The sequence below is a fragment of the Acanthochromis polyacanthus genome, chromosome 15, assembly GCF_021347895.1.
Source record: "Acanthochromis polyacanthus isolate Apoly-LR-REF ecotype Palm Island chromosome 15, KAUST_Apoly_ChrSc, whole genome shotgun sequence".
NCBI lineage: Eukaryota > Metazoa > Chordata > Actinopteri > Pomacentridae > Acanthochromis > Acanthochromis polyacanthus.
In genome coordinates, this window is record NC_067127.1 from 33,909,140 (window position 1) to 34,053,318 (window position 144,179).

Sequence of the window (144,179 nt, forward strand, 5' to 3'; positions counted from 1 at the left end):
CTTGATATTGGGTCCTCAAGCAATACTTTATTGTCAGTGAACAAAACAAACAATGATCACCAGACCATGATGTATGGATTGTACTTTATTTCATGTGGAAAAAAAGTATTTAATAGGCTGCATAAACAAACCCACCAGGAAATTACGTCAATTTGTTGATTATGTAATTAATCGAAATCCAAAATATTACAAAAACTGATGCTTTTGTCGGGAGCGAGCAATAACATCCAGCTTGTCTCAAAAACGGGGGTGCCGAATTCCAAGGAAGAATATATTTGTAATCCCCGGGGCACTAAAATCCGTCTGAGGTTGTTTATTTATTGAATAGATATCGTCAGTAACTATACAAAAATGTTAAGAGCTCAGATAACGACACAATGTAACGAATAAATACAATAACATATAGGCCTACGCCATTTGGTTTAGCCCGTGGAAGCGTCCTTAGCAACCACCACAGCAACGGTAGAAAACGTATCAATGTAACAATTCCATTCAGAGACATGAAAGATTCATCGTAATAACAAACAAACCAAAGATCATACACATGAACTAAATGAATATTGTGAAATTAAAATGTATATTTTTCGCTAGAAATGTCACCAAAATGCTTTTTTAAGTCAAAACTGTCTTGAAATAATGCATTTTCCACCGAGAATGAAAGGAAAGGCCACCATGTTTTCATTTTGAGAGGCCCGCAGCAAGCAGTCACGTGACCTGTCGTCAGGCCAATAGAAAATAATAGGGAGAAAAAAAACGTAAACATTTTACAATTTTCAGACCTTTATTGTGAGACTGTTACGTTTTGTTCTGTGGACAAACGTAGGTATTTCACATTTGGCCATGAGACTGGGTTGTCTCACTTGACTGGTGGAAGCGTGGTTTCTGGCCATGCTGTTGAAACATGTACTGCTTGGGAGTGGATGGAAGATTCATTCAGATAGAAATTGGTTGATTCAAATGTTCTAGGGTGTAGGACTTGATATGTTTATTTAAAGCCTGATGGTGTTTTTACTTTAGGTGGAAAACATATGTGTTTATATTTGTTCATTTTTGTGTTTAAGGTTTTTCACCTACTACTCCTACTACTGCTACTGCACCTATTACTAATACTGCTGTTATCACTACTGATACTGCATGAAATTAAATAAAAGAGAAAGAGTGAGAACCTGACCAGTCCTTCCTCTTCAAGTGTGGGAAAGCCATCGCGTTAAAGACACTTCACAGTGAAAGACACTTGACAATCTGCATTTAATGTTTCTCCACTCATTTATCATTCTTTTTTAAATCTGTCCTTAAATTTCTTCAGTAAATAAATCAAGAAGTCAAATATTTTGATCTGTATTGTTTAATTATGTGTCCCTTTTTATACTTTTAGGATTTGTGTGAAATTTTGATGCTGTTTTAGGTGAAATTTAAAAAGACATGGCCATGAAAGGGTTAATGAAGTTTTAAGATGAGTTTTCATGGTCAGAGCTGCGGCTCCTGTGTGCTCACCCCCTCCCCCATGCTGATGGCTCGTTCACCAACTATCCAATCAGAAGTGGAGAAGCGAGGTGAAGAGTTCAGCTCGCTGAGACCTGCAGCAGCACGTGACGTCCATTTTGTACGCACCTTGTTTCTCCTCCAACTCGGAGATCCAGCATTTGAGATGAAGAGATTTAAAAGAAGACTTCAAACTTTAGAGAGATTTGAAAATACTCGGGTAAGTAATTTTTTTCTTTGTACTTTCATTTTAAGGTTGCTTTGTGTGGACAGTGAGAGTGTAGAATTTGACGACGCTAAAGTTAGCTTCCGATTCAGCAGCTTCTGATGCGGCACTTAAGCTGCAGTCAATTCCAGCCATTTTCAGTACAAAAAAATCGCTAATATTCTATGTATAAATAAAAAAAATATGACGAGAAATACAGGGAATATTGGACGCGCATCACGAGGTGCATTTCCTTGAAAACGACCGATTCGTGGATTTTATACCGACTTCAGGACATGTTTTGGACAAAATGGTTTACTGGCTTGTGTCGTCTGGATTTAAAAGGTTGGATTATGGCCGTTTTTTGTGGAATATTTTCATCTGTGTGTAGTAATAAACCCGGAAATGTGAGTCGCGCTGTGTACGTTGAAGCCGTGTATAGAGAACGGATGGATGGATATTCGTTGTGTGTCGGACAAATGTGTTTATATTACCCGCTGTGGTAATCGCATCTGAAAGTGGTTTATACCGGCGGATTCATGAGAATCTAAGCTTTCCATCGGCGTATAGTGTTTGTATAATCGCGTTTACAGCCTTCGGACATTCTTTAAATTCCTATGCAAATTAGTAGGTGTACCGCGGGTGGTACACTGAAGCTTAACGGGTTAAGTTTCATTTGTGCTGAGGAGAGCAGAGGAGATGAAAAAGTAAGTGGACGACTGTTGGATTTTCCAAAAGTTTATTTTTCCTCAACTATGCATCTAAGCAGCCTGTTAAAAGCCTCTGTCCTCCTTGGTTGAGTGACGTGCAGATGATCAGACTGTAGCCCAACACTGACAGAGCCTTTGGCCACACAGACTAAAACAGTTCAGCAGACCATGGCCACACAGCAAACTGAGCATTTTCTGTATCTGCATGTGTTACACACATGATGAGAAAATGCACTATATGAGAGGGACAGGACTTCTCCAGCACCTCTGCTCCTCTCCCTCTCTCTCCTCCTGCAGCTCAGTCCCTGTTCTAGTGAATGTAAAGTAAAATTACGTCATCATTTGTGTTTATAAATCTTAAAAGCAATATTTGAATATTCTGTCGTGATGATGCTATCCAAATATCTATTTTGGGATCTGAATATTCAGATATTCGTCATTAATCGGACCTGAATATCCTGAGCCCAGAAACTGCTATTCGGTCCGCCCTACAAGCCAGTGTTGCTGCTCAGACTGCTGTATTAAACCAGGCTCGTTCAGTCTAGCTAGAGGCCAGTTTCTCCTGTGAGAAAGTTTTCAGTTTACATTAATAAATATTGGATGAATGAGGCTGACTGTTGGCTAACATTAGCTGTGTTTTTGTGTTGTTAGCATCAGCGTCAGGGCTTTAGCTTCACAGCTCCTCAGAAACATGCAGTTTTATTATTAACGTTATAACTCATCTGTCTTGCTGTTGGATTGAAACCTATAAAGGTAAATGTGTCTGAATGAGCATCACTTGTTGCTGCTGTAACAACCCACAGTCTGCACATTTATTCATTTATTTGTAATAATGATTGATTTGTTTTCACTCAGTGGTCATCATCATTAAAGCTTTATGACAGCTCTACACCTGACATAGCACACACTACCTAGGCAGACTTTGTTTTTAGATTACAATTGTTTGGAAGATTTTTGTGTCTCACTTCTGAGCTCCGAGGCATGTAGGCATATTAAAACACCAGTTGTTCAATTACTAGTGTGATTTTAATGGTACTATAGTAGATAGGCAAGTACAACCTAAAACAGTCTGATCAAATTGTCTGACATATTCTTGAAAAAGTGCATGCAAACAAATTTGTTTCTACAGAGAATTATAAGCCTAACTGAATGAGAGAAGGCAAGAAAAAATGACTATAATGTGACTAAAATGTTAGTTTCCTATAATAAAATTTGACTAAAATGTTTAGACAGTCATATGTAGACCAGAGTCCAGCAAGAAAAAACATGCCATATGTTGTTTAGACAGTGACTAAATTTCACAGGTAGGTAGATGTAGAGGTGTTGACCTTTCTTTGATGATGTAAAGGTTTCATACTGAATCATGCACTAATGTATGTGCATAACTGATCTTTCTGCTTGTTTTTCCCTCTTTTGTCCTGCTGTGAAGGCCACAAAGGACCACTGCCCCTCATCAAGTAAACATACACCTCTCGAAGGGAGGTGTGGTGATGAACCTGATAAAGCTTGCTGGACCCAATCACCACCATCACCATCCAGAGAAGATGAGATGCTCACAGAGGAGTCTCTGTTATCCAGCCACAGTGGATCTGATGTGGACTACAAACCACCATCGTCACCAGCATCCAGTGATGATGAGGTGCTTGCACAGGAGTCCCAGTCATCCTGCCACAGTTCACCAGAGAAGCACCACAGTCATTTGTCATCCATTGAAACTGAGATTGGGGAATCTAAGGACCAGAAGACCAAAGGTAAATCAGTTCAAACAGGTATGCAGTCAAAAGGAAAAAGGATGCTTCAACATCGCAAAAAAAGGCTGCAGATTACTGTTAAAACAAGCAAAAAAAAGGATGGTGCCAGGGTCTGGGACAAAGCTCATTACTGTGTATACTGTAAAAAGGCTCAATTGAAGATAGCCAGACATCTAGAAAGAAAGCATAGTGATGAACAAGATGTTGGCTATGCTTTTAGTTTCCCAGTTGGCTCCAAACAAAGGAAGATACTGATAGAAGGCCTTCGTAACAAGGGTGACTGGGAACACAATCTTAGTGTCTTAGAGGATGGATGTGGTGAAATTGTAACATGGAAACAGCCCTCCGGAAAGGTAGACATAGAGAGCTACCTACCATGTCAACACTGTTATGCAATGTTCAAGAGGACTGAGCTCTGGAGACATGAGAAGTCATGTAGAGAACGGAAAGAGGAAAGACAAAAAGGCAAAAGAGCAAGAGTACAAAAATCTTCCTCACATCTAATTCCAGTCAGAGAATCATGCAATGGAGTACAAAAGATCATTCACTCTATGCTACAGGATCGTGTAACCTGTCATATCAGGACTGATGAGATGATTTGTGCATATGGAGATGCATTATTTGCAAAAAAGGGCCGTGAAGACTCTCAGCACAGATACATTGCACAAAAGCTGAGAGAACTGGGACGGTTTGTGTTGGCTGCCAAGGAGATTGACAAGCATGTCAGAGGTCTTAAAGACATTTGTGATCCAGCAAATTTTCAACTGGCAATTAAAGCAGCTAGGCGTGTGTCAAACTACGATGCAAGCAAGAACGAATATGGAAAGCCATCTACAGCTGTTAAAATTGGTTTTTCACTCAAAGGGGCAACTGAGGCCTGGATAGGCCACTGCTTGATGATGTCTGATGTCAAAACTGAGAATAAGGCAAAAAAGTTCAAGGAGTTGCTGGAGAACTCGTGGTCCACTTACGTGGCAACTAATGCTCACAGCACAATGGAGCAACGGAGGTGGAACAGAGAAGACAATGTACCTCTGACAGAGGATGTAGTGACTCTACAGAACTACCTGAGGAAAGCTGAGGATGAGGCAAAGGCAGAGTTGACAGAGCATGCGAGTACTACAGCATACAGAAAGTTAAGTGAGAGCCTTCTTGCACAAATAATCGTGTTCAATAAGAAGCGTGAAGGAGAAGCATCACGTTTAACTCTCGAGACATATCTAAAAGCAGACACTGGCCCTGTGAATAAGGACATATATGAGACTCTGTCGCCTGTGGAAAAACAACTGAGCCACAGGCTGACACGTTTGGTGACACGTGGAAAGAGAGGGAGAAAGGTCCCCATCCTACTTCTTGAGCGCACAAAAGCTTCGCTTGACTTCCTGATTGAAAAACGAAGGGAAGTTGGCATACTTGAGGAGAATCCATTTCTGTTTGCAAGGCTTGGTACAACAACCAATCTTCGTGGGTGTGACTGCCTCAGAAAATATGCAGAAGAGAGCAAAGCCAAAAACCCAGAACTGCTGAGGTCAACAAAGTTAAGAAAGCATGTTGCTACCCTATGCCAGCTTCTTGACCTCAACAATCAGGAACTTGAGCAAGTTGCTCGTTTTATGGGACACGATATAAGAGTCCACTGCGAGTATTATCGGCAGACAGATAAAACATTCCAAGTGGCCAAGATTGGCAAACTTCTGTTTGCAATGGAGCATGGAGCACAGTCACTGAAAGGGAAGAGTCTGCAAACACTGGACTCTGTTATCAGTGGTATGTGAATTAATATTAATACAATTTTAAAGTCATCACTCTTCCAACTACACTGTCTTCTGTCTGTCTTTCTGTCTGTCTCCGTCTCTCTGTCTTTCTGTCCACTGTGTGTATTTGTTGTATCTTTCTGCATAGTTTTGACTTTCATTTCATTGTAAAAATAAGTTTACTAATTTCCTACTGTGAATATTTTCATAGGCAAAGGACATGCAGCCAGCCCAGCCAAAGGTCTGAAAGGTGTCAGAAAGAGAAGGACGTCAGATACAGGCAGACAACGGGAAGCTTATGATGGTATGCAACAAAAATCACATCAGTGTTCACATTAGGAATAGGGATGTCAGCGTCATAGTGTTAATGCTTGTGATTGATTTGCAAACCTTGAATATTTTTTTTTTCAAATTAATCATATTCAGGGCTGCACAGTGGAATTGTGGTTTGCACTTTCGCCTTGCAGCAAGAAGATCCCCGGTTCAAATCCCGGCCTGGGCCTGGGATCTTTCTGCATGGAGTTTGCATGTTCTCCCTGTGCATGCGTGGGTTTTCTCCGGGTACTCCGGCTTCCTCCCACAGTCCAAAAACATGCTGAGGTTAATTGGTTACTCTAAATTGTCCATAGGTGTGAATGTGATTGTGTGTCTGTATATGTAGCCCTGTGACAGACTGGTGACCTGTCCAGGGTGTCCCCTGCCTTCACCCGAGTCAGCTGGGATAGGCTCCAGCACCCCCTGCGACCCTAGTGAGGAGAAAGTGGTGTATAGAGGATGGATGGATAATCATATAAGTTTCACCTAAAATTTACCAGATGTTCTTGTTCCGACAAATATCTGTTAAAACACCAATAGGTCCCAGTTAGCAGTGCAACCTCTGACAACTGAACCAATACTTTCCATAGTAACGGTACACAAAAGCACATACATACATGGCGTACGTCCACTCTAAGCCGGGTTTTTTAATGCGATTTTTTTTTTTTTTCATAGCATCTTTTTTCATTTGACAGCTAATTAAGATTTCTGTCTGTCTGAGCTCACAGTTGAAATTCAGCTACCATGCATGCTTGAGCATGTTTGTTAAAAATAAGAAATGGAACAAATTATTTGCTTGACTGAGCTGAGGTTTGAAGGTTTTCTGTACATGTACAGTTTTTCAGAAAAACTTAGACATGTTCTGAATGATTGTCTATATGTATGTTTCTAATATATGCTTCATCAGATGGAAAACAGCTATCCACCACAAGTTCATCAGCTCAGAGGCACAAGAAGACTGTCACAAGACTTAGACATGATGGAGATGATGATGACTCTGGTAATTCAAGGCACAACTAACACAAGTGAAGAGTCTCGAAACTGAGCTTGGTATTTACATGGTACAAATGTCATTTTTCACAGATGGAGAGGTGCCACATTCAGCTGCAGCAAGGTCACTTGCAAAAAGACAATGGCAGAAGGAAAGAAGAAAACATGATGAAGATGATGGTGGTGCTGATGATGGTGATCGGAAAGATGACAACACCAGTGAAGGCACTGAAAACACAGGTAACACTCTGTGTGACTTGAATCTTCTTTCACTGCACCATTGTCAAGATTCTGAGATGTAAGCAATTTCATTTGACTGAAACATCATCTTGCACAGTTGGAGAGTTGCAAGAAGGCACCAACAGAGAGCCACAAAAGATGACTACAGCAAAAGAAAAACGTGATGATGACAGTGATGATGACGGTGATGTGAGTGATGGCAAGGCTGGTCCAGGCACTGAAAACACAGGTAATGTTTTTTGTCTGACTTGGACCTTATTTCACTGTAGTATTGGCATATTCCTTACAGATGTAAGGACTTCAACTCTATCAAAACATGTTCTTGTATAGATGGCGTGGTGCACCAGGAGACAGGTGGAAGACCACCTGTTAAGCAAACAAAGAGAACTACAGAAAAACATGATGATAATGATGATGGTAAGTCTGTAACATTGGCACGAATGAAGTGTTCTAAATCAGAGTTCAGTATTTTTACTTCGTCTTTTTTGGTTTTCACATTCCAAAATATCAGCAGTCAAATACAAATGTGTATCCTCAAAGCATATACATCCAAACTTTAAAATACTGTACAGTCTAAACATTATGGAGTTATCGTCCCTCCCACCAGCCTTCTCTACTGTTATTGTTTGTAATACGCAAGTGTCAGCAATCAGTATGGTTGAGTTTTGCATTTTTATGGTGGTAATGACATCTTTTACAGATAGACAGGAGCCACACTCAACTTTAGGAAGCTCAGCTGTTGACCAACCAAAGAGAACTGCAACCACAAGGCAAGCTGATGGTGACGATGAAGATAGCAGTGACTCTGAGTATGGTAAGCAGAAGCAAAAATCTCATTCTGTTAAGGTTCAGTCCTTTTTTTTTTTTTTTTTTATTAATCTGGTCCTCTTAAACGTGCAGAGAGGCTACACTTGACGAAATGGTGTAGTTTTGTCTTCACCTCACTACTGGTAATGTTGTCTTGAACAAGGTTTACTGATCTTGGTCTAGTGAGTCAGCTCTACTGTTAATATGCATGAAGTAAATTGTAAGACCTTGTAGAACAGTTATCTCTTACCATGTTTACATACAGTGGGTACAGAAAGTATTCAGACCCCTGAAATTTTTCACTCTGTGTCATTGCAGCCATTTGCCAAAATCAAAAAGGTTCATTTTATTTCTCATTAATGTACACTCAGCACCCCATCTTGACAGAAAAAAACAGAAATGTAGAAATTTTTGCAAATTTATTAAAAAAGAAAAACTGAAATATCACATGGTCAGAAGTGTTCAGACCCTTTGCAGCGACATTCATATTTAACTCACATGCTGTCCATTTCTTCTGATCCTCCTCGAGATGGTTCTGCTTCTTTATTGGAGTCCAGCTGTGTTTAATTAAACTGATTGGACTTGATTAGGAAAGGCACACACCTGTCTATATAAGACCTTACAGCTCACAGTGCATGTCAGAGCAAATGAGAATCATGAGGTGGAAGGAACTGCCCAAGGAGCTCAGAGACAGAATTGTGGCAAGGCACAGATCTGGACAAGGTTACAAAAGAATTTCTGCAGCACTCAAGGTTCCTCAGAGCACAGTGGCCTCCATAATCCTCAAATGGAAGAAGTTTGGGACGACTACAACTCTTCCTAGACCTGGCCGTCCAGCCAAACTGAGCAATGGTGGGAGAAGAGCCTTGGTGAGAGAGGTAAAGAAGAACCCAAAGATCACTGTGGCTGAGCTCCAGAGATGCAGTCGGGAGATAGGAGAAAGTTCCACAAAGTCAACTATCACTGCAGCCCTCCACCAGTCGGGGCTTTATGGCAGAGTGGCCCGACGGAAGCCTCTCCTCAGTGCAAGACACATGAAAGCCCGCATAGAGTTTGCCAAAAAACACATGAAGGACTCCCAGACTATGAGAAATAAGATTCTCTGGTCTGATGAGACCAAGATTGAACTTTTTGGTGTTAATTCTAAGCGGTATGTGTGGAGAAAACCAGGCACTGCTCATCACCTGCCCAATACAATCCCTACAGTGAAACATGGTGGTGGGAGCATCATGCTGTGGGGGTGTTTTTCAGCTGCAGGGACAGGACGACTGGTTGCAATTGAAGGAAGGACGAATGCTGCCAAGTACAGAGATATCCTGGAGGAAAACGTCTTCCAGAGTGCTCAGGACCTCAGACTGGGCCGAAGGTTCACCTTTCAACAGGCCAATGACCCTAAGCACACAGCTAAAATAACAAAGGAGTGGCTTCAGAACAGCTCTGTGACCGTTCTTGACTGGCCCAGCCAGAGCCCTGACCTAAACCCCTTTTTTTTTTTCTTTTTTTTTTTTCTCCCCCCTTTCTGACCTAAACCCAATTGAGCATCTCTGGAGAGACCTCAAAATGGCTGTCCACCAACGTTCACCATCCAACCTGACAGAACTGGAGAGGATCTGCAAGGAAGAATGGCAGAGGATCCCCAAATCCAGGTGTGAAAAACTTGTTGCGTGATTCCCAATAAGACTCATGGCTGTAGGAGCTGAAAAGGGAGCTTCTACTCAATACTAAGCACAGGGTCTGAATACTTCTGACCATGAGATATTTCAGTTTTTCTTTTCTAATAAATTTGCAAAACTTTCTACATTTCTTTTTTTTCTGTCAAGATGGGGTGCTGAGAAATAAAATAAACTTTTTTGATTTTGGCAAATGGCTGCAATGACACAGAGTGTGGAAAAATTTCAAGGGGTCTGAATGCTTTCCATACCCACTGTAAATACAAAAAAGTCATCTACCTTTGCCTAGCAATTTTCAAATTTTGCATTTTTAATGAAAGATTTGATTTGTTTTCACATCTTTTGAACATAAATGACCAAAAACCTATATTGACAAAGGAAGTGGCCTTCAGAGGAGTTTCTGAAGCAGAAAATTTACAGCTAATGGCCAGTAGTGAAATTATGCATGTACAATTGTTTAAACAAGGTAAAATTTAAAAACTACTAATTAGTGTTGTCACGATACTGGATTTCTAACTTCGACATTCGATACGATTTTCGATACCACGCAACCATAAGATCTCTGTCCAAAATGTTTTCTTTTTATTTAAAGAAAATGACAGAACAAACTGTAGTGCACGTTTTCACATTTCATTCAGTCTATTTAGTCCTTAGTAGTACAAATAAAATATCAAAAAATCAAATAAAAGATGTGCAATCTGTCTGTACTTTCAACAGTTTCCAGTTCCAACTATAATACAGTCAGAAAGTTAAGTATGTTTAATGGATGAAGATTTCACACAAATCCCTGAAGCAGTAACAATGCTCAAATTCAAAACAAATACAAAAAGCCTTAAGGCAGGCCAGGCATTTAAGTTCAAGTAAAAATAAAAGCAGCACAGTCTTCTATTTTCAAGTAACAGTCAAGTGCAAGTAGTACACTACAAAAAAATTATGAACTGTCTGGACTCTGGAACTGGAGTAATACTAATGATAACTATTCTCTCTCACAACAACAGTGTGCAATTTGTGCATGCAATAATAATTAAGAAATGAAAAATATATCAAGGAGGTAGTGTGCTTATCACAGTAGTGTGCTTATTCAAAAGCTTCAGATTGTCACACATTCAAAAGGCAGTTATGGCACTTTTTACAGAAATTGAAAAAACAGGGAAAAGGAAATCAGTGCAATCTTAAGCATTTTTAAATTCAAGTACAAAAACTTCTGTAGCTACTAGCTAGATTTTCTTTTGCTTTCCTTCTGGCCCTCTCAGATTTTTAGCTTGGAACACCAACATGTCAATGTGCTCCTCTGTAAGTTGTGCCCTTCTTGGACTGCAAATGAGCCCAGATGTACTAAATACACGCTCTGCTGCTCGACTTGAAGCAGAGATGCACAAATACTTCTTAGCAAAGTGGGCAAGGTGAGGTAGCAATTTATCATTTTCTCCCCACCATTTGAGTGGGTCCTTTTTTTCTTCAGGGATTCTTTCATACATCATGAACTCTTTTTTTAGAGTCCTACAGTGGCTTCCTCCTCATCTACGACATTATGACATTTTTACCCCCCTGTATGCTGAATAGCAGTCCCTTCAGATCTGTTTTCTTTTTCTTTGATGGCTGAGGGAATTCTGGAGGAGGTTGTGCTTGTGAACTTGGGCCTTGGCCTGTTGGCAGACTTTCTACTGCATTGCCAAGAGTTTGTTTTACCTCTTCTTTCATAGTAACAAAACTGTCCTTGAATCGTGGGTCAAGAAACGTGCCTATGTTCAGTAGTAGCTGCAGACTCTGCTTCTCATATCTTTGTTTGAGATCCCCTCCAATAGCTTCTTTAATTTGACATTTTAGGTTACTGTCACTTTCCTCAACTGTCAAATGATTGAATATCTTCCAATATAGGGGAAGGACAGCGGAGAGAGTGATATGATTTTCACCACTAAGTGCATCGGTGTAACCACTGAGGGGGCTCAATACCTCTTGCACTGCCTGAAGAGCTTCAATGTCCTCATCTCTGGGTATGAGGTACCATTTTTTCCGATCCTCAGCTAGAACTGCACAGACTGCTTGCTGTTGCTCTAAGAATCTTTCCACCATTTGATATGTTGAGTCCCAGCGCGTGGGCTCATCGTGGATCAATTTGTGCTCTTCTAGCTTCAAATCTTTTTGTTTTCCCTTTAACTTTCGATACATCTTTGGAGACCTGCTGAACACAGAAACAGTCTTTCTTAATCTGGACAGTACTTCAGGTACACGGCTTGTATTCAGGCCCTTGTTAACAGCAAGGTGAATGTTGTGGCCAAAACAGGGGACCCATGTGAAGGCCTCCTCAAATGCGTTCTTATTATTTGAGACATTATCTGTAGTTATACCGGCCATGTTCGACATGTCCAGCTTCCATGTTTCTTGTACCATCTCCTCCAATGCCTCCTTCAAGCTGTCCCCTGTGTGATCCGAGTGCATCCCAGCACAGCCCAAGCACCAGCTCTGCATCTTCCAGGAGTCTCTTATGAACTGTAGAGTTACTGCCATGAAACAGGAGTTGGCCCTGCTGGTCCATAGGTCAGTGGTGCAGGAAAAGAAGTGATTCCCCTGAAGACTGTCTGTGACAGTATTTTTTTATTTCATTGTACAGGGCTGGGATTTCAGTGTACATGAAATAATTACGTGATGGAAGGGAATATTTATTGTTTAACTGCTGAAGAAGCTGTTGGAACCCAGGCTTCTCTACAGTGTAAACAGGGACCTGGTCCATGCAAATGTAAGTCGCTACAGCTCTGTTGAGCCTCTTGACCTCTCGAGAGTCTTTGTCATAAGGCCTTTGTCGTTTCAAGGCTTCTACAATATTTAGCTGTGACGGTGATGGACAGTGACTGGCTGCACGTTGAGATTCAGACACCTCAGGATCTGTCTTGCGCTGAAAGAAATATAACAATCTATTTTTAGAAGTTTTATAAACTGATTTTTTTGCTTTGAATCAGGCTTTTATAATAACTATTATCTATCTATCTATTAATCTTAGAAATAAACCAAAGTAGTATACATTTAAGTAAAGTAGTGATGTACTTCACTACACTACTTTACTTTTGTGTACTTTGGTTTATTTCTTAGAAGATTAATTGAGATGACAAAGTTATTTTAAAGGCCTGATTCAAAGAGAATAACTTAGATTGGTTGATATGAATAGAAAATAAGATGATGCAGTTAACTTAGACTATGGTAAAAAGGAATTAACTTAGTGTTGTGGCTCGCAGGTTACAGCATTTAAGTTGTTAGTTTGAATCAGGCCTTTATAATGACTTATCAATTTAACTTAGAAATAAATAAAAGTAAAGTAGTGAAGCACAACAGCATCGAAGTTAGTTTCTTTTTTTATCATAGTTGTCGTTCAGTATAGCCTTCTTTAACCCTTTCCTCAGGTTAAATCAGGACCAGCTCTCCGTTTAAAGGGTCAGATTCTATCTGCCTATTAGTTTTCCACCTAACAGGTTTCAGCAGAATAATTAAGCTGGTGTCGAGGAATACTCGCCTAGGTCCTAACTGTCTTCTTCCAAACGTCTTACCCCTCTTACTCCAATAAATACTCTCTTACTAAGCAGCCCACCTAAGTAGTAGAATTGATTTATTGACCACGTTTGTTAACGACAGCTTTCCTCTTAAAACTGTGGCACTTGTTGATATTCCTAGGTTCGTTTTAGAGGTTTGGAAAACTAACCTCAGGGGTAATGTTTAATTAACTAGTTGGATTAAAGTAACCTTTAAGAACCATTAGATTTAATGCACACAATCAACTTAACTTTTTACCACTATGCAGAATAGGTGAATCATAATCATTTCATTAGACTTCTCTTTAAATGTAATATAGCGTTTTATTAAGCAAGTTTTAGCAGGGGCACAGCATTATTCATGATTAAACAATTTAATTATTTCTGATTATTTCTAACTTAACTAAATTAAACTAAGCTGAGCGTACCTAAGAATCTTCTCTAATTAGTAAATTTAGGAGAGAGAGCGGACAACCAGGCCTTAGCTGCCACGCCCGGTCTTGACCTGCGTCTAGTTGAACTCCTCCGTGGACCAGCAGACTCGGTACGAAGTCTTCTTTGTGGATGGAGGGTGTTCTTCCTAGGCAGGGGGAGTGGAGAGGTCCCGATAGCCAATCGCTGGTCTGGCAGTTATCTTTTGTAGCAACTGGAACACAAGTGCAGGCGTCTCAGCTGTCTTCTCAGTCGGATGGTGGTGGTGGAAAGCCCCCGTCTCATCAGGCTGTGGTGGGTCACTGGGTCCTCCAGCCCCTGGAGTGGAGCAGCCCTCTGCTGCTGCCTCCTGCGCCTCTCTGGATGCCATGGGTGCTTGCCTCTCTTCATCTCTTTGGACAACTGCAGACCTCTCAGGACTCTCCGTCTGGCAGAGTGTGGTCCTCGCTTGTTGAACAAAGTCAGACAAAGACTTTGCCTCCAACGATGTTCTCAGCGAACTCTGGAGCCTAAGTCCTGCGTTGTCTTCACGTCTCTTGGGCAAAAGGGTCCGGTGTCGACTCTTCAGAACTTTGGCAATGCTCCCCGGCAGCTCCGGCGAGCAGCATCTCTCCCCTCCGGGGGAGAACTCCGAATTCAGTGTCTGTGTCTCTGGGTTTTATACCCTAGCTCGACTTCAGCTTAGCACATACACATTTCTACACACAATTCTAACTAGTAGGTACGCCCAGGTGATTAATTCATAGGTTTAAGACACAACCTTCTTCCTATCACGCATACATCATTCTTTCCATCTTTTCTGTTAACACATCCACTTGTTACACACAGTTCAGTTGTCATGACAATGTAGGCATGAGCCCATCCTGTCATCCTGTGGAAACTCCAAGTTCCTCATTTCTGAGGAGACTTCTGCTTTTCCCATCCTGTCTGCATACAGCTCAGAACAGCACAGATTACTTCCATTCAAAACTCAACTTAGTTACACTGAATCACTTCTTTAAATCATTTTTCTTAGCATGATCAAATAACTTATTTTAAATCATTCTCTTCTATAGCAATCATCATTTTCAGAATATATATCAGCCTATTAAAATCATTCTTGCATCAAGCATAAGCATAATCATGTGGTTAACTTATAGTGTTTCTCATTTTAACTTTTCATTGGTTTGCTTAAAGCTTTTATTTAGGTGGTGGTTGCTCCTGGGATCTCAAATAACTAGGCCCCACTTGACATAGTCTACTCCTACATCATCTTGGTTTCTATTCATATTACAAACGTTTACTGAGCTCGCGGGCCGATTTTAATGACTCATTTAAGCTACCAACCTCTTTAAATTCCTTGTACAGGTCCGGGTGTTTGTCCTGGAGGTGTGCTGCATGGTTGCTTGTGTTGGCTCCCTTTGTCGGTACAATTCGATTGCATCGCTTGCATCTCAGCTTGTTTGTGTCCTTTGGCTGTCCGTGTTCATCGGGTTCATAACCAAAGTATTTCCACACAGCACTTCTGGCGTTTCTTTTGTCAATTAAAACGGGTGGCGAAGGTCCTGTACATGCCATTGCCATCTTGATTTACATACCATTTACTCGTTTACATACCGCAAAAATAGTAGCGAGTGAGCGAGTCGCGAGCACCTAGCACGCAGCAGTAGCAGCACTCACATGGTGCGTGGAGACAGGGGAGGGGCAGCAGCGTGTGTGCTGTGCACGGGTGGCGCTGTTTTGTGACCAACGGGAGAGGTACGGTATATGGGAAAATTCATATTGAATCGTTTTTAGTTCATAATTATCGATGTTTATCGATAAATCGATATTTTTGACAACACTACTACTAATACATGCCTAAACATAAAGGTTGCTACGTCCATAAAAACCTGTCTGAGGCTCATGCTCTTATGCATTATTGACCTTGTTGTAAAACTGCACCTACTTTATCACTATTTTACCATATGCCTGTGTTCTTTAACAGATGAAAAGGACAGAAAAGGATGTGTTAAGAGGCCAAAGAAAGCTGTACATAAACGAAAGCATCAAGGCGATGATGACTGGGGTGAGTTCATGCAATAAATTGAAATGAGAAGCGCTAAATGCAAAATGTTATGTATTTTCATTATACTAACATTCCATCTCTCTCAGATGGAGAGGACAGACAGACTAATGCCACCAGATCCCCTCAGAAGGGCCGAAAGAAGACTGCAGTTACAAGAGAACGCAGTGATGTTGGTAAGATGAATTAGACGAATTTCTGTTAAGTAGATGTGAGATAGAAGATAAAAGTAAGTGGGACTTACTGCACAAGTCACTGTGACTTGCAGTTGAAAGGATTGGTGGTTAAAGTGGTGTTACAGTGTCTATACTCAATTGAAACATTAACTTAAATTTCTGTTGTATAACAATTTCTGTGAAAAGGTAATTAATTGGTGTTACAGTAACAGTGACTGTAAATTAAGCCAACTTAGAAATAAGTGTCTAACCAACAAGAGATATTTAAACTTTCCCAAATTAAATCAGTTTTGTTATGTGGACTTTAAGAATACATTTACAGGTTGCATATTTTACATTTGGCATTTCAATAAATATCTGTAGTTATAAAATAATACATTTAAATTCAAACAAAAAAAACAGAAACTGCAATGAGAAAATGTATTGTGTTGAATAATAATCACCCCATATGTTCGCTCTGACACCACCACAGCTTTTCAGACTTTGACTATAGCATCTAAACATTGTCAGTCAGTATAGCCTTCTTTAACCCTTTCCTCAGGTTAATTCAGGACCAGCTCTCCGTTTAAAGGGTTAGATTCTATCTGCCTATTAGTATTCCACTTAACAGGTTTCAGCAGAATAATTAAGCTGGTGTCGAGGAATACTCGCCTAGGTCCTAACTGTCTTCTTCCAAATATCTTACCCCTCTTACTTCAATAAATACTCTCTCACTAAGCAGCCCTCCTAAGTAGTAGAATTGATTTATTGATCACGTTTGTTAACGACAGCTTTTCCTCTTAAAACTGTGGCACTTGGTGGTATTCCTAGGTTCGTTTTAGAGGTTTGGAAAACTAACCCCAGGGGTAATGTTTAAATGACTAGTTGGATTAAAGTAACCTTTAAGAACCATTAGATTTAATGCACACAATCAACTTAACTTTTTACCACTATGCAGAATAGGTGAATCATAATAATTTCATTAGGCTTCTCTTTAAATGCAATATAATGTTTTATTAAGCAATTACTAGCAGGGGCACAGCATTAATACATGATTAAACAATTTAATTATTCCTGATTATTTCTAACTTAACTAAACTAAGCTGAGCGTACCTAAGAATCTTCTCTAATTAGTAAATTTAGGAGAGAGAGTGGACAGTGTGACCACCGCTGTTTCACCCAGTCTTGACCTGCGTCTAGGAGAGCCACTCGATCGACCAGTAGACTCGGTACGAAGTCTTCTTTATGGGCGGAGGGTGTTCTTCCTAGGCAGGGGGAGTGGAGAGGTCCCAAAAGCCAATTGTTGGTCTGGCAGTTATCTTGGTTGCTCCTGGGATCTCAAATAACTAGGCCCCACTTGACAACATGAATATCAAGTGATAGTGGGTTATTTGTAGAGGGATCGGTCACTGGTCCTCACACACACACTCGGAGACAGATCTCTCCTCTGGATCAAAAATAGCAAAAATGTATCTCAGAGCAGTGTCTTAAGCAGAAGCAGACTTTGTAATGGAGTGAACAAAATAATGTTTTAATAGACAACCAGGTTCCATAAGCCAACGACAACATCAGCTTAACATTAAAAAGAAAACATAACTTACTGGATACATTGAGGACGCTGGAAATAGATGAAAGGGGGCTGTTTTTATTCATGTATATATTACTTATTTTGATAGAGAATGGCCTATGAGTGAATGCTGTCGTTTAAACAGCTGATGAGCTGATCCTCCCTCTGCTCTGGCCAGGTATCTGTCGTAGTCACAGTTTGTGTGTCTCTTCCTTTTTTTGTCTTCTCTGCTGTAATGAAGCGGAGCATACAGAATACTAATACTAAACAATAGAAAAGCAAGTGCAATGCATAGAACTAGACTTTTAACTATTAATCAGTGTACACAGAACTATTTGTAAACTATTCGGGTTAATCAGTCATTCTGAGTTATACATCTAAGCATCTAACAACAAATTTGCCTCTTCAAGCTTTTATTTTAGATGTAAATATTGTAGCAAACATATGAACCTATCTGTATTCTGTTAATGCATAAACAGGCAGCATGGTCACTGTGGTGCTTTTTTTCCCATTCATGTTAGCATGAGGTTTGCACAAGCTTAGAATGTGAGGCGGTAGCATTATCTCAAGTGTACAGCCCCTCACTGGTGCTTTATTTCAGTATCTGTAAAGTTGATGTTGACAGTTGGTCCTAACTAAATATACCCCGAATATTTGGTCGTTTAACCAGCTATTTTTACTTGCTTGGTAACACGTAGCATTTCCTGTATCTGCTTCACAATAGAAGCCTTCCTCTTGTTCAGAGATGTAAAGCTTTTAATAGTAGTAACTTTATGGGTTTGCTTCAGCAAGAATTTCAACACCTCTGAAACGGCTGACAGGGATCAAACTGTGGTAATTTAAGACTGATGGGAAAGTATGGACAGAAACTAATCCCACCACTCGGTTACAAATCAAATGCAGGCGAAAGGAAACATCTTTCTACCTTATTCGAAAAACGGAGTGCAACCTTTCTGCTGAAATTATCTGAAGAAATGTCGGGGGGTCAAGTGGGCTCACAGATGTGCAGTCTGATGTGTCTGAATCTTCTTTGGGGTTTAATGGCTGCTTGCATTTTATTACTGCCACCTTCTGCATGTAAGAATGATCTGGATCCTAATTTAAATGTTTATAGATCAAACAGCACATTAATATTTGTGACAGACAAGGAGAGACACAATTATATGGACTTCGGTAGAAAAAATAGTGAACAAATACACGAATCATCCCTTGAGTGTACTTGTAAGGTGTCCTTTAAGTCAACTGAGATGTTTTTATGTTGGCGCTTAAAATCAATGCAACTTTTATATTTTTTATTCTGTTACTGTTATTAGTCAATCAAGGCAGGGTTCAGATGGCAATACAACATCGATAAAGTCTCAGTTTATTATCAACACAACTGCTAATAAGCTCATTTTGTTTTTTGTTTTATAGATGCTCCAGAAGTGGAAGTTGAGAAACGAGGTAAGAGACCCTGGAATGACCAGGAGAGGACTGCAGTCAAACGACACCTTGGCAAGTTCATCGCACTGAAGAAGGTTCCAGCCAAGCGGGACTGCCTGCTGTGTATTGACAAAGAGTGTCCAGCCCTAAGAGCGCGGACATGGAAAGACGTGAAATATTTTATTTACAATGAAATTGTTAAAATCAAGAGAAAGCTTGCATTCTGAATTAACAGAATACAACAGAGGGAGGAAACTGAGATGAGGGGCTGGAATTAGGGAGAGAAGAGGGAGAGAGTAAGAGGGTAATTATTCCTGTCTTTTAATGGCTTCGTTATTGTCTGTTCATATGTTCATTTGTTAGACACTTTAGCCATGCCCTACAGCACAGCAATTTTTTTTTCCATGATAATTTGTGTTGAGCAGGCACTGACACCTGCCGTTTATTACCTTTCAGAAAGATGTCTCAGGATACACCTGGATGTTCTATATTGTTCAGCGCTTGATTTAGACGGTCGCGGCGAGCGCCGGGAATCATGGGAGGTTGATGACATCATACAAAGTGGCTGCCCCCATGAAGAAAACATGATAGGCGGTTCAGCTCGATCGAGCGCTCGATTTAGACGGTCGCCAGGTCGCCATTTGTTTATAGTCGCAAATGGCGACCGTCTAAATTGAGCACTCGATCGAGCTGAACCGCCTATCATGTTTTCTTCATGGGGGCAGCCACTTTGTATGATGTCATCAACCTCTCATGATTCCCGGTGCTCGCCACGACCTGGCGACCGTCTAAATTGAGCGCTGTTGTTCTTTGAAACTGCTGCATTTTGAATTGATGCAGTAAGTTAATATCTACTGCACTTTGCACAACTGAAGTCTTGTAACTGGAGTATTTGGTTGCAAAGACCGGGTATTAAATAATCCAGTGTTCACCAGTTGGAGCTATTGTTGTTCATTGTGGATTGAGTCAGCCATGTTTGCGTTTAACACTGCAGAAAAGGAATAGCTTTCTGAAAAAGAAGCATACACTTCTGAAGTAGACATTCGATTTATTATAAAAGGTGTCTCCAGTTTGGCCTACTATTCTAATTCTGCTTTACATAGATAAATCACACTGAATCGATCTGACTTAAAAAGAAATTGTGCTATCTTTCAAACTGAATAGATAAAATTAGGTTTAGTTGTTACCTTAATGTCTTAAGAAAATCAACATTCTATGGTTTATCTTTTGACAGCCAAACTGGCAATAAAACAAACACTTCTCCCTACTGAAATAAGTAATTTGCTCTTTAATAAATAATATTTTCAATAAATGAAACTGCCCTGTTAATGGTGATAACATCTTTTGTAAATTTAACATTTGTCAATACAAATTTACATTACTAATTATTCAGTAAATGGAAACATCATCCTAGTTGACCTACTTTAAATCATGAAAAACCCAAAGCCAGTGCCTGGTCCTCACTCAGCTGGTTCAAAACTTTTTTCTAAATGTTGGTGTTAAATGAAATCTAAGGCAGTGTGTTGGATAAGGGCACCACATAGTGGCCAAAAGTAGTTGTTTCATGTTTCTACATCTAACAGAACTGGTGGTTCTCACTCTGTGGGCCTTTTCACTCGGTCCTCACTATGCAGCAAGTACAGGAATGTGTGTGTGTGTGTGTGTGTGTGTGTGTGTGTGTGTGTGCGCAAACTGCAGCAAAATCTCATCTACTTCCAGTCTGCTTATGATGCTCAAACTGTGTGACTGAGCCCCAGAGGATGGTGAGACATCTAACCTACATCATTGAGCAAACACTTATGATCTGTGGTCATCTGTTGAGACCAGGTGACAGAAAAAAAAGTCAAAGTAGTGGGATGAATGCAGAGACTGGATGCAGCGCTAACTTGTAGCTACTCAGAAGCAACACACAAGCATTGGTCACAATCAGCATCACGCTTATTGTTAGTCAACTGAATTAAATGATGTGAGCATTTTTGTGCAGTTATACATTTATCATATACATTTTGAGTTGGAACACATTTTTTTAAAGCTCATTTATATCAAGAAGGTGCAAGTTCAGAGACTGCTACACATAGTCAGTGCTGGCCTGCCACTGGACAAATGACTGACAAAAATGAGTCTATAAAAATTCCTGGTAATCACAATGAATCAGCAACATTAGTTTCACTTTGATTTGGTTCAAATTGAAATGATTTCCTTTGTTATGAGAGCATCAGACCCACATGCACTTCAATACAATATCATGTTTGAATATACGAAGTTTGATAGTTTTATTGCGCAGTTGTCTGTTAGAAATAATCAGCTGCATTGATCGGTATAATAAATATATTAAAGCACGTTTTTCAGTTTTCCTACGAGCATTCCTGTCTTCCATAATTTCCAGTAGCGGCTTTTAACCATCATAAATTTTTATGTTCCGTATCGTTCTCCAAAATAGAAGCATTCCATCAAATTTAAAATCCCTTGTAATTTCTTGATTATACGTCCTGGTCCATATAGGATGAAATCTGGGTCTGCGGCGGCCAGTTAGTTAGTGGAGTGTAGTATGTAGTGGATTAAACGAAGACTCGATTCAGAGAATTTGGCCTCGAGGAATTTCAAATAACTCAAGGAATCATTTCAACCCTAGTAGACAGTGCAGCTGATTGAAATTCCGCTGTCTGCCAAACTCAGCCGACAGTGGAGCTGATGTTGGGCTACAGTCGCTCCGTACAGACATAGAGGGTGTTTGCTAAGTTGGAGGTGTGTCATCCAGGCAGTCAGCAGACAGACCCAACTCAAAATAGCCCACCCATCATGATGTTCTGTCCTCAGCCTCTTTGCTGCCAAGACTGAAATGCCCTAAATTGCCCCTGATAGCGACAGAAGAGCACGCAGCAGGACGATGCTAAAAGCTCCTTGCTGGTGATAAGCTGGAGAGCGGACATGCAGCTGAAGGACAGTGCTACTGCAGAGAGGAGAAATGTTTCCAGAAGTTGATGAAGATGTAGAGGAGAGAAAAAATAGAGAAGCAGTTTGTTTCATGCAGTGCCTATAGCTTCACGAACATCTATGTATGACCCCAAGGTCGTAAAAAACCCCAGAAGTTTAGACGTTTAAAGAAAAGGCATTCAAATAGAAAAGTCATCATTGCATGCTTTTTGTTTGTTCATGGTGTCTATAAAGGATTTCTGACAGAAGACAATAACCAACTTTTACCTCTTTATTGAACTTTGACTAAAAGACAGTTCAAATTTATTTCAACCTGGCTTTTTTCCCAACATTCTGGCTATTATGGCTCTGAGTGTTATGTAAACTTTGCACTATTCACCTCCATTGTAGAGATTAAAAGAAACTACTTTCAGCTGGTGGCAATTACCAAGTGCTCCTTGCTGATTTTCTATGAGTAATTGTAAATGTTTGGTTTCAGTCTTATTGAAAGTAAACAGAGATATTAGCTGCCTGGAATTGACATTTTTCTAATTATAGTAGGTTTTACTGCTATATGGAGAGCTGAGTATTCATTCTGACTTTTCTTTTATGATGCTAAGGAGGTTCAACATAATTTCCATGATGACAGTGTTTATCAAAGCTACATATGGATTTCTGTAGTCTTTTGGATGTCTTATTGTCTTTTAGGACGTCCTGCTGTCTTTCTGCATCTGCCTCCCTCCCCACAGTGAAAGTCAGCCTGACACATATCAACAAGAAAAGCACTCAGAGAGCGCAGTACTCTGCCAAGGCTGCTCAGTCCTTGTATGATTTCTGACATAAGTCCCGATAAATCTGGAGCAGTTGATTTGTAGTGGGATTGTGATCCCACTACAAATCAGCAGGCAGCTGACGTCGTGTTCACTTGTTATCATAGTTACAGTGACGCCATGTCGCTATCTCACAATGAAGCAGAAATCTTTATAAATTCCACGGATCCAGACTATGAGCTGCATCATTGCCAAAATCTAATAACTTAGTCCTTGTTTCATTTCTGACCTTCCCTGAAAATTTCATCCAAATCTGTTGTCTGTTTTTGAGTAATGTTGCTAACAGACAGACAGACAAACCAACGCACATTAGTCCGCTGAGGCTCCACCTCCTTGGTGGAATAATCAGACAACATAATTGGACAAGAGTGGAAAGCACATCAAGCTTGACTAGAAGTGACAAACAATGAATGTAGAAAAGGTGAGAGATAGGGCAGACGAAGAGGAACAAATGCACAGACATGGAGGGAACATCTGATAGGACAGCAGATGCTCGGTCAGCCTTCTGCCTTGTAAAAGCATTGATTGTGGCTGGGCGTGTTGTACAGGCCAGCAGTGTGACTGTCAGTGGAGCATTGTGGCAGAGACACACTACTGAAGCTACATCACACCCAGAATCTCTCTGTAACGCTGTCACAATCATTACAGTGTGCAGCCTCAGGAGAGCTGCTGTCTTTTACTTTGCTGGGCTGCAGTATGACATTTAGAGCCCAGCTAAGATTACAGTTCAAAAGAAGTCTTAGTCACATTGAAGTTCTGCAATGAACATCCTAGCTGCGAAAGCCACAAACTACACAAAAACGAGCCATTCCTGTGTGTGTTCACTCTTTGTGCTATGCTATGTTGATCACATCCTGATTCCAGCTTTGTTCTTCTCTCACAAATGTCTGATTGATCTATTTTTAATCCTGCTCTTAGAAAGAAAGTATAGTATCCAAATTGTTGAACTAAATCCTTTGTTCCATTTTTCTTGAGCTGCTACATGCTCTACTATGTTCACCTGCTAGATGATATGTGTTCACAGGGTTTTGTTTTTTTTTTGCATGGGAGGCATCACATCACTTTTGAACAGTGAACTCTTGATGGGTACACAACTTGGAAAAATAATTCCCAGCTGTTCTTCAACAGAACACAGGATTCACTCCCCTACAGCCACACGAACAGTTCCCGTTTCTGAATGGACGGTGCTTCACTTGGAGGCTGTCTGCAATTTCAAACTGGACCAACATGGCTGTTCACTCACAAACTTTCTCTTTTACTACAAAAACAGTTTGAGGAATGTTTCTGAAAACATGTGAGGCAACGTGCCCATGCTCATCTGTAAAGCCTTCCTCCTTTTTCTTGTTAAGTGTCTGAGTGTGCCACCTTTCAGAACACACAGTCTCCCACAGATTACACTATTTAATCTTGATTAGAATCACAGTCCTGCACTGCTGAATGCTGCTTAGCAGAGCAGAAAAGAGAGATGAAGAGAAGGAGGACAAGGGCAAAAAAGACAGACCTGTGAGGCACAACAGAAAGACTGTAGGGACACAATGAACAAAGGGTTTATGCCAGAATCAAACATCTGAAGAGTATAGCACACATTCTGCTGTAGACGAAGTCAAGTAAAGGTAAAGAACATTTTATAAGTTATTTTTTAAACTAAACCGTAGCCTGGTCTGAATTGTATTTTTACCCTCATGTACATTTGCTTCCATTTCATGTGTGTAACTACAGGGACTGTTGGATTATCTCTGAGAGTTGCCAGTTTTGGTGGCCAAACTCTGTTCCTAAATGTATCTAGTAGTGACCCAGGATAGGATCAGTATTCATTTTTGGTACTACTGAGAAGATTAAATATAATGTAACTTGGTATGGCATGTCAGTTTTTCTGCATCAACACATCTTCTGTTAATACTGGAATAAAGATCACTCAGGTAACCTGTGACTGAACAGCCACTGCTGAGTATAAAAACAATGTTTTTATAATATTTTGAAGGTCAGTTCTTCAGTCTGTTCTGGACTAGTCTGACTACCCAGATGCAGAGTGCATTTCATGTTGTTTTTCTCCAGGCATTCTGCTACATACAGCGCCCTCCATAATTATTGGCACCCCTGGTTAACATGTGTTCTTTAGCTTCTAATAAACTATTTTTTTTTCTAAATAATATAGGACCACAATGAAAAAAATAGGAAAATCCAACCTTTAATTCAAGTGCATTTATTCAGTTGGGAAAATATTACACATTAAGAAATAATTATTTTACATCAAATCATGTGTGCCACAATTATTAGTACGACTGATGTTAATACTTTGTACAGCCCCCTGTTGCCAACAAAACAGCACCTAATCTTCTCCTATAATTCATTTTTCTACAATTTTCAGTGTGAGAGTATGCTTCTGCAATAAAAATTGAATTCAGTTTAAGGTTTTCAACACATCTTAACCAGGGCTGCCAATAATTATGGAGGGCGCTATATATGTTACACTTACAAAATCCCATTAATACTAGAAACAACAGCCTCCAGACAGCAACCTACCACACTAAAAATGTCAAATTTTGTCAAGTTGTTGTAGTGTACTAGTATACAGTCATGCAGCCCTGCTCTTTTTGTGTTGGGCGGCATGGCTCAATGGGTAGAGTGGCTGTCTTGCAACCGGACGGTCACCGGTTTGATCCCTGGCCTGGAGAGCACATGTCAAGGGATCCATAAGCAAGACGCTGAACCCGTAACTGCTCCTGATGAGCCGTGGTTAGCGCCTTGCATGGCAGCTTCCCCCATCAGTATGTGATAGCAATTTCATTATACACTGTATAATGACAATAAAGACCTTTTTCTAGTTTTGGTTTAGTTTTTCGAGTGAATTTGCTAGGGCTGGACCCGAATATCCCGAATATCCGAATATTCGTTCGCTACGGCACTATCCGGATATTAATTTCTTATCCAAATATTCGCCCCCCACCCTGCCGTCGGACGTCACCGGGCGGAAAGAATATGCAGCGTTACTGTCTTCCCTCCGCCTTCGGCCCACATCGGCTCATCTCGTCCTGTGATCACATAAACATATACACATATGTCTATAACATATACACATATGTCGATGTGATCACCCCCTCCTCCCCCCAGACGAAAATATTCGGAGCTCGTCTCTTCCCTGCGCCTTCGGCCCAATTCGACTCATCCCGCCGTGTTCTTCGGCTCATTTCGGCTCCTCCATTCGTGTTTGTAAACACCACCTGAATGGCCGGGTTACTGCCGACTCTGAAGCCACGCTTCACTTCGTTGCATAAACACAAGACAAGATGCTGAAGACCGGTGTTTTGGAATTCTTCAGTTTAACTAAAGACTAAACGAGGGCAAAATGTGGACCCGGGAGACCAGACGAAGAGATCCGACTATTCGGGCCGTCTCCGCCGCACGAACCACATGAACGGATCCGAATATTCGGGCTGTCTCCGCCGTGCGCGCACCCCCCCCCTGGTCGGACGTTACGGGGCAGAACGAATATCCGGATATTCGTCTTTAATAGGGCCCGAATATTCGGAGGCCAGAAACCACTATTCAGGCCAGCCCTAGAATTTGCGAATGTTCCACCAAAACAACCCTCCCATCACTCTTTTGAGGAAATACGGTAGCAGAATGTTTGGCTAAGCTGCGCCAGTTTCAATTGTGGTTGGTTTAATGAAATACAATTAAGCCACAATGTTTTTCCCTATAGCAGAACTAACTGAGGTGCAGCCAGACCCCTCTGTGCTGCAGACTGGTTTGGCTGCATCTCAGGCTATGTGGGACTTGTTCAGAACTGACAGAAAATGGAGTAAGCAGAGTTAGCAGAGTGGAAGATATATTTTTTGTGTAATTCTTGGTTGTGTGTCTTTAAGTTCTTACATTTTCTCAAACACCTGTTGATAAGGCTTCTTTGGAGTCCCATTTTCATCCACAGTTGGTGTGTTTTCACAAGCTAACAGAGCTCAGTGGGTTTATAGGGAGTTCATGGACAAACTAAAAATGTATACTTCATTATCATTCAGCCTAATTTGTGATACATTTTCAAGCTGGAAATAATTCTTGCAGAGTTTGAGGCAGAAACCAAACAATGAATTCTCTTTAGCCATGGTACCAGTTCAGTAGTGAATCACTGCACAGTTTTTTTCCCCTGTTCTCAGGCTGCATGTTGTAAAAATCTGACATTGCAACATTTTGTTTTTTTTTATATGATATGAAAATGGCAGGAATTTTAACCAGATGACTTGAATAACTCTATTTCCAAAGCATTTATCTATCTAGATTGCTGTGATGTTGTGTGTGTATCTGCATAGAAAGTTCCAAATCATTTTTAAAAAAAACAAAGATAATTACTTTTTACTTTGAAGGTGTTTTTTTGCATGCCTAATGTTTGGAGCCTTTTTGTCATATGGTGGGTGTAACACTGTCAAAAATCCATAAATAATCCAATATAGTTTTTTGAAGTTTTTTTTTGGTGTCATTCAGATTGTTGGTTCTGATTTAGATGCTCACACAGTGTCATTTGCAAACTGTGAAAAAGTGCTAGTTTTTTTGGTTGACATCATTCTTTCTGTTGCAGTTATTTTGATCAATATGGAGAGCATGATTATTGTATTTATCACAGGTATTCATTGTAAATGGTCTGCACTTATCTCGTGATTTTCTACCTTAATTGTACTCAAAGCACTGTACAATGTGTTTCTTATTCACTCATTCACACAAGCGCTCACACACCAGTGGTGGCAGAGCTGCCATACAAGGTCAGAGGTATAATTTGGCCACACTGAAAACTGAAGGGGTCCCAGAAAAAAGTAGTGCTTTCACTTTCATTGTGACTGAGCATATTTGAAGTGCTTATTCCTAATGCACAGATTCGATTCAATTCCGTTTTATTCGTGTAGCACACATTCACACATATGTAGCATAAGAGTAAAATACAGACCTTTTGAATTACAAACAGTGAACAGAAAACCCAACAATCCAAAACAGATAAGACCAGGCTTGGTCACCGCAGCCTGATATCTCTGTCTCTGTCTCTGACAGAAGTTGCACTGCTTCTCATACGTGAATCATCTCCACATATGACTAGATTTGATCGGATTATAGCTGACAGTCAATTGCGCCTCTGGTTTATACAAAGTCAAGTCAGGATCATGTTTTCAGTGCAGACTGTCATTGTTGTCTCTTTCTGTTGCAATGTAGTGTGTCAGGTTACATGCATATTGTGAGAAGGCCTGTTTAATGTTCATCGTGTGCCTGGTTTAATTCATGTGATTTTACTACACAGTTTTTTTCTGTTTTATTCTAAAACTCAAATTAATTACATCGGATACTGTGAGCTGAGCGCCAAAACAACAGTGGAAGTAATTTCAGTGGTGATCTGGCTTTTCCACTATTAGAAAGCTGTTGTGTTTAGCCAGTAACTCGCATTTGATTGGAAGACATGGAAGTCAGGCAAAATTCCACAGAAATGACCACACATTGATGATCAGATCCTCTGTGCAACCCGTCTGCTGTCACAGTGGACTGTTGAAGGTTTCCCTTGAATCTGGAGGTGTGTTGTTAGCAGCCGAAAAGGCTTTCTGTAGTGTTTTTGTCAGCCAGATGTATCAGTGTGTGAGATGTCAGTATCTGTCCTGGCAGTAGATGAGATGCGGAACTGGAGCCAACAGCAGAGTCCACAGATAATCAGATAGAGCAAAGGAAATCTTATCTAGAAAACAGATTACTGTAAGACTCATGCTGTGTCTGCAACTATTACTGGCACTGGGATAGATTAAGATCTAATGTAACTATTTAAGTGATGAGTGGCAACTCTACTTCGGTTCAAACTTCTCCCAATTCTTTACTGGAAAGAAAGGCAAATAGTAGCATAAGTACCTGGGTTGTCTGTTTTCAGCCTCCATCCCAGTGTACAGTAACCAACTCCTGCTGTAACAGAATCATAGACAGTGTAAGACAGATGGACATAGCAGCCAGCCCTGAAAACTGAAGCTAATCCAGAAATGTCCAAACCTGCAGTACCATGAGTGTGGCCAGAGTTTCTCTCCAAAAGTGCCTGACTCCAACACACATCAATTCAAAACCTCATAATGAGTGACCGATTAAAGACAGTTTCCAATGCAACATCCATCCATCCATTATCTATACAGCACTTAATCCTCATTAGGTCTTGAGGGGGCTGGAGTCTGTCCCAGCTGACTTAGGGTAAATGCTGGGGACACTCTGGACAAGTCACCGGTCTATCACAGAGCTACATATAGAGAAAACTCATGCATGCACAGGGAGAACATGCAAACTCCCAGTTTTCCCATGCATCCTGGGAAAGCCGGGATGCAAACCAGAAACTTCTAGCTGCAAGGGAAAAGTGCTAACCAACGAACCACTGTGCAGCCGCCAATGCAACATATTTTTTTTTTACTAAAAATCATATATTACAGTAGACAGTGAAGCCACAATATAAAATATTACTTAATATATAGCTGACAGAGCAATGATCTATACACTCAGAACATGAACATATGCAGCCATGACACTGCACACCAACCTGTGAACCTGTCAATCTTGCAGGTAGCTGCCTTCCACCAGCATCCCTGTGTGGTACTACAGAAGATGATCTTCATGTCTGGTGGCTGCAGGTGGTGCTGCATGTCCTCCATCACTGCTATGGTGAGGTTTATAACGTCTCTTAGGTCTTTCACACTGCAGTGAATGAGAAGGACAAGGGTCCCTAATAGGGACTGGATGATGAAGAAGAGGAGGTTCTTCCACCTCAGACAAGCACAGCCGAATGCTCATGTTCTCTGTAGATCTGTCAGCCCATGTCGGAGGTAGCTATCTCCACTGATCCATACCATGATGGAAAGGAAAAATTAAATAGAATAGTGTACACAACATGAATGCTCAGACTGTCGAGAAATAGATAGCTTTTTATTGTCATTCAGAAATATATGCTAAAACAAGTACATGTTCAAAATGAATTCTGTTGCACTTAACTTACAAATGCTCTATATACAAAGATATTTAAAATAAATGAAAACAAATAATATAAGTTACAACTGAAATAAAATCACTATACATAAAATAAAATAAGCCACTATACAGTGGTATATACATAGTGTAAGTTTGGAAAGAGAACCTGTCAAAATGCACTGCACATCAGATAAGGTACTACATTACACCTTATGTGTTGCACATAAAGACTTTCTGTCTTTCAGAGTGAGGGCGTTTTTGATCGGGAATGAGATTTGTGTGTGCTCAAGAAGCTGTTGCAGAACCTGGCTGTTCTACTCTGTTTGCTGCAGAACCTCTTGCCAGAGGCAGCATGGCACACAGTCCCTGATGGGGGTGGTTGGGGTCATCAGTGATGCTGGTGGCCTTGGCCAAGCAGCGTTTGTGTGCAGTGTCCTGGATGGATGGAAGCGAGGTCCCAGGGATTTTCTCTGCTGTCTCACCACTCTCTGCACAGACTTTCACTCAGAGTTTGCAGAAAGCTCTCCATAGTGTGGCTGTAGAAGGTGATGAGGATGGGAGATAGGAGGTGTGCTCTTTTCAGCAAGCACTTGCTGGGCTTCTTTGACAAAAGATGTGGTGTTTAAAGACGAATGTCAGATCGTCATTCATCTACATTCCCAGGAATGTTGTGTGCTCCACTGTGGTGTTATTGATGTAGAGTGGTGTGCGTCTGGCCTGTTTTCTACTGAAGTCAACAATTAACCCTTGTTATGTCAATATTCAGGACCAGATTGCTGGTTTTATTTATTGCAGTTTATGGGACTGTTTTACATTAAATAGTAGCAGAACATGAATGGTTACTCACCTGTTCTGTGTGGATGCTCATGTCATGGATGGATAGCCTTCAGATACGTTACTTTTTTCTGAAATAGAAATCATCTTTCCAACAGATATTTTTGTCTGTGAAATGAACAGAAGCTACTAAAAACAGTCCACAATCTGATACTGAGCCAAAGACCAGTGTCAGAACTCACCTGGACTGTTCTTCCTTCTCTGTTACTCAGAAAGCATTCATCAGTAACAGTGTTCGGTAGTGTAACATTAACTTAGTTTATTGAGATAATTTCTATCTGCTGATCATGAACGGACAGTACGTTGAGAAAGCATTAGTACCATTATTGATCTGTTACAATTGATCAACTGCGACCTACTGGAAACTTAGTTACAACGAACAGTTTGCTAATTTAGGACACTGATTTTGTATTTCACTGTCACTGTTAACACACTGGTTAGGAAACAGAACCTTAGATTGACTGAACACATTTTAAACATGATATATTACAAAAGGTTACACACAGTTTAATGGTTAATTACACCTTCTAACTTCGGCTACAGTAGCATAGATTCATCCTTTTAGATGCAACATTGTCCAGACGTGGACAGGAATAAGACAAGGTACTAAGAGGACTTTAATTCCCAGAACGTGTACCTGAGGTGAACTCTTGACTCAAAATTTTCTATAGTGTGAGTGTACGTGTGGAAGATGTCTTATTTTTGTTACCCGTTTTACACCACCACCACTTCACACATACAGGGCAGGTTGAATATCTTTCCAGTATCAAAAAGTCAAAATGAAACTAACCTGTGATGCTTGAACAATCTTAGGTCGTGGAGTCGTGACTCTGATACGAGTATGTGCAGGAGGCACATCCACTCTTATTCATCATATGTAGACTTCATTGTCTGGCAGAGTCATCACTAACAGACTCAGAAGCAATAGAGTCACGAGAGACAAAGAGCATCCTTTAAGTAGAAGGTCTCATTGTGTAGAACAGCACATATTGCCTGAACTGCACACCTTCTCTCAGAGCTAAATGACTAAATTACAAATTCCTTCTTTCTTTCCAACAGGGTGTGCAAGAGATTGCCCTTACCCTTCCTTTGTTCTTCTTCTTCCTTTCACGACAGCCATAGAAAAGAATATTAATTTGCTGCACATACATTTATAGACACATGCACACAAGTGTCGGACAAGTGTGTGTGTAATTTATACTGACATAATAGTGCTCAATATTATGGCTACTACCACTAATACTCAACAACTACTTCTAGTAGTATTAATGATTACGACACCAAGGAGAGTGGCAGAGTTATTTGATGATCGGCGTATGTTTGTCTGTCTGTCTGTGCACAACATTACTCAAAAACAGATTAACGGATTTAAATGAAATTTCCAGGGAAGGTCAGACATGGCACGAAGACCAAGTATTTAGATTTTGGCAGTGCATAGTCTGGAGCTACGGATTTGTTAAAGATTTCTGTATCGTTGTGAGATAGCGGTACGGTGTTACTGTAACCGTGACAACAAATGAACACAACGTCATCTTCCTGCTGATGATCACATGATTGTGATCCTACTACAAATCCACCACTGTGGACGTATCGGGACTTATCCATCGGAAATGATACAACCACTGATCAGCCTTGGCGGGGTACTGTGCTCTCTGAGTGCTTTTCTTGTTACACTGAAAAAAATGATTTTGTGCTGTCATAGGCATTAGATGATCATATTTACTGATTTTTACGTAATTACAGATATTTACAATCTTTATTAATAAAAATGAATAAAATCAACGTGAGTCTTTCTTTTCTGAGATGAATTTGATTAAATCACATAAAACCAATGACATTGGGTTTCATAAAGGTTCGGACAGTAGGTGGCAGCATTCACCTACTGCGTTGTATGCAAGTAAAACCAAAGAAGAAGAAGTTGAGCGCGAAACTTTTCACCACAAGGCACTGAGGCAGTGAATTGGTCCACCACATGTCTGGAGTTTGGTAAGAATTTTCTTTTTCACGTCAGTCTGTGTATTTTTCATAAGTGTTCAACAATGAATAATGATATTTTAAGTAAGATTAACTTTCAGTGTTCATCTTAGCTGCGTTGTAACTTTAACTGACCGCCGTTTCTATTTCCATGTTTACTGAACCTGGACTAGCTTAAGTAAACTAGTTTCTGTGTAGCAAGACACGATTTACGGTTCGTTGTACAGCTAAAGCGAGTTTCTTTAATTTGTCATTCATCATTAATGACAATGCAGAACGGTAAGTGCCTGCTGCATAATATTAATAATCCTCAGAGATGGGCGCCCTGTCTGTGATATGACGCAGAACAGTTAGTGGCTTCACTCATGTCCGTCTAAAGCTCGAAAATGTAGATAATTAGTGGCTTGCAGGAGGTTTCCGCAGGCTGCGCAGATTTCAGCCTAGATACATCGAAAAATAGCGCTGTATTGAATTTATATTAATATTATTGACCAAACATGAAAATAATGAATTGCGGCGATTCCGGTGTACTTTTCAAAGCAAGAGCTCAGGCGGGAGAAAATCCTTTTGAAAATACCTTCTTTTCACTTCATACTTTTATTTTGAAGTTGTGCCCGGGGAAGTTGTTCGGTCAGAAAGGTCACGTACGACGTGCTTATTCGAATCTCCGCCGAACGTTCATTGAACGTTGTCTATAACAACGGTGGCTGCAGGTGAGCACTGGGTACGGTTACATGGAGTTTTTTTTAAATTCGGAATTAATTCATTCGGAATTAAAGTTTTGTGCTTCGCGTTTACATGGAAATATTCTGGTTGGGCAGCCTCGACTTGTGCTAGCCCGCTTAGCCTAGCGCGGCTCCTTAGAGATAACTGCCAACATTCAGTCCAACAGACTTTGCAGGTGGGAAACAAGGTACTTTTTTTGAACGACAGCAACTATCCAAAACTTACAGTCTATCCAGGGTACACTGGCTTCTCACATTTTTTCTAAATGACTGGCTTTTGACGTTATGACGCAGCATTATGCTCTTTCCTTTCTCTGCATTCAGCTGTCGGGTCATGTCTCTGCTCAGGTGGCATCTGTGTACATATTTAGCACATCTTAATTGATGTGAACAAGATCTTTTCTTGTAGGAAAAAGGAACAAAAACGGCGAAACTATTATATGGATCAAAATTGTAATTGTCACTAATACTAAAAAATGAAGTTTTAAGCAATGTTCCTACCTAATTTTATTAATCAAATAACATCGTTTGTGATCTCGTCTTCCCTCCTCTGTGCCATTATGTGTGTGCTGCATGCCAAAAAAGACCCGTTTTTGATTTTAAGGAAATAGTTTTTCATAAATGTATGGGCCAAAAGTACTCATGTAAAGGTTAGGCAATCAGCACGTTCAGTGAAAGATGAGTAACGTGTGTATCTTATTTGCCTGTATTGACTAGTTCACAGTAGGTCACACCCCTCTTCATCCTTGTGTGAACCAATGGGAGAATCGCTGAGAACCACTGATTTGCTGAGAATATTGATGCACACAAATGCTATATATAATCTCAATGGAGTGAAACTACAGTCCCGTTTTATTAGATTTGTTTGTATGTTCTAGATCCATAAATTGCTTGCTAACCATTAACATTCAATTTCTCTTGTAGATAGCCAACCTCCCTGAACTTCTATATTTGTCTTGCTGTGGCAACGCTGTGTTCAGGGCAACCTCCTTATGGTAGTAAGTATTACTTTTTATTTATATCTTATATCTGCTCTGTTCATGGGATGCAGATGCTTCTGCTCTGAGCCCTTGTTCTTTGCCGGGTGGGCGAGGGACAATGAAGTACCGGCTGTGTAGTGAGCAAATGAGTGGTCAAAAAGAGGGATTCAGATAAATTCTGAGATAATTATCTAATTAATTCAGAAGATTTTTTTTCTCCAAAGTAATGCAGTATTCTTCTATATTAAGATAACTATACGTGACTGAAAACACGTCAAGAATATATGATCCTAAAGTCTTTTGAAGTCAATCTAAGTAAGTTTCCTTGGAGGCATCTTGACTTTTAAAATTACAAAACACTGTTTAACTTGTTTTTTTTTTTTTATCTGTGCTGGTCTCCCTTAGAGTGTCGACATAGATGATATGGAGAGGGACTTTCCTCTGACCACCATGGGGGTCTATGTGGTCAGAAAAGAAAATGCAGAGCCCAAAGAAGATCCTGAGGATGTGGGAGTACTGATCGAAGGGGTAGAGGTCCTTGCTGGATTACCAAGTATCACTTGTGGATGTGCCATGCTGTTTGGATTGATCTATGCACTCAATTTGAGTTACCCACAAGCGTGGAAGTGCACATTTGAGGTGTTCCAGAAGATACTGATGAACCTAGATGGTAAGAGGCTTTCACCAAAAGTTCAGTCATTGAAAATCAAGATGTTGCAGTGATCTATATGGTGCAGTCATGCCTCACCAGTGGACTCTTTTTGACTCTTCGTTCTATACTTTGAATCTTGGACTTCTTCTGATGAACAAAAAATCTTGGACACTATCACATTGTTATTGCTGCGCTTAAAAGTATACCTGGTTTTCCATTGGACATTGTTTGACTCAACATACCAAAGGGTGCATTTTTGATGCCTATGCTTTTTGTGTTAAGTGTGCAACACAAATTCTCTTGTGTGGATAATGACATTACTTTCTTGTGAAGCACCTCTCAGTATATTTTCAGGGCACTGACTTTTTTGAAGTTAATTTTGTTTTCACTATGTTTTCTTTGTTGAAAAAAAATTACTTCAGCCAAGCTTAATGTTTGACTGTTTTGTTTGATTTGTAGTCATAACAATTAGTGGGAAAATTGTAAACAAAATAGATTGTTCAAACTGCAGTCACTTGTCTTAGCTCATGTTTTCAGCAGGTGTATTAAGTTTGTTATTGAAGATTTATCTGCATTGAAAATACCATTGTTGGCATGTTAGATGTTTAGATATTCAGTAACAACATTAGGACATCTAGCACAAACCTATTTTAAAATGCTTTAAGTGTGATGACATTTTGAAACTCCAGAGTCTAGTTAAAAAAAAAAAAAAAAAGAAAACTTGTTGAGTTTATTGTAGCAAAGGAGTCACTTATTGGGTGATGTTTTACACTCTGATTTTGCAAGAAAGAAGTGTTGCAAGACTGTTAACACTAAACTTTTGCCATTTTCGTTAAACTGTTTGTTAAAACCAATAAATTGGTTTTAATTAAAAATGTGTGCCTTTCTGTGATATAATACATGTGACCAAATAGATGAAGTGTAAATAACTGTAATATGTACATCAGCATATTTAAAATATTTGTCATTTATTTATTTATATATTAAATATATTATTAACAGTTTTACATAAACCTTATTAACAGCATTACATAAACTTTATTAAGAGTTTTACATGAACTTTATTAACAACATTACATAAACTTTATTAAAACTGTTGCATAAACCTTATTGACAGCATCACATAGACTTTATTAATATGTTAGGTAAATTCTATTAGCTGTTGTTACATGAAATCTCTGTAGTCCTTTCATCTCAGTTTTATTTGATTCTATTACATAAATTTTATTTTCTGGTTGGCATTAGAAAAACTTAATTCAATTGGATGGAAATTTGTCATGTAATTGAAATACGTAAACCTGAGTAAATGGACCGAATAATTTTTTTCAGTGTAGTATTGTCATCACTATTGTTATTATTATTATCTAATACTAGTGTCATGTATAGTCTTTCTTGTCAGAAGTGTCAGAGTTGACCTGTCAGAAAATGGCAGCTCAGACAAATCGTGTAATTGTTATGGTGGTGTACAAGTTCCATGCAATTACTGATTGCTGTTGTCAGTAAAACATGAGCGGTTTTGTCCTGATATATTTGTAGCTAAAAACAGATTTCATTTCTATCAAGGTTATAAAATCTATTTAACAACACTGTTGGATAATTAATTACTTTCTCAGTGAACATTTCCAATATACCACTACTGCATTCTCATTGACTGCAGCCCATTCCATAAAATCTGCTTTACTCTACTCATCACTCCTTTGTGTAAAGCCCACTAAGATCATATTATCTTTGAGTATGCTTTTGGTGGGCCTGAAGTTGAGCTGGGTCTTGAATAAAAGAGACAGATGGGAAAATAAATGTAGTAATAAAACAAATGTCTGAATAACCCCTGTGCTAAAAGAGGTGTGTCCATGCTGGCTAAGCATACCACATGTTTCAGTTTTTCTCTTTAGTTGCAGTAGACACTATAGTAACCTGCATTCTCTCTTTACTTTGTCAGTTACTTTTTGCGGCACATATTGATTTGACTCTCATGCCAGTGTGTGCTGGAATATATTAACAATACAATCAACATACATGGGCTCTGATGAACAGTTTGGCTCATCGTTTCTTTTTGAAAGTTAAACAACATCCTGAATGCTTGGGACAAAAGTCTCTCACTCTGTCCACTGAGAGTTGCTTAACACAGAGTTGCAAATGCTAGATTCACATTGTGTGTTACTGAACTGTGAGCGTTTCACATAAAGATTAGTGTTATAGTAGAACGGCTGCTGATACAGGCTTAACTTTGACAGTGAAACTAACCTGTTGTCAGCTCTAGCAGTGGGTGTGGCAAGGTTCTGAGATCTGGTGACTGTGGATGCCATTGGACTACAGTTCATCGCCATGTTGAAGAAACCAGTTTGAGATGATTTGAGCTTTGTGACATGGAGCATTATCCTGCTGGAAGTAGCCATCAGAAGATGATACACTGTGGTGATAAAGGGATGGACATGGTTAGCAACCTTTTTCAATTAGGCTGTTGTGTTTAAACGATGCTCAATTGGAAAAATAAAGAAAATATTCCCCATACCATTAAACCACCAGCAGCCTGAACCATTGATACAGAATGGAGCCGTCCTTTCATGTTGTTTGCACCAAATTCTGACCATCTGAGTGTGGCAGCGGTCTTCTGCTTTTGGAGCCCATCTTCTTCAAGGTTCAGTGGGTGGTACGTTCAAAGATGGTCTTCTTCATACTTTGGATGTAATGAGTGGTTGTTTGCGTCACTGTTGTCTTTCTATCATCTCCAACCAGTACTCATTCTCCTGTGATCTCTCACATCAACGAGGCACTTTCATCCACGCAGCTGCTGCTCACTAGATGTTCTCTTTTTCAGACTATTCTGGAGATGGTTGTGCGTAAAAATTCTAAAACAGTCAGACCGGCCCGTATGGCACCAACAACCAAAGTCACTTAAATCACCTTTTTTCACCCAAATGCTCTGTTTAGAACTTCAGCAGGTTGTCTGACCATGCAGAAATGCATTGAGTTTCCAATGAGTGTATGTTTATGTAAGAAATAGCAACCATTCTGTCAAACAGAATTCTAACTGCCTGTAAAATCAGTTACCTGTATTGCATCCGAAAAGTCCAGCATTGGACTAAATAATCGCCAGGATTATACAGAACAGTTATGCACAGTACCTTTAATGCCTTTTTCTCCGAGGCCAGTTTTTAATAACGTTTCGCGGGTTAATAAAGACAGATTTTTGAGCTACACGTAGGTTTTTAGTTAAAGACTATACAGTGTGCTTTGGTATGGAACAGAAGTGAAATAGCATAGCCTGTCTGCATCTCTATCCCCCACCACCTTCACTCCTCAGCCATTCTAATAGCAGACTCTCAACCTTTGTATGCATTATGGAGCTGTTGTCATGCTGCTCAATGGTTTCTCAGCAAACAGCGTTGCAGTGATTTCAGTAAGAGACATGCTCGGGCAGAACGGCTGCAATCTGAGCAAACTGACCTTTTAGGCACGTTGGACGACGGCCTTTGTTCACTGTTTAAAAGTTGCTTTGTTGCAATGGTGGTCTCACAGTAGATCAGACCTATTCAAATGTATTAATGCTATTTTTCGACTGGTTTATCGACACACTAAGCATTTTTTTCTCTATGTAGAACCATGCCCTTAATTAAACCATAATTAACTGTGTAATTGAACAGGTGCAGTGCTTTAGCTGGGTTTGGTAAAGAACTCCAGAGTTGGTTCGATGCATTCTTTGCAGTACTTTGTAAAGGAAAGAATTTAAAAGATCTGCTCGAAACCAACTAGGTGTCTCTGAAAGTTCAGTTTGAGGTTTGATTCTCACAGAGGTCCTAACAGCTAAAGCCATGTGCATGTAGAGCTCTTAACTCAACGGCTGGATAGCTCAGTAATTAACACCCCTGACTTTGGCATGGTGGTTCGAAACCCGGTCAGTTGTCCAGTGAGGACCCTTAGGCGTAGTCCTTAATGCAGCCTACGTGTATGTCGTTTTGGATGTCTGCTAAATGAGGCAACATGAGTGACCAGGCTCTAAGTGGAACAGAGCATCACAACAAGCAAGAGGCTCCAACAAAGGCCCTGGGCTATTAAATGATAATGAGATGTACTGCACTTCATTTGTAGAAATAACAAAATTGTTCAGTAGTTTCATTACAAAATGCATCAGATGTTGACTACCATGAAATGTTGCAGCTGAAAAAAAGTGTTTATAAGCGATTCCAGGGGACTCCAGGGGGAGCTGCAGGGGACTAAGAATCTAGCACATGAACATAAAACAATAGACTGAAATGGTTACAGCCAGGGCTTTATGGAATAGATTGGGGACAGGGGTCCACATTCACCCACGCGTCACTGTTGGCCTCCATGCGGGTCTTCTGAGGTGTGCTAGTCTGCAGTTTCCTGGGCCTCTCGTCCATTCTGCTGACACCTCTAAACCTCCCGTTGTAGTGACTGTAACTAGCGTGGACCAGTGGTTGTCCTTATGAGAGGGACTTAGTGAATTAAAAACACCCACAACCCAGTGTCCCTCAGAGCCTCCACCCAGGTAACGTACTACTGGCGGCCTGCTCTGAGGGCTGACGGATTTGATGTCAGGGTGCACACTGAAGGCAGTGCAGTGTCCCAATCCAGTGGTATCCTTTGAAAGGCCGCCCACTCTGAAGCTAAACCTCAACGAGGTGCAGTGACTCCGCCCTCCTCAGTTTGTGCACCTCTAACTTTACTTACTATCTTTTTTAATGCGTATCAAAATGGAAGGCTTTCTTTATCCTTATTCATATTGTTGTGGAAATTATTGCCATTTATTATTATTAGCCTATTTTTTTATTGTTGTGTTAACATTACACTTCTTACCTACGTACCCTGACAAATACGTTGATGTGCCAAATACAAAGTAAGGCGGTTTAATTGTAGTTACACCTATTTTCTCCCAGTGTTTGTTAAAAAATATGTTGTTTAGAATTATCAATGATAATTGATATTGAGTGAAATGAAAATATTTTTGTTGTGATTAATTGTCAGCTATATTCCTACCCCTATGTCAAGGGCAGGTTAAATGAGAGTAAGGAAATGACCTTGTGGATGTTTGCATGCCACAGGTGTCCTCCCTCTGAATGAGATAGGCAAGCCTGTGGAATATGTGTGTGACTGTTTTGTCAGATTGTTGAACATTTAATGCTATGTGTACTCCAAGCAGTTTGATATTTTCAATATGATACCATTTTTTCTTTTTTCTTTCTCTAGCTTTTCTAGTAGTTCTATTCCCAGTGCTGTGCGTTCAGTGCATAGGTGGAAGGAAAGATGCCTGGTCTCAAATGAGTTCAGATGATTTTCGCACCTGAATGCAGCAGTATCTGGAAATCTCCACTGGTTGCCTGGTAACCTCTTTGTGATGACAAGACTCCAGGAAGTCATTGCACTCAGCATATAACTGAACTCTCCAGACTGAAAAATATGTAAAGGTATTCTTTTCGCATTAAAATCTAGATCTCTATTTATTTATCTGTTTAATGATTAACATAAAATATCAATTTAAAAGCCTTGATGTGAGCTTGTTTGATGGTTCTACAGTTTCGATCTTTGTAAGTGGTACAGAGGGTGTCTCTGCAGTGCATAAAGAGGAGAGTCTCCACTTAAACTGGGTCATCTGGAACACCAACACATCAACCAATTATGGCCAATTAATCCTACTATCTCCGCTTTGGATCTCTCTATTTAACTGGTCTGTTCTGCTCCATTTGACATGCATTCACTCTGACAGCTGATGTACCATTTCTTTCTATAGTCTCTCTCTCTCTCTCTCTCTCTCTCTCTCTCTCTCTCTCTCTCTCTCTGTCTCTCACACACACACACACACACACACACACACACACACACACACACACACACACACACACACACACACACACACACACACACACACACACACACACAGAGTAGCTAGCAGTAACTGTGGCCATTCCAATGCTCAACAGGCCCTGCTTAAAGAGCACAGTTGATTCACACCAAGACAGAACTCTACCGGGTGATGGAAAAGTCTAGAATGATACGCCAACAAAACTAACTAGCCAAACAGATTAAACAGAAATCTATGACAGTGTGATTCTACTTTTCACTTGGTTTGTTATCTCGGTAAACATCTTCCGAGTGAGTTCATGGTCTTAATTGCTAGTTTCAAGACTTTTTGAAGACAGCATAATTTTCATGTAGTAAATGATTGTCACATTTAGAGTTTAATAGACAAAGTATGGTGAGGCTGTCTTCTGACTGACAGGTTGCTTCCGTAGCAATATGATGTCCTCAGGTTCTCCAGTCAGATTCACCGCTTAGTCATTGCATCTGGTTTCAAAAAACCATCATAGCAACGACCAAATTCCAAACTCAAGGCTTCAAAACAATTATCTGTAGATGGTGGCATGACAAATGCAGGGTCAGTCTTTTATATACAGCCTTTAGTCTTTCCTAGTACTCCTACCTGGTACTGTAGGGTTTGTGGACAGTTTATAATAAATACATGTAAATACGTACAGAGTTTCCTCCAGGATTTTTTTAAAATGTGGGGGAGGTCTGCCCGAGTGGAAGACGGGGGGGTGACGACGACGACAAATTTTGAAATGTGAAATTATGACTATTTCAAACTGAATGTTTTTCTAAATACATTATTTATTATCAGGTTTCCAGTACATTAATTGAAAATAATAACTGAAAAGACTATCTTGCAGTAACAACAAACACAACGACAAATTAAAGCAGCATCTAGAAGAGGCGTCAATCTGCCAGTGCCACAGAGCTTGTGCCTTTGCTTTATCCTAGTGCTGTGGCAACAACAGTAAACAAAGAGGCAAAAAGTAAAAGGCTGTAGCAAAACTATATACAACTGTGCCCTTCTGTCTCCTGTGAGACTTTTTAACATTTGAAACTGCATCTGCAACTGCCAACTGCACTGTCTATCTAATGGCACAGTTTGTAGCCTGGCTCAGAGCACTTCATTTTCCGTGGCTTTTTGAAGAAGAGCTCTAAGGCTCTTTGATAAGGGAAGTCCTTAAGAGCTGGTCCATTGATGCTGAGGAGCATGCACGCTGCCAGATGATCCCCCTGCAGCCTATTCCTGAGATCCGTCTTCACCTCCACATAAAAACAATTAAAAGTGAGTGGGGTGTAGAAAACTGAGAGAAACCAAACCATCCCTGACTTAAAGTTTACTAATAACCAAATGTCTGACCCTGTTCATTGTAGAGAAATCTCTCTCACAGTTGACGGATGATATGGGCAATGTCAATGGAATGGCCGCTAGCTGGCTCAAGGACGGATAGAGCTGTCCCCGTTCGTCGTTTTGGGATGCCAGTCTCATCATGATGTTAAGCTGTTCCAGATTCTGAAACACATTAAATGTATAACACTGATCAGGGGTCCTCAATCATCTTTCTGTATAATTCCCCTCTTGCTTAAATTCTCATTTTACCTTGAAGGCTCCAACGAGCAGGTGCTGCTTGTATGATGTAAACTCTTGCAGCAGTGCTGGATTTTGTGGCTGCTGCAAGAATTTTCTGGACAGAGTCTGAAGATGTCCTGCCTTGACAGTATCATTTTCTGTGGCAGCCTGGGGTCCCAGCACTTGAAAGGCTTCCAGGATGTCTAGCCTGTCTTGCAGGCTGTCCAGATAAGGCTCCATTACCTAAACATGACACAAAATAGAAAATTAGTAACTTTGCTAATTGATAGATTGAAGACCTTATTTGATTCGCTGATTATATTATTTAACTTCACAGCCATCAAAAATGTACCTGGGTCCTAAAACGTGACCAGAGCCGCTCCCTTGTCTCTTCACCCTGGGGTCTGCCTCTCCTGTGTCTCTCCTCCTCATGCATGATGCTAAACGTTCCTAATCCAGTAGGGTCATCTAGGTCCTCATGGAGCCGGGCTAGGAATGACCCTTGTGGCTGTTGATCAGCTGCATCCCGGATGGACTTCAGGCAGGCCTTTGTCACTGCGACCTAATAAAGGCAGTCACACAATGCGTAGCTTTTTTGTAACAATACATGACTCACAAAAATAGCTTCATAGGTTCTTTTGCTTACAAATCCTGAAAAAGTCTTTAAGTTAGATTCTTATAATGTACCTGCTCTTTTATGGCCAGGAAGTTCACATTTTCTTTCTGGAAAATTTTTGAGAGCCGAGCCAGATGTGGCAGCACATCTGCCTGCAGGTAGACTGCTGCGACGAAACGATACGTGCAGCAGAAACCATAAAGGCCCTTGGCTACAGGGCACTTATTGACTTCGGTCTCTTCTGCCAAAGCAGCCATGACAACCGGCAAGTTTCGCTGCAATGTGGTTGTTGCCAAGTGCTGAGAAAGCCAGCGGGTGTCTTTTACTTCCTGAAAAATATTTCAGTCATGAGATAAAAGCTAATAATAAAGAAAGCTCATCTGTAGTGCACAATAACAGTCACACTTTCTGTTAGATGATGCAATACATGTATATTTTTCTGTGATCTCACCGTCACTTTCAAGGCTTGCAAGCCCAGGGACTGTGCTGCAGTTTTTAAAACAGCAGTTCTGTTGGCACTATTGTGGAAATAAAGATGGAGCTGCTGCAAATGGTCTCTGAAGGTGGCCATATAGGTGACATGAGATGAGGCATCCCTGCATGCCAAGGCAAGGCGATGTGCAGCACAAGCAACTGGCAGCAACCAAGGGAAGTCATCCTGGAGCTGCTTTGTTACACCATTCAACCTCCCTGTTTCAAGAATAAAACAAAATTAGCACATACATGCAGTAACTAATTTATGAAGAATGAATATTCTACTTTGTTATGTTGCAAGTTCATACCAGTCATTACAGCAGCTCCATCCGTTCCTAATCCATAAAGCCTTTGGGTAGGAATCTTCTTTTTGTGCAGCACTTCCTTAATAGCTGCCACAATGGTATCTGCCTTTCCATCACTGACATTTACCAGGTCCAGGAACTGGCTGAAAAGCTGCCCCTCCGTGTCCATATATCTTAAAATGCATAAACAGATGAATGATAAACATAAAGAAATATAATTCAGATTCAGTCAGAAATCATTCCCTCTGAATTTCTACCTGACATGCAGATCCAGCTGTCTTGTCACAGCGACATCTGTACTTTCATCCACTTCTAACCCAATGGCAACAGAGGAGTGGATGTCTTGAAGAATTGGCTCTTCCACGACAGTGGCCAAAATCTCCAGCATTTCATCAATAATAATGTGAGACCTGTAATTTATTGTTTTCCCAATCTAAGAGTAAATGAAATAAAACATTATGATTCTAAGGTTAAGATTCTAAGTATTAAGATTCTGAGGTTAGCATGAAATACTGCAAATATGACCAATATGACCACAGTAACATAACCTTGAGCTTCTTGAAATAATTACAGCCCACCAGCTCAGCCAGATCCAAAAGAGCTGGGTAGTTAGTATGGTCTGCCTGCTCCCTCTTGGTCAGATAATACAGACATTTAAAGCCACCAAGGATGGACTCATGTTCCATGTTGATAATGGGGTCAAAGGCAGTCATAACTGAAGAACCTATGCAAAGCAAGCACAGATAAACATGATCTTTGATGGTTATTTTAACAAAAACTTTATACCAGAGACATTTGTATCTATTAAATTAATCTATGACATTTGATTGAAGGAACTTCACTTTGTGCCAATAAGGCTTGTGATTTTACACTATTTTTGTGGTGCTCTGTCCCCATGTGTCTGTCTCAGTAGTCAACACGGTAGATTTGGCATCCTGCCTCAATGAATGGTCGCTTGGCCACTCCTGCTTTTGCACATTGTTTGTGTTGGCGGCATAACCTGCAGAACATTCCTGCAGGCACAGGGTCAAAATTAATGGCACAGTCTTTGTTCAATTGAAATTAAATTTAATGAAAAATAAAAACTAAATTGCATGATATTGTAATGTTTATTACTCGCCTTGATCAGTGTGGTACAGCCATTGGCAGAACTTGGTCATGTCAGTCCATTTTGGGTCCCAGCCGGATTCCCTGTGTTTTGTTTTTTTCCTCCCTCTCTCTCCTTCGCTGCTGCTCTCTGCTGCCTCACCATGCTCAACCTCCTTCTCTGCCTGTCCTCTTTTCTCTCCTCCACTCACCTCTTGAACTACTTCTACCTGCGCTCTTATGTAATATAATATTGGGAAGTGTTAAATTTGTTCACATCATCACCAATAACACGCAGGTAATGTTAGGAATATTTAAATGTTGCACTTATCATGGTACACATCATTATCATTTCTATTGACTTGAGGGAATTACATCACGACAAAAGTCTCAAGAACATTGAGCTTGTAAGGTTACCTGAGTCTCTTCCTCTGGAACCTTTCTCTTCTTGAGAAAATAGTTTAATATACTCATCTGAAAATGTGACCAGAAAAGAGTCATGGCAGAAAATTACCTGGGCATGACCTAAGCTAACGTTATGTCGTGCTGTTCAAAACGTCTATCTGAAACGTAACGGGTTTCCTCTATCAACAGAAAATTTAATTTTACAGTTAAAAAATAATCTACAACAAAATATTATCTCTCTGGTGTATAACCAAAGACTCGACATGCTTTATTAGGCCTAGATTAACAAGTGTCAATGGTACAAAAATAAAATAAAAATAAGAATCTCTCTGAAATAATGATAATGTGTATCCTGTATTAAACAATGAATAACACATTTATCACGACTCAGGATTTTTTCTGTAGCCTAATCCATCTATATTTCGTTTTCACTGGTTTGAAAAAAAATGTATCAAATACAACCTAGTTTAGGGACCTTTCTTGCACCCTTTTCTCTCCCTCCACGTCGGACTGTTGTCTCTACTCTCTTCGCAGTTCGCGCGCAGCAGTTAGACAGGCAGGTGCCAGGCAGTGACTCCGGTGTTTCGGTGTTGGTTTTTCAAAATAAGGGTAGGGTATTTGCAGCATAGCCTCACATTTCACGAAAAACACCACGTTTTGTGCCGAAATCACATTTAATACAATAATCGTCATTAACATAAACATAAAACAACATAAAAACAAGGTAAAAAAAAACATTATTCTGAAGGTGTGGCGGCTTTTATTTTGCCGTGGCGGTGCGCCACAATCAATTACATGTAGAGGAAACCCTGTACGTGTATAAATATGTGCAAAAGGGACTTAGTTTCTGTTTCAGTATCCATTCCACCAGACTGACAACAGTAACTGCAGAAGTTGTATCTCCACTGCTGTTGTAGTGTGCACTGGAAGTGTTGGGTGTTTCAGGTGGTGTCTCTTCAAGCAGCCTGTGACTCATCAAGCACACTTTATTATCTTGTCTTGATTGTTGTGTAAACTTGAAATATGCTTTCTACACTGACAGTCAATAGAAACTTTGAGACCATATTTTTCAACATAATTTTTATTTTGAAGCCTGAAACTGGATTTTCTTCATATGAATCATTTGTTTAGCATATTGGCAAACAGAAACAAAAATCTAAAGTTTCAAGAATGATTTCAAAATAAAGAATTTCACAAAAGAAAATGGCACCTGCCAAACACAAAGTCACAACAGTCAATACCGAGTATGGCCTCCATTTGCTTCGATGCAGGCAGCAATCCGTCGGCGCATGCTTTGGACCAGGCTCCTGATTGTGGGTTGGGAACAGCCCATACGCCTGGCTACATCACTGTAGCTCAAACAGGCTTCCACTCCATTATCTCAACTACCAGGGCACTAGATCATCAGTAAATCCACAATGAATAATACAATAATACAACCCCCCTACAAGTAGAATTCTGCCCACATTTCTACCTCAAGATTTCTATTGACTGTCAGTATACATAACTGCATCTCTCTCTCTCTTGCCTTCTCTTTTATGAGCTTTAGGGCCGGTCCAAATAGCAATTTGTAGGCTGTGGATATTTGGGCCCAATTAATCACGAATATCCGAATATTCGGCTCGTCCAGGGGGGTAATGACACAATGTGATTCCCTTTATTATTTATATATATATATATATATATATATATATATATATATATATATATATATATGTTTTCAATTCACATTTTATTGTGCAGCAGTTGACAACATAAGAAAAGCACTCAGAGCGCAGTACTCCTCCAAGGCTGCTCAGTTGACGGATCATTTCCGACAGATGAAATCTGTAATAAAAATGATCTTGTGCTGAGCACAAGCATGTGTTACGCATGTGCATGTTATGTATTTATACCGAATCACGTGTAAATTACTCTTATAAAGGTCTGTTGATCAGTTCATCAATTTTGGAAAGCCTTTGTTTTGCTAGTGTTAAAATAATATCCATTCCCACCAGCCTTTTATTTTGAAGGCATATTCTTAATGCTGCGGGCTTTTATTTTGTGACCAATTCAGCGCACAGGAAGTGGTTCTCTAAGAAGAGGTTTCTTGACATGACGAAGACGCTGCCGAAAAGTCCGAAAATTCACATAAAGATGAAAGAAAACGGTTCCACACTGTTGCTGTCTAGCAAAGGATGTGTCTAAACTTAGAAGCAGCTGGAATGGAGACAATTAAGGAATAAAGGACAAAAAAATGAATTTGTGTTCAAAATATGGCTGAACGTAAATAAAGGCTTTGTGAAACATCAGGAGCTTCACCGTCATTCGTCCCCCTGCTCTCACACACATTGGCCCGCCTTCTTCTTTGGTGTTGTCTTCTTTCTTCTTCTTTTGGAGTTAATGTTGGTTAAACCAGCTCATTTGTACATTACTGTATATTAGGCTGAAGTGTGGAGCAGAAATTTGTAAGCAACAAAAAATATTCAATAGTAATTTTAAAAAGTCAGCAAATTTAGTGGTCGCACATGCGCGAGTAGAGGAAAATTTACTCGCACTCGCTCAAATTTTGGTCGCAAAATGCGACCATTTAGTCGCAGTCTGGAGCCCTGGTCACAGTTTCAATTCAATTCAATTCAATTCAATTTTATTTATATAGCGTCAATTACAGTCAAATCGTCTCAAGACGCTTTACAGAACCCATATGCCTGACCCCCAGAGCAAGCCCAAAGGCGACAGTGGCAAGGAAAAACACCCTTTTAACAGGGAAGAAACCTCGAGCAGAACCCGGCTCAAATAGGGGGACCCATCTGCCTGCTGGCCGGGCGGGTTGAGAAGGACAGAAGAGGGCAAGGGGGAGGGATGGGAGAAGAGGGAGGGGTGAGAAAGCAAGGAAAACACAACACACATTTGAATACATGCATGACAGGATATGTGACACAGACAAAGTATAAGCTAACATTGAAAACTGACTCATAGTTTACTCTTATGATGTACGGCTCTGACATTAAACATACTCCTTATATAACTAGCAGTAAAATTCAAACAGTATGTAAGTTAGCATAACAGTATATTGAAGGCGATGCAGAGTTGACTCGTGGAAAAAGGGAATTGGAAGCAGAGGGCTGGTGGAAGGTCAGTAGCAGCATCCCACAGTGGACATGGTGGAGACTGGACCAGCTGGTGGAACATCGACCGCAGATCTGAAGCATCCAGCTCTGGGACCAGGGACACTCGGAGAAATAGCACAGGGGGAAACAGAGTGAATGTACTGCAATAACGGTATACATATTAAATGTAAAGGTAGATAGAGAAGGGCTCAGTGCGTCAAGAAAAGTCCCCCAGCAGCCTAGGCCTATAGCAGCATGACTAGGGGCAGAACGAAGGGACGTCCAAGAGGGGGTCAGCTGTACAATGAAGACACAAGCCGAACCTCTGTGGGTCACCCAGTCAGCCCCAACTATAAGATTTGTCAAAAAGGAACGCTTTAAGCCTGGTCTTAAAAATAGAGAGGGTGTCTGCCTCCCGAACCCAAACTGGGAGCAGGTTCCACAGGAGAGGCGCCTGATAACTGAAGGCTCTGCCTCCCATTCTACTTTTAGAAATTCTAGGAACAACAAGTAAGCCTGCAGTTTGAGAGCGAAGAGTTCTACTAGGATAATAAGGTACTATCAGATCTTTAAGATATGATGGAGATTGGTTATTAAGAGCTTTATATGTCAGAAGAAGGATTTTAAATTCTATTCTGGATTTAACAGGAAGCCAGTGAAGAGAAGCAAGTATAGGGGAAATATGATCTCTTTTGCTAACTCCTGTCAGTACTCTCGCAGCAGCGTTTTGGATCAACTGTAGATGTTTGAGAGAGCTATTTGGACAACCCGATAATAAGGAATTGCAATAGTCAAGCCTGGAAGTAACAAAAGCATGAACTAATTTTTCTGCATCACTCTGAGACAGAATGTTCCTGATTTTTACAATATTCGTTTCGTTTCCACCATCCAAATGGGCCAGGATGGACTCTAGTAGAGACTACCAAATACTGCTCCATCTCTCACATAGCACTTTGATCTTGCTCTTCAGGATGTTCATCGTCATACTCCGACAGCATTAGCATTAGCATGGATATCTCTGTCTTCGGCATTCAGATGCGATGTGAAGCGTAACGTCGGAGTTGGTGGTACAGGGTGATACAGCCAGCCAACTGACCAATCAAAAGTAATGCTGACCCCAGAGGTCATTGCAGTCCACAAGATTGAGATATACCAATGCTTCATGACAGTAAATCAGCTACTCGGTGTAGGGGGCCATCGGATTGCGGAGCAGAGATCTCAAAATTAATATTCGGATACCACCACCACGACCGAATTTTTGGATATTCGGGGCCAGCCCTAATGACCATGAAGTTCTGCTAAAACAAAATTTAAAGGGAAGAAGTCATCTGTGTAAACTGTTTCATCTGCTGAGGAACAACTGGATGCCTGTTTTTATATTTATAATATACATGTGGAGTCACAAATTACTGGAAACTCATCCTCAACTGGGTACAGGGGCCATGTTTGCTTCCCATGATGTTCCAGCACTCTATCTGAACTAGTCATATCAGATGTTCTCAAATCTTATTTAATAATTTAGTTAGAAGTTTATAACAGGTTGATGTGTGCATATTTAGCTGATTGACAGTCTTATAGTAGCAGGTGCATCTTGGGTATTGAAAAGGACTTGTATGGCAGTGTTTGCACTACTCCCTCTGTGATGCATTGGCTGTTAAGAAGGTGGTCGATGAGGGTTTTCCTCCTCATCCAGAGGAAGAGGGGATGATGTAGCCGTTAAGCTGCATTGTCAATACTGTGCAATCCAAAGTGGATCATGAGACTGAGACGCACTTCAGCAACATCTCCATCACTGATCTGCTTTGGGAGATAAGCAGCTTGGTAGCTGGATTTCCTTTGTCTTCGGTAGGCATAGTTTCTGTCAATTTTACATGTCAAATAAGCTGTATTCTTTCAGAGCAGTGCACAATTTGTTAATAACTGGACTAAGGTCTTGTTCAGGGTGACTGAAAAACACAGGCCTTTTGCTCATTCATGAGGACAAGTCCAGGGATACATAAGAGTGCCACACAGAAGGTTCACAGAATACCACAGGTTTTTGGGCAAAAATGTGAAGTGGCTAGTTTTTGCTGCCATGCATCCCAACACCCAACAATAAGACCTTAACTTTCTAAAATCCTGAATTGTTATTTTTCATTTTTTACATTTCAAGATGATGCTCCTATTCTTAGTCCAGTCTACATAGCTCTGATTGGCATCATCAAAATGAATCAAATAAAAATTTTTATTGAAAACTTAATTTACCCATTTTCTTGAGTTAAATGTGACTCTTAGTTTCATTTTTAATTTCCATGTGTGGGTTGTTGCTTCAAAGTTTTTTTATTTGAACAAAAATAAATGTCTCATTATAGTGCCCACTTTTTGTGTTTTGTGCTTGTGGTTTGACTGTACCATTATCATATGTACATACATTATTATACAGTGCATCCAACCATTAATTGATCTCTACACTTATGTCCATATGTTGGGCATGAATAAAACACTGTTGGCCATATATTCTCTTAACCCTCGTGTTGTCCTTACCAAAAAATGTTGTTGCCTGGTCTGAAAAAGTCCAAAAATTCTGAAAAAATTTCCCCAAATTTAAAAAATTTGCTAAATCTTCAGGAAGAAAATTCGTGAAATGAAAAATCCCCAAATTTGACAGCGAAATTCACTGGATTTTGGTTGAATTTTTCTCAGTGTTCTTAAACATTTTTTCATTTGTTTTTTTCCACCAAAAAATGTTCAAAAATTTCCCCCAAAATTTTGAAAATGTGGAAGTTTTCACTGTGAATACACACACATATATATATATATATATATATATATATATATATATATATATATATGTGTGTATATGGCATGCCGTTTAGGAAATTATATATATAATGAAACTTGATATATATATAATGAAACTTGATATATATATAATGAAAGTCGATATATATATAACGAAACTTGATATATATATAATGAAACTTGATATATATATAATGAAAGTCGATATATATATAATGAAACTTGATATATATATAATGAAACTTGATATATATATATAATGAAAGTCGATATATATATAATGAAACTTGATATATATATAATGAAACTTGATATATATATAATGAAACTTGATATATATATATATATATATATATATATATATATATATATATATATATCGACTTTCATTATATATATATCAACTTTCATTATATATATATCAAGTTTCATTATATATATATCGACTTTCATTATATATATATCAACTTTCATTATATATATATCAAGTTTCATTATATATATATCAACTTTCATTATATATATATCAAGTTTCATTATATATATATATCGACTTTCATTATATATATATATATATATCAACTTTCATTATATATATATCAAATCTTTTTTCCTACCGAGCCCCGGAAGGGACATGTCCGTATGGCGAAGCGACAATGAAGGACACTCACCCGGACGAGAATTTTATTGAGTTTTATTTTGAAATCGGCCTGAAATACACAGACATTCAAGCAGTGCGATGCGCTAAGAGTCTGCCATGCAGACCAGCGATCCTGATAATGGTAAGTTTTATTTCTCCAACATCCTGCTGTTATCCTACTATGAATACGCTAGCTACAACAGTCCCACATCAGTATTATGAACGTTCCGCCAGCTAACGCGGTCCGGACACCGGATCACTGATTAGAGGTTGGCGTTGAACTATTGTTTGCCAGCCAGTTAGCCGCTGGTAAGCTAACAAGCTATGAAACAACTCCTTATAAAACCGGAGGAAAGCAGCAGCAATATTTCAGTCCAAGACCTGTATTCAGAACCTCCCACGCTGTTACACAATGACCCATTAATCATATTACTGAACTATATGGTTATCATTGAAATTTTCCTTGAAGAACCAGTGAACTCTTTGCGAACACATTTTAATTTATGTGTTGATTATGTTTCGTATCAGTAATACAAGTCTAAAAAACTGATTCAAATGATCAAGTTAACACAATGAAGTAAAGAGTACTGGTAATCTGCAGCTATTTTCATAATTTCAAGGTAAAATTCTGATGTGTGATTTTCTAGCTTTGCAGATGTGGAAATCCAATGCACTGATTTCTTATACACAGATGCTTTTGGTGTTTTTTGTTGTAAAATAAAACAAGGCATTTATCACTGTTGGAAATTATTACAGGTATTATTTGTAACACTTTCTAACATTGTATGGACAAAGCAATAAATCAGTTAATGGATAAAATCATTTGTATTACAGATGCTATCAACAGCATGTCTTGTTCATTTTATTTAGTTGTCGGCCTTGGATGATGAGGTCCAGTTACCAGGAGCACTAGTCTGCAGCTTACTGGTTCCGTCCTGCAGCTCCTCCACGCTGTCCTCCTCTCTACAGACCAAATCAAGTAAGATCTGTTTAGGCTATGCAGACATCAACATGATCAGTATGTTATCTTTTGACCCATCCTAAAATCACAAAATAGAACATTTACTTTAAGTTAACTGTGTTTATGAAAATAGAAAATAATTACTGACAACTAGTACTTTTTGGTGCTTTTATGCAGGAAAAGGGAACCAGGAAGCTGCTTTGGATCCTCTGCAGTATCTGGAGAGGTCAGAGGAACGGTTCTTGGAACAGATCGGAAGACACCAAGACGTGACCTCTGCCATTCTCCAGAACATCCAGAAGATGAATGAAAACCTTGGTTGCACTGATGGGACGCATGGCGTCGGTGCTGGAGCAACTGTCCCAGAATTAAACTGCATTGTTGACTATTGGCTTTTCTAGAAAATAAATCTTTTTTAGTACTTCACCTGTTTTGTATTTTACTCATGCACTTTGGGTGAATAAACAGAAATTTGTGATGAGAGATGCAAATTTTGTCTATAATCTACAGAGACTTTATTCAGTGTTCAGTGCACACTTTTGTTACACACATTTTGACAGATAAGCAGTTGTGCTTTTCAAGCAGATTTTAGTCAGAAACATCAGTAGCATATGTTTTTTTTACTGTTACACCAATCTAGGTAGATAAACTGCACTACTGCAGCAGACATATTATTGAAATGTGCTTCTATTATGTGTCTACATACACTGCTCACAAATAGTTATTCAACTTTTGGGTGAAATTGATGGAAAATATAAAAAGTGCATGCTTTAGTGATATATCATAAAAATAGGGTATTTAACTAGAAACATGCAATAGTGATTTCCTCATCTCAAAAAAATTTATTGAATCAAAAGCTAACAACAGTGGAGGGTATGTCACAATAAAAATGTCTCAGTTTGGACAGAACAGCAGCCTTCAGCTGAAATCCAGTACAATTGTGTCCCACCAGTGGCGTGATCATGGATGTGTCCAGGCAGCAGCTGACCTCTGCCTCGTAATTAGCCTTAAGACCAGCTATAAAGATAAACATAGATATTATCATTATCATCAACATATGGTGCATGTGTTTAACCTTTAAGCTATGTAGGGATGCAAATGTAGTCGAAGCTAAGTAGCTAAGCTAATGCTAACACGTTCAGTGTTCAGAATCAAAACATCTCTAAAAATTACCTGTTTTCTCAAACGTAGTCGCCGTTCCCTGTGACAACCATGAAGACAGATAATCACAGAAGAGCTCATCTGAAGAGCAAATGTCCAATAAGGTTCCTGTTTTTGTTTGCCATGTCCTTCCAGGGCTCAGTAGGAAAAAGTCTGAATATATGGAATGAAACTTTGAATAGATGGAATGAAAATCTGAACATTCTATATTCCGACTTTCATTATATATATATCTCAACTTTCATTATATATATATCAACTTTCATTATATATATATCAAGTTTCATTATATATATATCAAGTTTCATTATATATATATCAAGTTTCATTATATATATATCGACTTTCATTATATATATATCAAGTTTCATTATATATATATCAAGTTTCATTATATATATATCGACTTTCATTATATATATATCAAGTTTCATTATATATATATATCAAGTTTCATTATATATATATCGACTTTCATTATATATATATCAAGTTTCATTATATATATATCAAGTTTCATTATATATATATCGACTTTCATTATATATATATCAAGTTTCATTATATATATATCGACTTTCATTATATATATATATCAAGTTTCATTATATATATATCGACTTTCATTATATATATATCAACTTTCATTATATATATATCAAGTTTCATTATATATATATCGACTTTCATTATATATATAATTTCCTAAACGGCATGCCATATGTGTATATATGTATATATATATATATATATATATATATATATATATATATATATATATATACACAGTGCCTTGTGAAAGTATTCGGCCCCCTTGAACTTTTCAACCTTTCGCCACATTTCAGGCTTCAAACATAAAGATATAAAATTTTAATTTTTTGTCAAGAATCAACAACAATTGGGACACAATCGTGAAGTGGAATGAAATTTATTGGATATTTTATACTTTTTTAACAAATAAAAAACTGAAAAGTGGGGTGTACAATATTATTCGGCCCCTTTACTTTCAGTGCAGCAAACTCACTCCAGAAGTTCAGTGAGGATCTCTGAATGATCCAATGTTGTCCTAAATGACTGATGATGATAAATGGAATCCACCTGTGTGTAATCAAGTCTCCGTATAAATGCACCTGCTCTGTGATAGTCTCAGGGTTCTGTTTAAAGTGCAGAGAGCATCATGAAGACCAAGGAACACACCAGGCAGGTCCCAGATACTGTTGTGGAGAAGTTTAAAGCCGGATTTGGATACAAAAAGATTTCCCAAGCTTTAAACATCTCAAGGAGCACTGTGCAAGCAATCATATTGAAATGGAAGGAGTATCAGACCACTGCAAATCTACCAAGACCCGGCCGTCCCTCTAAACTTTCACCTGGAACAAGGAGAAGACTGATCAGAGATGCAGCCAAGAGGCCCATGATCACTCTGGATGAACTGCAGAGATCTACAGCTGAGGTGGGAGAGTCTGTCCATAAGACAACAATCAGTCGTACACTGCACAAATCTGGCCTTTATGGAAGAGTGGCAAGAAGAAATCCATTTCTCAAAGATATCCATAAAAAGTCTGGTTTTGAAGTTTGCCACAAGCCACCTGGGAGACACACCAAACATGTGGAAGAAGGTGCTCTGGTCAGATGAAACCAAAATCGAACTTTTTGGCCACAATGCAAAACGATGTGTTTGGTGTAAAAGCAACACAGCTCATCACACTGAACACACCATCCCCACTGTCAAACATGGTAGTGGCAGCCTCATGGTTTGGGCCTGCTTTTCTTCAGCAGGGACAGGGAAGATGGTTAAAATTGATGGAAAGACGAATGGAGCCAAATACAGGACCATTCTGGAAGAAAACCTGTTGGAGTCTGCAAAAGACCTGAGACTGGGACGGAGATTTATCTTCCAACAGAACAATGATCCAAAACATAAAGCCAAATCTACAATGGAATGGTTCACAAATAAATGTATCCAGGTGTTAGAATGGCCAAGTCAAAGTCCAGACCTGAATCCAATGGAGAATCTGTGGGCAGAGCTGAAGACTGCTGTTCACAAACGCTCTCCATCCAACCTCACTGAGCTCCAGCTGTTTTGCAACGAAGAATGGGCAAGAATTTCAGTCTCTCGATGTGCAAAACTGATAGAGACATACCCCAAGCGACTTGCAGCTGTAATTGCAGCAAAAGGTGGCGCTACAAAGTATTAATGCAAGGGGGCCGAATAATATTGCACACCCCACTTTTCAGGTTTTTATTTGTTAAAAAAGTTTAAAATATCCAATAAATTTCGTTCCACTTCACGACTGTGTCCCAATTGTTGTTGATTCTTGACAAAAAATTAAAATTTTACATCTTTATGTTTGAAGCCTGAAATGTGGCGAAAGGTTGAAAAGTTCAAGGGGCCGAATACTTTCACAAGGCACTGTATATATGTATCTGTATATATCCACATTTTTAAAACTTTAAAACAGGTCAATTTGACCCTCAGGACGACAGGAGGGTTAATATTGTAACTGTGGTATTGGGTCTTTGGCTGGCTATAGACTACATCTGAGGGTGGTAGTAGTACAGTTTAAATACAATCACAAAGCACTGAAAAATGTAAATATATTTATTTTGTTTAAAAATCAGATTCTGAGGCAATAATCCAAACATGAATATTTCATATTTAAAGAGTCATTTATTCATTTGTGAGGTAGTCCAAAAAATGGATAAAGGTAACAACAAATTTTTTTTTCATTGATTCTGATGTTATAAATTGAACATAAAAGTGTTAAAGGGGCATCGAGGAAGATTTTAGTGGAAATGTAGCGTTGCCTACATTTCCCGTGAGCCTCGGCGCGCACTGTCGCAAACCGTCGTAAACGAGCGAGCGAGCCTCAGGAAAGCCGGTGGAGTTGAAATCATTGTTGCATCACTACGGTGGAGACAATAGACACAAATCGTTTTAGCAAAAGGCAGATGATTGCAAAATCTGAGCCATAAAGTTACCGTTACATAACTGACAACCATAACCTACCTGACAACAACTTCTGAACCTGTACTTCCGATGCTTGATACCGGTGGTGGAGCAGAGATGACATTAGCCGACTTCATCAGCGTGGAGCCAACTGGTCCCGCTGGTCGCACTGCTCCAGCATTTTCATAGCTATGACACAAGTGCATAATTGCCCGATCATGTTTGGTTGTGTCCTTAATAACGTGTGTAAATGATTCCGCAATTTAATGTTGTAAAACAGACTTGTCAAAGTTGCTCCGAGCTACGGAGTTAACCGAACGTTAGCTCCGAGCTAATGTTACATTAGCCAATACCCACACAGTGTTTTTGCCACAAAGTTAGTCAACTAAACCTGTCACAGTCAAACTAATCCCATAGTCTACTAACCACACATTGCAAGCAACACACACAAAAGACAAAAGAATTGTATCAACCTTTTTGCTTGCAGACTTTGCTCCGTTCGCTTCCTTTTGCGCTCCATGTGTGCCATCTTCTCAACCAACTCTCTGCTCTGCTACTGCTAAAAACAACTAGCTCTGCTCTGCTACGCTCCGTCAGCGCATGCGCACCGTATTTGCTGTAAATCGCTCCGTCTCTCACAGGAAATTCTCGACGAGTCGACAAAAAATTAATAAAATACATCCATCCTCTATACACCACTTTATTCTCATTAGGGTCGCGGGGGGTGCTGGAGCCTATCCCAGCTGACTCGGGCGAAGGCAGGGGACACCCAGGACAGGTCGCCGGTCTGTCGCAGGGCTACATACACAGACGAACAATCGCACTCACATTCACACCTACGGGCAATTTTAGAGTACTCAATTAACCTCAGCATATTTTTGGACTGTGGGAGGAAGCCGGAGTACCCGGAGAAAACCCACGCATGCTCAGGGAGAACATGCAAACTCCATGCAGAAAGATCCCAGGCCCACCCCGGGATTTGAACCAGGGATCTTCTTGCTGCAAGGCGAAAGTGCTAACCACTACGTCACTGAGCAGCCCTAATAAAATACAAATATTTACAAAACCAAAATGATTCATGAATCGAAAATGGGGGCATTAATAAGTGTAAATAATGAAGATTCATCCACATTAATATGAGACTTTGTTACGAGCGTAAAAATCTTCCTCGGTGCCCCTCTACAGAGATCACAGTAGATACATCTCGGTCTAGGGCAGGCTACTTCTGTTCTGCTACACAGTGGATAGCAGTAAATTGTTGCTGTTGGTATGATCAGATGTTACTCCTGCAGCCCAGATGAAATACAGAACATTAATGCCCATGAATAGTATATTTTGCAATAAGGGTTGTCTCTGGGCATCCATTAATAAATGAAAAATTATAGTCATCGTACCAAAAATTTGGTCAGTATTCATCAGAAAAGACACAGTGTAGACACAGCTTACAGGTTGTGGAAAGGAACAAACTTCAGTAAAGAAACTTTCTGGGGTGTACAGGGGAACAAACATAAGGCTGACTAATCTAGGCAGAAGTACATCAAGAAATAAAGAAGGCAATCCAACAAAACTAAATTAAAAAAAAACAGAAATTAAAACAACAAAAAACACTAAACATGGGTGAAGGCACAACTGGCAAAAGTGTAGCAAAACAGGAGCGCAACATTTGCCATGTTTACATGAGACCTTTAATTCCGCTTTAATTTGGAATTAAAGTTATTTCCGCTTGAAAATCTCCTTGCAAACATTTAATTCCAAATTAAAAAGTTAATTCTGAATAAACTTAATTCCGAATAAACTGCCTGGTTTATTCCGATGTTAATTCCGAATAAACTACTTCCTGTGTGCGTTCTATTCATGTATACAGTTAATTCCGCTTTAGTTAATTTCAGTCATTCTGCGCATGCTTGGCTCCTCACGTAGCGATGACGTAGCAACATACACGTTATGTGACCTTACTGGCACAACAGAAGTAGTACGCCATTGTCGAGTTGCTGTTTCAAAACGACAATAAAAAGCAAAACGAAAAGCATGCTTATTAGTTGTTCCTCCATGTTGTTGGGGAAAAGAAATGCCGCAGCAAATGGAGTTTGTTTTCTTCCGGTAAACAGGGATAGGTCATGTCCACTCCCTGTCCAATCAGAATCCTTTCCAACACCCGAGCGTTAAAATGTAATGAAGGAAGGGGAATAAACATGCAGTCCATGTAAACCTTAAAGCTGCTGTCCGGAGTTTGAATCGCAGCGTCTCCTAAAACACTGTTGGTCCCACCCTCCCTCCCTCTGATTTCGCCCCTTTATTTGTGCACGCGCGCACTACATGAGAGGAGTGCCCGGAGTGCTGCAGCATCTCGCCTGTTTTGCTGTTTTCCCCTCTTCTACATTTAGTAAATAATAAAGGAATTACGTTAGAATGCTGTATTGAGTCTAACTTGTCCTAATACCAAAATAACATGAATCTGCTAGGACGAACTAGTAAAGTTTCAATATGTGATTACACTCGTGTATCCCTCTCGATGACGTTGTTTATCAAACTTAGTGCATTTACGCGTGTATATGTGTTACATTGTTTATTTATTTCTATCTAGAGTTCAGAATTGCATGACTCCTCTGACGAAGAGTATGTCCCAGACTCCCCAACATCTTCCTCCAGAGGTCGGGCATCTAAACGAAGCCGTCAGGCGGGCTATGGAGGCCGTGGTCGGGGAGCGACGCGAGCACCCCGAGCCAAAAAACGTCCTGCAGTCTCTTGGCCTGACAAGCCGTGGGATTGGTAACTTTTCTGGAAGTTGCTGATCCCTGATGCTCTCTCCTCCACAAGCAAAACAAATGTGCGCGCGGTTGCGTAGTGCGTAGCTCGCCCACCTCTGCATGGGCTTGCTTGCTGTGCGCGTAACCGTTGATTGACAGCATGACAAAGCTGAAGCTCGAACTTGATTGGTCGGCAGCGACCGGCGCTTTTTGGAATAACATGGGGGTCTATGAGAGGAAGGCGGAGCTCAGGAATAAATTTTCATATCGCGTTATACTAACTTTATATTATAGTATCGAACTAGACTAACACATTTAAGCTTTGTTAAAAAATGATACATAAATTGAAAACAAACAGATACTCCGGACAGCAGCTTTAATTCGGAAATAATATTTCCATGTGAGCGCGAAGCGGAAAACTTTAATTCCAAATGAGTTAATTCCGAATTAATAATTCCGAATTAAAAAACTGCATGTAACCGTGGCCATTATGAACTGAACGAGACAAGACTATTTAACACTGAGAAATGATTGGGGAGACAACACAAAAGTGAAACTCATCAGGGCAGTCAGAAGGGACAGAAAAGAGGAATGAAGAGCAGAAGTAAAAACACAAGTAACAGACAAGAAAATACAAAACTAAAGAAAAGAGTCCACAACAGGTAGACACAGTCCAGAGGATGGCCCAAAGGCAGGGAGGCTGCCTCTGGAGGCTGGGATGGGGTCAGAAAAGGCCCAGCAGCCATTGCAAACTTATGTTTCTAGTGGTGGTTGTCGACTCTGCAGCAGAGGAGACTTCATCAGACCTGGACCATGGAAAGCGTCAGCTGCCTCTGGAGCAGTCTCTAGTCCAGGGGAAGCGTCCGCTAACCATGAAAGGGCCCTGGACTTGAACCTGCTCACCCAGGTGCACACTACAGGACAGAAGAGACAAACGAGAAGCAGGAACAGAAAGAGAGAGCTGTTGGCGACCCTCTGAGACACAGGATTGGAAGACACATTCGTTGGATGTTAAATTTAAACACAGGACTGGATCCAGTACACAGGGACAGCTCAGTGACCTGAAGATATCACATGTACAGCAGAGAAATGTCAACAAAAAGCTGCATTCTGAGGAAATGAAATGAAAATATCACATTTTTCTGTGGTCCTGGAGTGTGGCTAATATCCATGTACAACCAGTCTCAGTGGGTTACAGACACCTTTGCCTGATTTACATGTTTTTTGGCTGATATTCTGATAAAGAACTTTGCATGACCCTACAGATAAGGACTAATAGCCTGACATGAGTTATTTTACCAAAGAAAATGATAACTGCATGGTCTATTTAGATGCAGATAGTTCTCAAAACAACAAAATCTGAACTTGTTCAGTCCATCACAGCCAGCATAAGCTGTCCTGTTTCAGTCATTGTGACATTGTCATTGCATGCTAATGCAGCTGAATTGTTCACAGATTTTAAAAGTTCTGCCAGAACAAAAATGTTACAGGTCACATTTTGATGTTACTTTTCCTCAACACTTAATTGTCTGGTAACAGAACTTCTGAATGCAGTGTTCTTTAGCAGCTCACACTTTGAGCTTACCACGGCATTTTAAAAAGTCAGATATTCAAAATATGAACCTGGTGTTACTTAATATTATTAATAAATCCCATAAATGTTCGTTGACATCTCAGGCTTTCTGGCTCAGCTTGCCCTGTGCATGGCTTGCAGCATCAAGCGCACTGGTTCCTCCTGAAGATATCAATCTTTAAAAGCACTCTACAAAAAAAGCCCAGAACATCTCCCTACTTTAGTTTATAGGAAATCTGATTCAAACAGGGCTGCACAGTGGCTCGTGGTTAGCACCATCGCTTCACAGCTAGAAGATCCCCAGTTTGCGTCCCGACCTTCATTGCTGCAAAGAGTTTGCATGTTCTCCCTGTACATGTGTGGGTTTTCTCTGTGTTCTCCGGTTTCCTCCTACAATCCAAAAACATCCTGAGGTTAACTGGTGATTCTAAATTTTCTGTAGCTGTGAATGTGAGTGTAGTGTGATTGTTTGTCTCTATATGTAGTCCTGTGACAGACTGGTGACCTGTCCATGGTGTCCCCTGCCTTCACCCCAAGTCAGCTGGGTTAGACTCCAGCCCCCATGACCCTAATGAGGATTAGCGGTGTATAGATAATGGATGATTCAAACACGAGGAAATTATGTACTTTAGGGGACAATTTTCAGCAGCAGATTAGAGACTGGAGTGAGTATTTCTGGCAGCAACACAATGTGTTTTGGAGTGAGTCAAAATGCACTACAGTGTGTCTTCCTGGTCATGAAGGAGCTCGTCACTCAGTAGAGCAGTGTACATCACATGGTGTTCATCATTTTTAGACAGCTGCGGAGCTCTGGGTCATACAGGCATTACATATGTGAGACTTTGGATGCACACATAGTGCTTGTTAGTGGAAGTGAGTCATTGTTGCTTCAGGATTTTGTGAGAACTAAACCTGCTTATCCCCCGAGTTTGTATTGACTGGTGCAGAAATCTTTGTCGGCATCACGTTTCTAGTTTTACTCAGTTGAACTGACATGCAGCCATCAAGACACTGTGGCCGTTCAGTTAGGTTACTAGTTTACCTTTTATCCGTTAGCAGCTGGTGTGATGGATTTAGTACACAACAACATAGCACCAGCAAACATGCAGAGCGTGTGGCTTGCTGCTAAAATGGTAATTCACAAACACTGTATATGATTTATTTATTTTTTGGCACATGAATGTGTCTATGTTTTGTTGTGTAGGTGTGTGTGAATCATATTAAAGCCTCTCTCTTCCTCGCTGTGGATACAAACAGCTACATTAGAGCTAAACACAGATGAGAATGTGTGTGCGTGCAGGCATATGCAGGAGCAGACTGCTATGTTCGGAGCGAGATGAGTGGGCTGATATTTTATTATTCATATGTGATGGCTTTATGTACACCCTGAGCAGTTTTGAGATGTTGGAGCCCATTAATAACGTGCTCTGCAGTTACATCTTCTCTTCGTTTTGTTACTGAACAGTGTGTTTTTTTTCTGTTGGCCTGTGCTGCATAACTGATAGATTGAAGTACTGAAATGAAGGAAGCCACATTAGAGGAAAATAAATGCACATGTTGGTGTTCAGAGAGTCTTGTAGTTTTTGCAGTGCTGTAAGTGTTGCATTGTATACTTGGAAGTCAAAGCTGCATTAAAAATTTAGCTGTAAAAGTGTTTACACAATAACACACTACTATACATAAAACATTTGACTAAAGTGGGTGTGTAGAATTTACTGGCATCTAGCGGTGAAGTTGAGGATTGTAACCAACTGACTACCCCTCCCTTTCCATGTGTGTAGGAGAACCTGTGGTGGTTGCCAGGTAAATAAAGAAATTGAGTACCAGGAATTTTTTCTTCAGTACTTGACTCTCTCTGTAACAGCAAAAATGTCATTTAAGTCCAGACTTCTCAGAATAAGCATTATTATTTGTCTGCTTACTACCTACTGTGGCACACCCACACTTTAATTATTAAATAATGCTGTATATTCTACACATATCAGCCACAACACTAAAACCACTGACACTTGAGTTGAATAACATTGATCCTCTCATTACAAGACTACACTTGGTTTATAACATTAGGATGTTATGGCATCTGTGTCTCTTTCTTGTCACTCCACAGTTGGTCTGGACAGTGAAGGCCAGTTAGCAGCTATAAGCCAGCCTGCAGTCAAGACTCTAAAACCAGAGGTCTCTCCTGCCACAGTTAGGAGTAACTAGTCTAGAAGGGTTAGGTCTTTGGCAGTGCTGTGTTAAGAGCACAGTCTAATCAGAATTAGTTTGAAAGTGTTAGTTTAGAACAAATTTGTGAGGAGAAGTTCATGATACTGACCATACATGAGCTTGATTCTGCTCTGTGTAGAAAAGCCAACAACAATCCTTCCTCCTGTCCATGTTTCAGAGTTTGCATGAAGAGTGAAAGTCTGTTGTCTCTCTCTCTCTCCCCCCTCTCTCTAACATACACTCTGCTTTCTCACCCAGCACCCATGCGCTCTCACTTCCTGATATTTGGCTTCAATTGATTGACATGAATCAGTATTTGATTGCCCATTTTGGGCTACTGTACAAACATGGCACTGCAACTTGGCAGACTCCATGGATGAGAACCCACTCCTTACCTTAACAAAATCAAAATAATTCATAGTTTTAGGTGATTGTCCATAAATTAAAACATCAGAAGCTGCTTATAGAATATCTGTTAGCAGAAATAGAAGATGAAGTTCTTGATCTGAATCCTACACACCTCTTTCTTGGCAGAATTCTTTCTACAGAATTCTGTCAGCATCATGGCACCCTAAATGCTATAATGCACAGTCTGTGTATGTCACGTTCTAAGCTAGAGTGAACCCATGCAGCAGGCACAGACAGGCAGGATGAGGACAATAGGAATTTATTAAACAAATAACCAAACCAAGAAGCACTCCATAAGGGAAGTGTAGGGAAATTAACTGGAAGAAGGGGAAACTGAAACTAAAGTTAACTAAAGGCGACAGTACGAGACCGTGATGCAGGGATTAACTAAACTACAAATGGGGAGAGGTGACTCACAATTGTCCAGGGGGATCGGGAGACAGAGTGAAGGCAGAGCAGGTGATCCAGTGGTGGCGTAGGTGGTGTGAACGGCGAGGCAGACAGACTAGGAATCGATGCCGCAGGTTACAGAACCAAGGAGGAGCAGTGAACGGGCGAAGTAGTCCATTAAGCCAGAGAGCGGGCGCCCACGGTCGATGTAGCAGATGACATGCAGGGTATAGCGAGCCTCTGGCAGAAACAGGATGAAGGAGGAGTGTGGCTGGTATGTGGCAAGCAGGTGATAGTTCTGAAGCAATGACGCAGCAGAGTAGAGAGGGACACGCCAGGTTTTATGCTGAGCTGATTGACTGATCATTGCTCTCAAACGTCTCTCTCCCCAGCTGCTCCTAATCGGCTGAATCGGCACTGGCACCGGAGGAGTGTGACAGTGTAGGTGATTGCCATAAGGACTGGTGCTGATTGGTGTTGTAAAATGATGTGTTGTAAAATGGCTTACATTATAATCATGTGAAATGACTCTGTATGTACAGTTTAGACTGTACTGGCTCTAAAACACATTTTTTCCAGTGATGCATAAAGTCATCATCATAGTAGGAAAACCTGACACACATTCAGCTGCTGGTCCATGTGTATGTTTTGGTAAGAAAGAGGACATATCAGAGAAATAGTTGAAATCAAAGTACATCCCATATATCTACATCTTTGGATTAAAAGCATAACCACATTATGGTACAGGGGGCTCTGCTTTAATTGTATTGTGGCTTTTACTACATTACAGTGGTGATTAATGGAAAAATTTTAAAATGCTATTTGTTGTTCCTCAGTAAGGTCTGACTGTAGTTGTGTATAGACATGTTATACCTGCATGTTTTTTTTTAAAGCAGTACTAGACAGTTGAAAAGTCCTGCAATATTTCATATTTCCCATTAGATTGTGACAGCAGCTGTATGCTCTAGATTGGTGATTTTAGGGAAGGGAAAGCAGTCAAATGCATCTCTCTGAAGCTGTGAGTTGCTGCTGAGTTGTGAGTTTCAGAATGCAGTTAGCTTGTCAGCTGTTGCTGTCAGAAGTGGAGCTGCAGCAGTCACAACACATTCATTTTATTTTACAGTCAATTATTAAAAGTCTCATTCTGAACTCTCCCCCTGCAGGCTGGAGTGGGTCGAGATCATTGAGCCACGCACGCGGGAGCGAATGTACGCCAACCTGCTTACTGGCGAGTGTGTGTGGGACCCTCCACAGGGTGTTTGCATCAAGCGGACTGGTGACAACCAGTGGTGGGAGCTGTTTGACCCCAACACCTCTCGCTTCTACTACTACAATGCCTCCACCCAGCGTACAGTGTGGCACCGACCTCAGGGCTGCGACATCATCCCACTGGCCAAGCTGCAGACTCTGAAGCAGCACACAGACCCTACCAACCCCCGTCCTGCAGGTGGAGGAGGTGGGAGAGCGTCTGCAGACAACAGTCCAGGACGGAATAGTGGAGTTAGCCGAGAGGGAAGCACCTCCTCCTCCCTCGACCAGGAGCTTTCTGAAAAACAGGGCAACAGAGAGGACGCCGACAGGTAAGTCTGCTGCTCAGCTGATAGAGGCTGATAGTCTCCCAAACAGGCACTCATTTATTCTTCTGGAGATCGTACATGTCTCTTACATCCAGGTCTGTTAGCATGTGTTTGAGTACAATGTATAGTCAAGCCCGAAATTATTCATACACCTCGCAAATTACTTTTAAATGTAGATAAAAGCTAAGAAATGATTTTTTTCCTCAATGATGCCTCTTGTACATCATATTATCTTTTTGGAAACACCTGTATCATTTCCAATAAAAAAAAAACTTGCTGGTTTTATAAAACTAAGTCAAAATTTGTTTGGGGTATGAATTATTACGGGCTTGACTGGATGTGTGTAGAGTTGTATAAAGAATGCGTTGCACAAAATCTGGCAAACCTCCTTCAGGAACAGTTGTTATATTTGCATTTCCTTCCAAAAAATTAAGTAATTCTGTTCTCATGGCAATGTGATGCCCCCATTCCAGAAATATAACACAAAAATCAACCTTCAACACTGTAGACAGTCTGGAGACACAGACATGCAGGACATGAAGCTGAGTTAGTAGTAATAGCATAGTGGTGTAGCAGTGGGAGTGTCTGGATTTTTAAAAATTGTGACAATGGTCCTGCCAACCTAAAACTAGCCTATGCATATTTAGCCCTCATCACCTCAGGTGAGTGTGAGCATGCGGACCCCAGGGGTATACAACTTGTCTTTTTTTTTTTATTTACAAGTTGGATTTGTCAGTCCCTTTAGGTAGTTGTCACCCACATAGTTGCCATCACATACACCAAAGCTTTTTTTTAATTCTAACCAGGTTTGTGGTATATATATATAAAAAATAATTTGCCAGACTGTGCATCTTTTATTTATGTGTGTTTGTGTTATGTTGCTCTTGTGAGGACTGTTTTAGTTGCATTGTGTTTTGTTTCAATTCAGGAGTTCTTACACTAATATTGTAAGCAATACACTACACTAATCATCAATAGTAATTTCATTGTTTCTTTCATATTTGTATCTGTAGACAAAACATGTTTTAGGAAAATATACATTGAAAGGATACGGATAGGTACAGAAATGTGAAACAGATGAAATACTACTGAGGTTCAGCTGGACCCCAAGTGTACGGATTAATAGGTTTTGCCACTGATGAGGGTCAAGTGACAGTTGTTTGTCTTCTCCTGAGCGTTTCCTTTTGTCTTATCATCCTGCCCTTGCTTTCTGTTTCTGTTGCTGTCCATTCATTTCTTTTCTCGCTTACCTTCAGAGCCTCTCACCTCTTTTTACACTCAGTTTATCTTTCTCTCTCTTACCCTCAGCCCCCCCCTCCACTCCCCTCTATCTAACCATTCTTGGTTTGCTGTGATCTGCTGCAGTCTACAGTGATTGGTGGATATGCTTGGCTGGGGTCACAGTCTCCTGTAAATGTCTTCTCTGCTTCAGCAAGCGGACACACACGCACGCACGCACGCACGCACGCACGCACGCACGCACGCACGCACGCACGCACGCACGCACGCACACACAGAGCAGAGTGTGTGAGTGAAGTCATGGTTCTAGCCAGTTATTAGAGTTGTGTACACAGAGAGGAACAGCAAATCACTGCTCTGAGAACAATTACACACTCTGTCTGTAGCTCAAGGACAACAACGTGTAAAGACACACAGATTTTTCAGAACAACATAATTATTTTATTACTGGCCTAATGACCTGTTGACCGACTGCTGGTTTTGAAATTTGCTTCCAAGTTGTTGTGAAGGTATGAGTGAATAAAAAGATCTGGACTTTTAGACACTATGTGGTCAGCAGTTTTAAATACTATACACAGCCACAACAACTGCTGTTTGTTACAAGCAACACAAGCTTCATCATCATCAACAATTTTTTAGGCCAATTGATGCTTTTGGTGCATCTCTGAAACAGTATACATGATGTATGTTCTGTCGTCCATTCAATCTTGCCAGAATCCGTGTTGACCCCTCTGCAAATGTCTGTGTGCATCTCAAAATTTTGTGACCAAGTGAACTGTTTGCCCTGCAAGTGCACTTACTGCACATGTGCCAGGAAAACAAATGGCACAGCAAATGAACGTTACGCGTCAAAAGTTTGGACGCGTCTTCTCATTTTCGTTTATTTTCATGACTATTTACATTGTAGATTCTCACTGAAGGCATCAAAATTACGGAATTATGTAGTAAACAGGGCTGCACAGTGGCTCGTGGTTAGCACTTTCGCCTTGCAGCAAGAAGATCCTGGTTCGAATCCCGGGGTGAGCCTGGGATCTTTCTGCATGCAGTTTGCATGTTCTCCCTGTGCATGCGTGGGTTTTCTCCGGGTACTCCGACTTCCTCCCACTGTCCAAAAATATGTTGAGGTTAATTGATTACTCTAAATTGCCCGTAGGTGTGAATGCGAGTGTGATTGTTTGTCTGTATATGTAGCCCTGTGACAGACCTGTCCAGGGTGTCCCCTGCCTTCGCCCGAGTCAGCTGGGATCGGCTCCAGCACCCCCCGTGACCCTAATGAGGATAAAGCGGTGTACGGAGAATGGATGGATGGATGTAGTAAACAAAAAAGTGTAAAATAAGTCAAAACATGTTTTATAATTTAGATTCTTCAAAATAGCCACCTTTTGCTTCAATTACTGCTTTGCACACTCTCTGCATTCTCTGGATGAGCTTCATGAGGTAGTCACCAGGCTACATTATGAGCAGTGACTATCGACCGATTAATCGATTATTTTAATAATCGATTAATCGGCCGATTATTTTTTTCGATTAATCGATGAATCGGATAAAAAAAACATTTTTAATTTCCACCTCTTTATTCAGACATAGAAAAATAGAAGATTTGAAATGACAGAACAAATAAGATCATTATAGTGAAGCCTTCGTCTGCAACCATAGACAGAGGCCTCATGTCAGTGACGTTCATGTTGAGGATGCTCTCAGTCAGACAGCTGCTTGCTGTGGTGTACATGATGTCTTTCTCATCATGAAGCCTATCAATGCATTTCGTCCTGCCTCACTCCAACACAGACCAGAGTCTTCACTCAGATGTCAGAAAATTAAAACTTGAGGCGTAATCTTCAAATTATTACTACTATAGCGTGCAAGTTACGTTCATTTGTAACGCATATTCAAACCCTGCTTTAGCTGATGAAAGTGAAATAAAACCTCTCTCACGGTCACACACGCCCTATCTCTGTCATTAATCAGTTAATAAGCAAACCCTAGCATCAGACAAGCTACCAGAGAGACTGATATTACGTTTCCTCACTTTAAAACGGAACACATGTAGGATAATGCAGTGACTTAAGGTGCGTGTCAACGAGATGCGACACATCGCATGTGGCATGCTGGTCCAGTTGGTGCGTTTCCAGCTGCGATCCGGTGTGTTTACCTGCAGCTCATTTGCATAAAATAGTCTTCTACTGTCCTTCAACATCTAAACTAGCCGTCGGTGAACTAAAACCAGGACAGGTTCAGCTGCTGCACAGATTATTTCTTGCCTCGGCTCCACGACATGGCGAGTGATGCATGAATTGCGCGACACAACGAATCGATAATGCAATTCGTTGCCAACACTTTTAATAATCGATTATTATCGATTTTATCGATTCGTTGTTGCAGCCCTAATATGAAATAGATTCTTTGCTATCCACACCTTTGTAATTCATTATTCAGAGAGCTGTAAGTAGTCACTGCTGGACTGTGAAGGTGTTTTGATTTGAGCATGCTTTCTATTGACCAATCCCAGACTCAGTGAGAAATTGCAAATTCCTTAGAAATCCAGATCACACTGTGCTTCACGCACCTCCAGAATAATCCCAGTGTCACAGCCCAATCTGTAACCAGCTGCTCCATCCTGTAAAAAGTACAACATCTGCCTTTCAGAAACATTCATGGGAACCCTCTGTGTATTCCTGTGTGCAATATGAGGGGTGATGCAACCATCTGCTTAACAGACTGACATGTAGTTCAGTAGATTGCCGTATGATTCTGCATAACCATGCAATGGCTTTTATTATGCTGTGTTGTCCCATTGAAAAACAAGCAGCAGCTCAACTGGTTGAGCAGGAAACCCATAAATAGGAGCTATCAGTCCCTGCTGCAGTAGCCATGGACACATTCATAACCATGGCAAGATTTGCTGCATGTCAGTCCTCCTTTCTCCTCCACCTTTCCTGTCTCTCCTCAACTGTATTTCGATAAAGGTTTAAAAAATGCCTAAAACTAAGGAAAAAAAGGAAGAAAAGGATAAAGAAAAACATTAGCAATGACCGCAGTTGGTGCTTGCTCAGCTTGGTGCAAGTATTCCCATTCCCGTTGAAAAATAGAAACATTTGCATGACTTCTAGTGACCAAGTCATAACAGAAGTAATCTCACGACAGTTCACATTGTTAGGTGGAGATTGACATTCCTCTTGAGTACGTGGTGACAGTGGCGAGAGAAACAACCTCAGACAGAACAGAAGGGATGATGGGCATCTGCCTCGACTGGTTGTGGTGACGAGGGTTGAAAGTGAAACCATTTTGGTCTAAAAACAGTCCAGTATAAAGATTCTGTCAAATGATGGTGATGCCAGCTTATTCATCAAGCCAGCATTGTGGTCCACAGCAGTCTGTTTAAACCTGCACACTCCATGCATTTAAATGTAATCTGTTTCTTCGACATACTGAACTTGAAATCAAATGACATTATATTCTTTAGTCATATTGCTTTATCATTGTGACTTTTAGCAGACAGCTGTCTGTTTAGTGAGGAGGATGGGTGTCAGCCTGAAGATGGTCTCAGGAGAGAGTGAATGCTGTTAAGGAGAGCAGGACAGGCAGTTTGTCAGACTGCACATCTTACTCCCTGACAGATGTGAGCTATTGACCTCTACACATCTCTCCCTCCCTGTACACCAAGGATCCTATTAAGGGAGGGAGGGAGGGAGGGACAAATGGAGAAAAAGGGGGCAGAGACAGTAAAGGATGGAGAGAAGGACAAGAGATTAGGAAGAAGATGCTAAATGAAAAGTGCCACATATTTGACCACTTTGGCTGATGACATTGCTTTACATTCCAGCTAAAGGTTAGGTCTGTCAAACCTTTTTTTGCGTATTTTGCTCAGATTTGTGTCAGAGCCTTCTGCATTATCACCCCTGCTGTGGTGCTACTGTCACTCTGAACCCTGCTATTGGCAGCCATAACAACCTTGTTTCGTTGTTGAGCATGCCTTTTCTAGTTGGTCTTGTCCAGTCCCTGGTTAGGGATTTTTTTTATTGGAAATGGACTGAAAGCACAACTCGCACAACACACCTCTTGACGATGCCTTGTGCTCCAAAACAGTTCTAGTTGCACACTCTTCATCATGCTGGAATGTTCCTCTTCTGCCAGTCTTCTGTAGATTGGGAGTCATCTTGTCAGCCTATGTTTTGGTACATCCACATTCATTCATGGTGCATCTATAAACCTCTACCTAATCTCCCTAACACCTTTCACACTCAGACAGCCACTTACCATCATCTCTGTCTTTCACTGCCAGGACTGTGCATTCACTGTGGTGGTCCTGACACAGTTTGTGTCAGGACTCTGAACTACTAAATCTACAAAGAACAAAGGAGCAACCTGGGTACCAAAATCCTCTGAGCATCACACTCATGATCTGAATTAAGCTCTAAGCAGACCCATGCATAGAGAGGATACTCAAACCTCCTACCTCAATCTCTATTGTTCTGGTCTAACATGTGCTTGAACAAAAGGACAAGGACCAACGAACGAACGCATGCACGCAGGCACACACACACACACACACACACACACACACACACACACACACACACACACACACACACACACACACACACACACACACACACACACACACACACTGTGTTTTTCTATCATTGTGGGGACCTACCATTGACTCCCATTCATATCTAACCCCTAACCCTTACCCTAACCCTAACCTTAACCCAGACCAAAACAATGCCTAACCCTAAAGAAATGTTTTTGCACTTTTACTTTTTTCAGTAACAACAACATGGCCAAGAAAACACTGTTTAAACTTGTGGGGACCAAAATGAGGTCCCCACAAGTGACATTGTTTTCAGTTTTCCTACAGTTGTGGGGACATTTGGTCCCCACAAGTATAGCCAGCACCTGAGCACACACACACACACACACACACACACACACACACACACACACACACACACACACACACACACTTTAATCATCTTGTAAGTACCTGGTTGGTTATAGTTATTCATTGAGTTATTAATCAGAATATCAAACCGATAGCTTTGTCCGTTGACCGATTTATGACTGATCTTTTGAATCAGTTTCTTCCATTGATGAGGCGCCCCAATTTTTAACTAGTGATTTAGAGAGGGTAATTTAATAACCTAGTAACAGTATTAAGCAGGATTCTTCTTTTGATGCCATCTATGTTACGTATTTCACTGTCCTTTACACTATCTGCGATCTAACAGAAACTCAAGTTTCCTTTGATAACTTCGGTACCAAGTCTGAATCATTTATCCATCTCTTTATGCAGAGGTGAATTGTGCAAGTAATGCACAGTCTGTGGCATCATTTTGGGAGGATGAAACTGTGCCTCTGATTAGTGGTTCAGTGGCTCATTCTGTACTTCGTGATTGCTGCTGGAACTGTATTAAAACTGATTGTTAGTTGATCATTGATCTTCTTATAGGCTTTTCTATCTTTGTGACATTTCACATTCAAATGATTTTTTTTCTATGTCAATTATTTTTCTCATGGGGCCATGATGCAAATACACAGTTAGGCACTGTGAATACATCCAAAACTGAGACAGTCCTGGTGTTAAGGGGTCATATTACAAGCATTTATAAGTAGTTACGCTGATTGGAAGTCAGAGCTGTTTCAATGATCACAGGTGCCAGCATCCTAAGAATACATAAATGGGAGAAATATAATCTGTCTTACTGCTTCCTATCAGAACTCTGGCTGCAGCATTTTGTGCCAGCTGGAGTTTGTAAGAGAATTATTGGGACATACTGATAATAAGGCAGGGATGGCAATTTTCCGCGGATCCGCGGATTTCTGCCGATTTAATTTCAAATTTGAACACTTTATTGTCACTGATATTAACATCGTTAACATCTCGCGGGAGTCCGCGAGACTCCCGCGAGACTTTCACTGAAGCTATTGTTTGATTGTAAACGGCCCAGCCATAGACATATATATGTAGACGCCTCATAGGCTGTCGAGAGACGTGCTTACAGCGCCACCATCTTGAAACGAGGCCAGCGGAAGCAGCGGTGCATAGACATCTACGAGGCAAGTGGTACTGTTGAATCTCAAAGTGGAATTATTCGCTGAATTTTGAACCGATTGCCAAACTGTTTGATTTTTTTAGAAACGTCACACATGTAGCTACTATACAAGGTGCTCGGATATTTCTCTGTAATCTCTGTATTAAGATGCAGTGCTCAACTGTATGCAGTGCAAAGATCCAGTATACAAGTATTGAAACTAGTCCACTATCTGAAACTGTAAGAAGGTCATTGGTGACGTTCACAAGTGCTGTTTCTGTACTATGATGTATTCTAAGTCCTGACTGAAACTCTTCAAACAAACCCTTACTGTGCAGATAATTAATATTAACGTAGTTAGTAGCAACAACTTTTTAAATAATTGTGGAAATAAAAGGGAGGTTGGATATGAGCCTGTAGTTGGCTAAAACATCTGGATCCAGAGTAGGCTTTTTGAGTAGTGGTTTTATTACAGTGACCTTAAATGTCTATCGTACACAGCCTGTTAATAGAGAGGTTGATAATGTCTGATAGTTGAGTATTAATTAAAGGAATGATGTCCTTGAATAATCTGGTTGGGACGCTGACTAACAGATGTTAGTGGTTTAGAAGAATTGACCGTCAACATGAGCTCTGAGAGATTTGTAGCAGAGAAGCAGTCCAAGTATAAGTCTGGTTCTATGGATGCTTTCAGAGCTGCTGCATCTAAAGACATGTTCAGGACTTTTTGTCTAATATTAAAAGCTTTATTTGTGAAGAAGGTCATGAAGTCATTAATTCTGAGAGCTACAGGAACAGAAGGCTCCACAGAACTGTGACTCTTTGTCAGCCTGGCTACAGGGCTGAAAAGAAGCCTGAGGTTCTTCTGATTATTCTCAGTTAAAGATGAATAAGAGGTAGTTCTTCTGCTACGAATCACTTTTTTGTATGTGAAAAAACATCTTTCCAGGCTAAAGTTCTGCTGAATTTGTAGAGCACCAATGCCTTTCCAGTCTGCTTGAATTCTGTTTTAATATAGAGCTATTTTATTATAATTTATTCCCTTCTTTTTTAGAAGGCCAGTGGTGACAGTTGATGTACGCAAATCAAGACTTTTCACAGGAATTATTTCATTTTACCAGTATAGAAAATTCTACCCTATTTTAAATGGTTGTATTTATATAGCGCTTTTATCCAAAGCGCTTTTACATGATACATCACATTCACCCATTCACACACACATTCACACACTGATGGTGGGAGCTGCCATGCAAGGTGCTAACCACAACCCATCAGGAGCAATTAGGGATTAGGTGTCTTGCTCAGGGACACCTCGACATGAGCACGACGGGCCAGGGGATCGAACCGCAACCCTCCGGTTGCGAGACGGCCACTCTACCCACTGAGCTATGCCGCCCCGAATATTTTACAAAAACTGACTGAATAAGCAGCTTCTCTTGGAATCATGATGAATGGTAATGAAAGTAAGTGAAGCCAGTCATGGTGATGGTAGCTATAGCTGTGTTCCATACTAAACTATAGTGGTGGCACAACCAACATCTACACAGTCATAGCTGCTATCTGTCCGCAACAGAATGTCTCTATGACTGGGAGTTGATGGAGCAATACAAATGTGTTTGTAGTCAAAGTAAAATGAGAGGAAAGATGTGCAGGTTGATGCTGCAGTGTCACAGACAGATGGGACAGATTGGAAGAGGCAGTGAATGTGTAAATTGATTTGAAGGTCAAATGGTCATGAATAATTTAACAATAAGAAGAAAAAGAACAGCAGTTGCTGTGTAGTAAGAAGCAGGAAACAGAGAGAAAAGGATGGTGGAATAAATATGGGAATAGATAGACAAATGACAAGGAGAAGTTTTTGAACAGAGGGTGGATGCAGTGAGGAAAAAGAAAGGAAGTGGGTTAGAGTGTGGAGCATTTTACACTGCATGCTAGCACAGGCTGCCCTGCTTAATCCTGCTCTCTTTGTCCCTAATCTCACACACACATATGCATATTACCATCGACAAATACACAAACACACTGGCACTATTGAGCACTAGCCCCAGGGATGAGTCTGTGGAAGTATTTGCAAACCGAGGGTGGCCAAAGCTGCAATTGATTTCACACTTCCATCCCTCTCACCCAGTTCACCTCTTGTTCTTCATCCCTCACTGCTTTACCTCCTCCTCTCTCCTGTCATTGGCGAGCAAAATGGGAGGGGGATGACTGAGTGAATATAAGCTGATAAAGTAAAGGTCTGTTGTTGCCACTGGCTGCTGTTTGGTGGATTTTAGCTCTTACAATATCTGCACATTAAATATTATTATCACTAAAACCTTTTTTATTGCTTCAAGTGAGTCAAGATGGTTTAGCAACAGCAATAATTCAGCAATGCGACCCTCAGATAGGAATGTAATGTAGAGAAATTATTTAATTTTCTGTTATGCCTCCCTGTAGAACATGAAAGCGATGTATTTCCACCAAACATAAATTTATCTAATTTTTATCAACCACGATTTATATTGTGGGAACTTGTACCAAAGCGAGCAGAGAATATTGAATTTGACAAAAAATTTATGTAGAAGTTAAAGTCCCACGCTGTCTTCAAATGAAAAAGTCTGTTCCATTATCCACATGGCAGTATTGCACTTTGGAGCACACTCAAACAGATGTTTTGTGTGACTTTGTAATATCAAAGTAACCAGTTGTACGCATGTGGAAACCAGGCACATTTTCAGGCGCTTTCATACACAGATTGTGTTGCTATATACATGAAAAGTACAGGCAGTGGTTGTGTTAAAAATGAAAAGCGCATCAGTGAGAGGTTCCAGTCCTGCCTACCGTCAGTTCTCACACCTGATCCAGTCCCTGTATAGAGCTGGCGTGATTGCTTGACTGTAGTTTACAAAAAAAACACTTTTGAAATTAATATGGAATGTAAAGGCATCCACATCTGTTTGTGAAACCAGTCTCTCTTTTTTCTCCTCTCCTCTGTCAGGACTTCTCCCTTCAGGTGGAACACTGGTACAAAAGAACGAATGCTCATCAAAGTGACAGACAGAGAGCCCAGCTTCTTGGCCCATCAGGGAAATGGCTACTCCCCCTGTGACCCCCCTACCCCCGGTGCTCCTCCTGGAGGGGGCACCATGTCACGAGCCCGTCGTTCCTCTGGAGGGAACCTTCCTTCAGAGCCTGATGGGTCACCTGTTCTCTATGCTGATCGCCGTCAGTCTCCTTTCCTGAAACGAGCAGAACTGGGTGGCACCGGTACCCATCGGCGTTCCTCAGCTGACTCCCAGCCCCCCTCACCCCGATACGCCTATGAACCCCCGCTGTACGAGGAACCGCCATCAGAATACCAGCCCCCTCCTATCTACGAAGAGCCTCCTACTGACATGCACCTCTCTGACTCCTCCTTCTACGGCACTGGCAAGTCACCTGCTCGCAAGTCTTCAGCCCCTCTCTACCACTCCCCGAAGCAGGGCCAATCTCCCTATGGCCAGCTGGTTCTGACCAGGCAGAAATGTCCAGAGAAGACCCAGAGCCTGGAGTACAGTCCTGTGGGGAAGGAGTATGTCAAGCAGCTGGTGTATGTAGAGCAGTCTACCTCCAGCCCTCGCTTCAAGACTGCAGACCGTCTTCTGCGCTATGGTACTACTGGGGGCTATGGTGGTTCATATGGAGGGTCCTACACACTGCAGCACAGCCAGTCTCTGATCAGAGACCCCCGCCTACTGCTGGACTACAGTGGGGAGGGTGGAGAGGGAGGCCAAAGGTTGCTTTATGAGGACTCGATATCTTGGACATCCAGTCAGACCCACTCCCTCTCCTCTTCCTCTACTGCCGGTCCTGGGGCTTTCTCTCCCAGTGGAAACCGCAAACGCAAGAGTCGTAAACCATCCCTCCCTCAGGAGTTGGCACGCTGCGGGGAGGGGGAACTGGCAGGTACCGCATCTGAAGCGATGCTGGCTCAGGCCAGACTGGCATGGGAGGCTCAACAAGTGATGAAACAGAGGAGCAGCTGGGACTCTGGGCAGGGAGGAGGGATGGCTCAGAGTGGGGGTTCCAAGGATGGCTATGAAAGTGACGGGGCGGTGCCTCTGCCATTGCCGGGACCAGTGGTAAGGGCCTTCAGTGAGGATGAGGCGCTGGCGCAGAGTGATGGCCACCACTGGAAACGCAGCACCTTTGATCGGCTGGGCTTCCCTCAGGCCCTGCTGGAGAAAAGCCTCTCTGTTCAGACCAACCTGGCCTCACCTGAGCCTTACCTCCACCCCTCACAGGTATGCATGCTGGGATTCTGTATCCAAACCTGTGAGACCAGAAAAATTCCATTTTAGTCATTCGTAATGAGTTTTACATTTTTAGTTGGTCTAATTATCTGACAAGTAGAAAAATCTTTTGATAACTGACAGAGCTTCCAAACTTTATCATATGTAATTTTAGGCTCTCTGTACCAGTCGGTTATGCTTAGCTTATTTTGCAAAAATAAGTTTTACTGTTATTCCTATAATTTTTTACACAATTCATATTCAGAATGTCTAGTAGGTTGAAAATTATTGTACAGGCATACACCCCCTGTCAAAAGATTTAGGACGCTTTCTCATTCATTTGAATAAGAAAGTGTCCTAAACCTTTTGACAGGGGGTGTATGTACATTGGATACAGAAATTGTTCAGGCCCCCCTCACTTTTTGCACAGATTACTGTTTTGTGGGTTCAGCGTAAATGCAGAAAATTGGCATAGAACACATGAATCAGAACGCACCTGGATCAACCAGAACACATAGCAAGCTTGCTGGCTCTCAGCAGGTGTAAATGCTATTTACTGATGTTTCTGCGATTCTCTTGGGGTTATAATATCATCTATCTGTCATAAATGAAAGCATATGATCAGTCAGACAACCAGAGAGCTGATCTCTTACCTGGAACTGCAACCATCACTCACACTGTAGCACCCACACAAACACTGTCAGCAAATGACCCAGTCAGATCTGATCTGTTCTGTGTTACAGTCCCACCCTGGTGGAAACCAAGGATGTTTGATGTAAGCCTACTGAGATTGAGATTGCTTATATAACAGTTACACTGTTGCCTGGTTCAGCAAGATATTACCTACAGTAGCACCAAGCTCAGGGAGCATGCACACATATATCCACATATAAAACAGTAAAACAAAAAAATGAGCAAATGTGATTACTGCGTTTGTTTTAGCTGGTATAATTATAAACTGTCACATCAGTAAAGATGGATGTTATTTTTCTCTGGAGAGTGTACTTTTAAATAGAACGGTCCACGACAGTTCATGCACATCATGTGAAAGTACATCCAGTACTAGAAATGCTTTATTAATTTTCCTTAATTCAAGAATATTCGAAGATCAGGTAAAAGCAGATTCGAATTTGAATGATTTTCTTTTCCACTGATCACATATTTATTCCAACAGCTCTAAAGGTTCACTGTTGAACTTAGAAACAGCAGCTGAGAAACAGTTTCACCTCACAGTACCTTTAGAAGATATCCTAGAAGATCATTGTCATCACACATGGGCGTCATCAGCCAAGGCAATGGCCCAGTTTTCATGAAAGTTTATCTGTACCTGTCAGTCACAGAGCCTCAGACCCTGTGCCCAGTGTGAGGCCACTCAGTGAAAGATGGAATTTAAACATGTCCATTGTCATGGCAGCTGGCCAGCTCCAGCTATTGACTGAAAATGTAATATAGTAAGACTGAAAACTCCCTATAGCTACTAAATGTTGTCGTCCTTATCTTTTCCCGTTGACTATTTAAGTTAAGTTGAGCACAGTTCTGCTTTTAATAAAGGAATTTTGACTAACTTGAGACGCACTATATCACATTTTAACCCTTATTAATAGTCGGACTAAGTTATCTCATCTCTTGCAGCTGGTAAACAACATTAATGGGACTGATAAGTGTTGATGAAAGTGTGTCTTGTTTAATTGTGATAAAAGGCAGGCATGAACTGAGCACATGAGCACTGGTTGCTATGACATATGGCTTTACCCTCAGAGGCCCTGAGAAGATAAGGATTGGGAAGCACTTAGCCAAGAGGAAAATGGACTCTTGCTCACCTCGCTGTCTCTTTCTGCTCCCACTCTTATTTCCTCTCACTTCCTCTCTCTTTAAATTCAGCAATGCAACGCTTCAGTTTAAGGCTGAGACCGTGAAGGGAGGCATCTGCTCAGCAGAATCCACATTTGAAAGAAGAGAAAGAATGGCAGTGGATGAAGTGGAAAGAGAAGAGGGTAGAGAGAATGGAAGATGAATGAGCAGGGATAGAGAGAGACAAGGGTTTTATTCAGCGATGGAGAAGGACTCAAAATAGCAGAATAGCTGTAAAACTGCAGCCACCATGCTGGGAGCTACTTGTTGTAAATCACAAGCAAAGTTGTGGTGGGGAAAATATTTTACATGGATTTATTGACATCAGACGCAAAGTGAAGCACAGCAAACTATGTAAAGAAAGCAGCAATGTATTTGCATCTTTTTTGAAAAGGCATTTATTCACTTTCTTTCTGAAGATGAGATTTTTTGATAACGTGTCAATTAGTGAGCATTAGCGGTTTCCCTCTGCTGCAGACTTTACACTGAGCTACAATCACCACATCCTGACTCCATCTGTGTACCTGACACACAGACACCAGAGTCATCTCCATTTACTCAGCAAGTCTACTTACCTAATTGAATTATTCCTTTAACCAAAATGTAACAGAAATAGACTGTGTTATATAAATTACAGTAGTCATAAAACACACATATAGAAATGCTAAAATGCTGAATATACATCTTGTAAAATTTTACAGGAACTTATCACATTAGTACTAATAGACTTTGATAAATAATCATTAAATTAATGATCTTCGTAATGTCCACCTTGCACTCACAGCGCCATCACAGATACATCAGAATTTTGAGGATACACCTAATGGCAGACTATTAAACTGGACCCCAGAGTGTTACAGCCCAAGGACAACTGCCACAGATACCTGCAGAGAGGACAAAACATAAACTGCAGGAGAGAGACACAAGTTAATGAAAATCCAGTGGTGGCATAAAAATGTATGGAGAAAGAGAGAGGAGAGTAGAGTAGAGGTGCTTGGTGCATCATTGGAATCCTCCAGCATTCAAGGCCTACAGCAGCAGAACTAAGAGATGGATCAGGATCACCCGTTCCAGCCCTGACTATCAGCTTTATCAAAAAGGAAAGTTTTAAGCCTAATCTTAAAAGTAGAGATGGTGTCTGCCTCCAGAACCCAAACTGGGAGCTGATTCCACAGCAGAGGAGCTGATCACTGAAGGTTCTGCCTCCCATTCTGCTTCTGGAAACTCTGGGAACCACAAGTAAACCTGCAGTCTGAGAGTGAAGTGTTCTGTTAGGAAGATATGGTGGAATGCGCTGTTTTAATATAATATGGAACTAGTCATTAAGTTATGTGTGAGAAGGAAATGATTTTAAATTCTATCCGGGATTTTACAGGGAGCCAATAAAGAGAAGCTAATGTGGGAGAAATGATCTCTGTTGCTGGTTCCTGTCAGGATACTGGCTGCAGTATTTTGGAGCAGATGTGAGGTTGACCCATTGTGTTTTGATTTACCTCCATTCACCAGAAGAACTATCAGAGCTATAGACATTTTTCCCTGTTTTAATGGTTGACTGCATCTTCTGTCACCATCTTCCTGGAGTTTGACAGAACTAAATGTGAATATGAACTGCATTCAGTAGGATTCACGCATGTTAATAAAATGTACATAAGGCCCAGTGGAAATCAGAATGTATCATAATGCTAAAATATACTTCTACAAACTCATTATCTTGACTAAAAATCATTGTATTTAAGTTTTTTTTGTCTTAACAGTACTGTTAAACAGAATTACCCCCAATTTCACTAAAATGTAGCATGTGTTTGTGTCAGTGTTCTAATTACCTTCCTCTGGGATTTTTTTTTCTTTCTATATGGTATCAATATTGCAACAACTGTATGCAAGATGACACTGTAGAGGCTTCTTTGCAACTGTGATGTTCATAATGACTGCTTTTAAAAACCTCTTCCCTGCGTTATGTGTTGCTGATCCACAGCTGTTACTTTGAATTGTTTTGTCAATCAAGGCACTAAGGAATAAATTGATTCTCTGATGCATTGCAGTAGCTTTGTTGGAATTTCCATATTAACACATCAGTATTAATGCTAGTTCACTCGCTGCTAAAGAAACATTCTAAATGTTGTGTAGCATCAGTACAGAAAGGAATTACATCATCTGCTTTCTCTCTGCTGCTGTCTTTATTGGTTTCTCCGTCTTCACCTGTCAGTCGGAGGACCTCGGCGCCTGTGCACAGTTTGAAGCCAGTCGAAATGCCAGGAATATGATGCCCAGTGCCAGCTGTGGCATTTTCCCAGAATTCACCCTGAGGAAGCCCTCCTCAGAGACCGACATTGAGAACTGGGCATCCAAGCACTTCAACAAACACACACAGGTACTCAGGAGGATGTGACACATATGTCTCTTTGTCCTGTTAGCTGCATCGTCTGTTGGTATTTCTGTTTTTAGCATTTCTGAAATCATCTCATGTGTTCTGTGTTCTGCACTGTCTTCTCGTATTTTATTCTTCAGTTTAAGTGTACTACTTCCTACGTTATTTCGCCTTTTTCTGAGCACTTTTGGTATTGACTTTCAGCATTACAGAGGCAGTGTCAGAGTAAAACAACATTTTGTCGAGGTGTGCATGCTGACACCAATACTCACACTGGGGCTGCACAGAAAGTGATATATTGTTTTTCTTACTGTTCTTAATTTTATAATTTGCTTATGCAGGCATGGATGCCATGTAGAAGTACACTATAAGACTCTTATATAATAACATCCATTGATTTAACAAAATAAAAGGTTGAGTACTTGTTCCAAGGCATGTGTTTTTATTTGTTGATATTACAACTTAGATTACATGTTGTACTTGAATCAGACATAGCATATGGCCCCCCAGTGAGCTTCACTTGGTTGTGTTGGTCTGTGGTGTCCATGGACACCCTGGGCCACCCCTTGTCTCCACCTGTGGACGCAGTTCATTTACAAGATTCTGTTAATGAATTTATTCCAGTGTGTAACAGCAGATATCAGAGTGCTTTATTCAACACTGTGTCAGATGAAAATGTCAGTGTTGATAGCTCACATTTGGTAACACTGTTGATGAAAAATCTTGAGAAATATAGATTTTCACCGATAGCTAATGCAATCACATTTAGTTATTCAAATAGTTATGTGGGTCAATATATAATTGTGGGACTTATTGTAACATAGTTGACAGGTATCATAGTTGACATTTTTGCTGTTTTCAGGCCTAAAATCAACATGGCCGCCTATAACCAAACACCACATGGCATTTTCACAGAAAGATTCTTCTAAAATATTATATATATGATTGAGTAAAATTGAAATTGAATGTTATTTATAAAGATATTGTAGTACACCTGTTGACATGCGATAAATTCACTCTGGACTCACACACTACTTTATATTAAATAACTCAGAAAGCCTTGGAGTCTGGCCAGTCTTTTCTTCAGGAGGAAGTGACATCATGTGGAGCAGGTCATGTGATCTAGACATACACTTCTTTGAGAGGTGTTTTTGTAATGGGGAACTTAGTTGAAAGTGATTTCTGGGACACAGGTACAATTTGTTTTTTTCCATAAATAGTTGATATATTGCCAAAAAGAAATATCGGTCATGATTATCTCAACTTAATAAAAAGAACACAAAACAATTTTTGAATAAGCTCATTTTATTATTTAGCTAATTAGAAGGTGGTTATTATTAAACTCGGACAGTTATTTTGTTGACATTTTAGTGATATCCAGTCATTTTTTATTAATAAGTGATTGTTTCCATAATAAATAATTATAGAATTTGTAAAGACATGATCATAATGAACACAAAAATGTCTTTTTTTACTTTTTAAAAAAATGCATGCAAGACATATCCCATGGACTTCAAATGTCCCGCAATTATATATTGATCCACGCATGAGTTAAGCTTGAATTCTCATTCTTGACCTTGCAGACAGAAGCTGGGCAAAAAACACCCTCAACACAAGGTCACAACAAAAAGGAATGATGCTGCAACAACCACTTAGACAAGAATTATGCCTGCAGGCCCAGCACCCTGAAATCCTCCAAAAAGCACACCACTGTCAGGACTACATTAAATATACTCCAGTTTAGTCATAGCTACCTGCAGCTATGCTAATTATCAGAATGAAATTCAGCCCAGAAGGCCTCAGTATGTTCGACTACGCTAATGAATCCCTTCATGTTGCCATTTAAAGGTTGGTTCATTGTGCCAGAGGTTGGTCTTTCTCAACATGCAGTATACAGTACAACGGTATTCTGTTCAGCTTTGAATGGCCATTGCTTTTTGCACATCTGGTGCAGGGACAATGAGCTTCAACTCAAATCAAATGCTATTGTTTTGATGTGTCTTCCTCTCCCATTATGTCTAACTATTTTTTGTTTGTCCATTCCCTGCTTGTTTTCAGGGTCTGTTTAGAAGAAAGGTGTCTATTGCCAACATGCTGGCCTGGAGCAGTGAGCCCATCAAGAAGCCTATGATTGTGACCTCAGACCGCTCTGTGAAGAAGGAGGCAGTGGACATGTTTAAGCTCATCCAGACCTACATGGGAGACCGTCGCTCCAAAGCTGACCCCCTCTGTGTGGCTCTGGAGGTGAGTGGACAGTCAGACTCCAACCTGGAGGTCTCTCCTCCTCAAACATGTTACTCACACAGAGCCCATTATTCTCCCTATGAAAAACTCATTCATATATCACCTTGGTAACCTTCTGTAGGGATTTTTCTTTTCCATGATGTCCTTGGTCTGAACCTAGTGCTTCATTTTCATCCATGCTAAATCAGGACATGTTCATAGCGAAACATGCTGTGGAATGTGCACAGAGCTGCAGTAGGGCTGGACATTTCAACCATTTCAACTCCAAATCACATTCTGAAACAAAGGCTGCACCATAAAATATATGTGATGCAGCCGGGATTTAAACATGTCAACGGTTTTACAAAGTCCTCGTGTCCTCCACGTGTGACAGTCACACTTCTCACAGTATCTCATGTGTTAATACCTCATCATGTTTCAGATGCATTACACATCACATATTAAACTGAATCTTGACTTGAAAAAATATATTACAAATGAAACTGCATTGTCTGTCCAACAAATAGATATGATATATTTTCCCCGTATTGTTCAGCCCTGTTATACAGTTTAGATTAGGTGTTGGCAGTGCTGAGAGCTTATCACTTAATCACCCACTTACATATGTTAAAGGAAAGACAAAAGAAGGATTAAAACAGGAGAGTGAGCATCTGTTGTGTGTGAAAACATGACAGAAATGCCTCCTGTAGAGACACACTTTTGCAAAACTTCTGTAGGGAAACTGTGTCACTACTGTGACATTTAGTTTGCTTTCAGTGATATAAATAGGGTGGACAAGAAACAGCCTCCAAACTGATCATAACACCAAATCAATACTGCAGTGATGGTCTTTCATCATTAAGAGATTACATTCAGAAGGGTAAAAGCTCTAATCTTCTAGTCAGCTGGCTCTCTGCCTGTGTCTGTCAGGTGGTGGTTCGGGGCTGGAGTAACCAGGGCCTGCGTGATGAACTCTACATCCAGTTGTGTCGTCAGACCACAGAGAACTTCCGCTATGACAGCCTGGAGCGAGGCTGGGAGCTGATGGCCATCTGTCTGGCCTTCTTTCCCCCCACACCTCGCTTCCACACCTACTTGGAGGGCTACATCTACCGACACATGGACCCCCTCAACGACACGAAAGGTGAGGGAGAAGCACTGAAGCAGTTGTCATTGGCAACACAGAAAGACTCTTATCTTTGGATTGTATATAAAAGGAACTTAGGTTTGCAGTGAGGCTCTCAGTTCTGTCTATTTCATTAAAGCAATTGTTGAGTTGTTGTTACTAATGCCTCCTAACTATTCTGCTTATCTAGTTAATGGCATTACCAAAGCCTTTTGGAGACAAAATAATTGCTGACCAAGAGGCGGCACACAAATGAGATGAACAACAAAAACAGATTTCATGTACAGCAAATCACACAATATTACAAAAAAAATTACTCCATGACTTATAAAATAGAAAGGCTAAAAACAGGTGCAGTGGTCCTAAAGTGTTACTTTAACTGATTTCTAAACAACAACAGTGATACGTATGAGGGGAGTTTTAGGGATTGTTGCAGAGAGATCCAGTCATTAGCTGCAGAAAACAGGAATGAGGATTGACCAAGAGTGCTACAGACTTTGGGAATGTGGAGATTAATGACACTGTAAGAGTCAAGATTAGGAATGGAGTTATGAATGGTAAGTAATGAACACAGATTTGATGGTGTTTTACCAGCGAGGGTTTTGTGTAATTGTCTGCGGGAGTTCACCAGTGAGGACAAACTGCAGGGGTGGGTGTTGTAAGGAGGTGTAGTACAGTGGATGGCAGAGTGGTAGATCGTGTCTAATTCATGGAGGAGGGTTTTTGAAGCGGATCTGTGTAACACATCATCATAATCAAAAAATGGAAGGACTGTCATTTTAACAAGAAGGAATTTGGCGGAGTGCGTGAATGAAGATTTGCTGGGATACAGAAAGCTAATGCTAGATTTAACTTTGGAGAGGAGAGTACTGATACGTGTTTCAAATAAAAATGAACAATCAAGCCAAATTCCCAGATGCTTTTAGCAGGAGACAAATTGAATGTTAGAGCCGTTCTATAGTGACACTGTTAGTGCCACTGGTTGCATGAAATGCTTCACGTGAGGTTTGGTTTGGATTGTGAAAGTTTAAATAAGACTAATACATGATGGTAGTTATGATGTGGTTAATTATTGAACTATTAACATATTGTGTCAGGCACTCCATACAGTGCCTATCGTAAGTATTCACCCCCTTCGATGTTTTACCCTTTTATTGCTTTTATAAATCAATCATGGTCAATAAAATTTAGCTTTTTTAACAAAAGAATTTATTGGAAAAAACTCTTTAATGTCAAAGTGAAAACAGATTTCTATAAAGTAATGTTAATGAAAGAAAATTATATAAATGAAAATAATTGTTTGCATAATTATTCACCCCCTTCAAGTCAGTATTTAGTAGATGCACCTTTGGCTGCAATCACAGCAGTGAGTCTGTGTGGATAGGTCTCAATCAGTCTTGCACATCTGCCCACTGCAATTTTGCTCCTTTCTTCTTTGCAAAACTGCTCAAGCTTTGTCAGGTTGCGCGGGTATTGGGCTTGAACAGCCCTTTTCAAGTCCAGCCACAAATTCTCTATAGGATTGAGGTCTGGGCTTTGACTCGCCCACTCCAGAACATTTACCTGGTTCTTTTTTAACCATTCCTGTGTAGCTTTTGCAGTATGTTTTGGATCATTGTCTTGATGGAAAATAAATCTTCTCCCAAGACGTAGTTCCCTTGCAGACTGAAAAAGATTGTCCCCCAGGATTTCAGTGTATTTTGCAGCATTCATTCTGCCCTCTATCTTTACAGGCTTTCCAGGTCCAGTTGCTGAGAAACATCCCCACAGCATGATGCTGCCACCACCATGCTTCACAGTGGGGATGGTGTGTTTTTGGTGATGTGCAGTGTTTGGTTCCCGCCAAACATGACGTCTTGTCTGATGGCCAAAAAGGTCAATTTTGGTCTCATCAGACCAAAGAATCTTCTTCCACTTGACCATGGAGTCTTCCACGTGCTTTTTGGCAAACTCTAGTCGAGATCTAATATGACTTTTCTTCAACAGTGGCTTTCTCATTGCCACTCTCCCATAAAGCTTTGACTGGTGAAGAACCCGGGCAGCAGTTGCTACATGCACAGTCTCTCCCATCTCAGCAGCTGAAGCTTGTAACTCCTTCAGAGTAGTTGTAGGGGTCTTGGTGGCTTCTCTCACTAGTCTCCTACTTGCACGGTCACTCAGTTTTCGAGGGCGGCCTGATCTAGGCAGATTCACACAAGTGCCATATTCCTTCCATTTCCTGATAATTGATTTCACTGAACTCCGGGGGATGTTCAGTGCCTTGGAAAATTTTTTGTAACCATCTCCTGAATTGTACTTCTCAATAACCCTTTCCCTGAGTTGCTTAGAGTGTTCTTCTGTCTTCATGGTGTAATGGTAGCCAGGAATACTGATCAACCACTCTCTGGACCCTTCAGACACAGGTGTTTTACAACTCAATCACTTGAAACACACCCACACCACTCAGGTGATCTTCATTTCACTAATTGTGAGACTATTGGCAACAATTTGATGGACCTCTATTGAATTAGACCATTAAATTAAAAAGGGGGTGAATAATTATGCAACCAATTATTTTCATTTATATAATTTTCTTTCATTAAAATTACTTTATAGAAATCTGTTTTCACTTTGACATTAAAGAGTTTTTTCCAATACATTTTTTTGTTAAAAAAGCTAAATTTTATTGACCATTATTGATTTATGAAAGCAATAAAAGGGTAAAACATCAAAGGGGGTGAATACTTATGATAGGCACTGTATCGACACTGACTGTTGTCGTATTTAAAACAAGACCATCATGCTGGTAAAAACTTTTCACCTTGGAGTGCTTTCAGAACTATGAAAAATGCAGTTGCTGTAGTTGCTTTATAGAATCGTAGATGTTCAAATTTTGTTCTTCTTTTGCATTTCAAGGATTTTTTTGACCTTAACACTGAATTTCATAAATTATTTTTGACCCTGGAACCAGCACCAGACAATAGATACGATCTTCCTCAGCAGATGGAGGTTTGAGCATTTGCAGTTTTGCTTCGAAATTTGATAAAAAGAAAAAGGAAAAATAATTAGTCAAACTATTAAACCTCTTACTCCATACATAACTTAGTAGATAAAGTAGAATCTCTGGAAGTTTTTCTTGAATGCAGCTCCTTTACAGTATGTCCCAGTAACAAAGATCCAAACAAAGACTTTTTTTTTTGCAGAGTAACTCTGGAGAGTCTTTGAGGTTCAGCTGCTACTCATTTCTGGAGAAATTCTGAATATCACAAAATCTAGATGTAGACTCGATGACTTTTTTGATCCCAAATACACTTGGCTTCACCACTTCCACAGCACAGGTTCTTCAGTACAAATGCCCACATTCTGTATTTTGAATATGTTTAAAAACCAATGGTCTTGCTTTCTATAATGGATGGACATTCATCTGATCTGCACTGAGGACTGTCTTTAGGGAACTCCTGCGTGAAACAGGATGAGGGATAAAATGATGCATATATGCAGTCCAACTGATGTCTTTGAACCAGTTACTGCTCTTATTCTAAAGAGAAAATCAATAACATGCAAACCCAAAACCCGTATGGAGTATCAGTTGCTGCAGAGAGGATTGTATCGAAGGCTGTGTCAGCTGCAAAATAGCGTCTCACAACCATCATCCAGGAGCAGCAGGCACATCCACAGACATGAAATAGACAGGTTTCAGGTTTTTTTTTTAAAGTGTTTTCTGTTTTCCTGTGTGCATAAATCTCAGTAGAGTAAAGCTGTAGTGGTGTTCTGCTTCCCCCTGCAGGTAAACAGAATGAATGGCTCTCATCATTTACCACATGGTTCAGCACTAAAATAAATGTTTTTTACCCTGTCTTTAAAGCTGCTGTCCGGAGTTTGAATCGCAGCGTCTCCCAAAACACTGTTGGTCCCAGCCTCCCTCCCTCTGATTTCGCCCCTTTATTTTTGCACGCGCGCAGTACATGAGAGGAGTGCCCGGAGTGATGCAGCATCTCGCCTGTTTTGCTGTTTTCCACTCTTCTACATTTAGTACATTTAGTAAAAAATAAAGGAATTACGTTAGAATGCTGTATTGAGTCTAACTTGTCCTAATACCAAAATAACATGAATCTGCTAGGACGAACGAGTAAAGTTTCAATATGTGATTACACTCGTGTATCCCTCTCGATGACGTTGTTTATCAAACTTAGTGCATTTACGCGTGTATATGTGTTACATTGTTTATTTATTTCTATCTAGAATTCAGAATTGCATGACTCCTCTGACGAAGAGTATGTCCCAGACGCCCCAACATCTTCCTCCAGAGGTCGGGCATCTAAACGAAGCCGTCAGGCGGGCTATGGAGGCCGTGGTCGGGGAGCGACGCGAGCACCCCGAGCCAAAAAACGTCCTGCAGTCTCTTGGCCTGACAAGCCGTGGGATTGGTAACTTTTCTGGAAGTTGCTGATCCCTGATGCTCTCTCCTCCACAAGCAAAACAAATGTGCGCGCGGTTGCGTAGTGCGTAGCTCGCCCACCTCTGCATGGGCTTGCTTGCTGTGCTCGTAACCGTTGATTGACAGCATGACAAAGCTGAAGCTCGAACTTGATTGGTCGGCAGCGACCGCCGCTTTTTGGAATAACATGGGGGTCTATGAGAGGAAGGCGGAGCTCAGGAATAAATTTTCATATCGCGTCATACTAACATTATATTATAGTATCGAACTAGACTAACACATTTAAGCTTTGTTAAAAAAATGATACATAAATTGAAAACAAACGGAAACTCCGGACAGCAGCTTTAATGAACACTGAGAGAGCTGAGTAGAGTTAGTACAAAATGAGTCATATATCATCTGACCTGTTTATTTTGTCCGCCTGTGCTCAGCTAATTAAAACTCAAAAACAAAGGACAGGACGTGCAAATAATACTGAGGAGAACACTGAATCAGCCTAGCATGGAGTGTTGCTAAACTGTGAACTAGATTGTGTCAAACATATGTTAATATTCTTTGGTAACTGGTAAAAAAGATATATATATCTATAAATTTTAAAATGAAACCAAAGGACCAGCAGTGCCTCAGGGCATGAGTGCATTGTCCACATAGTTAGCACCTCTGTTCCCGGCCCCTCCATCTGCATGTTGAAGTGTCCCTGGGCAATACACTGAACCCCAAGTTACTCCCAATTAGTTTTTAGCCAAAACAAGAAAAAAAATTCAAGAGGACTAAAGAAATTGAATAATGAAAATGGCAAAATAGGTAGAGAAACAAATCAAATTGCTAGTTTTTTAAATGGTAAATGGTCTGAACTTCCTGTATATAGTGCCTTTTAAACTTTGCCAAGGTTTACAACACAGCAACATTTAAAGAAGATATAACATTAACTTCATGCAAATTATTGTACTAACTCACAGTAAAGTCTATCAGTGAAGTCACAACAGCATCTTAGGGTGAGCTAATGTATGCAAGAAGTGTGGACACGCAGTGTTACAGCGCACATTTATCACGTTAGATCAGATCATCCTATAATTTTGTTAACTGTATCAGCTGTACTTTGGCTTTCAAAATGATTGTGATGAAAAGGATGCTGTCGCTGGGCAGCTGGATGCAGGTGTATTAGCACTGGACTTGGCCTCTAAGATCAAGTCAGTCGGTGTTCCCACCCTGACTTTTTCAGAAAAAGCTCAACATAAAGGAAGAACTAGATGCAATTTGTGTAGAAAATAAAATGGTCATAGTAGCAGAAGCGAGCATGCCCTCTGTGCAGACAGTCACACAAATACATCAGCAGAAAGTTTTTGTGCAATATGGGGGGAGCTTCTTTGGAGAAAACAGTATTTTTATTTATTTATTTGGCCTTTTTTATAGTGCACAAATGGAAAAAGAGAGAAATGTGGAGAAAGACATGCAGTAAATGGCCATGGGTCAGACTTAAACCCATGTTCGCTGCACTGGGACTGCAGCCCATGATTATGGGTCAACCATAACCAGCCCCTGTAGCTCAGCCTGTTGAGCTATAGGGGCCTCCCAGCAAACAGGAATTTAATGATGACAGTGTTTTCATAGTGGGCTGCACAGTGGTGCGGTGGTTAGCACTGTTCCCTTACAGCTATGAGATGAACTCTTAAGTGTTACAATTTCCTGCATACTTGTTTGTGTTTCATCACTGTACACAGTACTATGCAAAGGTTCAAGGCACTAGAAGTCAGATGAAGATGTTTTCAAAAATGATATATATAGTTTTTATCTAATAGATCGTTTTTAGACAAAGTGAAGTCAACGCAGGGTGACCGGTAGGGTGTTTGACATTGTGGAGAACTTCCCCAGATTCTTCTGTAGGCCTTCTGTCTCAAGATTTTTTGTCTCTTATTGTAGTCCAGACAAACTTTATGGTGTAGAGGGCAGGCTCATTGGATCACTGCCTCTACAGACTCTGGCTGAACTGGCTTTGTCTTACTAAAAAAATAATTTAGACCCATCCCTGATGGTATTTTTGTCTGATGAAAAATCTAAACATCTAAAGTGGCTGAAACTTTGCCTCTTAAATGCATGGAAAAATGCTCAAAAAGGCAGTCCCGTCATGGTGTAAATATGTTGCCTTTTTCTGTTACATCAGGTGTGGCCATCAGCAGCTATGCTAAATACTGCTACAGGAAACTGACAAAAGCTGCTCTGACTGGAGCCAAGAAGGTAAGCAAGCAGTCTGCATCTTTTTTTCTTGTTATGTGAGATGTCAAAAGTCACGCTCTGGTCCTTGATTAAACCCATAAACATTCATCTCTATTCATCAAAGTTACATGTTTAGCAGTTTTGTCTATGAAAACAATCCGTTTCTGCCTTAACATGTAACTATACACTGTTGATTCTTCACTGAATCATTCTCACTCAGCAGCTCAGTGCACCAGCTCACCTACACCTGTGTTCAGTCACTGTGAATCTACTCTACACTACACTATGACTAGTTGTAATATTTCAACAATGCAGCCTCACATGTTTGACTGGAATAACAATACAGACAGCCCAAACAGGTAAACTGCCATGACTGACTCCATAGGTTTGTTACGTATGCAGCCCTGGTAGTCTGGATCTGCAGCTTACAGTTTTTCTCAGTCGCTTTGGTACATTTCTTGAATCATCTGTGACATTTGCAAAACAGTAAGCGTATTTCTCAAAACAATTTGTACAAATCCCAAAACACCATGGATTATCTGCAAAAGCCAGTCTTGTGCTCAAAATCTTTAGTTCATCTCTCAAAAGTAAATATCTGTCAATGAACATGTCAGTGCCGTCAGAATAACTAGTCCTTGTGTCATTGTGTGTGGATAAGACAGTCAGATTGCTTAGTCATGTTGCCATTATGACAGTGGACTCTGGAGGGATGTTCTGATGCAAACTATGGCTAAAGTTTTGATGACAGCTATTGTAAATTGTAAGTTACACCTTAGTGTATGTGGGAGATTGATTTCAAGAGACTAGACAGGATTCACATTTATGCTTTTACTGATTATGTTGTGATTTGTTGACAGACCACGTCATTGTGATACAGAAAGGAAAACAGCACTGCATAACACAAAGAAAACAACAAAAGTAGAAATGTGAACATAGGACAATCTCCTTAGGGAAAACTGTACATGCAGTGCTGTAGGAATTACAGTGCAGTCTTCCTACACCTCCTGATGTTCCTGTCAAATTCTCATCCACATCACAAATATCTTCTCTTGTTTCTTTGAGTGATTTCAGAAAACTCTAACCCTTCACACATTTCCATTTGTTAGAGAAAGTCAACATTCACCTGGGAGCAATTTACTAATTAAGGACAGATTTTTTAAAAATGTCCAATGGAAATGTATAGAAATATCCTGGACAGGGACGTCTGGAACGACCTGCTTCGCCTGCTGCCTCCACGACTCGGCCCCGGACAAGCGGAAGAAAATGGATGGATGGATATTATGACAAATTGTTCAACCATTTTGCATGTAAAGACTTATGTGATGAACTAATGCCTAAATGTTGTGGGGGGGTGAGGCTATTCAACAGAAATCCGTTATAATGTATTTTGATCATCATGACTTAAGCAGCTGATAATGTAGGAGACAGCAGAGAATTGTACAGAATCATATGGATGGATGAACCAAAGCAGATGCAACTTGTTCAAAGAAATGAGAAACTGCTTTTTTTAGTGCACAAGTGACACAATGATGTGAAGATTGAAGTAGTTTTGACAATTTCAGTTGTGATCTGAAAAATGTACCAAAGCAACTGAGAAAAACTGTGATGGTGGAAATACACTAGGACTGAATGCTTATTTTCTCATAGTATGTCTTCCAGAATATAAAAACATGACTGAAAACATACATCTGTTAATTCATATGTTGATGTTGTAAAGGAAATCATAGCCTAAAGCCCAGTGGTTCTACTTTTAACATTTTAATCAACAGGGTTTCTTAAACTACCTTGGTGAGTATTTCTGGCAGAAACAGTGTAGGACTGGTTCAAATTAAACAACACTGTGTGTGTTCATGGTAATGAAGGAACATATCACCCAGCACAACAGTGAACCTCACTGATGTGTTTGAAATAGTTTTTAGACTAGAATGGACCTCAACAGCACAGAAGTGTACCTGCTAGTGGGCTACATGTATTATTGGTTTAGGCTTGGTTTTAGATATATCACCAGACTTTTCCTTTAAGATAGCAGAAATGTTCTCATGGTTCCAGATATTGAGTTTAAGTTCCCAGAGGTGTGACATTGTGTCCAAGCATGCAGACCTGTAAATCTATGGGATGTGTCTTTGTGAAGGTTTAATGTGATTTATTTACACATCAACGGTTAGAAATAGTTGCTCTGTTTTACACTTAAATATTCATGGTGACAGTGGCAGTTTGGCAGTGCTGGGGCTTGAACCCCCAACCCTGTGATCAGGAATCCAAAGCCTGATCCCACAGCTGTCAGTCACAACAGTGTGTGTTCAGCACAGCAGTTTGTTTGGCCCCTTAAATGTAACAATGCACAAAACCTAAACACATTTTTAAAGAACTGTGACACCTCACAGTGGAGGTCTGACACCAGAGGGGTGATGGCTGTTACAACAGGTCTCCATGGTTCTGGCAGTGCATTCTCACAAGAGTGCGTGAGTGCATGCGTGTGTGTGCGTGTGTGTGTGCGTGTGTGTGCTGGCAGGCTGCAGCTTGGCTCAGAGCCTGTGCAGCATGAAGAGCAGAACCTCAGCAGGTCCCTAACAGAGATGATTTGTTACTTTTAGGACTCCGCAGTGTTTGACTGGTGTTAACCTGCTACCCTTCAGCAGCACCTTAATGAGCTGCACAGCCTGTAGACAGACTAATGTGTTTTTCACTGACATTCGAAAATTTTACTGCCTTCTTCTCCCACTGCTTTCTGACCCACATTCTTCAAGTTGTCAAGCTGCCCTTCATTCGTCCTGCTGTACAAACATTAAGTCCTCTATGTGTGTGTGTGTGTGTGTGTGTGTGTGTGTGTGTGTGTGTGTGTGTGTGTGTGTGTGTGTGTGTGTGTGTGTGTGTGTGTGTGTGTGTGTGTGTGTGTGTGTGTGTGTGTGTGTGTGCGTGCGTGCGTGCGTGTGCGTGTGCATCTTCAGGGCCTGCAGAAGCCCTGCATAGAAGAGATTAAGCATGCCAGGAATGCCATCTTCAGTCCCTCCATGTTTGGCTCCTCCCTGGAGGAAGTGATGGTGCTCCAGAAGGAGCGGTATCCAGACCGCCAGCTGCCCTGGGTGCAGACTCGCCTCTCTGAAGAGGTTCTGGGTCTCAATGGAGACCAGACAGAGGGCATCTTTAGGTGAGTAAGAGCAGAAGGCAGAGAGGACTGCACAGTGAAAAGAAAGCCAAAGAAAAGAAAAAAAATACAGAAAGATTTTATTATAGTTAGATTGTGGACATTGAATATTGGCGTCAGGATCTAAAGCATCAGTCCAAAAGTATCAGCTTTTCCAGATCTGTAGGCATCCCAGTTTTACTGTAGGAAACTGTAAAACCTGCAGGCTACATGTTTTCTCTGTCAACTTCAAGTCAAATCAAATAAAGCCTTATTTTCATTTTAATCCAATAAATACTCTTCATTCGATACTACATTGTAAGAAAATTTCTAAAATTACTATTTGCCCAGTTTCATCTAGCAGACACTTTTATCCAAAGCAACGTACATCTGAGAGTAGATCCAACACAAACAAGGATCTAGTCAGGAGAAAACAACCTGGATAAGAGCCATAAAACACGTTTAATTGTGACAATAGGACTGTGTGCCTGCAGGAAGTGCGGGAGGTAACAGTATTTTTGATTTTCTTTGCAGTCTGCCAAGTGTAAAGGTGTTCAGTGAAGAACTGGTTTTTAGTCTTTTCTTAAAGACTGAGAGAGGCTCTGCAGATGGAACAGTTTGGTAACTCGTTCCACCACCAGAGAACCACAGAAGAGAAGAGTCTAGCAATAGACTAGACCTGTTGTGGTGGTTGGATCAGGAGCCTTTTGTTGGCCGAGTGTAGTGAGCAGGAGGGAGAGTAGACCTGAAGGAGAGAGTTCAGGTAGGAGGGAGCTGATAGATGAGAACATGAGTCCTGTTTCAGATGAGGTAGCTCAGAATTTAACATGAAGTTAAAGTGACCTGTGAGATAAGGTAATGCAGGTGTGTGTCTAATATGATCCAGGTCCATATACATGGATCAACCACAACATTACAACCCTCTAGCTAATATTGCATATATTTAGAGCATGAACACTGGACCTCTGGGGGTGTCCTCTGGTATCTGACAACTGGACTTTAGCAGCAGATCCCTGCAGGTGGTAGGCTGGGACCTCACTGGATCAGGCTTCTTCTGGTACCTGGAGAGATCTTTCTTTCTTTCTTTCTTTCTTTCTTTCAAGTTTATTTGTAAAAGGACAGCGTGCAGTTACATTAAAAAGATGGCTGCACCAGATTTAGCTTCAAGCTAATTTCCATCTGTAGTCCTTGGTCCATAAAAAACATTCATTATTTAAAAGAATGCATATAAAACGCATTACATTAACAATGCAAAAACAAAATCAAAATCCAAATCAATCTTAAAATATTTACAAATATGTATGCAACATTGTTGGTTTATAGTACAATTATCAAAAAGCAAAAGTATAACGAGGAAGACTGTATTCAAACAAATCTGGAAGACCAGGTCAACACTTGTAGCTCTTTGTTGAGCCATTTTATGGGACAGTTCTCTGAGCAAATTCAGCATGCCCGGGCTATCTTGGTGTGCATTGCTTGGCTGCATTATTTGGGCGTCTAAGACAGTTTTAGCCTTATTATTTCAGCTGCAGCCCTGGTGGTGTTAAACAGTGATGGGAGCAAGTAAAGAATAAATATTGAAAGATCATTCAGCAAGTACGAGGTTTCTCAGCTTTATCAAAGAGGAAAGTTTTAAGTCTAATCTGGTGTCTGCCTCCAGAACCCAAACTGGGAGCAGATTCCACCACAGAGGAGCTGATCACTGAAGGTTCTGCCTCCCATTCTGCTTCTGGAAACTCTCAGAACCATCAGTAAATCTGCAGTCTGAAAGTGAAGTGCTCTGTTAGGAATATATGGTAGAATAAGGCCTTTAACATAATATGGAGCTTGGTCTTTAAGAGTTTTATATGTGAAAAGCAGGATTTTAAATTCTATCCTGGATTTTACAGGGAGCTATTAAAGAGAAGCTGATACAGGAGAGAAATATGATCTCTGTTATGGTTCAGAACTCTGGCTGCAGCATCCTGATAAAAAGGAATTACAATAGTCCTTCCTAGAAGTCACAAATGTTTGGACTAGTTTCTCAGCATCACTGTGATTCAAGATGTTCCTGATGTCAGTGACTTTCGTGACTGGTTGGTGTATATGACCTTGTAATACTGACTGTTTCACAGTGGGCTGTTCGGCTTATTTTTTGGAAAAAATGTAATATCTTGGCTAAAAATCATCCCCTGGTAGTGATTGAGGGCTCATTTCAACTGCAATATACTTGGGAATACATCTAAAAAGATATCTTTAAATTATATTAAAAAGTTAAGGCTGCAGGGAGATTTTTCTAGACATAAGTGTTGGGTTCCACCGATGTAATTTGGTGATTAAACGTAAATTTGAAAAGCGAGACATGATATTGCCTTCAAATGTTTTATTAACTAATTCTATGCAGAGTAAATGACTACTTTACAAAAAACATAACAGTGAAACATGAAGTTAGTTATCCTCCATAGGCCTATCATAACACAGGACATAAAGGCTTTTCTCTGAACTTAACCATGTAACCTAATGAATTATTCACAAAGATATTACTTAAACTCCATAATGTCACGTTCATTGGGTGTTTACCTCTGTTGGGAAATTTCTTACAGCTAATACTTACGTGTTAACATCAATCGCCCAAGGTCCACACAGGGGAACTTAGACCTTCTTCAGTAAAATTTGATCTGTGAGAGTTGCCATAAGCCAGATTTTCTGACACTTGTATTTTTCAACACCTGACATCCTATTCTTTCAGAAAATATATACTTTCCCATATCTGACTCATGGCAAGTGAAAATATTCTGGGTGGTACATGAAAATAGTCTCAGAAAAAAAAGTGAAAATTTACTATATTTTTTTCAAACTTTGCAGAAATCTTCTAAATTTAAGCAATTAAGAAAATTTGGAGCAGGTAAACCTGAATATTGTTAAAATCTCAGGTAAAAATTATTAATTTCTCAAAAAGTAATAGAATGAAAAGCTAATTGGAATGTGTCATTTCCTGAGATTCAAACTGGCCTCACTTTTTAAAGAATAGACCGTTTGACTTGATTTTTTTTTGTTGAGCTGGATTTTTATTCTACTACACACGTGGACAAAATTGTTGGTACCCCTCAGTTAAAGAAGGAAAAACCCACAATTCTCACTGAAATCACTTGAAACTCACAAAAGTAACAATAAATAAAAATTTATTGAAAATTAAATAATCAAAAACAGCCATTACTTTTGAATTGTTGATTAACATAATTATTTTAAAAAACAAACTAATGAAACAGGCCTGGACAAAAATGATGGTACCTCTATAAAAGATTGAAAACTATTTGACCAGAGTGACATGATTAACTCAGGTGTGTCATTTAATTGACATCACAGGTGTTTCCAAACTCATAATCAGTCAGTCTGCCTATTTAAAGGGAGACAAGTAGTCACCCTGCTGTTTGGTGAAAAGGTGTGTACCACACTGAACATGGACAACAGAAAGCGAAGGAGAGAATTGTCCCAGGACATCCAAAAAAAAATGATAGACAAACATCTTAAAGGTAAAGGCTATAAGACCATCTCTAAACAGCTTGAAGTTCCTGTGACAACAGTGGCTCATATTATTCAGAAGTTCAAGACCCACGGGACAGTAGCCAACCTCCCTGGACGTGGCCGCAAGAGGAAAATTGATGACAAATTGAAGAGACGGATCGTTGGAATTGTATCCAAAGAGCCCAGAGCAACCTCCAAAGAAATTAAAGGTGAACTCCAAGGCCAAGGTACATCAGTGTCAGATCGCACCATTCGTCGTTGTTTGAGCCAAAGTGGACTTCATGGGAGACGACCAAGGAGGACACCACTGCTGAAAAAAACTCATAAAAAAGCCAGACTGGAATTTGCAAAAATGCATGTTGACAAGCCACAAAGCTTCTGGGAGAATGTCCTTTGGACAGATGAGACCAAACTGGAGCTTTTTGGTAAGGCACATCAACTCTATGTTCATAGACTCAAAAACCAAGCATACGAAGAAAAGAACACTGTCCCTACGGTGAAACATGGAGGAGGCTCAGTAATGTTTTGGGGCTGCTTTGCTGCATCTGGCACAGGGTGTCTTGAAAGTGTGCAAGGTACGATGAAATCTGAAGACTATCAAGGCATTCTGGAGAGAAATGTGCTGCCTAGTGTCAGAAAGCTTGGTCTCAGTCGCAGGTCATGGGTCTTCCAACAGGACAACGATCCAAAACACACAGCCAAAAACACCCAAGAATGGCTGAGAGAAAAGCGTTGGACTATTCTAAAGTGGCCTTCTATGAGCCCAGATCTGAATCCCATTGAACATATGTGGAAGGAGCTGAAACATGCCATTTGGAGAAGACACCCATCAAACCTGAGACAACTGGAGCTGTTTGCTCATGAGGAGTGGGCCAAAATACCTGTTGACAGCTGCAGAACGCTCATTGACAAATACAGAAATCGTTTAATTGCAGTGATTGCCTCAAAAGGTTGTGCAACAAAATATTAAGTTATGGGTACCATCATTTTTGTCCAGCCCTATTTCATTAATTTGTTTTTTTAAATAATTATGTTAATCAACAATTCAAAAGTGATGGCTGATTTTGATTATTTAATTTTCAATAAATTTTTATTTATTGTTACTTTTGTGAGTTTCAAGTGATTTCAGTGAGAATTGTGGGTTTTTCCTTCTTTAACTGAGGGGTACCAACAATTTTGTCCACGTGTGTATAAGAAAAACTAAAATAAAAGCAATTTGGAGGGGGTCAAATTTTCTAGATTTCCAGGTCCCAGCCCACTGTGTGTTTAATATGTATTTGTGTGTGTGTGTGTGTGTGTGTGTGTGTGTGTGTGTGTGTGTGTGTGTGTGTGTGTGTGTTCTTGTACTTGCTACATGGTGAGTACCATTTTCTGCATTTAACTATCAAAGTGAGGACATTTTTACAAAGTGAGGACATTTTGGCCGGTCCTCACTTTGAAACAGCCATGTTTGAGGGTGAAGACTTGTTTTTAGAGAACAGGTATGAATTGAGGTTTGGTTAGGGTTAGGGTAAGGATTAGGGTTAGGCAATCAGTTGTGATAGTTAAGGTTAGGGTAAGGCTCGAGGAAATGCATTATGCCTATGGATGTCCTCACTAAGATAGAAGTACAAACATGTGTGTGTGTGTGTGTGTGTGTGTGTGTGTGTGTGTGTGTGTGTGTGTGTGTGTGTGTGTGTGTGTATTTGTATTCAGCAGTCTGTAGCTGAATGCAAATACACACACACATACACCACCTGCCATATAGCAGTGTGCTGCACAGCCTGCTGGTCCTGACACTGCTCTACCTACTGTCTGATGGTACAGGATGATAGGATTTGTGTTTATACACAACAACTATGTAGAAACCAGCTCATAACACGGTGACGACAGGTGAGGTGGAAGGACAGGGAGCTGATGTGTAACCACCATGTGTCTCCTTTGGTGTCCAGAGTACCAGGAGACATAGATGAAGTCAATGCCCTCAAGCTGCAAGTAGATCAATGGAAAATCCCCACTGGACTGGAAGACCCACACATTCCAGGTACACACACACACACACACACACACACACACACACACACACACACACTATTATTTATTTCTCAATCAGGTTTCAGGTGTGCTTTCATAGAAGTGTCATTGTGTTATCGTCCTGTGTGTCCACACAGCGTCTTTGCTGAAGCTCTGGTACAGGGAACTGGAGGAGCCACTGATCCCTCACGAGTTTTATGAGGAGTGTATCAATCACTATGACAACCCAGAGGCAGCTGTCAATGTGGTGCTGGGCCTCCCACACATCAACAAACTGGTGCTCTGCTACCTCATCCGCTTCCTACAGGTAACATCCACAAACATACAGATTACCACAGCCTGCAGAGAATTATGAAGCCAGGTTCCTTTTTCCCCACCCTCCTCTTCTCCCACCCCTCCACCCCTCTACCTCTTCTGTCCCTCTCAACCTGCCGGCCAGCAGTCAGATGGGTCCCCCCACATAAAGAGTCAGGTTCTGATCAAGGTTTCTTCCCTGTTAAAAGGGAGCTTTTCGTGCCACTGTGCCTTAGGGCTGGCTCTGGGGGTTCAGGCATGGGTTCTGTAAAGCATCTTAAGACAGTTTGACCTGTAATTGGTGCTATATGAATAAAATTGAATTGAACTGAAAGTCCTATAGCTCTCTTTTGCATATGTAGAGGGTGACTGAGACCTGTGTTCATGGCGCTGATAAAAGTCATATTTAGTTTAAAGGATCAAAACAATACACAATTTTTCATAAATTAGAAATTGTAGGAACAGACACAATGATTTTCAACTTTCCAATACTGTAAACAAATCACATATGACATGCGGTTTGGTCAGGACAATTAACCAACTGTAGGCTTAAAATTGTTCTACACATATCAAGTAAAAAATGACCAGAGATAGCCATTTGCACCAGGGTTTGTAAGAAACACAAATATTTGCATTCAGTACATCCTGAAGCCATTAATGACTCAGCTACAACCAGAAGTATGAAAATAAAGCAATTAAAAATGACTACATTCAATAAAACCTTTTTCAGCTCTTCTTTTAAAAAGAACAGCTTATCAAAAGTTGTTACCGTAATTTCCGGACTATTGAGCGCACCTGACTAAACGCCACAGGTGTCTGCATTGTAGCATGAGATATTTACACAGAAAGATTTTTTTTAACTTTTAATTAATTAAATACGGTATTAAAGTGTCTGTAACACGGCAGTAAAACCGTCAGTTCTTCACGCTGCCAACTCCAACATCTCACCATGGATTCATTGAAGCCCAGCTCACGTGCAGCAGCTCTATTTCATTCTTTGACAGGCAGATCGATTGCTTTTTTACTTAAAAGCATTTCTTCGTGTGTTTCCATGATGAGGGTGTGTGGATGAAGCACAAAATGACTGGTTTGATGAATTTAGTGTGAGTGCGTTTGATTTTAATCGAACAGTTTCATTGGTCCTCTGTTACCTGTTCAGTAATCTGATTGCTATGATGTGACGAGGCTACATTTATTTACGGCATTAAGCCACATTGTTGTATAAGCTGCAGGGTTCAAAGCGTGAGTAAAAAGTAGCAGCTTATAGTCCGGAAAGTACAGTAATCATTTTCAATGGCAATTAAAATGTCACATTTCATCATGACACATTTTCAGCTATAATGTCCAGACCTGGCTTAACGTTACCTCAGACATGATTCAGGCTGAAGACATTGACGTGTCCTCAGTGTGAATGAACCTTCAGAATACTGTGCTTTGTGTCGTGTGTAGGTATTTGCCCAACCCGCCAATGTGGCCATCACCAAGATGGATGTGAACAACCTGGCCATGGTCATGGCTCCCAACTGTCTGCGCTGCCAGTCTGATGACCCCAGGGTGATCTTTGAGAACACCCGCAAGGAGATGTCCTTCATCCGCGTGCTCATCCAGCGGCTAGACACAAGCTTCATGGATGGAATCCTATAGCCCCCTCCTGACACACACTCACTTAACCCCCAGCCTTCCCTGCTCTCCCTTTAACCATCACTGGCCCTGCACACTCCCCCAGCACAGGAACGTCATGCATACACATTGTTGCTGCTGGATGAAAACCTTGCGTCTCAAACATGTTTACTTTACTAGAAGTAACAAAAACTGCCTTGATTTGAGTTCATCCACTCTGCAGTTGAACCAGCTGTTTTTCTATTTCTGTACATGAAGTCCCTAAACTGACATTTATGTAAGAAAAACACCAATATCAGAGTTAGAAAGGTTTAACATGATAACAGTACTGTGTGTGCCTTCACATGCATTAATACAGTATACACATACGGTATGAAGGAATTAGCAGGGATCTCATCATGTCATTGGATTCATACATTAGCTTCACTGGCACACTACAAATTCAGACCTCCGAGGCTTGTTTTAATTCCAACTTATCTGTTTTATATAAAAACATGTTTCTATTTGTTTTCCCCTGCTTAGACACTCATGCACTGCCACACAAATATACACAGCACATGCATACACTGAAAGTCTTTCTTGAGGATTCCACTTTTTGCAGTGTACAAAACCTTCAAATGCAGAGAAACAGTTAGCACTGAGATAAATGAACATACTGCATGTAGACGATACATTACACGAGTCTCTCACACATTCACAGGCTAATCAATGCCTCCATAGGGTTCCACACCAGATTTTCACAAGATGTAAAGCCTGCACCTTTTCATGAGTGCTTTATTAGATCAGACGGACAGTGCTAGGTTTATACCCCACATGCCAAGCTAAAAGGAGAAGCTGTAGCCAGCAAAGTGTTTTCAACTGCCACGACTTGGTAAGAGCTCAGAACTCAGTACAGAGGACCTTTACCGTTCGTGGGCCTGCCTCAAAGGGACAGACAAACATGACTTCATTGTGTTAGTGAGATGCTGTCTGCCAGCAAACTTCAAACAGCCATAAAGTAAGACAGTGTAAGGCAGCTCTATTAGCTGTTAGCCGTTAGGTGAGGAGAACATGGACACTCAATCACTCCCAGTTGAGTTTTTCCTTCAGGGCAACGCTGCCTCTTTGCTTGGCTTATTGTAATTTTCGACTAATGAGATGGAGACTTTGTGTAAAAACCTTCCATTTCTACCATCATCTACATAGCTCTATTTTCAAAATCCTCTTCGTAACAACCTCCAGGCAGAAACTTTCATGCCAAAAATGGCCAGTTTGGCAGAGAATTTGTAGGTGCAGGTTTGAAAATTTTAAAGAAACAAAGAACTCCTGAACCTTTTCTCCTCCAGCTCAGTGATAATGAGGTGCAGCAGACAGTTCTTCAGCACTGTGCAAACAGGACTGGCTGTGTGAGACTGGAAGGACCATTGGCTCCACAAGTTCTGCCATATCTGCAGATCCAGATAAGTCCTGAACAACAATTCCCTCAAAATAAGTCTCAGACAGTTTTAATAATTCCCAAAAATCTATTAAGGCCTAATATGAAAGTCCTATTTTTCTTGCCTGCTGTAGGCAGTAGTGTTGGTTCTAAATATCTTTTTCTGATTGGCTGTTTGCAGACATACAGTGCATTAAACAGAGCTACAGAATGGTTTTTTGCTCATACGTTTAACTTTTTATTTGGAAGTGGGGCAGTGACTGTTATTACAGTACAGTTGAAGTATCACAGTAGTAATCTGTACAGTCAAGTACTGCACAGAATAGTGTACAGAATGGGGTCCATGTTCTAATTACTTAATGTTGGAAGGCTGAAGCCTACACTGTTCAGCTAAGTTCTGCATGAAGTGGTGCTAACAAAGACCATGAACCACTGACTGTTGCCCTGGCTCTATGACAGAAGATCTTTGGTTCTAATTGTATACAAACTTATCTACTGCAGTTGTGCAGCCTTTAGTATTTGGTAATCTTGAAGAAATCCGGTCATGCCACAGCATTTGTCACTTTGGCTATTGGCCGCAGCCTCCTGTAACCAGGAGCAACAGATCCAGGAGGAGGGATGATAGCAGCACTGCCAATAAGGTCCTATAATACCTGGTGTTCAGACACAGCACGCATGCCCATACTTCCTGGGAGGGGACGGAGAAATGACTGCTCTTCTGAAATACCCCCCAGCCCCATCCTCACAGAGCAACAGCCCACCATCACCGCCACTGAGCCCCACAGGCCTTTCTGCTCACTAATGATTTGTGAATGTGTTTAGCTGTGTGTGTGCTTGTCTGTCTTCCTGCATTCATACAGTCTGTGTCCATGAGCAAGTACTGTTGCTTATTGTATTCATTTGAGATTTTTGCTATATTTAACAGAATTTCTATGTTTTTTAACCCATTCTTTTTATATAATTTAATTTATTTATATTTATTTGAGGAGATTTCCTTATTGCCTTCTCGAGATATTGTAGGCTCCAGTGTGTGTTTTTGTTATTGCACGAGTGTGTGTATGTCTGATGTGTGGATGCATGACGGGGCGTGTAGTTTTCAGCATGTTAGAGCACATACTGGACATGCTGACGTATGACTGAAACGTGTCCGATTCATTTGGATTTTTGGGTGACACATCTGAAGGGTTGATTGTGAACGCTCCATAGAAACACACACTCAGAGCAACCTGGAAGAAAGTGTGCTCCATCGAAGAGACACAATGAATCTTTGACGAAATGAATCTTTTGTTTGTGAAGAGACTGGGATGAGTGTTGTGTGCGTGTGTGATGTGCAGCTCACTCACCGACATCCACAGTCCACACAGACAACATGTACATTGATACTGTACAGACTATGTAAAAATAACTATATAGAGAAAAAAGAGAGGAGAAAGCACCAGTGGTACCAGTGGAAACTGCTGTGGAGATAACAGGGTGGGGGTGTTTAATTTGTCTTTTTCTTTTCTTTCAGTCTTGTTAAAGTGTAAAGTTTGCTCATATTGTTAGAGGTCTACAAGTGGCAATTTAAACCCATTTCCTAGAAGTGTGTGGATTTCACATTTTTCTACCTACTATCCATTCAAATACCAGAAAGTGTTTTTAAGCCCTGACATCTGTAACTGCTGAGATTCATACTCCAAAAAGAAGTCCTTCATTTGAGGAAATTGTTTGACTTTTTAAGATGCTGGTAAATCAGTAGTTAGAAAGAGCCCTTCATGTTTCATCCTGATTGTGGTTTGTAGCAGTCAGCTGCAGCGGCATCGCTGTTCCTCATATTCTGAACTGAGTGCTCCCTCCCTCTGAACTCCACAATATGACCACCTGACATCAACTACTCCTTTCTTAGAATCAGATTACGTGTTGAAAATGTACTACATTAACAAGTTCTTATTATTGTTTACTGAAACATGCAACTGATTAGTATGGAAACACTACAGAAGGGGTTTAGCTTAACTTTCCTCACAGTATACAACAGAAGTGAAGTTATATCGGTGCAATATCACTGAAATGTCAAATGATTCACAGTTCTGTCACCTTAGAGTAATTGCATTATTTCTACGTGAGCAATAGGGTGTTTGCTCTGAGGTCAAATTTTCAACTAACAGTTTACTAATATCTAATATTAGATATAGCCGAACAGAAAATGACCCAGAGTAGAAACTAATGCTAACTAAAGCTGGTACACCTTTCATTACTGAGATTCAGATCTTACTTTTTCAATACTTCACATGTCCACCTTTATTTCTGATGACAGACTAAATCACTACAACTTGTGTCATTCTTCAGTGACCATTCATTTTCAGCAGCTGTTTACTGGAGGGCTTGGTTTTCTCTGCTTTCTCTTTAAAATACCCGACAGGGATTCTGTTTGATTCAAGTGTGGTGACATACTCGCTCAGGTTGTAGTTTTACTTTGTTCCTTTTTAAACTTTTGTGATTTTTTTTTTTTATCATATTAATGCAAGATTTTTCCTCTTCTGCCAAGCTTCTACAGATTGGAAATCATCCTGCCAGCCAATATTTGGTTTGTCCACAGGCATTCATGGTGCCATTCATAAATGTCATCTGTCAAACTCGTTTTGGTTCAGGGGCCCAATTTGATCTGTGGGCCAAAAGTGTGCCCCACCAGTACAATCAGAGCATTGTAACCTGGAAATCACAACTCTATTTTTTCCCGTTGTTTCAGTTCAGAAAAGTACATTCTGAAAATATTCACATTGAATGAATTATCTTTTTACAAAACATGATGAACACCTGAAATTTCTTAAGAAAAACAGGATCTATTTCAACAACATTATGCCTCAGTTGATCATTTACACGTGCATTACAACTGACAGATCAGCTTATCTTCAAAGGCATAAAACATTCAGTCTCAGACTCTGAAATCTTTATTTGTACCCAGGGGGCAATTAAAAAGGCACATAGAGCAGTCAGTGCAACAATGACATAATGAAGAAATAGGGAGAAATATATATACAAATCTAGAGCAAGTAATAAGAATGAAAATAAAAATAAAAAGAGAAATAAAACAAAAAATGCTGGAGAGAGTGATGCAGTTTGAAATCTTTTGACAGCTGATATTGCACCGGGTTGTACTCACATCTGTTGTCTCCTGTAGGTTTGAAATGAGCCAGCTCAAAGAACTATCTGAACCCTATTAATTACCCTGATTAAGAATTCCATCTAAACCTACTTTATCAGTCATTGTCAGGTGGTCGGTTTGAGACATTGTCACACTCAGCTGTCCTCACTTGTGGAGAGTTTCACAGACTGCTTACTGATCAAACAAATACTGATTCCTTCTCATCCACAGGCAAGCATCTAGCCTACCTTGGAACAAAGCAGGAACTAGCTTAGACCTGTTTAAAGTATACATCATGACTTCCAACAGCTCCAAAGCTCCACTTTGCCAGTTGGACCTTATTTCACACATGTAAACTATTTAGACATGGAAGCCTACACAATGTTTTAGCTGTCAGACACTGCATGTTTGTTGCAATGTCTCTCCTCATTATGGGGGTTCCAGGTTTGATCATTTTCCTAACTTTACAAAAAAAAAAAACACCCTAGCAAGCCTGCAATGAACAGCTGACTAGCTTATAAACTGACAAGAGATAATATGTGAGCTACACTTGTAAGTAACCAGGGTCCAATTTGCTTCCCACCGACAGAGATGGAAAAGATTACATCATGTCAGAGGTTGGAATCTCAAACTGCTTTCATATTATGACTGAATCAGTGAATGGGTTTTTGACATGAAGGTTTATCATCTGTTGTGACTGCTGTCTCAGAGAAAAAAAAAAAAAAAAAAAAGGGAGATAAATTTCAGTTACAAATCACTCCTACAAGAAAGGAATCTGAACCTCTTACTCAATGAAAAGTGACTTCTTTATGAGGTATGAATACAGCCAAATGTTTTTGATCTTTTTTGTTTTGTGTAAAACCACTTAGTAAATGAGAAGCCTCAGCCGTGGTCGGGCTGAAATGTTGCAGCAGTGTGTATGAGCGTGTATGTGGTGTGTTTGTGAGTGTTTTTGTTTTATGTAAGAGATGGTTGTAGATAGACCCAGCAAATCAACCAATTAGCATGCAGACATAGGGTCTTCACTCTCTTCAACTTGAATTTACTAAAACATGACAATATACAAGGAAAACAAACTGAATTTACAGTGAAGAAGTGCTTCAGTATTTAGCTTTAAAAAATCCACTAAGAAAAATATTAAGCTCTTTCTAATCCATTTTTTTCTGATTGTTTTTTCTACTTGGTTCCTACTAATGATGAATTGGTAGTCGTTGTCGATGCTGTTCGTCTAATGTAAGAAAGTGACAAGAGAAGGTGCAAGACAGCTGCTGTGAAACTGTTCTGCACCTCGACGTCAGTCCTCCAGGTTTTTCAGTTCTATCTTGTCCACTGTCACTCACACTCTGTCTGAGAGAAGACTCTGGAAGTGTAACAAATGTTGGTTTAATAAATTATTCAAATGTCATACTAACATTGGATGTGCTTTTATTTTTATTTTCCTGTGAACCTGCACACACAGAATAGGTCACTACTAAAACGTTACAAAGCAGAGCTATCCACATTCTCATGTCCTTTGAACTTTTAAAACCATGTGTCTGCTGCCCATCCTTATTCCCAGCAGTGTTGTGTAAACTGACAGATTGCCACCCGTACAGAAAAAAAGTGACACATGCTGCAGGCATGGTTTTTTGTGTTTTGAGGTTTTTCCTAAACAATGAAAACCTCTCATTGGAATCTGTAACTGTACTAAAACTGATCACAGTCACTCTTCTGAGATAAAATGTTTTTTAAAAAGTTCCAAACTTTCAAGTACTAACTTTTTACAGCCAGCTTTGGATGCTGGGATTCTTCCCTAGCTCTGTTCACATGTTGCTAATGTGCTCCACCATTGTGTCAGTGGATTTCCAGCCTTCAACCAGCAGAACACTGAAGGGACGAAGCCTCTTCAGTGCAGCGTTCCACGTGTCAGGGTCTCGATCCCCGGGGTTCTTCCTGAGGTCGAGCGTCAGCTGGTGTGGGGGGCGATGTGTCTCCAGTCGCTTAGCAAACTCCAGCAGCTCAGCAGGCTGAATGAAGTTGGAGCTGTCCGGGACAACATGCAGCACACAGACATCATGATACACAACATTGTTTAGTCCTCTTACTGTACATGTCATAGAGGTGGAAGTCACAAATCAAAGTTCTGCATTCAAACTGACATTTAACAAGAAAAGCACTCAGAGGGCAGTGCTCGGCCTAGGCGAGTCAGTCCTCGTGTCATTTCCAACAGAAAAGTCCTGATAAGTCCACAGCGGTTTATTTGTAGTAAGATCGCAATCTTGTGATCGTCAGCAAGCAGCTGATGTAGTGTTCACTTGTTGTCATGGTTACAGTGACACCATGCCCCTATCCAACAATGATACGATATCTTTAACAAATCCATGGATCCAGACTATTAGTTGCATCACTGCTAAAATCTAATCACTTGGTCCTTGTGTCATTTCTGACCTTCCCTGAAAATTTCATCCAAATCCCTTGGTCTGTTTTTGAGTAATGTTGCTGACAGACAGACAGAAGGCCAAACGTATGCTGATCATCACATTAATTCACGGAGTAAAAATACAGAAGCATGAGCTAAATACATTTAAGCTACTGATTAGACTAGTACGTATGATGCAGCCTGCCACAGAGTGTTTCAGTGGCTTCACACCGGACAGTTATTCAGACTTCAACTAAAACCATATTCATCACAACCATCACTTTAAACCAGCAGTGGATGATCTCTGTGCTGCTATCTCATCATTGTCTTCAATAATATTTGTTACTTGAAAAAAAATGCATCAGGAATCCAAAATGGTGGTGGAAATATCTGTTTAAGCCTTTCAATCTGCCCAAATACACAAGTTAACAAGTATTCTCTGTTTGACTGCAGTGTAGGATAACTTCAATCAAAGTTTAATCCATATGGCTTTTGTGTTTTTGTCTGCTATATTCTGCTCATCAGGGTCCAGGGTCAATTTCATTCAATTTTTTATTTTTATTTTTTTAAAGTGAGACACTACAACAGTTTTTCGTGCACTGGTCAGTGTTAACATTTGAGTCTATGCTGCTTCCATTAGACATCTTCTTTCACATGATTGAAAAGAAAACATCCAAATTATAGATTTCAGTGTATTTTTTTACACTTGTGTGTATTGTCCACATTGAACAATAGAAAAATGTGTGTAATCAAAAGTGGAGAGGTTTCACAGTGATCTGTTGACAGTACTTTCTGATCAATGGGGTGGTAGGAAGAGACATCCAGAATCCCCTCCACACTTCACTCCGATTGGTCAACAGAATGAACACAGAATCCGGAACCCGATTTGTTCAGATGAGTGATCTGAACATGGATGCAAGCTTTTCACATGTTTATGAGATAATACCTCTTTTGCACATTTAAAGTTCCAAATTCCAACTGGACACATTTTAAGTCTTGTTTGGCAGCATGAAAACAACTTGGAAAAAGCAGCCCATGAGCAGACATTAGAATCTGTGCTAGCTGTTGTTCAGCTCTTACCTGATATTGAGTCGTGTCACTGAGCTTGGTGAGGATCCTGAGAAGAGCTCTGCCAGGGCACACACATGCTTGGCTGTTGACAGAATTAAACAATTGAGACATTTAATTTAACTACTCATAGGTATAAAAACACAACAGCACTGACACAATTCACCTTTCTGTTGAGGTTAAGACCTTTGTCCTCAACAGAATAGTTTGTTTCAACCTGCAGTCATTTATACACCGATCAGGCATAACGTTATGATCAGCTGTCTAATATTGTGTCGGTCCCTCTTTTGCTGCCCAAACAGCCCTGACCCATCGAGGCACGGACTCCACTAAACCCCTGAAGGTGTGCTGTGGTATCTGGACCAAGATGTCAGCAGCAGATCCTTTAAAGGGGAACTTCGGTTTTTTTCAACCTGGGGTCTGTTTTCATGTCATTTCATACATGTGAGTGATGGAGAAATGAATTTTCGACATAGCTCCAGTATTTAGCCAGGCAGGCAGCTTAGCAGCTCAGCTAGCAGCTCGGCTAGCGAAAAGTATGGGGCAGCTGGCGCCCCCAAAGTCCGCCCTAACGTGCTTTTTTCCCCACACTGACCGGCTCAGAAAGTCTCAACGAGTGTCCCACAACATACTAGAGATGAGAAGTGAACGAAAACCTCCACATTACCTGGCGATCGCTCTTTGTTGTGGTCTGTATCCAAATCTCAGGATGCTATAAAGCAAATCTTGTTCCGAAATCGCGCGAGAGCTCACGTCAAAACACCGGTTTTGGCGCGAGCTCTCGTGCAATGTGTATTTAATACTTTTTTGTTTCAGGGGGACTTTCTTAAAAGAGTGTTGAAAATTGAGTTTGGTTTCTTCAGTTATACCAAAAAGTTCATCCAATCATGATGCAGGACTTTGATTTTGGAAAAAAAAAGTTCAAAAAGTTATAACCCTAGTGTCCAAACCTTTGACTGGCAGTATAATGGGACGGCTCTGTAACATCTGCAATGTTCTCATGAACTCAAGGAGTTCATTCCGATTGTGGATTTTCTAACTATGCATAAATTTGCTGTGAGGAGCTCCATGGAAGCTGCCTTGCATCTCTTCTGACACCACTGATGATATAACTGAATTAATTATCTCCTTTCTCTGGCTATACATCAAGCTGCAGTTAGTCCAAGGTGGAGATTATATTCATTTATTTTTTTCCCTTTGGTAATTGTTAACTTAGAGATCTATTTAAAAAAAAACAAAACAACAATCTCATAACCCACACAAAAGCTTTGATACAATTCCTTGTGCTTTGTCTGATGGTCCACTAGCTACCTAGAGCAGAATCATATTAAATGATAAACAGAAGCAAAGCATCTGGTTTTTAATAATTACAAACTTGAAATCACTGGAAGCCTGAATACCTTAATAGGGGTTGTCAGCCAGTTCCCTTTATACTGCTTAGCTCCTAACTGGTGACCAGTTGTAGTACTGGTACAGATTCAATCCTGAATTAAGCTCCATTAGACGGAGATTGTGCAGATTGTGCTTACCCAGTCGATTCTGAGCCAGGCTTAGTGTGTGGAGAGAAGCCACTGTCTTCAGAGCACCCACCAGCTGCTGCAGCGTCTCTTCTTTGTCAGTACACTTCTCAAGAAGGCGGCAGTCATTCAAATGCAGCTCTGACAGAGAGAGAAGGAGTCAAACAATTCCACTCTGGACTGGGTTTAGTGCAAACTATAAAACATGGACTATATTCTGTTTCACTTCTCCATCTGAAAAGAATGCCAAAGGAAGCTCTTATAGATGCATCAAGCCATTTTTGCACGTTGTATCCGTTTCTTTTAGGAACTTGAATACATGTCATCCACATTCATACTAAATACATCTGTGAGCAAACGTTTACATGCAATTACATTGAATTGCAATTTATTTATATAGCGCCATTTCACAACATATCATCTCACAGTACTTCATACAGTGAGGCCAAGACTTCATAAATTTTAAACAAAGAACCCAACAATCCAAAGTTACCTTTGGATTCCCTATCAGCAAGCAGTCAGTGACAGTGGGAAGGAAAGAGGAGGAGCGAGGATGCAGATGGCAGGATAGCAGATGGAGAACCGACAAGCAACACAAAGAGAACAAACACATACACATACCCACACTTGTAAAAAAAACATGTATATTATGGCAGTATTGTGTTTATAATACCAACTATATACACCTATAACTCTTACTTCAGTACCTAGTTGAGGTGAAAATGACCAAAGGGCATTTAAGCAAATATTACAATTATTGTATGGACAGCAGATTTTGATATTTTCAGAAGACCTGCAATAAAACTATAAAAGAACCAACATGCATGATTGTCTTTTGGAACAAAGATGCATGTATTCCAAACATTCCATCATAGAAATTAAGAGCTGTAACAGTCACTAGAAACTCAGTACTGATATTTGGTACATGGTGGTCTTTACATGAATATATGGTGCCACTGCAAAACTATATTTAACTATGAATCCCTTCGGAGTCTATGGTGCCATAATTGGGTCAAAAGTCACGCGCACGTAACACTCTCTCGCGCATGCGAAACACGTACCCCGCGCGAGTGGAAAAAAGTCTCCACGGGTGCAAAAAACACTCTGCGCACGCGTAGCAATGTCTCCGTGCGCGAGGAGCCTCCGACGCGCGTGGAGACATTGCTACACGTGTGCAGACCAAGCTCCGTGTGTCCAGTGTCTCACGAAACTGTCCTCCTGCGTGCGTGGAGCTCTCATCTACGCGCGCGGGGAGAAGACTTTTGACCCTTTGTGTGCAGATACCAGTGCTCACCACAACCTCCCTATGATTGGCTGTCTGCGACAGCAAGAACTCACCCCCCCACGTGGGATGCCACTGTATACAAGAAAGGAAATGACACAGTCCCCTGGAGCCCCTTTGATGCTGCTGCCGCTGTTCTGCTGTGCCCATGGACTGCAACTCCGCCGAACACACAGAGAACCGAGCCCGGATCTCCAACTGCCGGTGGATGAGTGTCTCCACGTATTTCTGGCTCTAAACGGGAGGTCTCAGTGCTCCATTGCGGGGCTGTCAGCCTTTAGTACAGCGAGTACAGGGTCAAAAGTCGTAGATCAGAGCTCCACGCACGCAGGAGGACAGTTTCGTGAGACACTGGACGCACGGAGCTTGGTCTGCACACGCGTAGCAATGCCTCCTCGCGCACGGAGACATTGCTACGTGCGCAGAGTGTTTTTTGTGCCCGTGGAGACTTTATTCCACTCGCGCGGGGTACGTGTTTCACGCACGCGCGCGAGAGAGAGAGACTTACGTGTGCGTGATTTTTGACCCAATTATGGCACCATAGGAGTCCCAGTGAGGAAATTTTTGAATCAAAAAGTTGTGAAAGGCGTGTCCTGTTGGGAACCATAGGTCCAGGCGTTCATGCAGACACTACATTGATACACATATTAATATTTTTACAGACCTAGCATACCATCACTCAACAGCAGTGGCCTCTAAAAGCAGGATAGAGGTAACTACCACAGGCCCACACCGCTCAAGGAGAACAATAAAGAACCCAAACCACTGACCAGGCCTCCAAATCCCCTCCACATCCGAATACGATTGCAACTTCACAGGAATAAGCCTGATTCATGGAGGCCCCACTCTGAAACTCACAGGACCCAAAGGATCCACTGGTACCAGATACCACAGCACACCCTACAGGTCCTCTGTCCAGGGACTGATAAGTCACAGCTGAGTTGGAAACACAACAGGGACCTACACAATCTTAGGCAGGGGGCATTGAGGTGGTGGCTGAGTGGTGCCTAGCGGACATCACTGCACTTCTAAACATACAGCAATCAAGGGTCTCTGTAGGGAAAAAGATAGTGCCTTCACAGCAGCAAAAACAGCTGCTTGGTTAATTCATTTATGGTAAAAAAGTTTCTTTAAGAGTTAAACGCCATTTCTGTGTCGTTGAGGTGTCTTACAGGTCATTTACAAAGATTAGAAAGATGTGGATAGTGGCTGTTCACATTTCTCACAGCAGTCCATACTTGTAATCCACAGAGGTCCAAAATCACAACTTTTTCCGACATGGCCAGACAACAAAAACTAAGGTCACGAACCTCATGACCATGCTGGCTTCCTCTGCATGTACTACATGGACTACTCTTTCCAGTAATATCTAAAACTGAGGCCTGTTGAGAGTCAAGAGTGGAAGCAAGTCATTCTGGTCTGAGAGTTCACAGTGTAGCTTAAACAAGCTAACACATACTTATGGCAAAACCTCACAAGATAGTGTTGCATGTCTTGCAGATCACACAGAGCTAAAATCAACTCTAGTCTACACTCCTTTTCACCAGTATAGTTTCGTTTTTTTGGAAGGGCCCTATACATTAGTATTTATAAGCAAGTTTACATTTAGGAGAAGACTGACAACAGGTGCCTCTATTGTTGGCTTTTCCTTTTCTTACCTTCTAATTTGCACTCTCCCAGTAGATTCAGAACATCAGGGAGACAATCACACAGCTTCATGTCCTCCAAGTTGAGAGTCTTCAAACAGGGATTAGACACTAAAAGGTAACCACATATCATTACTGACTGCATTTCAGAGTATATTTGGTTTAGAAATACACCAACACATCCTTCAAGAAGAATGAACCGAATTCATCATGCAATATTTTAATAAGGAAAAGCAATAAAAAAAACTCCAGCCAAGTCACAAGTATTCTACTTACAATCAACTTTTATTTCCTGTCTTACAAGTGTTCAATGTGGCCACCGCCTGCAGCACGGGCAACATCAATGCAAAAAGAGAATTTCTCCCAGATGCCGTATCAGCATATCACGATCCACTGAGCTGATCGCGGTTGTCATTCGATGGTCTTAAACATCAAATAAAAGTTGATTGTGATTAAAATATTTGTGAGTTGGCTGGAGTTTTATATTGCTTTTCCTTATCAAAATATTGCATAGTGAAACTGGCTCATTCTTTTCGAATAACCCTGTAGTTTGTCAACTAGAGAGAACTTTTTGACTAACTCTACACTCAGCTGCGAGCTGAGTCAAAGGGAAGTACAGTGTGTGTGAATGGTACTGAAGGAACACATCAGCCAGAGCATGTTCCTTCATTGATATACTGTTAATAGTTTTTGGAGCAACATCAATGCCCAATGGCACTTAGTCCTTTTATAGCCCTGCGACAGACTGGCGACCTGTCCAGGGTGTCCCCTGCCTTCACCCAAGTCAGCTGAGATAGGCTCCAGCACCCCCTGCAACCCTAGTGAGGATAAAGCGGTGTATAGAGAATGGATGGATGGATGGATGGATAGTCCTTTTATACACAATACTAATGAGTAGCGCCAGTTAATTATTATTGGTCTGGGTTTTTCCATTTAGCAGCTTTAAACCCACTAACAATCCTCTCTGTATGTGGCAGCCCTAAAGCTAAGAATCTTACAACACAGTACCCTGGACTTTTTTGTACACCATTCAGAACATCTGGACACTCAAATTGTGGTGAACCTCGCAGACTGACAAGACACACTACCAGAGAGGGTGGTGAGGAGTTGGCTTTGAGAGGAGCCGGTGGGTAATCTCATCCCAGCTACGTGAAGTGAGGTGAGACGTGGAGAGCGCCTCAGCACAGACGTCATGAAATGCAGATCTGTTTGGACCTCAGCTACTTTGACCTTCAGCTTCTCAAGGAGCAGTACTGCTGAAAGAAGGTTGGAAAACAGTCACTTAGTCTTAATAATTTCACTGCTTTAGTATTCATTCATGCAATTACATTTTAAGTCATTTTTTAAAGCAAAAATGATGTCATATAATTACACTACATATCTTAACTCTGCAGAAGTTGCTAACTCAGTATCTAAACTTACTGAAAGTAAGCCGATATTTGAATAAGAGTCTAACTAGTGAGACTGACATCATCGATGCAGTCTGTGGGTACAGCACATCCCTAATCCTGCTCACTTCAAGTGTTACTGGACAGCACCTGGCATGTCTGACTCAGCGGTCCTGGGATGAAGTGGTAAGAAGTATGGCTCGAACATCACAGTGTGGATCTCCACGTCTAGGGATGTCACTGTGGGGCTTGCATCCAGCAGGATCTCCAGGAGGTTGGTGTTTGGCAGGATGCTGACACACAGATCAGTGAGGGAGCTGCAAGAGCTGTCAGACAGCTGCTTCAGGGCTCTGGCCAAGTCCAAAACATCCGAGTACCTGAAGGTCACTGTACAAAAACAAAGGAATTCCAACAGAGCATACAGCAGGCCAATATTCATTAACCTGGATTCATGTTGATTCACAAAAGAAGGAATGGCTCCTGGATAACATGCAGTGTTTGTCATGTAAGGGCCACAAATTAACAAGAGTTTCATATTAAAACAAATGTAAACTGAAAGAAGTATTTTGTTGTTATTTCTGCATTAAAATACAACCCTGTCCCACCCAAATGATAAGCTTTTATAAGTAAGCCTGATCATAAAAGTAGAGAGGGTGTCTGACTCCTGGGAGCCAGACACAAACTGGGGGCTGATTCCACAGCAGAGGAACTGATCACTGAAGGCTCTGATCCAGAACTCTGGCTGCAGCATATTGGATCATCTGGAATAGCAACAGTCCAGCCGAGCAGTAACAGATGCATGGCCTAGTTTCAGAACATTACTCTGAAACAGTGTGTTCCTACAGAGCTATTTTAAGTGTGAATTATAAGACACATTTTGGTCAAAAATAACTCCAAAATTGTATTTGACATCACCTATAGTAAGTATCTGGTTAGACTGTGTGTTGGGGTAGCTTAAGCTTCGTCTGGTTCTAAAAGAAGAAAATTGCTGGTCATAAGGCCTCAAGGTACTTCATGTCTTTAAGACATTATTGAGGTTTGACAAACTAATTAGTGTCATCTGACTTCATAGATAAACATAGCTGGGTGTCATCTGTATAACAATGGAAACGGTGTACTGTACCTTATATATTTTTTTTGGAAAAATCTGTTCTAACTTTTATATTAAGATGTCAAAGATAGGTAAATTCTTGTCAAAAACTAATTGTATTGACAATGACTTCATGTAAAAAACAAACAAAAGGATGAAGCACACAATGGGGGTTAATACTTTTAAGAATTGTTGTTCCAGGAGGGCAAGTATGGAGACATTAATAGACTTCTAAAACGCTGGACCCACAGAGTTTACTAAAAAAATAGAACAAAGAAATGCCACATCAAATGTTGTTCCTCCTGTTATACTACACGTTGGTCTCCCAAACTTACTGAGCAGTTTGGGAGAAATACACTTTACACCCCTGTCACTAGACCATAAATGATTCCTTAACAAAGTGCAAACTTACAAGTGCTGTGAAGACTTAGGGAGTGAAGGCAGAAAAACGTGGGTAGGGCAGAGTACAGGACTTCCAGACAGTCAGGCCCACATTGTGTGATCTTCAGACAAGTGATCTGTCCCCACGGACACGCTTCTGCTCTGAGGTCATCACATGGCGTAAAGGCTCGACAGAGAACTTGTGGGTCCACAATAGAATTTTCCTTTCCAGATTCATCCTCCAGTACAGATACTGAGTCCATCTTTGATCTTTTGCAAGGAATAACTTGGTCATCCTGATCATCCCTTGCCTGAAGACCTGGACTGCAACTGGCCCCTTCTGTTCTGACAGTAGGGGCTCCTGAAATCCAGCTTGCCTTTCTGCAGTGCATTAGTTTCTTCAGCTCCAGGTTTACATACTGAGATCCCCGTTTATGTAGGAGCCAGGCCAGGACGATGGGACACTGCACATGCACAACAAGTTTTGTAGCCACCCCATGGTCAAGCAGGCGATGGAGGACATACAGCCCACTTTGTGTCGTCCTCTTTGATAGATCAATAGGTTGCGACACACCAACACTCTTAATACGCTTCTCCAAAAGGTTCAGAAGAGGCCACTGCTCAGCAGTTAAACTTTGAAGGGGCTTATGCAAGCTGGTAACAAGTAAAAAGTGTTGGATACATTTAGCTGCAGCCCACAGGAAAGATGGACTGCTTAAATGTCTGAGGTTTCTTTTGACATAGGAGTTTGTGAAGCCATAGAATACAAGTGGAAAAAGTATTCTCATAACTTCATGTTTGGCCTCTTCTTCTGAATGCAAGTCTATGGCCTGAAATATAACACAGGGAACATATCACATCTGAGCTCTGGATAATTACTATATATGTGAATTTTTATGATTAAAGAAGACTTTAAACCCACATGGTTCGGTCCATACATGTCCCGTAGGACTCTAACCCATTCAGAGTGAGTGGATATCCCTGAAAGAAGGCAAACAAAAACATGACATCAAAAAGGAACGTAATAATGAATTGTCTTATGAAATAAACATCCATCCTCCATCTCTGTAATGATCACAAAAGAATCCCCCAACACCATCTTTATACTTCACCCACAGTTCTTACCTTTCTGGTTTAGCACAGGTTGGAGTTCATCGAGCTGACATATGGTCAGGTGAGGAAGAAGATCTTTCATGAGAGGCGTTGGAAGACCTAAGTTATACAGAGAAAATAAGACAATCTGACCGAGGACATCACCTCCCTCTACACCTCTGAGCAGCACAAGAGTTTAAAAAAAAAAAAAAGAACAATTCTACTCATCTACTGCTACTATGAAGAAGTGGTGTTGCTACTATGAAACTGGGAAGATAACAAACCAAGATACAAGGCAATAACAAAAACTCATACCAGAGAAGCACACTGCCTGTGTGTTTAACAGTGGTTCAGAAGGCTTTCTGAGAGGACACTGTCACTTAGATTGTTTCACTACTTTTTTTTGTTTTCAGCAAATCTATGTAAAACCAAATAGTCATTTTTGGGTCAGTCTTATCATTTGCTTTTGTCAGCAAGACCGCCATGTAGAAGTACAGGGTGGGCCATAAGTTTCCATACATAGGAAAATGCATAATGTATTTTTTTTTAAGTTTCGGATACCCTAGAAGATGAGCTTGACACTATCTCTGGGGGCACTTGAAGGCCATGGTGTATCAGGTGAAGATACGAGACATAAATCATCTCAAGGAACGTATCACTAACGTCATTACAAGCATGACTTCAACTGTGAAAATACAAGTTCATCAACAGTGAAAAACGCGTATTAATATGCGTTATTGAAACAATGGTCATCATATAGAGCGCATTATAGAAATAAAAACGGTTGTCCAACATAAAATGTTTATTCTTCCTGTGTGTGGAAACTTATGGCCCACCCTGTACATGACAACACAATGAGACTTTTTATGACTCACAGTTGATTACAACCTGAACAGCTGCTGAAGAAATGCTCTCTAAATGTTGATAATGCTCATAAGATGATTCTAACTTGATTTATACACAATAACTATGTTCTGCTCAGAAGGAGACGTGTGTCCATCCAGCCTGTAGTCGGGTTCTTAGTCTGTCTTACGTTGTTGAGCAGTTTGTTTCCAGAGTTCTTCATCCCTACATCCAGACCCACAGCTACACCTCAGTCACACATGTTGTTTTACTACTGATTGGACTGGACGATAAATTAATTAATAAAGGATATAAAAGAAAGTTAGCCTTGGGGTGTAAAATAAACCCTACTATCGAACAGGTGAGTGACTGCAGGGACACAGCATCTCTCCAACTGCCGGTTAGTTACCGTTGGTTAACGTTACCGTTACAGCAGAGCAGGCTGGACTTACCGAGAACAGCCTCGGTGCCCAGAGCAGCAAAATGCTTCCTGACAGCACCGAAACATATTTCTTTCAGACGTATCTTCGTCAGGTCCCTGTGCTCTGTGTTCGACATCTTTCAGCGTATATTCCAGTCAGCTTCTGCTTAGCTCTGGCTCCATCCGCTCTTCTTCGCTGTCGTTTATGTGACTGATAAACAAACGGTTCTTCTTCTTTTGATTCAAAAGCTTTAAGCTGCATTATCACCACCTGCCGGACTGGACGACAAAGAGAAACATGGCTCCAGAAAAAAAAAAACCTATCTCCAGCCGTCCTTTTTCCTTCCAGTGCCCATAGTGAAACTACATGTCCACATACTACAGATACATAAGATAAAGATACTTTATTCATCCCCAGAGGAGAAATTCAGGTTTCCAGCAGCCCACAGTGTGTGACATACATTCAGACTCATCCATACACAGTAAAAAAGATAAATAACAGGTTAAAAGCTACTATCAATAGTAGTAAAGTGCATATTAGCAAGAGCCGTTGTAAAGTCTTATCGTGGTCGGTACAAATGACCTCCTGAACCCAATGTAATACCTAATACTATATATATTATATTATATTAAATCTCATGAGCCCTCTGTAGTGCTGGTGTCACTTCTTTGCTTTTACTTAGTGGGTAATTCCAGACCTGGAGAATTTGAGCTTCAACATTTTTGGAAAATAAACCTTCTCATTAACAATTTTCTGCTTGATATTATCAAAAATAGGTAATAAGCTATCAAAAACTTGATTTGCTCAGCTTAATGGCACCTTTTTTATTTATTTCATGTTTTATTTGTTGTTTGCTAACCCTACTCTGCTCACTGTAACAGGGTTCCTAATCCATGCTGATGTTAGCTTTTTCTCAGGAGTAGAAGCTATATATTTAGATATATTTATAATGTTCCTTTATTTATAATGTTTGCTGATTTTATATGTAAGGTTTCTGAGTGTTATAAAAAGCGCTATACAAATAAAATGTATTATTATTAATATTATAGCTGTTACTGCTGATCAAGAGGACAAACTTACTGACTTACTATAGTTGTTGGTAAAAAAAGTACAAAGAATGAAGCTCAGGAGCTGGGACTTTGAGTAATGAATGGAGTACATATTGAAATACTCCACTTGCCACTATGGAGTACTTGAATGAATGAATATTTATGCACACTGCACTTGTAAAACATGCCATGCAGCCCCTCAGATGGAGTGTACATGTCTCCCATATCTTTCATATTGGCTGTCCATCTGTTTTCTATTCAGTGCTTTATCCTGAGGGTCAAGGAGGGACTGGAGCCTATCCCAGCCAGGAAAGATTCAAACCCAGGACCTCCAAGCTGTGAGTTGACAGTGCTAACCCACTGTCACCTATACTGACTGAGAAGGGGAAAAAAGAATCTCACAGAGTCGCAAATAGGTCAGAATCCACTTACTGGAGACAACATCTCCCTCGTAGAACACAAATAGCTGCAGCTGCACTCGTCCTACATGTACGTTAAGGAAAAAAAACAGATTGGATAATAATTTCATTTAAAATTACAAATTGATGGATACTCTAAATTTCATTAGTTATAATATAAATGGAATTAATCACCCCATAAAGAGGAAGAAGGTTTTGAACCAGTTAAAAAGATTAAGATGTTCTGCGGCACTACTACAAGAAACCCATCTAGACAATAATGAACACAAAAAGTTGAGAAGAGAATGGGTTGGGCAGGTTTTCAGGGCATCCTGTGAATGTGGGAAAAAAGAGGAGTGGCAATCCTTTGTCACAAGTCTGCGAGTCCCGTCCCAGAAAAAGTATTTGAAGATAAAAAGGGCCATTACGTTACGAGTTAAGAGTTCTGACTCGACCTGGAAGTCTCCTCTCTGAAAACTCCACAGTCGCCCTGGAAGCATTCTGATCAGAATCCCCAAACCTTTGGGCTTTGATGACTATTACACCCAAGAAGAAACTTCAGACAACATTACCTCGTATCATCGTATCAGCTAGTAGTTTCTTTGATATACCAATGACACTTAATTATGTTTGAACTACGGTACAGTAAAGTTGTTTCTTTATTTCTCTGTGTTCTACATGGAATATCTGACAAATAAGATATATATATATATATATATATATATATATATATATATATATATATATATATGTATATATATATATATATATATATAGATAGATAGATAGATAGATAGATAGATAGATAGATAGATAGATAGATATAGATATAGATATTAAATGCATATTTAAGACAAATTTTACAAGATTCATTTTGAAGACAATTGTCTAAAAACATAAAGTACGCTGGACAGCTTTTTAAGTAACCAACTATCTGAAATTCGCTTTTAAATTAGCTACAGGATGGCATTCACTTGCTTTTATGAAACTATAAATGAAATATTTATCTTCGTGGTTGTTAAAAATAGTGTGATGTGATGCTCATTAGAATAAATTACTAGTCATCATTAGCTGCATCCCAACATATTAATCTTCATAGACGTATCCTCCAAAGAAACCTTAAAGCAAATTTTCTTCAAGCTTCCAAACTGTACTGCAACTCATTAGAATTATATTCTGACAGGCTTACCTGCTTTATTTTATTTATTGTTTTTGATTTGTTTATGCATTGTTACCAGTCGAGTCATAGGTTCTGAAGGTTCAAACAATCCCAGGAAGAATGGAGCAGAATTTTAAAACTCATTTCACAGATGATCCACATATCTGAGGCCTTATAGTTAAAATCAGTAATGTCTTCTTCACTGTAGTAAAATCAGTGTGTACAGCATAAGATATAGAGAGAAATTTTTGCAAAAACGTTCTCCCAGAAATGATTCCTGGTGCAGCTGACTTGTTACCAGTCATTACAAACATCAAGACGGTGCAGCTCAGGTATTAGATTATATTCATGCTATTTATCAGTTTGTGTTAATGTTAAAGCAACAATACTTTCTTTCTTTCTTTCTTTCTGTTCAGTTGAAAAAGGACAGCGTGCAGTTACATTAAAAAGATGGCTGCACCAGATTTAGCATCATGCTAATTTCCATCTGTAGTCCTTGAAAAACCCGAGTTTTATCTGTTTGACTCATTCAAACTCTTCTCTGTTGTGTTAACTTTCAAACAACCATGTTTATTTTGTTTCCTGAATCTGTTTAAAATAGTTTAATTCATTCAGTAGAAAGAATATTTTCTGCCTGTATGGTCAGAGGAGGTTTTGAGGATTTAAGAATCACACTCACAACAGCCTTTAGTGCTTTTAGAAAATGCTTCATAGTATTTTACATCAATTTTCTGATTCTGATGTGTGCAAAGCAGTATACCTGCCACTTTTCATAACACATTTTTCGATACACTTGATAGCTGGAAAAGCTAACAAGTGTGCTGTGTGAAAGACATGGCAGCAGCTGAGTATTTCAAAAACAAACAGCCAGCTCTGCTGCTGTTCAAAAAGACACATGTAACATTCTAGAGTCCTCATGATGTCACATTCCGGAATCAGTGGAACTCATCAGCCAACAGCATAAAATAACACATTCAGTCAACTCAGGCATCCGGTTAGTTACAAGTATCTCCACGAGACACACAAACTACGCCAGAGTCCCGATCAAGTACGACAACGAAGGACAACAAACCTCTACTCTAACTACAGTCTTCTGCAGACGCAACATTATCAACGATCTTCAGTGTCTTTGTTTGTGCATCATGGCTCAAAGATTCAATCAAAGGCGGCACCAAGGATTTGCTACCAATCCTCGCCATAGTGGTCACAGAAACCAAGCCCAGGAACTCGCTGAGCTTCGAAAAACCTTGGAGGCATGCCAGGCTGAAAACCAGCAGCTGATGGAGCAGAATCAGCACCTGGAAGAGTGCATCAACAAGCTTGTGGATGACAACCGGAAGATCAGCCAGAAACTGAATCTCAGCAACACTCTGGTCGGCATTAAGGGAGGCATTCTGGTCATGGCAAACAGGGAGGTTGTGGTTAAAGACATGAAGGACCTGCTGAAAGCTGAGCAGCAAAGATTCACAAAGTCCAGCAAGGCCAAGGATCAAGAGCTGAATCGGCTGAAGGAACGGCTCAGAGAGACAGAACAAGAGATGGTGAGGCTACAGAACCATGAGGGAGTGAAGGAGACAGTGCAAGACCCAAAAGACCTGGAGGAGGACAATACTGAACTGCAAAATAAAATGACTGAGGAAGAAAGACTGCAGGAAGAAAAAAACCTGCCTGGAGAGGAAAAAGAGCAGGAAGACGAACAACAGCAAGAAGAGGAAAAACTACATGAAGATAAAACAATAATGCAAGAAGACAACAAACTCCAGGGAGTCAAAAAGCTGCTGGAGGAGAAAAAAGTGCAGGAAGAAGAAAATGTGCAGGAAAACGACAAATTGCCAGATTAGGACAAAGACTTAGAGGAGGAGATAACAGAACTTAAGGAGGAACAGGAAACCCCAGAGGTGGACAGCCAAGAGGTCCCTGTTAAAAACAAGAAAAACAAGGGATTCTTTGGTTTCTTTAGACGTCTGATGGCAGGAAAGACAGAGGAAGAGAAAAGGAGCAAAAAAGAAAAAAAGACAAACATGGCTGCTGGAGTTGGTTGCACTGAAGTGTGACGACGACAGCAAGTTGAGGAGGCTCTCTCATCCTCCTCCCCTCTTCTCCCTCTCCTCACCCTTTCTACGTCCCCCACCTCTCCACCCTCCCCTCCTCCATGACCATCCACAGCCATCTCATCTCCTCCACCCTCATCCCTCCTCCTCTCTAGGATCCCTTCACCTACTATTCTTCCCACCCTCATCCCTCCCTCTCTACCTTTTACCTTCCCTTTCTACTACCCCATTTCTTACTTTTCTTTCACCTTTGTTCTCGCTTGTAAAAACATTAAAAATGAAAAAAGAATTTAACTCTAATTGTATTTGAAAGTTACTTAAAAAGAAAGTAGCAAACTGTATCTCTGCATGTTTCTGCTTATCTAAATTGACACAACAAACTAAGTTCTTTAAATGTTTTGACTTGAATTTGAGAATTGAGAAAACTTTCACACCCATGAGTGGAGAAAATTCTCAAAAGCCATTTTCATGTCTCTGTTGGTCTTGATGTCATGTTTGTAATTATGTTTTTATTCACAATAAACTTTTGTTTGTCATCTCCTTGCCATAGTAGGACTTGGACTTGGGATGGTTAACAACTAGTCCAACTACTATACGTAGGAGATGACCACAAAAATGTATCACCGACAGTACATAGTAAAAAAAATCTTATATATAAGATTTGGAATCTATAGCGGATTAAAATTTGGAACAGTTGCTAAAAGGGCTTTTATAAAATGTCCTTGTTTAGCTCAGGACACCCACCTGAAAGTACAAAGAAAGTACAGTAACTCCTAAAATACTTTAATATTTTTTTACAGTGGATAAATCAGTCCTTCCAGTGCCTCTGAGTCTGATACTTCCAAAGAGAGACTTTCTTTTGACTTATTCTTGGGGCATTCTACTGGACACTTGGAAGTTCGTTGTTTAGCCTTTGGCTTATGTAAGTTCATGCATTGTTTATTTGTTAATGTTCAGAGTTTCTCGGCTAACACATGTGTGATGATGATACACACCAGGAATGCAGGCCAGGGCTTAAAGTGAGAAAAAATCCTGAGCCTGAACTTCTAAGATCCAATTTATAGTGTCAATAAACATATTTAAATGTGTTTTAAAACTCACTAAAACACAATATATATGAGATTCTATTAATTCAGAGCAAATATGAGGTCACCTGGTGGAAATAATGCCCATTATGATCCCACTATTTTATTGTTGCTCAAATGTAAAACTTTACTTGGCCAAAACTTAAGGCATTTTAGAAAGTGCCCCAAGTCAGATTTTTTTTTTTTTGTTGATGTTTCAATACCACATCACTGTAATTGCAAAGATTTGTTTTAGTGTTAAGGGGAAAAAATCATGAAAATCAAGTACATGTATTATCAATAACTTTTAATATTTTTTTATCTCTTCAGTAGATTTAACAAGAACTCAAAACAACACCAACCACAACAAAACTGCTACAAAACTGACTCAATTTAAATGTTTCTAATTTTTATCTATATTTTGGGAAGAAAAAACGGTGAAAAGCAGGCTAAGAACATTCTTATTTAACTATCTATCCATTATTCATTTCACACAACCCATACGTTCGTTCTGTTCTTACTAATAATATTTGCTTAAGATTGGAGAGTTTTTGTTTGTGGCTAGACATCATTCGGATGCATAAGGTCACAAAATCTGCTGAGAGCTATTTAAGACATTATTACAAACATCCTATATGTCCTCAAATAAAAAAGGTTCATATCACCTAAGCTACATTCAGTTTGTGCATATTTAACTAAACAGATGTTCTGAGTAGAATAATGGGACAAATCCGTATGGCTTGATCTTTGATTTTTTTCCTTTCAAAATAAAATCCAGCAAACTAAATAGCCGTTTCCTTTTTTCCTTTTTTCGTGGTAAAACATAGAAAATGTTTAAAGATTAAGAAATCAAACAAAATCAACACCTTCTGTTTTTGTTACTTTTTAAAATTCAATACCTAAGCCCGTTTGTTTTTATTTTGTGGCGAAACCATGGGGACTGTGGGGCGTGCACACGCATCGCCACTACCTGCAGTTCTCCACGGCACGCACTTACGCCAATGGGGCGAGTCAACACACCGCGGCTCAGGGATCGCGGCAGCGGCTGCTCTCTTTGTTAATCAGCAGAGACACATCCTCTCTCCTCTGTCACACAAAATCTGAGCAAACTTTAGTATCTGCGTCTTTGGGCTAAACACGAGCTCCAACGCTATTGACCAGTGATCAGCTGCTCGATTCTTCACCGCACCACTCACAGATTGGAGCTCCGTGCGCTCTGGAGAGACCAGGCAGCCACAGGGCTGGGACACATGTGGAATGGGTATACAGTCCAAGCAGAAATAAAATAATTAATATGCAATATATATCAATGTGTTTCCAGTAATTCCCTTTAAATATAGTTACAAAAAACACCAACAAATATTGCAAATTTGGATTTTGTTTGTGGGATATTGTTATTTCTTATCAGCGGCTCAGCAGCACTGACGATGCCGAACCAAGAGGGCGCAGCATATCGTGCGCCCAGCAGTCGATGCGCACTCGCAGTTAGAAAACTGTAATTGGATAAAAGTTCTATCAGAAAGTCGCATGCCTGGACAGAAGGTGTATATTTTTTAATGTAGGATTTGGAGTTTGATTGATTAAAGCGGAGCAACTGAATGCACAATGACGCACATGCTTGGAGCCTTCAGGACGGAGATCACTTTTTAAAAATGGTACACTTCCATGTGCCGGAAATCCGGCGCGGCGCCGGAAAACTTTAAGCCCTGGCAGGCATATGGCAAACATTTGGTACAGTTAAAATGACTCAGCAGAGGTGGTAAAACCAGAACCAGTATTAACACCTCAGTCCAGTAGGTGGTTATTTATGTGAAGAAGTTACTGCATGAAGGACAGAATATCATTCTCCTTTAATTTCTGTTTTCATAAAAAAAAATAACAGAAAAACTCAGCAACAAATAAATATCAGTATATACAGTACATATAGTATTGTGATAGAAAGTTTGTTGTTCCTAGTGTTATACTACACGTTGGTCCTCGTGAGAGCGCTGGTGGAAGACAAAAGAGACAGCAGCGTCCCAGGAGGCTTTCAACACCGGGTCCCTCAGGCCCTTCTTGTCAAAGCAGTGGTTCCACTGGGAAAAGTCACTGGTACAGTCAGAATCCTCTGCAGGAGGCCGGACCTCTCTGCCATTCACACAGCGACGACAGCGAAACCTAACACCAACACAAGAGGGAGAAAGAGAGGCTGATTCAATACACAGCATACTTCACAGTCAGAAATTGTATGTACATCATATAAAATGAAAGAAACCTCTTCAGTAAAACCTTCAAGCTGTAGCTTTGAGCAGAACCCTGCTGTTTTCACATGCAAAAATATCAAGCTTTGACTGTGTGGAATGAGTAAGGCAGTCAGTTATCAGTTTAAAATATTATTGTGCATAGCGTAAAACTCCAAACAAACATTAAGCGGTGGTGATGGCCCGTCTAATTTTATTCAGTTCAATTCAATTTTATTTATATAGCTGCAATTACAGGCCAAATTGTCTCAAGACACTTTATAGAACCCAATGTGGAGCCACATGTAAAAACAAGGAGCAGTCATGCATAAACTATTCATAGAGGAATGTGTGATGACAACGAGAGCACTTAGCACCTCACACTGTCTGCAGGAGAGGCGAAGAGTAGGAGGACATGCAGACATGTTTGATTTCTAGTTGTAGGTCAGCCACACTTCAGCAGAGCTCAGAGCCCAATTCAATATCAGTGTAATCACAGAGGAAGAGTCGAGGAATACTGACTTGTACTTAAAGTGTGCTTATGTATGTGTGTGTAGTGTGAGTACGCATAAACAGCTGTGTTTGGGAAATAAATGTGGGTGAGCCACAGCTGTGTTACATGAAAAAGGAAAGGCTGCTATTAAAGTTAGTTTCATGTAAAAAAGTTACACTCTGCAACCAAGAAGCACAAATAATACTCTACACTACACAAAGATTTGAAATTGTTGTTAAACATTTTAATTATTTACTTATGAGTGACCAACTGTTTCATAGCTTTTATTTACACTGCAGCCATAGCTTTGTACAGTGTGTGTAAATATGAACTATATTTGTGGCAGTGTAGTACAGTCTTAAAACTGCTCTTGTCCTTTTCATATACAGCGCCTTGTGAAAGTATTCGCCCCTCTTGAACTTTTCAACCTTTCGCCACATTTCAGGCTTCAAACATAAAGATATAAAATTTAAATTTTTTGTCAAGAATCAACAACAATTGGGACACAATCGTGAAGTGGAATGCAATTTATTGGATATTTTATACTTTTTTAACAAATAAAAAACTGAAAAGTGGGGCGTGCAATATTATTCGGCCCCTTTACTTTCAGTGCAGCAAACTCACTCCAGAAGTTCAGTGAGGATCTCTGAATGATCCAATGTTGTCCTAAATGACTGATGATGATAAATAGAATCCACCTGTGTGTAATCAAGTCTCCATATAAATGCACCTGCTCTGTGATATTCTCAGGGTTCTGTTTAAAGTGCAGAGAGCATCATGAAGACCAAGGAACACACCAGGCAGGTCCCAGATACTGTTGTGGAGAAGTTTAAAGCCGGATTTGGATACAAAAAGATTTCCCAAGCTTTAAACATCTCAAGGAGCACTGTGCAAGCAATCATATTGAAATGGAAGGAGTATCAGACCACTGCAAATCTACCAAGACCCGGCCATCCCTCTAAACTTTCACCTGGAACAAGGAGAAGACTGATCAGAGATGCAGCCAAGAGGCCCATGATCACTCTGGATGAACTGCAGAGATCTACAGCTGAGGTGGGAGAGTCTGTCCATAGGACAACAATCAGTCGTACACTGCACAAATCTGGTCTTTATGGAAGAGTGGCAAGAAGAAAGCCATTTCTCAAAGATATCCATCAAAAGTCTGGTTTGAAGTTTGCCACAAGCCACCTGGGAGACACACCAAACGTGGAAGAAGGTGCTCTGGTCAGATGAAAGCAAAATCGAACTTTTTGGCCACAATACAAAACGATGTGTTTGGCGTAAAAGCAACACAGCTCATCACCCTGAACACACCATCCCCACTGTCAAACATGGTGGTGGCAGCCTCATGGTTTGGGCCTGCTTTTCTTCAGCAGGGACAGGGAAGATGGTTAAAATTGATGGGAAGATGAATGGAGCCAAATACAGGACCATTCTGGAAGAAAACCTGTTGGAGTCTGCAAAAGACCTGAGACTGGGACGGAGATTTATCTTCCAACAGGACAATGATCCAAAACATAAAGCCAAATCACCAATGGAATGGTTCACAAATAAACGTATCCAGGTGTTAGAATGGCCAAGTCAAAGTCCAGACCTGAATTCAATGGAGAATCTGTGGGCAGAGCTGAAGACTGCTGTTCACAAACGCTCTCCATCCAACCTCACTGAGCTCCAGCTGTTTTGCAAGGAAGAATGGGCAAGAATTTCAGTCTCTCAATGTGCAAAACTGATAGAGACATACCCCAAGAGACCTGCAGCTGTAATTGCAGCAAAAGGTGGCCCTACAAAGTATTAATGCAAGGGGGCCGAATAATATTGCACGCCCCACTTTTCAGGTTTTTAGTTGTTAAAAAAGTTTAAATATCCAATAAATTTCACGATTGTGTCCCACTTGTTGTTGATTCTTGACAAAAAATTAAAATTTTATATCTTTATGTTTGAAGCCTGAAATGTGGCGAAAGGTTGAAAAGTTCAAGGGGGCCGAATACTTTCACAAGGCACTGTATCTCAGATCTAATGAGGGTGTGCCACACAGAAGGACATCTTTCTATGACTGACTGTGACAGTGAAATATTGCTCAATGTTCCACAGCGAATGACATTTCTGAACCTAAAGCATATGCACAAATGTATCAATCTGACACAAAGATTTGGTACACATATTTCTGTCCTATTCTACACACACACTTTTAGCTGGGAGCATTATCTGGCACCCTAAGAATATACAGTCTGATTATCCTAAATCAATTGCTGTAGCTGTAAAGTCACGTTACTCAAATTCCACATAAAATCTGATAAAGCAAGTAGTATCACAGCTAATCATACAAAAGGCTACAGTTTATTCTGCTAATATTACCCCATGTATTAGGGTTGAGTTTGACTTTTGGTAATTATTATTCAGGAAATTCTTGTTTAAACTGATGAACTGTGTTATACTGCACAAAAGACATTTTTGACTTGTCTCTCCTTCTATGTGACAGGAGCAAAAAGCATTTAGAAACGGTTTGAGGTTCAGAAGATTAAACGCAGAAGAGCTGTTAACCCCTTGACACCATTTTTTGCAAATTCAAAACATACCACTTTCATTCAGACTGCAGCAGAGATGGCGTATCCATTCCACTAATGCTGGTTTGTCCATATTCAATACGTACCTCAGAACTTTTTGCAAGCACTGGTTAGCAGGACCGGTCAGAGTGGGAATTAATTATTATACATCTGTTATTATTATATATTTATGTATCTATGTTCTAAATTTAATAGATAAATGAACAACCTCCACTTATTTTAGCATCAGCTGGAAAACAAAAACACACAAAAAATGTTTTTTTATTTAATTTAAATAAATTCAGGCATCAAGGGGTTAAGTAGACATAAACAACATCGTGTTTGTTGATGTTACTTTTTCATATTCATTGCTTATACATTGGCTTATATTGTTGGAGATGTTTCATATCTTTTAGTTGTTCCGTTTGTAGAAATAAATCCCCCCTTTTGAGGACTTTAGGGTTTTGGATTAACTTCTTTTCACGATCTAGTATATAAAGCTATTTAAATTCTCTGCAGAATGAGCAGTGTGAGCAGTATGACGAACTTGTGAGAGTAATGTGTTTTTTACTTGTCATGTGTGTCGCTGGTCGTCTCCTCGTTGAGAGTGAAGAGTTCTCGGAGTTCACCCAGAGAGAAGTGACGCTCCACATCCTGCTCTTCGTCCACCACACAGCTGCTCAGCGCTTTCTTATGGGCCTGCCTTTGCAGTATCTTTTCCTCGATCGTCCCAGTCTGTCAGCAAAGACACAAGTCAAGTGTGGAACAAATGCACCTGTTTTGACATATTGAATATAAGGTCCTTAGGTTTGTTGAAGAATTATATCAGTAGAGACTTTTTCTGTTTGAAAATACTGCTGTGAAAACTCAGAGACACTGAGTAGCAGTGACAATTTGTTGTATGTAAAACATTGTAGTGCTGTGTTGAACTCACAGAGAGCAGTCTGTAAATGTAGCAGCTCTTTTTCTGGCCATCTCTCCACACCCGAGCCATTGCCTGCTCATCGTTGGCTGGGTTCCAGTCAGGATCAAACATCACCAAACGATTAGCACCAATCAGATTGAGGCCACATCCACCAGCCTTGCTGCTCAGCATGAAGATGAACTCGGGATTCTGATAAAAACAGAAATTTATATTTTGTTAAAATACTTTAAAAAAAAACAAAAAAACAAAACTCATTGTTTATAACAGATCTTCCAACTCACAGATGGACTATTGAATCTATCCACAATCTTGGCCCTTTTCTTGATGGACATAGTGCCATCCAGTCGAACATAGAGGTATCTGAAACAGAACAAGAAAAGGGCTGTTGCTCACTGGAACTAGCAAACCACACGTATCAGACAAAATTCAATGTGAGATTCCCCAAAAGCACCTTCTAGATCTGCACAGCTTTTCAAAGAGGTCCAGTGTTTGAGTGTAGTTGGATACAAGCACCACCTTGTCACTAGTTGTAGTTCTAGTCATGGCCAGAATGTAGTCAAGAACCAGCATTTTCCCTGGAACAAAAAGACAACAGATGAAATTGTGTATTAATTTCACATTAGAGTAACAAGCATTTTTAAACCTTCAATAACTGATTTTCTTCTTCACTTTGGGGCTAATAACGCAACACTCACATATTAGAGGTTGTTATGGAAAATTTGGTAGCTGATTATTTACACATCACAGAAACTATCTGTCAGGGAAAACAGCTCCATATCAGTCATGTGGGAAAAATAAGTATAGCAGAAATTGTTAACTTGTTCAACATATTTGAACACGCAAAAACTTGATCCTCTTTGAACCATTGCCAACAGATAAAGGTGATGTACTCAAACAAATGACACAGAAAACTGACATCTTGCCATTTTCTTAATTTAAATGAATAAAAACTGTCTGTGACATGTAGGCTCTGCTGTTCTCTTTGATATTAAGTGTACAGTGTCACTATGCAAAGATCTAAAGCGCTCTCTAAAGCCTTCAGAGCTTTCAAATGACTACCTATGTGTGCAGGACTAACCACTCCACAACTTCAGCCTACGACTAAACTGCTGAATGCAAATGAAGCTTCCAGGAACTTCAAAATTTTATTTCAGGAGCTGCAGGAAAAACAACCGTTTGTGTAGAATTGCTGCATCTACAATCAGAGATAGCACAAATGTGACCTGCATAGGAGACGCACTGAGAAAACGCATAGAGAAGAACCTCATACCAGCTACCCATCATGGTGGAACTCTTCCTGTTTGGAGTTTCTTCACTACCCTATGGACTGGACAGCCTGCAGTCACTGAGTCAACTCTGAATTCTGCATCACATCAAAGAGTACTTGATAATAATGTAAGGCCATCTGTTTGAAGGTAAACGTGAACCAGAAGTGGACCTTTTAACAGAATAATGAGCCCAAGCACACTATCAAATCCACCAAAGAACTAAATATCTTGTTTCACCATCCAGTGGCAGCAACTAAAATTTTCATCATAACCCCCATGTATGATGACAATAAAGCTATTCTATTCTATTCTATTCTATTCAAAGAATGGCTCAAAAAGAACTGTTGGTTATAGAATGACCTGGGCAAGAAAAAAAGATTCACTTCAAAATGTTCTTGAGGAAACTCAAACAGACAGTACATTTGCAACTGATAGAGTTTCTACCCTTAGTTTTGCCTTCAGTAAGTAAAAAGCAGCTCATTTACGTTGATGTCAGATGAATAACTCCATTGCGGAACATTTCAATTTGTTGCCTTGAAAAGCTCCTGTCTTGCTTTTATGGTATGTTTTGGATCGTTATCCATCTGTACTGTGAAGCATTGTCTAAATAGTTCTAAATAGTATCTGTTAAAGAGGTTAAGTCAATGCTTTTAGACACCGAGAGCATCCAACCAGGAAACATAAAAACTTAATTGACGTGCTTAATAACCGCACCAATTCGATTTACCTTATGATGCACAGTGTCTTTAGCCTAGCCGCGCTAGACAACCCACAGCAACGAATTTAATTCTCTGCCAGGGTGGTCTAGTTACCCTCCATAAGCCTCGAGGTTGGATGCTCCTAAAACTGGCCGGACCAATCACCATGAAGTGTAGAGTCAGAAGGCGGGCGTAACTAAGTGACGACAGAGGCACGACCATTCTGACAGAAATAACCAGAAACAACTAGCCTAGCGGCGCTAGACAACCCACGGCAACGAATTTAATTCTCTGCCAACAAAAACGACAACAGTCATTGAGCTCCATTAGTACCGACTCTGAATAATCTTTCTGTTAACATGTCTGTAATATACTTGAGCTTCACCCATTGACTGTATAAATAAGGCTTCACCGAACTACCGCATCCTCTGATTTCTGGCGTTCTAGGAACTACGTCAGCCTATTTGTTGCGCTGATTGGTTGTATACCTACCCAATTGCTACAGAGTGATTTGAAAGACAACCTTTTAGCCCGCCTCCCTCCCTGCCGAGGGTAACTAGACCCTTGTGTCTTCAGAGCTGGGTCTAGCGCGGCTAGGCTACAGTGTCTTTATTTTTTACCCAGAATTCTTCAAAGTGCATAAATTTACATCCACAAGTAGCCATTCAACGTTCAGCGTTACATGGTCAAAAACTGGTTCTGGTTGGAAATCCTGCCTGGATACAATGGTTCCTATCTTTTATAGGTAAAATTGACAATTAACTCATAAAGGAGTGAAACCCACTGACACCAAATTACCTGCATTTCCTAATCTGCTCCTACAGTATCTGCACACTTCAGAACATATCCTACTACTTCTATCAGCCGTCACAGCATCACTGAACACCAATGACCCAGTCTACTTGCAGCCACATTGCCTCCACCATGTCTGACAGATGGTGTCGATCATAAAACCTTTATTTTCTTTTCATACTCTCCCCATCACCTTGATACATGTTTATCTGGGTTTCCTCCATCCAAAGAATCTTGTTCCAGAACTGAACAGGCTGTTTTGAATGTTTTCTAGCAAAGTCTAATGCAACCTTTCTTTACTGAGTGTCATCAGTAGTTTGGATCCTGAAGTAAACCCTCTGTATTATCTTCATGAAGGTGTCTCTTGACTGTATTTGACCCCTTTCAGAGCATTTTTGACTTGGTTAGATGTTAAGAGGGTAATTTTCTTCACCCTGCAAAGAATTCTGTCATCGGTGTACCACAGATATTTAAGATAAGCACGTTTGTGAGTAAGATAAGAATGTAGATGTTAACAAGTAAGCTAGTCTAAGCTGTTGTTCAGAGTCTGAGGCTCTCGTGTTACGTAGCACTCTGCTGTCTGCCTGTGTGTCACTGTGACTGCAGTTGTGATATTTTGCTGAGTTTACTACTTCATGGCAAATACAGTTTAAAATTAAGCCATTTTATTGGCTTCATTAAAACAAGATGAAGGTAGACGTAGAAAAAGGTCACTCCAAGCACTCAAGTTTCATTTGGATAAGCGGTTGAAATGATTCACCTGCAAGTAATATGCCCATGCAGCTTATCCTGATCATTTTTCCATTGTTTATCTGAACCTTTGATGACTTATAAATGAGTCAAGAGAAATACTCACATGTAATAAACCATACATCAGCGTACTGCTAAGAGAAAGGTTTGTCTGTTATTCTAATACTTCCCTCATCATTATACCTGTGCATACTTTTTTTTAAAAAATCTTGTAGAAAGTGAGTCAGCAAGAGTCTCCAAGTTGTGTATCCAGATTATTTTATAACACCATGAGAGCAGCACTGACATGGTCTTACCAGAGAGCTGAGGCTCCACAGCTTTAGTGCAGTAGCCAGGAGGAAATAGATCCAGAGCCCCCTCGAAGCCCTCCTCACCCTCCACACACTTGTCATAGATGAGAGCTGGGTCTGGGACGTAGGACAGCGGTTAGTATTTTTACCAAACACCAGATCATTCTAAAGAAGCATACGTATATATTATGGTCAATGCACAGCAGTACTTACGATTGCACAGTTTCTTGAGCGATGTGATGGAAGATAGGGAGGAGACACTTATTTTGCCCTCTTGTAATGTCTCAATGGGTTTGGCCTGGCTCAGGAAGCGCCTGTAGAGCTCTGTTTGCAGAGGAGTCAGCCTGCAGGGAATCAATCAAAGCCACATTCATTATGCTCCTAAATGCTTACATGTTTTCTTCAGATACTGTTACAACATTGGTAAAAATGTGTTTCAATATGTATCTGTAGCCATATTTGTTCATTTATATCAATTTCAGTTGAAATAAAAGTCTTGTTTTTAGGATAGTATAGACACAATGTAATTTTTTATTTTATTTTTATTTGAGAAATTTGGTTAATGAAACTCCAAGTAAGTCAATGAAAAAGCATTTACAAACTGGTACAGAGAGAAAACTTCACATTCTGTGTACGTCAGCAGCTGGATAATCCAACTTGCACTGGGAGAATCATCACTGGTGAGCAGAGGGAGCTCATTGTTTTCTTAGACATTACGGTGGTCGTGAACTGTAAATGCTTGTAGTTTTAAGGCCACAACACAACATCACCTGTCCTATTTGCTGGATTTGACCTTCTCTTCAAGTTGAAGGATTACCATTTTGACACAGTTTAGAACAGTGGTTCTCAACCCTGTTCCTCAGGACCCCATGTCCTGCATGTTTTAGATGCTTCCCTGCTCCAACACACCTGACTCAAATGATCAGCTCGTCATCAGGCTTCTGCAGAGGCTTGATGACGAGCTGATCATTTGAGTCAGGTGTGTTGGAGCAGGGAAGCATCTAAAACATGCAGGGCATGGGGTCCTGAGGAACAGGGATGAGAACCACTGGTTTAGAAGATGCAGCTCTAACTGCAGATGGTGCTTCACATGTTTATTACAAGAATTGCAGATGCACTGGGAGAGCTATTTTGTTGAGCAGGGGGACCATGTTTGTGCTCCACCTTGCTTCGCATACTCTGAGAGACACTCTGCAGCTGAGAACTTTGGAGGTGGGCTGGTAACCCAGTCAGTCAGGTATGAGAAACAATACTGGTCATTTCTGTGCTTTTTCGATTGGTAGAAAAAAAATGTCCTCGCTTTTGATCAGGTGAGCATTTGGCTGTTAATAGGCCACCCAGAAATCTACTAACTCCAACTCCCATAAAGTTGGGACATTGTGTGAAACATGAATAAAAACAGAAGACAATGTTTGCAAATCTTTTTCAACCTATATTCAATCAAATGCACTACAAAGAGAAGATATTGAATGTTGAAACTCATAAACTTTCTTGTTTATTTGCAAATATTTACTCATCTTAAATTCGATGCCTGCAACACGTTCCTATAAAGCTGGGACAGGGGCAACAAAAGACCAGGAAAGTTGAGGAATGCTCAAAAAACACCAGTTTGGAACATACCACAGGAGAACAGGTTAATTAGGATCAGGTGAGTGTCATGACTGGGCATAAAAAGAGCATCCCCAAAAGGCTCAGTCCTTCACAAACAAGGATGGGAAGACATTCACCACATTGGGAACAATTACGAGAGCAAATAGTCCAACAGTTTAAGAATAACGTTTCTCATTATGCACTTGCAAAGAATCTTAGAGATTTCACCATGTACAGTCCATAATATCATCATAAGATTCAGAGAATCTAGAGAAATCTCTGCATATAAGCAGCAAGACCAAAAACCAATCCTGAATGCCCCTCAGGGTCACTGCATCTAAAACAGCAAGTTAAAACTTTACCATGAAAAGTGAAAGCCTCATATTAACAACACCCAGAGACACTGCCGGCTTCTCTGAGCCCAAACTCATCCTAAATGAACTGAAACAAGGTGGAAAAGTGTGCTGTCATCTGATTTATCCACATTTCAAATTGTTTATGGAAATCATGGACGTCATGTCCTCTGTGGTAAAGAGGAAAAGGATCATCCAGATTGTTATCAGAGCAAAGTCCAAAAGCCAGCATCTGTGGTGGTATGGGGGTGTGTTAGTGCCCATGGTATGGGGAACTTAACATTAACGCTGAAAGGGATATACAGGCTTTGGAGCAACATATGCCGCCATCCAAGCAACATCTTTTTCAGGCACGTCTCTGCTCATTTCAGCAAGTCAATGAAGAGCCACATTGTGCATGTGTTACCACAGTGTGGCTTTGTAGTAACAGAGTGCAGGTACTAGACTGACCCACCTGCAGTCCAGACCTGTCTCCTACTGAAAATGTATGGCTCACTATGAAGGGCAAAATACAACAATAAAGACCTCGGACTGTTGAGCAACTGAAGTCATACATCAAGCAAGAATGGGAAAGAATTCCACCTACAAAGCTTCAACAATTAGTGTTCTGAGTTCCCAAACATTTATTGAGCATTGCTAAAAGGAAAGGTGATGTAACACAGTGATAAACATGCTTCTTTTCCAGCTTTATAGGAACGTGTTGCAGGCATCAAATTCAACATGAGTGGATGTTTGCAAATAAACAATAAAGTTTATCAGTTTGAACCTTAAATATCTTGTCTGTAGTGAATTCAATTGAATATAGGTTGAAAAATACTTGGAAATCACTGTTTAACACAACGTCCCAATTTCATTGGAATTTCAAAAAACAAACACAAATTAACAGTTCTACAAACCTCTCATCAGTAACCAAGTGAATAAACCTACCTGCAACACACAACCTGCTCAATTTTCACAGGTAGATACTTGGACAAGATATCTGATGTTCTCCTTATCAAACACCTGTTATGCAGAACAATGCAAGTACAAGAGGAATGTTAAAAGCCAGCTAAATACAGCTTAACACGTAAAAAGTAAGGATTACGATAAAAAGCATAAAATCTCAAATTATTTGTATTCATGTTTGCAAATCTTAGATTAAAATATCTATATTTAAATAATTTCTAAAATATTAATTCACAATAAATTAGGAATAACAAAAAAGGACGGAAATGTGAAAATTAAGAACATAAAGCAGAAAAAACAGTGCAAAGGACTGACAAAAATAAGTCAGATTTCAAGAGGTGAAATAAGAACACACACTACATCTGCTTGGTGAGCTCACCTGTTGACAACGCTGATCAGCTCCTTGAGCTTTTCTTCTCCAATCTGTCTGTCTTTATCATTGGCACTTGCATCCCGTCCTCTGAGGATTGGAAGCTCAAATCGCTTTTTAAACTCTTGAGCTGTGCCTGCCATTGAGGAGAAAAACAAGTCCAGGAGATCAGAAATAAGGCCAATGTGTCTGAATTGTTCTGTATGTGGGGCTGCTTACCAAGTATTCCAGCATTGACAAAGTGGACCAGGCTGAAGTACTCCAGCAGGTCATTCTGGATGGGAGTGCCTGATATCAGCACTCTCTTCTGGGCACTCATGGCATTCAGGGCCTGATATGTTTGGTTGTCAGAGTTCTTCAGCCGATGTCCCTACAGCACATAAATTTTATAGTTCTGTCATTTCTTCAAACAATCTTTGACAGCTCTGAATTGTGAGGGCTGCAGTGAAATACCTCGTCACAGATGATCAGTCCAACTTTACCCTTGTGCAAAACCTCAGCATGCAGGCGAAATGTCTCATATGAAATGATGAGGATTGGTGTCGGTACCCTCAAACCGTGCTGAGAGATGAAATTTACTACACAGCAAAGAAAACAAATCAGTTACTAAACTCTGATATTTTGAAGGAAGGATCAAGTGAAAACAGAACCAATGCTATTAAAGCTCAATATGTTCAAGTAGTACCCATCAGTTACCCTTAGAACGTTCTCCACACTAATGGCATGGGTCACAATCACAAATGTCACAAAAAAAAATTAGTTTGTCCTCTAGCTTTCTGTTGTTTGTGAAATAAACAACCCAGGCCCAGGCCAGGACACGAACCAGAGATCTTGTAGGTGCAAGGCAACAGTGCTAACCACTGAGCCACTTTGTAGCCCTTCAGTAAGTTAAATCCATCCATTTTCTATGCACTGCTTATTCCTCATTAGGGTCATGAATATATGTTCTCTAAATAACTGACACACTTACATTACTGAGTGCGTCCTAAACGATAAGACAAAAATCATGCTATTCTAAAGGAAAGAATGTTTCCTAATGCTTTGGTGACTTCTCAATGTTTTTTTAACTAAGCTTCACTTACAGGAGCCACTATTTTTGTTTGGCTACAACTGAAAGTGTGAAATGAAATGTTGGGGTTTGATTCGGCAAAGCAATAAAGTGGAGGCCTAAAAAACAAACAAACAAAAAACAAGAAGCCTCTCTGCTCCTGGTCCTTCAAGTTGGTGCACTGACATTTACTCTCTTTTGCCAGCAGTGAGGCTAAAGTTTCAATTTGACCAGCATGGAGAAGTATTTCCAAGAACTTTGCTTTAGATGTTTACAGTGTGACAGAAGCAAAAGCAACATACCTAGCTGTCTATCAATTTCATCCTTTGAACCTCCATCAATAGCCACTGGTGTAACGCGTCCTCCCAGCCACTTTCCTACTTCATTATACCAGTTGCGCACCAGACTGGAAGGTGAAACCACAATGGCTTTGTCTATCTCTGGCTTAGCATCAGGGCTTTGGCGTAGCAGAGTCCACATGAGGGTGATGCACTGCAAAGTCTTTCCCAGGCCCATCTCATCAGCCATGATGCAGCCGTACGATTCTGGGATGCGTCTGCCCGTCACACACTCCCACAGGAATTTCACCCCCTAAAGAATGAACACTTCCACTGTAACTTTGAAGAAAAGAATAACCTGGGATTCACTGACTTGCTTTTTCTGATGCTATGAATTGCACTTAATGGTCTTCGTCACATGTCACAGATTAAGACTCTGGAAAATCTTCAGAAACTTTTAGAAAAGCAAGTCAGTGGACCTTTAAGGCTCATTCTTGGTTTTCACGTGATAAATGATGACTTTGAAAGCAGACATGCATGCAATAGGTACACATCGGCCTGCTGTCCTCATATCAAACACAGAGAAACAAACACGTTGTCTGGAAAATCCAGACTGACTTTATTTATGTATTAATATAAATACAATAAAGGCAGTCTGGCATTGTGATGATAGGAGACGATTTCAAAAAGGAGAGCTAACAAATGCAGCTTGAACGAGAAAGAACCAATCAGCGTAACACGGATGTGACGCACAAACAAATCGACCTGTAGTCCATGTAGTCCAAACAACAATGGCATGCAGCCGAGAAAGCGTCGCGGTGAATGATTACTGCCGTTTGTCACAAAATCTGCGAATACATGGGTGCTCTCAAGTACAACACTTATTTTTGAAAAGGCTACGCAACAAAAGACTCCTTCCGAACGATTAGTGGTGTTAGGAATAACTTTAATCGAGCCAAACCAAAGTCGGTGTTTGGTTACGGGAGGTGCACAGGTGTTTATGGGTAATCCAGGCGCTGAAGATGATGCAGCATTAACTCCCGCCTCCTGTGCTATGATTGGTCGTACCAAACTGTCCCGGGAGGGAAACGCGATTCAATTCGCCCAATGCCAAACTGACTCTCCTGTATCTCCTAACATGGAGATAGGAGATTACATGGAGATTCAGTTTGGATTTTCCAAGCTAACAAACACGCCTTCTGTGGATGTGTAAGAAAGTAGAATTTTGCATGTTTTACAGATTGCAGCAGCGATTTACAGCCGGTCTGTAGCACTGTGTCAATGTGAATACTCCTGGGGTGTAATTTAGAACCTCCCACTATGTTTGAACAGTCAATGGAGATCATCTAAAACCAAAACACTTCCAAAGTTCAGTGTTGGAAATAATATTTGAATAATCGTTTTAATGCTACAAATATTGGGTGTTGCATGTGAAACTAACTATGTGATGACTGAATATATCTGACTGCATAACCGAAGCTGAATAACTGAGTGACTCATATTTAACCACCATTAATGCACAACAGCTACAAACTAACGGACAAAACCTTACAAAGGTTAAAGCTCCTGCTTGCATGCTAGGCTGCACAACACTTTGACAGGAAACACAGAGAACAGTCGTGAACCAGACACCACATCCATCTCACTTCTGCGTGACAAATACACACCACATTCAGTCCTCACAACACAGTAGAAACACCTCTACATTCACACATCGTCCTTCAGGCTGAAGATGGTCCAGATTGGCTGAAGACAGAAGATGTCTAAGGAGGGCTCGAGTTTAAACTGTGGATCCCCCCAACTATAGACCAATCAGATAGAAGTACATTCTCATACAAAACTCTGTGTAATGTTAAGTTAGGCTTCCTTTTTGGGGAAGTTGGCTACAGCAACTCTCTTGTGTATTAGACACAGAGAACTGTGGTTTTTCAACCAAGAAGGTCCATGTACACGCTTATAATTCTCCAATGCATATGAAATATTCTTAAAGGATAATTGGGACTTAGGATTCCTCATTATAGCAAGCAAATAAAAGCGCTGGCATCAGCAGCGACTATTTCAACTACAATCTACTAGCATCTTCTTGCACAATCTCTCCTCACAACGGGCATTTGTTTGCTTGAATTTGCAGTCAGCAAACTTTGAGTGTAAACAGTTCAGGTGGTCACAACTTTTGCTCAGCACATGGACATTCCTTGTTGAATTGTGGATGAGGAAATTTACATCAGTTGTGCCTTTACAGACGCACAAAACATGAACTGGTTTTGACTAAAGTTTGTTTGTCCACTTATTGTTTAGAACGTATTGCACAATTCATTTGTAGTTTCTGTAGGCAATCACTGATGTAAGATTCTACATCTGCTGTTTCATGCGACTGTTATGATTCTTTCAATATGGACATGTCAGATTTACTACAATGTTTTTTATTTTATTTGGTCAGAAAAGTTTAGAAAACAAAACTTCTGGTTTACCTCTCTCTGGTGGGGTCTAAGCACTTTTCCTAGGACTGGATCCACAACAACATGGACCGGTAGTTTTTCTCTGAAACGAAATGTCACATGCTGCTTTTTAATCACAAACACCCCAGCTCTCTGGCAGCTGCAGGGTTCCTACAGCTGCATGTAACTGTTTATGTCTATAGGGATCTGGACTTTCTGCTCGTTTTATTAGTAAGGGCTAGTTTTCAATCACTCAATCACAAATGCTTTAACTCACAAAAATCCTTTTTAGGACAATGCAACAGAAGGAAAACCCCATATGTTTTGAACCTACTTATCGGCTTTGATCAGGTCATGAGCGCTTAGAGTTGGGGATCATAAAGGACCAAGGCATCTTCTGCAAAGGGATCATGAAGTGCTTTCCTTACTCCCGCACGCTTCAGACCGAGTGCCCTGATTCCAAGTGAGCCTGTGGTAATAATTAATCAAGACAGCAGCAGGTCATTCTTTGTCTATTGCACTAGACATGACAGATGAGTCACAGAGAGAAGAAAAATGTTACCTGTGTAATTTGGAATAGGAATTTTAAATGGTTTGGAGAGGATACTTCGAATAAATGCTTCCTGTAGAAAGAATTTTTTAACACATAAGCCAAAGAATGTCATCAAACTGCAACCAATAATGTCTTCATATACAAAACTTAATGTAAAGACAGTGTAGTGATCAGAATCTGAGCTCAATAAAGCTTACATGTTTGTCGCCATCCATACATGCAGGCCGATTGTTCAGCTGCGTCAGAGGCTTTCTAAAGGGGGAAATATGGCTTTCTCTCATCTCATTGTCTCTTCTTCTTCGTTTGTCCTGTGAAAAAGTGTTGTGCATTGTTCAGTTCAACCACATCAATGCTAAACACCACAATCCTCCCTCATTAGCATTTTTATTGATGGCATCATTTAGCTTTATCTGTGTTAAATAAGGATAGAAAGCATGATATCATTTCTATATTTATATTTGGAAATGCATCTAGTGTCATAGGAATTAATGGCTTATATGAATAAAGCATCTGCAATAAAGCAGGTAAAATGTCCACGTTTAGAAATGACTGTTTCCTTAGAGATGAACTACACAAGATGACCCTGAATTAGAGAACGTTGGCTGGTAACAGATCAGAAGACACCTAAAGACACGTTAGAAGAGGTCTGTCTGAGTGTAGCAGCTTAGAGAGTAGCTTCAGCAGTCATGATAAAGTACTTACAGATCCACACGTCCAGTCTTCATCTTCACAGGAATCTCCGGCTTGCTTTCGTTTAGCAACCTGACTGGGAGCAAGGCTCCTTCTCTGGAATGAGGAGTTTGGACATTACCCTGAGATGAAGTTGTCAGTCCAATGCAGTCTGTAGCATGACAGTGAATAAAAACCCTGCTTTCTTACCATTTTGCTTGTGTTCTGGTTACTCTGTTGTACTGAGCCTGCTGTCCTGTGTGTTGTCAGTCTTCCTCTGCGGTTACCCAGAAACAGGCCGCCGCTCTGAGGGCTTCACCTCATGTCTGTCAGTTACGGAGGAGGTAATGAAGTCATAAAGTCAAGGTAGCTCCATGGAAGAATCTTTAGAGCTTTAGTTTAAAATACCTCGGCACTCTCTCCTCGACTAGCTTTACTCCGGTTACTATCAAATTCGCGCTTAATGTTGCACAACATTACGGCAAGCCTAAAGGGACAAATGACTGCGTGTGCCCGCTGTCGGCTGAGCGCCCCCTGGAGCAGAGTGAAGCTTTCAAGGTGGGTCATTGTACAACATGTAGGGAAAAAGT

The 144,179-nt window shown here is 40.4% G+C and overlaps 4 protein-coding genes and 2 long non-coding RNA genes across 9 annotated transcripts; 3 read left to right on the forward strand and 3 right to left on the reverse strand.

Annotated features, from left to right (window-relative positions):
- Positions 1–1,321: 1,321 nt before the first annotated feature.
- Positions 1,322–19,623, forward strand: LOC110963363 (uncharacterized). Its single transcript, XM_022211715.2, has 11 exons — positions 1,322–1,702; positions 3,827–5,915; positions 6,114–6,206; positions 7,125–7,217; positions 7,301–7,447; positions 7,545–7,676; positions 7,778–7,864; positions 8,148–8,261; positions 15,844–15,924; positions 16,011–16,097; positions 19,057–19,623. Exons 1-11 carry the CDS (start codon positions 1,454–1,456, stop codon positions 19,290–19,292), a joined length of 3,408 nt encoding a protein of 1,135 aa, XP_022067407.2. The 5' UTR covers positions 1,322–1,453; the 3' UTR covers positions 19,293–19,623.
- Positions 19,624–32,614: 12,991 nt separating this feature from the next.
- Positions 32,615–35,811, forward strand: LOC127537523 (uncharacterized). The gene is made up of 3 exons (XR_007947235.1): positions 32,615–33,292; positions 34,229–34,302; positions 34,690–35,811. It is a non-coding gene; the product is annotated as an uncharacterized LOC127537523 (long non-coding RNA).
- Positions 35,812–41,652: 5,841 nt separating this feature from the next.
- Positions 41,653–42,942, reverse strand: LOC127537524 (uncharacterized). Its single transcript, XR_007947236.1, has 3 exons — positions 42,685–42,942; positions 42,363–42,575; positions 41,653–42,275 (listed from the first exon to the last, which is right to left on the reverse strand). It is a non-coding gene; the product is annotated as an uncharacterized LOC127537524 (long non-coding RNA).
- Positions 42,943–64,380: 21,438 nt separating this feature from the next.
- arhgap39 (Rho GTPase activating protein 39) lies at positions 64,381–107,924 on the forward strand. The gene is made up of 11 exons (XM_051960156.1): positions 64,381–64,400; positions 65,290–65,706; positions 75,958–77,242; positions 81,288–81,452; positions 83,508–83,693; positions 84,603–84,816; positions 91,377–91,450; positions 94,378–94,577; positions 99,989–100,080; positions 100,208–100,377; positions 101,814–107,924. Exons 1-11 carry the CDS (start codon positions 64,381–64,383, stop codon positions 102,006–102,008), a joined length of 3,018 nt encoding a protein of 1,005 aa, XP_051816116.1. The 3' UTR covers positions 102,009–107,924.
- Positions 106,310–119,869, reverse strand: lrrc41 (leucine rich repeat containing 41). Of its 4 annotated transcripts, XR_002596727.2 has the most exons (11): positions 119,677–119,869; positions 118,415–118,501; positions 118,212–118,270; positions 117,321–118,119; positions 115,969–116,205; positions 115,519–115,686; positions 114,443–114,541; positions 111,515–111,643; positions 109,998–110,070; positions 107,284–108,541; positions 106,310–107,153 (listed from the first exon to the last, which is right to left on the reverse strand). XR_002596727.2 is itself a non-coding variant. In XM_022215595.2 (10 exons), the coding sequence occupies exons 1-10, from the start codon at positions 119,780–119,782 to the stop codon at positions 108,322–108,324; spliced, it is 1,974 nt and encodes a 657-aa protein (XP_022071287.1). In that variant the 5' UTR covers positions 119,783–119,869; the 3' UTR covers positions 106,310–108,321. The 4 variants fall into 4 exon arrangements, 3 of the variants coding, with proteins under 3 accessions (XP_022071287.1, XP_022071286.1, XP_051815908.1); XM_022215595.2 differs by having other exon boundaries at positions 106,310–108,541; positions 115,519–115,683; XM_022215594.2 differs by having other exon boundaries at positions 106,310–108,541.
- A 7,329-nt stretch (positions 119,870–127,198) lies between these two features.
- rad54l (RAD54 like) lies at positions 127,199–142,990 on the reverse strand. Its single transcript, XM_051959950.1, has 15 exons — positions 142,930–142,990; positions 142,702–142,836; positions 142,401–142,470; positions 139,954–140,242; positions 139,057–139,181; positions 138,823–138,973; positions 138,613–138,739; positions 138,216–138,290; positions 135,559–135,689; positions 135,352–135,462; positions 131,999–132,122; positions 131,829–131,907; positions 131,557–131,736; positions 131,194–131,357; positions 127,199–127,524 (listed from the first exon to the last, which is right to left on the reverse strand). Exons 4-15 carry the CDS (start codon positions 140,177–140,179, stop codon positions 127,326–127,328), a joined length of 1,692 nt encoding a protein of 563 aa, XP_051815910.1. The 5' UTR covers positions 140,180–140,242; positions 142,401–142,470; positions 142,702–142,836; positions 142,930–142,990; the 3' UTR covers positions 127,199–127,325.
- Positions 142,991–144,179: the final 1,189 nt, after the last annotated feature.

Coding starts and splice junctions, on each gene's coding strand:
- lrrc41 (XM_022215594.2), bottom strand. CDS start 119,782: ATGTCGAACACAGAGCACAGGGACCTGACGAAGATACGTCTGAAAGAA. Junction 114,542..115,518: donor ACTCCTCACCACCCTCTCTG/GTAGTGTGTCTT, acceptor GTTACCTTTTAG/TGTCTAATCCCTGTTTGAAG. Junction 108,542..109,997: donor GTGACACGACTCAATATCAG/GTAAGAGCTGAA, acceptor TGTCCCGGACAG/CTCCAACTTCATTCAGCCTG.
- rad54l (XM_051959950.1), bottom strand. CDS start 140,179: ATGGCTGATGAGATGGGCCTGGGAAAGACTTTGCAGTGCATCACCCTC. Junction 135,463..135,558: donor GCTCAAGAAACTGTGCAATC/GTAAGTACTGCT, acceptor CCTACGTCCCAG/ACCCAGCTCTCATCTATGAC. Junction 127,525..131,193: donor ACCAGCGACACACATGACAA/GTAAAAAACACA, acceptor TGTTGGTGTTAG/GTTTCGCTGTCGTCGCTGTG.
- arhgap39 (XM_051960156.1), top strand. CDS start 64,381: ATGAAGGAGGAGTGTGGCTG. Junction 100,081..100,207: donor GGAAGACCCACACATTCCAG/GTACACACACAC, acceptor GTGTCCACACAG/CGTCTTTGCTGAAGCTCTGG. Junction 100,378..101,813: donor ACCTCATCCGCTTCCTACAG/GTAACATCCACA, acceptor TGTCGTGTGTAG/GTATTTGCCCAACCCGCCAA.
- LOC110963363 (XM_022211715.2), top strand. CDS start 1,454: ATGAGTTTTCATGGTCAGAGCTGCGGCTCCTGTGTGCTCACCCCCTCC. Junction 6,207..7,124: donor ACAACGGGAAGCTTATGATG/GTATGCAACAAA, acceptor ATGCTTCATCAG/ATGGAAAACAGCTATCCACC. Junction 15,925..16,010: donor TCAAGGCGATGATGACTGGG/GTGAGTTCATGC, acceptor CATCTCTCTCAG/ATGGAGAGGACAGACAGACT.